Below are 144,179 nucleotides of genomic sequence, written 5' to 3'. Positions count from 1 at the left end.
GTAAACAATATGAAAGACATTTGATCATATTTGATGGATATGTAAAAAAAACTAATTTTGGATACAAATACAAGCATTAATTCAGAAGACTTTACAAATTAAAGTAAAACTGAAAGAAGATACCTTTCCTTTGGGACTAATGGAACTTTGTTTATATATGATAATTGCAGTGAAATTATTATCTCAAAAGTGGAAAGGCTATGTACTACTAATAAAAAGGATGATGATAGAATTTGCAGAAATGGCTCAGATAATCTGTTATTATTTAGTGTATGACATACAATGTCAGAGAAATCTTCACATGGTAGACACAATGCAGTCCTGATAGCCTAAATAGCCTAAATTGCTAAATTCATTCCTTGTGTACCTATCCTTAATGCACCACAGGTAGTGAAATAGCTTTAGAACAGTTAACTAGCTTGAGTGTTTGGGTTGCTGGCTCTTCCAGATTCCTCCATCAGTCTTGCCTTCCCTTGTGTCGTGATACCTCATGTCCAGCCAGTCCAGTGCCAGCTTCCAATCTTTGCACACATGAATGTAGCTAGTTCCCACCCCCCAAGTGGTACCTATTTATCTACTTGCAATATTGCATGCTTTTGAACTGCTGGATGGGCAGGAGCTAGTGATCGAGCAATGGGATTCACTCCATCTCACGGAGCCGGGCTTGAACCATTGGAGTAAGGACCATTTCTGGCCAGCAGATCCAGTGTCATTAAATCTCTGTACCACTATGTTTCCCAAAGAGAAATCCTCTTTGATTAGATAAAAACAATATCTATATTTATGATTGACTGTACTCCCCTTATACACTTTTTCATGAAACAGTTATGATTTCTGACTTTGATTATTAGAAAATATAGAATAGAAAATATATATGAATAGATATTTTGTAATGGTACATGTTTTCTGGTAAAGAAATTGAAAACTGCTTTCTATTTTCCCCCCCTCCCTCTCTCCCTTAAATTTTATGTAAAAAAAGATCTGGAACATAAATATATTCCATGGTTCCATAATTTTTAATATTCAGTCAAATGAGATACAAGGATTCCAGAAATATATTCAGCTGAGAAATCTTTGCATAGCTGTTTTAGGAATAAACATTAATATGTCATTTTCCAAATCGTGATATGCAGAATGAAAGTGATAATGTATGCTGGAGAAGAGAACTGGACCTCTTGCCTTCATCAACTTTTGGAATACATATTATTGTCCACAGTTACAATCCCTAAAACAAAATTTATGGTACAACCCTTGCTTTATATGGAATATTCTTATGTGGAATATTCTTATCAAGATCTAGACACAGAACAGCTACGGAGTGAATGAGTCTGAATCTTCTAAAAATGTAGCTTTGGCAGATATTGCCTTTCTTGAAATAGTTTTTTAGCATATGTAAAATTTTGGTTTAATGTATATAAGAGTTTTAAAACATAATGAAATAAACAGGAAATTATGTCCAGAAAGAATGAAAGAAGGGTTGAAGCAGGGTCTTGGTACAGTTGTGTCAGGATGGAAGATAAATCAGAATTTGGGTGGAGAAAGACGATTCATGGCCAGATAGACTTTCAAGTCTTTTATTGAAGACACTCTAAAGAATCACTGAGACATAAAGAGAGAAAGTAATCTCTTGGAGGTTCCTATTTGCAAGGAAACTTCCATAGATGAAGAAAAAATAAGTTGGTGTGGAAGATTTATGCAAGTAATAATTGCAATACTTATGATCTACGAGAAAAAAGTTAAGTGCATTCCAGAATGTGATTCTCTGAGTTGGACATTCTTTGAAACAATTGAGCAATGGTTATATTAAGTCTATGGAGGTACAAAAAATTCTGCATTTGAAATATATGTGACCAATTACATTCCTTTTTAATTTTGTATTTTTCTTTTCAATTAAATGTGCATGAATAAAAAATACAGTTGAAAATCTTTCAAGCATTATGTGGTGATCTTGGATCAACCACTGTGATGGAAATGTTGGAAAATAAGTGTGAAGAACCAAGAGTGCTACCTTATATTGATCAAAGGAGTACATACAGTATATTTGACAGTCATATTAGAATTAGAATAACAGAGTTGGAAGGGACCTTGGAGGTCTTCTAGTCCAACCCTCTGCTTAATCAGGAAACTCTATATACCACTTCAGACAAATGGTTATCCATTTTAAAAGCTTCCAGTATTGGAGCATTCACAATTACTGGAGGCAAGTTGTTCCACTGATTAATTGTTCTGTCAGGAAATTTCTCCTTAGTTCTAAGTTGCTTCTCTCCTTGATTAGTTTCCACCCATTGCTTCTTGTCCTACCCTCAAGTGCTTTGTAAATAGCTTGACTCCCGCTTCTTTGTGGCAGTCCCTGAGATACTGAAACATTGCCATCATGTCACCCCTAGTCCTTCTTTTCATGAAACTAGACGTACCCAGTTCCAGTAACTGGTCTTTATATGATTTAGCCTCCAATCCCCTAATCATCTTCGTTGTTCTTCTCTGCACTCTTTCTGGAGTCTCAACATCTTTCTTACATCGTGGCAACCAAAACTGGATGCAGTATTCTAAGTGTGGCCTTACCAAGGTATTATAAAGTGGTATTAACACTTTACGTGATTGTGATTCTATCCCTCTATGTAAACTATATGTAAAAGAGTTTCTCCTGTGTGTGTGTGTGTCCATGTATATATCTATATAAACTAGTCCACATCAATAAACCATAAGTCACAAGGTATACCAACATTCTGGAGGAAAAATGGTGGTGGTGGTGGGCAGGGGAGTGAGCATTCAACATAGGAAGGTAGCCCAGCAAAGAATCTCCGTGAATGTGGCCTTGGTAAACTAAGAGGTTGGTTGGAGAAATGAAAACAAAAAGAACCTTAGGTCAGCATCCTCCCCATCTTTGTTGGAAAGCAATGACAGAATTTGCAATCTAACATATCTGGAATTACTTCATTTAGCTGATATTTTTTGTGTTGCTATCATATGTCCCATTCTTGCTCTTGTAGTCCAGCACCTTGCATTTGTTTGTCTCGTTGCATTTTTTTTTTGCTTTCTCAAAAAAGTTAAGAAACTCATTTGAAGAAAAAGGAAGTAAACATATTTTCTTACTTTTTTCCAAGACATCTGCTGTTACAAAACCCTATTATTATCTTCCCTGTAATCTTTCAATAAGACCTCCATTGACTGTTAACCCTCCATGTTGCTTCCAACAACAGAAAGAGCAGAAAAGATAGCAGAGCCCTTCTGAGGCTGGTCCTAGCTTTTCTCTTCAGTTGTAAATCAGGTCCCAGGATTCAGTTAGGACACCACAACATTTAAATGCCATCATAAGAGGCTGCTAGACCTAGGACCATGCCCATGGCTCTTGTGTAGGAGATTATTTGTCTTCTGAATGGCAAGGTTTATAGGACTGATGTTCTTAGTACTGCTTCATGTGGTGCACCAAACACAGATCAATTTATGCAGCATCAACGAATTGCTCCACATCCCTCACCAGTATGATCAGCCAGGTGATTTAATCATTGGTGGGCTTACCTCTCATCTTCTATCTTCTCTTGACAATGAAGCCTTCACAGACTATCTACCCATCTCCAAAACTCTTAATCTCCTGTAAGATATTTTTAAAACATTGCTTCGTATAATTGACTAATTACCATGCCTATATATTTGATGTAAATGTCATTGTTTTGAATGCTAATTACTTCTGGATTAAAATGAAAATCCTATTAGGAAATATACTGCCTGCTACCCTAGAAATAGGAATATCTGCAATGTAACTAAAACGATTAGCTGTTGATTCCTTATGTTGTAAAGGTATAGGAAGCTGGCATGTTTTTCAGGAGCCTCTTTGGAACTAGATTCAGATGGAACAGTTTCATCTGAAATTTATTTTACTTTAAAGATATTGCTCCTCTCCACATAAATATATAAAGTTGCACACAGGATATTAAAAAAACCCACAATGACTATTATTATAGGGTGTAACATTGTGATAGAATGATTAACAGTGTAGAATTTAAATCTTGAGTTGAACACATTTCAATTAATTTTTGTTTTTTTACTAACAACCACTGAAATCAAAAGAATGCAAATGAATAGCATATCTTGATAGAAGATATGTGGGTCTGCAACAATTCCATTTAAACGTATAAAATTTATTTGAACCCATGGATTTTCTTCCTCTTCTGTATACTGTCCTTTAAAACAGTACAGTACAACAGTACAAATAAACAGTTTGCAAATTCAATCAACAAATTTTACATTAGGCAAACAAGAACATTACTAATATTTTTGTAGTAGGTGTTTGTGTCTTAAAATGATATGTCACAAGGTGAAATTTATTCAATTTACAGTATTTATAATTTCTACTATTTCTCCTGTGATGAAGGGAGGTTGATTGCTGTTTTCATTACTAGAAGTTAATGCTGATTGCTACTTCAAAAATCTTTTCTATTAGTCACAGTGTGCTAGGCAATCTGTTAATATAATTCTTTGTAGGTTATTTATTTATTAATTTCTATTTTATTTATAGAAATAAATAAAAAGTTTATTGTGTGATTATTATATTGCCTGTGATCCTATAATGAAATTAGAGCATATACTTAGTGTGTAATAGAGCTAACTACTAAATGAACATGTACAAATTATCAAAGGATACTGTATATACTGTTTATATTTATTTACTTAATATAAATACATTCCAGTTTGACTGCGATTTTTGACATTTATTCATTTATTTTAAAATGTAAATTCTCTTAAATGTACTGCCTTTATTTTGAGTGTTATCTCCTAGAATATATCATACCAGCACACAGGCATTTTAGAGTCTGTTACCCCCCAGTTTAAATAAAGAAATGATAACTGCTTGGATGCGCTATTCTCGTTCCAGGGTTGTGCCAAAGAATTATCAGCACATTCTGGCCTTGGTGTTTGCTGTCAAGGAAATCAATGGGAACCCCAATGTTTTACCAAATGCCACCTTGGGATTCCAAATCTGTGACAGTTACTTCAATGAAAGGATGACCCACCAGGCTACTCTTGGTCTTCTTTCTATTCATGATAGATTTGTACCCAACTACAGATGTAACATGCAGAAAAAAGTAATGGCAGTCATTGGAGGACTAGATTTTGATACATCCCTGCACATGTCATCAATCTTGATGATCTACAACATGCCCCAAGTATGAAATTAGCTTGGTGACTTCATACCTCATTTATTTTATTCCTTCTTTTAATCAAAAATTGTGTATCATTAGAGGAACTTGTAAACTTTTGTCAACAGTGACAGACGTTACTCCTTTGTCTTTCATTTTGGATCTACAACATTGTACTCGGAGTCAATGCAATTAGGGCGAAAATAATTAAACAGCTATGTCCAGCCCAATTTCTGCAAAAATACTGCATATCTTTAGGCATACATCATATCTCTAATAGTTTGAAATGCAGTCATTTTAGACTAATCAGATGAATAACCCAGCTTTAGTCTGTTGGGGAGATTTTACTTATAGGGGATATTTACCTATTATTGAGTGATCTTTTCCTCCACCCATCCTTGTGGTACCAGGAAATTATATCAACATGATATTTGCTATGCTCATTTCTGAATTATATTCTGACTCTTCATGTCCCTGCAATTACCTGACTTCTTTTTGTGATAAAAGATGACAAAATTGAAAACATTTACCCATCCTGGTGCTTCTTCTCTTTTGTGTCCCAACAAAAGGAAAAACGGTACTTTTATTTCTGACTTAAATAGGGACAACTTCAGCCAACCAGATTTATAGATTAGACTAAATGAAGGTGACATCAGATTGACATTAGGGCAGGGGGAAAAAGTTTGCAAGTAAAGAAGGGGGAAAAGTTTGCAAGTGAAGAAGGCCTCAAGACAAATTTCTTGTGTGTGCAAGCATACCTGGCCAATAAAGAATTCTATTCTATTCTATATCGTTCAATGGACCTGACTACTAGTATCCTTCATGTAGACATAAATAGGTCTTATTTCCCCCCACAGTTTTTTAGTAAATTGCCTGTTTCATAAACAGGCAAACAGCTACTAAGAATATAAAAGTGTGCGTGTGTGTATGTATGTAAATGTGTATGCATGCATGCATGCATATATATATATATATATATATATATATATATTTCTGAGGTTCTCGTGGGTATTTGTATGTGGATCTTAGGTTATTCAGGTTTTCTCCCGCGTAAGATTGGAAGTATCTAGGCGTTTCAATGAAGTCTCATTCATCATCTCAGGCTTGTGTCTTCGGCTCTGTGTTTCTCAGAGTAATGTGAGCTTGCAGCTGCTTCTTCCTTTTAACTGCTAGTGGGGGTGTGACTTGATTGGGTGGGGGCTTGGCTGTGTTCTGATTGGATGGGGGTGTGTTCTCGTTGGTTGGGGTTTGGCTGTATTATGATTGGTTGGGGGGTTGGGCCGTGTTCTGATTGGCTGGAGGTATGTTCTGTTCAGGTGGGGGCTTGGTTGTGCTCAGGTTAGTCTTAGTTGCTGGGGGATTTGAGCTGATGAGCTGTGATCCTGCTGTATGGCTTCGCGTTCGTGGTCGTTCTGCATCTTCATGGTGGGTATCAGTTTGCTTCATGTATGGCTCGGAGGGGTTTAGCGGGTAGTGATGCAGCTGCAGTGCAGCTTCTGGTTCGTGGTCGTGTCTCATCTTCTGTGTGGATGTGAGTCTGCTTTCTACGTGGAAGTGTGGTGGTAGTATCTTGTGTGGCCCTCATGGGTGTGGGTCTGGTGTCATTTTTCATGTTAGGTACTCGTCTGTTCATGAGGGCGGGTTTCCAAATGGCTGGTAGGCGGAAGGTGTCATCTCATTTATCCATGCTGTGTGGGCGTTTTTCTATCTCTATGGCTTCTCTGATTATTCTGTTGTTGAAGTGTTCAGTTTTGGTGATAGTTCTGGTATTTTTAAAGTCAATCTCATGTCCTGTGGCTTTGAGGTGTTGGAGCAGAAAAGAGGTCGGTTCTTCTTTTTTGATTGAGTTCTTGTGTTCTTCAATGCGTGTACTTATTCTTCTGTTAGTTTGTCCTATGTATGTGGTGGGGCAGGCGAGGGTTTTCTAACTTGATTTTGTCTTTAGGGTTTCTTAGGATGGTGGATATTTTTCTGTTTGTGCAGAATGCTGTTTTAATGTTGTGTTTTTGCAGGATCTTGCTGATTTTGTCTGTAGTGCCTTTTATATGTGGGAGGAGGGCTTTGCCATTCTCTTGTTCTCTGTCTTGGGTTTTGGTTGGGGTTTCTTTTAGGTGGGTAATCTTCTTTCTTTGGAATCCATTGGCTGTTAGTATGTTAGTGAGAGTGTGTAGTTCGGTTTTTAGATGTTGTTCGTCGGCTAAGCATTTTGTTCTGGAGATGAGTGTCTCGGCTACAGAATTGATCTGTGCTGGGTGGTGGTGTGAGAGTGCGTGTAGATAGTGGTTTGTATGTGTTTTCTTCTGGTAGATGGTGTGTCCTAGGGAGCCACTGGATTTTTTGTATACCAAGACATCTAGGAAGGGAAGTTGATTGTTAGCTTCTGTTTCCATGGTGAATTGTATTTTGGGGTGTAGGTTGTTGACGTGTGTGAGGAAGTTGTTCAGTTTTTCTTTCCCATGTGGCCAGATTATGAAGGTGTCATCTACGTATCTGAGCCAGAGTTTGGGTTTGTGATCATATTTTTCTAGAGCTTGTGTTTCAAAGTGTTCTATGTAGAGGTTTGCGATTACAGGTGAGAGGGGTGATCCCATGGGTGCTCCTTCTATTTGTTTGTATTTTTGTCTGTTGTAGGTGAAGTATGTATTGGATAGGCAGTGGTTGATCAGATCTAGGATGTGCTTGGGAGGGTTGTATTTCTTTTGGATGGCTGTCAAGGCTTCTTTTATTGGCACTTGGGTGAAGAGGGTTATGACATCGAAGCTCATTAGTAGGTCGCTGGGTTGTAAGTTTTGTTTCTTTATGATCTCGATGAACTGGAATGAGTTTCTTACGTGTGAGTTGATGGATTCTTCATAGGGATGTAGTTGTTTGGTGAGAAATTTGTAGAGGTGAGCCTATGGAGCTGACTATTGGTCTAAGTGGGGTTCCTTCTTCATGTATCTTGGGGAGACCATAAAAGTTAGGGCATCTGGATGATTTCTCTCTGGGTATGATTCTTTGCTGGATTTCTTCACTGATGGGGAGGCTTTTATTTTGGATCTGGTGGTTTTTTCTAGGTAGGTGGTGGGGTCTGTCTTTAGGGGTTTGTATGTGGGGACTTGGAGTAGGTTGGTTAACTTGGTTTGGTAATCAGATGTGTTCATAACCACTGTCACGTTGCCCTTGTCTGCTGGTAGGGTTATTATGCTGGTGTCTTCTTTCAGGTTACGTAGTGCAGTTGTTCTTCTTTGGATAAGTTGCTTTTGGGTGGTTTGCTAGTGCAGAGGATGTTGGTGATTTCAAGTCTGATTCTATTAGCATCATCAGGGTTGGTTTTGGTCAGGCTGGTTTCAACTCCACATATGATGGTTTCTGTGGAGATGTGTTTGGGAGCAACAGCAAAGTTGAATCCTTTCGAAAGAACCTTGGTTTCGGCTTCGGTGAGAATCTTGTCTGAGATGTTGTGCACTGTTTGTTTCATGTGTGGCTGTGAGGGGAGAGGAGTTTGTTTCTGGCATTGTTGTAGTTTTCTGAGTTTGTTGGTGTGTGTGTCTGTCTTGCGGGTGGTCTGTGTTTCGGCTCTCCAGACAGCGAGTTGTTTGGATTTGTCCCAAAGTAAGGTTTTTGTTTGCTACAATGTCATAAATAGGGCTATTGCAGTTATATCTTCATCTTTCAATAATAATGGACATTTTGTGGATTTTAGCCAATTTAGTACTAATGTATTACATCTTTATAATAGCTACTGTTTCTCCATTAATATAACAGTGTGCTAAATACAGATCCTATTTCATCTATCACAATTGTCAGAAATCATTACTCTTTGCCTCCTAGCTCAGTTATGGTTCTTTCGCTCCAGATGATCAAATTCAGGCACCTTTTTTCTACCGAATGGTTTCAAATGAAGCTCATCAACATACTGGCATTGTTGAATTACTTCTGTATTTTAGATGGAAATGGGTTGGATTTCTAGCTATGGATAATGAAAGCGGAGAGATATTTCTGCAGAAACTCCAGCTTCTTTTTTCCCAAAGAGGAAACTGTTATGCTTTTTCAGAAAGAATCCCTAAAGCCACTTATATAGAGGAATACATTAATATGCAGCAAAAGTGGATTCACATCTATCAAGTTATAATCAAAAGCAAAGCCAATGCTGTTGTTGTCTATGGAGAAATATTCTCCATGTTTTCTTTACAAACATTAATTGGATTGGGGGAAATGGAAAGTAAGACTCATTCATCCATGGGCAAGGTGTGGATTATGACTGCTCAGCTGGACTTTGCATCCACGTCCTATCAAATGAGGGAAGATACTCATGTTTTCCACGGTTCCATAAGTTTCACAGTTCCTTCTGGTGAGGTTCAAGGGTTCAAATCCTTTCTCCAACAAAGAGATATTTTTCAATCCAATGAAGACAGTTTTCTGGAGCACTTCTGGACACAAACATTTAGATGTTTATTTCCAGATTCCAAGATGGCGAAACATAACAGCGAAGCCTGCAGCGGACAAGAGAAACTGGAGAACCTTCCTTCCTTGGCCTTTGAAATGAGCATGACTGGCCACAGCTACAGTGTCTACAATGCTGTTTACGTTGTGGCACATGCTTTACATGCCTTGTACCAGTCCAAGTCCAAACACAGAGCAGTAATGGAAAGGGAGAAACTGAAGTTTCGGGATCTGCATGCTTGGCAGGTGAGTCCTTTTCTTAGAGAGAACCAGAGTTGCAAAATAATGCTCCACAGTGTGATGTGCACTTCTTTCCTCCCACCAAGCAGATTTGCTTACAGATTCATGTCCCTTCACCACAATACAAGTATCACAACTGTTATTGGAGTTTCTGCACTGAACATGCTATCCTCTATTAGTGACTATCTGCTGTGGTGAGAAAACTTGATGATTCACGAATTTGAAAAAAGTTCCTTCAAACTTTGGATGGAAAAACTAACTAAACTATTTCTTTGTGTCTATGTCTTTTCCAATGCAGCTGCATCCCTTTCTTCAGTGGGTGACATTTAACAACAGTGCCAGAGAAACAGTGTTTTTGGGGAAGCACAAAGAGTTAAATACTGGATTTGATATCACCAACTTAGTCATTTTTCCAAATAATTCCTTTATGAGAGTCAAGATTGGAAGAGTTGATGTGATGGCTTGCCCAGGCAAGAGAGTGACGATTGATGAGAAGAAAGTGGTGTGGCACCATAGCTTTCACCAGGTAGGACACAGATAGATGGAGACTGGACACAAACCTGAGAGATGAATCAAAGTGCCATTTATTACTCTTTTCAAAGAATTGCAGTAAAGCACAGGAGTAGTATGTGGTAAATAAATGAGTGCAAAAATGGATCTCTGAGACAATGTGTAACTTGAGAGTAATGTCTCATATGCAGCTATCCAGCCCCCAAAATGGGGCAGTTGCTAAATAGTTGAATTTTGATCAGGTGACTAGGAGGATGTTGCAATGTTTATAAGCATGTTTACATGTTGTAAGTCTCTTTATAACTTCAAATGGTCACTGAACAAATGGTGATATTGAGGACTATATGTAATGCTGCTAATTGTTTTCTGACATTCTTCTTCAAGAAAATATCTCAATCTTAAACAATTGAGAAACAACAACTATTGAAAAAAAAGCATTATTAAAAATGTTATGTTCAACTTCTTTGGTTGTGAAAGAAAACAATTCTTCCAATCTAAATTTCTTCAGTTCTCCATAGAGCTGCTACGAGCATCCAGGATGGGAGGTGCACCAGTCTCGGCTCTCACAGGCTGAGCTTGAAATTGAGGAACGCCTCTCTCCATCACGTGGTCCACTCGGCGTTCCCCAGTTTTTAGCTCAGCCTCGTGACAGTCGGGCTGCTTTTCCTTAGCTCTTGGCCAATCCAGCTTTTTTCGCAGATCTTCTATCAGATTGGACCCTTATTTTCAACTTGCGCAGTGGATTTGAGGTTTGAGCTCCCTAGGGAGTTTTTTCTCCCCTTCTAATCATATGGGGGGCAATTTAATCTGTTTCTAGGGGCAGAATCCGGCGCTTCGAGTGTCTCCCCCACCCCATCTTCTGTCGCTCCTTTGCTCAGCGCGAAGCCGCTTCGTTCCTACCTTTTTCCTTTCATTGTTTCCCCTCTGCGAACGCCGTCAATAGCCTAGGGGAGATCTTCTTCCCCTGCTCCTCCCGTCATTTGTGGCCTTCAGGCCTCCTCTCAGGGAGATTACCGCTGCTGAGAGTCGTTTCGCATAGCTCGCGGCCGCCATTTTGGGCGCCGCACGGCGTCCGCCATCTTGGGTGTGCCCAGGGGTCTCCCGCCATTTTGAACGTGGCCGCATGGCCGATCGCCATTTTTTCTGGGCCTTGTCTGGCAGGCTGCGTGTCTAAGCAATCCCTAGATAGTTCCCTAGGACTGCCTATATTCTAGCTCGCGTCTTCAAGGCCTTATGCAAAGGTTTCGAGCATTACAGGGTCTGTTGGCTCCACAGCCTCCTCAGCTGGCGAAGTAGCAGCATTGACATCCCCCCCCCGGTTTTCGTCTGGGGGACAGCTGCACGGGCGTTCCTTTTGGCTGATTGGATAGGGCTAGTCCCTGCTTACTCATTTTAATAGCTTACAAAAAATTTTGACCAAAAGGGGTGTGTGAAACAATCGTGGTGATACCCGGCCTTGGTGTAGGCTGCATCCAGACGAGCCAACCGTCTCATATTAACTCAAAAAATTTTTTTTCCTTCCAGTTTTTTCTAGATGGCAGATGACAGAGTTTCACGTGGCACTTCTTTGAAGGCCAAGTCAAAATCTCATTACCTGCACAACCAGGCACAGGAAGCTTCCAAAGCCTCCCAGAAGGATGCCCTCAGACGTCACAGGGCACTTGAGAAAGAAATAGATAGGCGGTCTAGAGAGTCAAGCTCCATGCCTCTGGCTCCTTCCACCTCCACCCCCTCAATCTCCACCCATCCTCCTCCCCCCCCTCCTGCTCATTCCTCAGCCTCACAGCCTAGGCAGGCTCCTGAAGCTACCTTCACCCCCACTGCTGCTGGCCTGCGCCCGGAAGAGCCTCCCCAACCTCCTATGGCAGAAATTCCTGAGAACATGAAACTATGGATGGAGTTTGCCATCCGGCAAGGAATCGCGCAAGGGCTCCAGCAGATGGCCGGTCCGGCCCCACGGCCTGCAGCCCCTGAAGTTCACACACCATCTGTCAGATCGCTCTCCAGATCAGATCCCTCGCATGGTCAGGTAGTATCCCAGAGGGAATTGCCTCTCTCTCTGGGGATAGAGGAGATGGAGGCACAGGAGCTTGGGGGTCCCACCCAATTTGGGGAAGAGGAAGATCTTGACTTGGGGTCCATCATTTGCAGCGAGCCCCTCTCGGGAGCAGACCCACTGGAGGAGGACATGTCAGAGGACGAAGGCCTCACCCCGGACCAGCCCACCTTTGTGGGGCTGTTCAAACCGCACCTGTTCAGGTCAATTCTTTTCAAGGCAAAAAATACCTCCAGCCTGACCCCTCACACACCATCAGCCTGTAGCCTCGGGGGTGCCTCTCGACTCCATCTTTTCTCAGCCCGTGGTGGAGACTGATGTCATTCTGGTTCCACCTATCTTCTCCAACCCGGTCTCCAGACAACTAGCCTCCTCGGGGCCCCCTCCCCCCCTTCCAGTCAGGACAAGCGCTTCTTTAACCTTGACCCGGAATTCTCCCTCATGCTCGATCCCCCCTCTGTTGATGATCCTATTGTGGGTCTAGCTTCCTCCTCGATCCCTAGCGATGCCCTAGAGGCACTCAAACCAGAGGACAAGCGAGCCGAGCTGGCCCTGCGCTGTGCTCACCAATCCGACGCTTGGGCTATTAGAGCTTCTATTGCTGTGTCCTTCTTTACCAGATCCTCGATTAAGTGGCTTCGGCAGCTTAAACAGCACGTCCCTGCAGCCAACCTCAGGGCGCAGCAGGACATCGCTAAGCGCACGGCCGCGGCCGAGTTCTCGGCCGACGCTACCTTCCAAGCCGTGAAATTTTCCACCAGAGCCATATCGTCTCAGGTCACTGCTCGCCGCTTGCTTTGGCTCCGCCACTGGCAAGCAGACGTCAAGAACAAAGCAAAGCTGGCATCAGCTCCCATTTCGGGGGGGAAACTGTTTGGATCGGTTCTCGACCCCTTCCTGGCCAAGACCCACAACAAACGCAAATACCTTCCTTCGCTTTTCGGAGGCCCGACCCCAGAGGTCCCTCCCCTCTTTTGGTCGAGGTTCCTTTCGACCCTCCTCTCAGGCCTCCTTCCCCCGAGATACCTCCAATCCCCTCCTACAGACCCCTCCTCCGCACGACCGGTCGGACCCATCCGACAGGCCCAGAAGAGGTGGTCCCTACAAAAGGTCCTTCCGGGATCCGGGAGCAGGCCCTTCCGTCGCTCAAGATAATTCAATCCCCCCATAGGCGGCCGCCTCAAGCATTTTGCTAGTCGATGGGAGGCCAGCACTACCGATGCATGGGTTCGCCTTGGCCTTGCACTTGAATTCCAGTCCCCCCTCCTGAATTTTTCATGTCCTCCCCTTTCCAAGAACCCTACCAAGAGGGCCCTTATGGACGCCACCATTAACCATCTCCTTGACATAAAGGCTATCCAGCCCGTCCCCGCAGCTGAACGGGGACGAGGCTTCTATTCCCACTTGTTTGTAGTACCCAAACATTCGGGGGGTTGGAGGGCTATCCTAGATTTAAAAAGACTGAACCGCTACCTTGCCCCTCGTAAATTTAAAATGCACACCTTGCAGTCTATACTTCTGGGAACCCAGCGAGGGGACTGGCTCACCTCAATTGACCTCTCCGAGGCATACTTACACATTGCAATTCGTCCTTCCCACTACAAGTTTCTGCGCTTTTCCTACAATAAACAGCATTTCCAGTATGTTGCACTTCCCTTTGGTCTGTCCTCCGTCCCCAGGGTTTTCACCAAGGTTTTGGCGGCCCTCGCCGCCCATCTGAGATCCTTCCCTGTCCGTCTCCACTGTTACTTGGACGACATCCTCATCCTCTCCTCCTCAAAGGTTCAGGCCCAATGAGATACTAGGTTAACCCTTACCACCCTTCAGGACCATGGGTTCCTGATAAATTGGAGGAAAAGTCACCTTTCCCCCTCTACCCGACTTACTCACTTGGGGGCAGTGATCGACACCACTCAGGAACTGGTCTTCCTGTCCCCGGACAGGTGGCTCAGTATCCAACAATCCATCAGGCACGTCAGGCGGGCAAGGAAAGTGTCGCTTTTAGAATTGTCAAAACTGTTGGGGAAGCTTGTTTCATGCATATCTATTATCCCTTGGGCCCGTTTCCATACCAGGTCCCTTCAATGGTTTCTGCTGCCGCATCAGCGATCAGGAAGGAGCAACTCACGACTCCTGGTCAGAGTTCCTCCAAGAGTTCTCATGTCCCTCCTTTGGTGGACCAGGCCGGCCATCAACAAAGGCCACTTCTTCAAGGAACCCGACCGGTTAACTGTCACCACAGACACGAGCCTCCTCGGATGGGGCGCTCACGTCCTCTCCATCTCGTCCCAGGGCAAATGGTCGGCAACAGAACAACTCTGCACTATAAATTGGCTGGAGCTCCACACCATCTACATGGCGCTTCGCAGCTTCCTACCCCAGGTACGCAGGCGTCACATCTTGGTCCTTACAGACAACATCACGGCGAAGGCCCATATCAACAGGCAGGGGGGCACCCAGTCATTAAGGCTCATGAGAGAGGCCGAACGTCTGTGCTGTTGGGCGGAATCGAACCTGTCTTCCATCAAGGCAGACCACATATCAGGGACCTTAACATCCAGGCAGATTGGCTCAGCAGAGCCACCCTAGACCAAACAGAATGGCACCTCCACCCCTCCCTATTCAGGGAGGCAGTCTCAATCTTCGGTCTCCCCATGGTGGATCTTTTTGCATCCACCCTCAACGCCCAACTACCAAGGTTCTTTTCCAGATACCGCTCTCACGGGGCGGAGAACCACAATGCCCTCCATTGCCCTTGGCCCCCAGGGCTCCTTTATGCCTTTCCCCCCCTGACCCTCATCCCCAGGGTGATACACAAGTTGATCCTGGAACAAGCAGAGATTCTTCTGGTAGCCCCTTATTGGCCCAGACGCCCCTGGTTTGCGGACCTTCGCAACCTCTCGGTGGCCCCTCCCTGGAGAATCCCTTCCGACAAGATCTCCCTGTCCCAGGGCCCTCTTTTACACCCGAACCCCCAATGGCTCCAATTAGCCGTCTGGAGGTTGAGCGGGACCGCCTAAAGAGAAAGAATTTTTCCAGCCAGGTCATAGACACTATTCTGGCAGCCAGACGGCCCTCGACCACACGAATCTACAATGCTACGTGGGTCGCCTTTCGTACCTGGGCTCTCAAACTTCAGATCAATCCCCTCTCTCCCTCCATCGCTCAGGTCCTGGAATTTCTTCAGGAGGGTCTCAACAAGGGTCTGTCCACCAACACCCTAAGGTGTCAGGTCGCGGCCCTGGCAACCGTTGTTTCCTCAGATAATGGGGGCCCCCTCTCCCATCACCCCCTCATCTGGACCTTCCTCAGGGGAGCTTCCAATCTCCACCCTCCGACTATACACAGTTTTCCCACCTGGGACCTCAACAAGGTCCTGGTCTCTCTTACCAAGCCCCCCTTTGAACCCATCAGGGAGGCTTCCCTGCAGTTCCTCACCCTCAAAACTGTTTTTCTTGTGGCTATCACATCCGCTCGTCGGATTTCGGAGATGGCAGCCCTTTCCATCAGACAGGACCTATGTATCTTCCATTCAGATAGAGTCTTTCTCCGACCTGATCCTACCTTCCTCCCAAAAATCAACTCAGCATTTCACAGAGCTCAGGAGCTCATCCTCCCGAACTTCTGCCCCAACCCCTCTCGAGAGAGGGAGAGACAGTGGCACACCCTCGACGTGAGGCGCGCCTTAAGAATATACATCAAGCGCACCCAACCATTTCGCAAGTCAGAGGCCTTATTTGTGTCCTTTCAGCCCACGTCCCTCGGCCACAAAGTGACTCCACAACCGTGGGCCGTTGGATTAGGGCTGCCATCGCTAAGGCCTACCAGACACAGGCCCTTCCTGTCCCTTCTGGCGTTACCGCCCACTCGACTAGAAGTGCGGCTACTTCTGCTGCTTGGGCCACCCAAACCTCAATAACCGATATCTGCAGGGCTGCCACCTGGGCATCCCCATCCCCTTTTATCAAACATTACAAGATCCATGTGTTCGCCTCTGCTGAGGCTTCCTTTGGTAGGCGGGTCCTTCAGCGGGTCCTTGAGGTTCCAGGGGAGATTCCACACCATACGGGAACCCGCCCGCAGGACTCGCCAAGCTTTGGTATGTCCCATCCTGGATGCTCGTAGCAGCTCTATGGAGAAGGGGCGTTGGTTCTTATCTGATACGCTGCTTCTCGTAGACCTGCATAGAGCGTCCAGCCCCACCCATTAACCCGTCTGGTGGGGAATCTCGTTTCGGCCAAACAAATACTTTTTAGTTAGGATGAGAATAGGGCCTTCCTTCTCATCTTCACAAAACTGGGGAACCCCAAAAGACCCACGGGAAAGGAAAGCCCCAACCCCCCCAACCCCACCCCCACCAGGCGAGAACCAAAAACACCCCCCCCCCCCCCGCCCCCCACCAAAGTAAAAAAAAAAAAAAAAAAAAAAAAAAAAAAAAAACCAACAAACCCCGAAAAACCCCCCCCCTTTCATTAAAGTGTTGATGATCTAATTGTAAAACCTGACAGTGGAAACAATCGACCCGTGGCCATCTATTGTATGAAATATGAGCATTTATGTTATTTATGATTTATGCCCATATTTTTCTTCAAATGGACAGGTACCACCTGTTTCTGTATGTAACCCAAACTGCCTTCCTGGTTCCAGCAAAAAGAAGAAGGAAGGGGCAAAATTTTGCTGCTATGATTGTTCTCCATGTCCTCTAGGCAAGGTTTCACCTGAGAAGGGTAAGAGACACCAGAGTGGGCTTGTCCACAATGCATTCTTAAGCTGTCAGCCTCTCATGCATAGGCCAGTTCTTTGGCCAGGGTAACAAGTTGTGTACCTCCCAGAGAATACTTATCCAAGTTGGTGCATTTCCCTTTTTTCTCTGCCATGAAATGAAGTATCAATCACTTTCCCTTTCTATAGTTGTTCTTTGAAGACTGTGGTCTCCAAGGTGAGACCCTTTGTACAAGCTAACCTCCACTATAATAAGACAATTTTTCTATAGCCCACTTGAATTCAGTGCCCAGAATAAGATAATCTCAGCTGATAAACAATCCTTTGATCCATGGGAAGACTAGTAAGCAATAACAATAGCACTTAGACTTATATACCACTTCACATTGCTTTACAGCTTCTCTAAGTGGTTTATAGAGTCAGCATATTGCCCCAAACATTATGTCCTTATTTTACCTATCTCGAAGGATGGAAGACTGAGTAAACCTTGAGCCGGGGAGAATTGAACTGCTGACCATCAGCAGAATTAGCCTGCAATACTGCATCATAACCACAGCACTACCACAAGTCAGCACGTACAACTGCTAAAATAATAGAGAATACTCAAGAAATGGTTACTTTCAATCTCAAACAATTTAAACTTACTAAGGGCTCCTGTCTGACTGGCAACTCTTGTTAAATGTATAGTACCCATTGCATCTTCTGGTGGAAAACAAGGGAGGGAGGGAGGGAAGGAGGAATGAGAAAGGAAGGAAGGAAAAAAAGAAAGAAACAGAAAGGAAGGAAGGAAGGAAGGACAGAAGGAAGGGAGGGAGGGGACTACAATTTTATCTTTCATCTAGTTAAAAATGTCCATCATTACTCCTCCTTCATAAAATTAAAAGTTTTTTGCTAATGTAGTAGTTGAGCTGAATAAATCTTTATTTGGCCTTGGTCTCCTGTTCTTACCTCAACTCAATTATGGGGAATCAAGCACAACATATGCAGACAACTAAATGGTACAGAAACAGGAGAAATGGGATCAGCTAGAAGACTCACCACTTCATTGGCTCACTAGTTGAATTAAAAACAAAAAAGGAAAATCTACCACAACAGCAGTGATCATTTCAGAAGTGACCAGATAGCTCTTCATCCAAATACAAAATAGCCATTCAGCATTGCAGGAAGCGTATCAGAGCTCAGAGTAGATGGTGTGAAACAAAATGCCCCTTGAAATGAAGCACACACTTGCTTTTGCTATAAGACATTGCTTTTGATATGCAGCAAGAAGTGTGTGTGTGTGTGTGTGTGTGTGTGTGTGTGTGTGTAGTCCTTCCAATGGGTGGAAGGAGGTGTTGGATGGTGTTGCACATTTCTGCCCAGCAAAATAGTAGCTTAATTTTCTGTTGGAAAGCCTGGTTGAGTGGATGATTCCAGAATTTTCCATAGACACATTGAAATTAACTTAGTCTACTTTGTTTGCACCTCTTCTTTCTAGACATGGATGTATGTACCATGTGTCCAGAAGATCACTATCCAAACAAGAATAAATCTCATTGTATTCCGAAGACAATCAACTACCTCTCATTGAAAGAACCTCTGGGGATAAGCTTATCTTTTTTTGTTGTTTTATTTTCTCTGCTCACAGTCCAGGTCCTGGTCATCTTCATTAAGCATCAGGACACACCAATTGTCCGGGCCAACAACCGGGATCTGACCTATGCTCTCCTCTTCTCCCTCCTGCTCTGCTTTCTCTGCTCCTTCCTTTTCCTCAGCCCACCCAGAAAAGTGACCTGTCTCCTCCAGCAAGTGGCTTTTGGATCCATTTTCACCCTAACTGTTTCCTGCATCTTGGCCAAAACCATCACTGTGGTTCTTGCCTTCATGGCCACCAAACCAGGATCCAGAATGAGGAAATGGATGGGCAAGAGACTGGCCATTTCCATTGTGTTTTATTGTTCTCTTTTCCAAATAGGCCTTTGTATTTTATGGTTGGGAATCTCCCCACCTTTCTTGAATCAAGACACGCAGTCCATTTTTGGAGAAATAATACTTGAATGCAATGAAGGATCAGCCATCATGTTTTACTGTATGTTAGGTTACATGGGCTTTCTAGCTACAATCAGCTTTGTTGTAGCCTTTTTAGCTAGGAAATTGCCTGACAGTTTTAATGAGGCCAAATTCATCACCTTCAGCATGTTGGTCTTTTGTAGTGTTTGGGTATCATTCGTTCCCGTCTATTTAAGCACAAAAGGGAAATACACAGTCGCTGTGGAGATCTTCTCCATCTTGGCCTCCAGTGCTGGTTTACTTGGTTCTATCTTTGGCTCCAAGTGTTACATTATAATATTCAGACCTAATTTAAACAATAAGGAGCAACTAATAAAGCGGAAATGCTGATGAAGTTTCCTATCTTTTTTTTCAAATGACCTCCAGCTGCAGAACTTGAATTGTGGTATATGTGTGTGAGCACTTTGGCTGAACTGTCCAGTACCCAAATCAGGCTTTTTCATAGGGACTATATCACAGGCACCACAAATTACTGAGTTTTAGTGGTCTTATTGAATTCTGGTGGAATTCAGATTTGTTCTGCCAAGATTTAGGATTGAATTCATTTCAGAAGTTCAGGTGTCATTGTATTATCCTTGAGAAAAGGGTATGTATTGCATTGCATCTTTTAATTCCCAATGCTAAGTTTTCCCCCATGAAAATCCTATCCTGTATAGTTTGACCTGGGGAGCATATAGCTGTAGAGTATGTATAGATCTGTTGGTAGTACAGTATACTAATCCTACTAATCTTAGTGCACTTTGACTCTATGCACACTATGTCATCTGACAGCATCACTTCTGCCTACATTCTGCCAGTATATTTTGCCACTGGGATAGCTAAGTATGCAGTGTCCTTCATCAGCCTCAAGAAGTTGATTTAGCTAGTGACTTAAAACATGGAAAACATCTAACATGGAAGAAACCATCTTTCTGTGCCAGTGAGAACTATAGCACCACCCTAAATGTTCTCTGCAATATATCAGTATCCTGCAAGAGGAATCTGATCCATGCTGCCCAGGTCTTTTGAATCCCACTGTACAGCAAAATCTGAGATGGATGTGGCATAGCAATAAATGAAACATTTCCAACACTACTACAGCACACATAGCATAAACACATGACATTATAGACAATGGCAATGGCATATCCCTGCTGTCCTGAGACTTCCATTGTCCCGACCACAGGATGCTTTTTAGATTAGACACTAGATGCTTTGTATTGAGCTGATGCACAAAGGAATCAAAAGCAAGGAAGTTCTTAGCAAGAGGAGGATTGTGCAAAGTGTGGTTAATGGTTTAATACTGCAGATTTTCCTTGGAAATGGCTTGAAGTTCACAGCAACATTATGCTTAAGAGCTTTCAGGATATTCTGTCCTTGATGCTTCCTGTCATGCTGATCTTTGGAAAACTTACAAACTGGCCTATCATTACTCCACTTTTTTGACAGTCATTTTGCCAGAGATTTATGGCTGTAGCAAATCTAAATTTTATTTGTATTAAGTAATGGTATTATAAAAAAGGGAGAAAGGGAAAGTTGATGTCTATGTCTTGAGAAATCACCTGCAAAATGACTTGTTAGCCTGATTGAATAAAATATAGTTTTAGGTTTTTTTTTTAATGAACATCACTTAGACTATTGCACAGAAGCTCCTCTTTTCTCCATTGTATTGTTACATTTTTGGGAAAGAATATATGAAATAGATGTATAAGTAGTGAAATACATGTAGATGAGCAACAGGGCTGAAATGTCATGAAACTAATATGTTTTCCTGCATCATAGAAGCTGATATATTTTACACTGGTTTTCAAATAAAAACCTTTGTCCTATTCAACTTTCAGGTAAAAAAAATGGAGTTAACACAAGTCAAGCCATTGCAAAATTATAGAGGATAAACAATGCCCTAAATCAATAGTCTAAATCAGGGGTGTCAAACTCAAGGCCCGCAGGCGAGATCCAGCCCACAACGTGGTTAGATTTGGTCCACGGGGCCATCCTGGAAACAGTGAAGGACCGACCAACAGTGCCTCAGCCTGGCCCAGGGAAATGGGCACTGATCGGCAACTGTCCGGGATGGACTGCAACCAGCCTTAGATCCATGGCACTGCCTCAGTCCCATTCCTGGGTGTGTGCAGAGGAGGCAGTGAGTGTGTGGGGCCTAGCATCCCTGAGGACTACATTCTAAATGCTTCCCTTTCAACCAGGACACCAACCCTCACGTGCTCACCACTTCCTATGCATACACTCAGGGAACGAGGCTGAGGTGGCGGCACAGATATAAGTCTAGCTGAGATCTGGCCTGGATGGCAGCCATCAGGTTGCTGATCAGTGCTTGCCCCTGCACGGGAAAGTCATACTGCCAATCTCTTCCCCCATGCTCATCCCTACCAGAGTGCAGTGGAAGGAAGAAGATGGCAAGGAGGTGGAATGGGAGCTTTAAGACTATGGGGCTTCTGCCTGCCAGGTGCAATGGGTGATAGGAGATTGCAAGGGCTGTGGGGTGGATGTGGCAGGCAAGCAGCAGTGGCATGTAGCTTCTGGCATTTGGGGGCAGGATAGAAGCAAAACTGCCCTCTCCTCATCAGGCATGGAGGCAATGGAGAGAAGGGTGGACAAAAGGGAAACCGCTGCTCCATAGGTTTTTTTATTTTAAACTGCCAGGGGCTCCAGACAGAAACTTCCCATTTTGATCTCTCCCCCATTGTTACCTCTGCATGGCTCTCCACTTACTTCTCCCAAACTTGCACACATATTTATGTGTCTGCACACAGGGGGAGGTGTCCAGCAGCTGGGGCTCTATGGCATGCTGCAACCATCGGACTGGCCCTCCAAGAAACAGGTACAGTGGCAAAAGGAGAAGAAAAAGGAAAATAAAAGAAAAAAAAAAAAAAAAAAAAAAAAAAAACCCCTCCCAACCACAAAAATAAGAAAAAAAGTGGAAAAGAAAAAGGGAAGAAAAAACACTAACTTCCCTTTTTTTTTTTTTTTAATATTAAAAAAAAAAAAAAAAAATAAATAAAAAAAAAAACACCATTGCCCGCCTACTCCATCCCATCTGTTTTTGCTTGTGGTTGGAGAGCAGGTCACTGCTGGTCATCTCCTCGGTCCCTTTGCTGGTCTTGCCCTTGTCCTACACATGGACCATGATCACCTCACACACCTGATGCACTTTGGCACTGCTGTGGACCTCTGCCACCATTGAGACCACCACCAGGTCATGCAGGTCTATTAGGCCGTTGCTGTCCAGAGCACCAGGCCCACCCAGCATGAAGGAAGTGAAGTGTCAGCACCATGGCTGCCCAGCCCCAGCAGAGACAGGGGAGGCATGTGATCCATGGCGTGGTCAGCCATGGCATCAATGAGTATCCAGATTTCCCCTCTTGCAGTGACTGCCTTTTACTTTCTGGGCTTTGGCGTGCTCTACCAGCTCTACTTGGCCTTTCTCGGTGGCTGCTTCACCTCCTTTGGGATGGGTGGGTCTACCAAATGGTACCAACAGTGGGTGTGCTGAGCAGTGGCAGTGGCTGCCCGTGTCAGGGCTGAGCTGCATTGAGTGTGCAAGAACACTCCATGTTCAAGCCAAGGACAAGTCTCACAAGGAGGCTATGAGAAAATGACCAGTGGCATGCTGCTCTCCAGCCGCAAGCAAAAACAGACACATAAAGGGTGGCCAGAGCACAATGGCCAAAGGTTTCCAGCACCAGTTGCCCCACCCCGTGCATTGCCTTGTGGCAACAGAACCCCCATCCCTCTCCCTGCGTTGCCTCACCTCACCTCATCCCATGGGATGAGCCTCCTGCCCCACCTGCTGGAGACCCCGGATTCTACTTCAACACTGGCCAGCCCCCTCTACCCCCAACCCCACCCTGCACCCCCGAGGACAACCACAATGCTGATGCGGCCTGCAGTGAAATCAAGTTTGACACACACCCACGGCCTAAATTATAGATTAAATTTAAGGTTTGAACTCAACAACCCTGATTTTGAAACTTGCATGATTCAATGTAAAAGAGATTACTTCAAGAATAATTTTTAATTTCAATTAAATTATACGTTGGATTTGTGAAGTTCTTCTAGGCACCAAGATATATTCTCACAATTTGTAATACGAATATGAAAAATCTTCAAAAAACAAAATCCAAATTTCCCACCAATGAAAACAGATTATTCTTGCCACTGTTAATGTCAACAGTTATCACTAAAGTATATTTTGATGGGCTATATTATTTATATTGAAGCTGTGGAAAGAGAGCATATAAAGCACATTTCATATAAAGCATATAAAGCACATTTATATTTAATAAAAAAAAAAAAAAAAAAAAAAAAAAAAAACCAATTTCTTTAATTTACCCCCCCCTTTTCCCTTTTATAAAAAATTTTTTATTTAAAAAACCCTCCCCAAACCCCCCCCAACCCACAGGATTGCTGAACTAAGGAACTTGAACTAACCACCTTACTGTAAACAAGGGTGAACATGGAAAATAGCTAATGGTGTAAGATAACTGGAAAATCAAAAATATACTTGTTTCCTCTTTATACTTCCTTTATAGAAATATATGCAATTTTGTCCTCATTTGGTAAATGCAATACAAATAACGCCCAAGTCCTTGCTGATGTCATATTGGGTATAAAAGTATTGTCTCAGGAAGAGCTGGGGGTTCAGAATTTGCCATGTTAATGCTCTGAATACTTTGTGCAAATAAAACCTCTATCCTCCAACCTTTCGTGGTCTTGTGTCCTGATTAGGAAGCAAGGTTTGCTGCAACATTCATGGCGACCCAGATGGGACACAATGATGGAGGGTCCATCCTGACTGCCAGTGTATCATTGAGTTAAAGGGAACATCCCGGGCACCATTGGTCCTTTGAATCTGAGGGACTTCCTGAGACTGCTGTTCTCTGGCAGCAGCGATTGACGCTTCCAAGAACCACTGGTGAAAGGTGAGGAGACCAGGACATCTTCTGGCCAGCTGTCAAGAATGAAGACGCCTGCACGCAAGTATAGGATTTGGGGAATAATCCCTCCCTGTAAGCAGGGATGGAAGAGAGGACAGATCACCCTTTCTTAAGGTAAGGTGGGTGGACTTGTCAAGACGACTGAGGTGAGAGGCTACTGCAGTTCCCATTGGTGACTGTGCATGTCCAGCCCCATGGTCCAGTAGAAAGCAAGTGGCACCCGTAGTTCCCATTGGAGACCGTGTGTATCCGGCTCCCTGGGTCGGGCGTGGATGTGTGTAAATCCTTGGTGTGTCCGGAAAACGAGGGACTCCATACCCACTTCTCCAATCCCTTTCCCCATCTGTCTTGGGTGGCTCATGGGTGGTGGAGGAAGTAAGCCCGTGACCCCGCTAGAAGTTATGCCGAAACATTTTAAAGAAGCATATCAGTCCCAGGATTATGGCTATAAATGGAGTAGGCTCAAATTGCGGAAATTTTGTGAGACAGAATGGCCAACATTTGGGTTTGGGTGGCCCCCTATAGGCACACTAGATATCTCTATAGCAGTGCAGGTCCATCGGTTAGTATTCCACTCCACTCTAGGACATCTTGATCAGGCTCCATACATAGACGTCTGGCTTGATCTGTTGAATCACCCTCCTCCATGGCTTAGAAAGCTTAAAATGCGATGTTGTAAGGCCTTACTATCACCAAATGTGACCCTTAAGAAATTACAGAAAGCAGTCAAGGTATTGCCTAGCTGTCCAGAGGAAGTACCAAACTCCCCCCTTACGTGCCTCCAGGGGGATTTGATAGCACATCTGAGGGTGAGGAATCATCATGGGTATCAGGGTTTATGGCCTGACTAGATCAATTATCCCCCTTTGTGAGAAGCCCCAGGAATCCACCAGAGACACATGATCGATCGGTTCAAGCTGACCAATCTCCTCCTGGGACATGCACCCCAGTAGAGTCATGGCCTGACCCCCTCCCATCTCCTCCAGGGATAGTCACCCCAGTAGAACTATGGCCTGACCCTCTCCCAGGCCCTCAACATGAGACCGAACCGGTAGCCACCAGAACTAAGGCAAAAACAGAACAGATTTCCCTTGTTGCTCCTCTTAGGTGAGTTGACCAATTAGCAATTAACCCCAAGAACCCCGCTGAATCAGTCACTCTTTCACTGTTTCAACATGTGCTCTTCACTACCTCAGACTTACTGAATTGGAAGCTACATTATGGTCCATTCAGTGAGAAACCCAGGGAAATAGCTGACTTGGTAAAGACGATAGTGGATGCACACAATCCCAACTGGCTAGACATCCAGCAGCTTCTGGGAACCCTGTTTAATCCAGAGGAAGGGGAGAAAATTAAAATCACAGTAACTGAAATACTAAAGCCTGATGTTGCATTATATAACAGCCTCACAGACCTTGTTGAAACTAAATACCCGTCTAGTGATCCAGACTGGGATCTTTACAAGGATGACGATAAAGAAAAAATGCAGAACTACCAGTCATTGGTAGTGTGGGCTATTTGCCTGGCAGGAAAACCTACAGTCAACATTTCCAAACCCTCTCTAGTATTACAGGAACCCACTGAGGGCCCAAAAGCATTTTATACTTGTCTTATTGACGCCTATCACATGTAAACCCCCATTGATCCCACAGACCCAGTAAATGCTCGAATGCTGACTATGGCATTTATCTCCCAGAGTGCACTAGACATAAAGACGTAAGTTACAATGACTAGAGGGGGCTCTAAGGAAACCCATGAGTGAACTTATGGAGGTGGCAAGGAAAGTCTTTGTGAATGGAGGAGGAAAGGAGGAAGGAGGAGGAAAGAACGAAGGATCAAAAAATGCAAAGGAAAGCTGAGCTAATGGCAGCAGCCATGATGTGGACCCTGAGGGGCAGTGGAACTAGTCTGCTGAGGGGCGGCAGGTCAAGGCTAGGACGCAATCAGTGCGCCTTCTGTAAGAAGCAAGGACTCTGGAAACGGGTGTGTCCTGAAAGGAGCAAGGAAGAAAGGCCAGAAGGCAGAGGTGCACTTTCTCCAAGAAACCTGCTTCGTAGTGGAGAATGGCCTCAGAAGACCCCTGGAAAGGGGCCGGGGAAGGCAAGACAATAGAAGGGGTCGAGAGAGAACTCCCTTAATAGGCTTGGCAGAGGTAGAAGAATGGGACTGAGGCCGACCTGGTTCAGAAAGCCTCCCAGAAGCTATGGTCAGGCTAAATGTCGGAGGCAAACCTGTAACTTTCCTGGTAGATACTGGAGCTACCCAGTCAGTTCTGACTCAGCCCTTGGCTCAGGCATCCCAGCATACTATTAATATCCAGGGTGCAACAGGAAGTATACTGCAGCGTCTCTTTCTAGAACCCCTTGTTTGCACAATGAAGGGACAGGCCCTAACACATCAGTTTGTGTATATGCCTGACTGCCCTATCCCGTTATTGGGAAGAGATCTGCTGTGCAAACTCCGAGCACAGATCTCTTTCGAGGAGGATGGGACAAAGAGACTGGGCTGGGGAAAGGTGAACTTGTCTGTACCCCTAGAAGAGGGATGGAGGCTTATGGTCATCAGGGACATAGGACAGGGGGATGAGGATAAATGGAAGCAGTTTAATGTTCCTCAGTTGTCGGCAGAAGACAACCCCACTGGTTTTGCTGCCCACCATCCTCCTATTATAGTGGAAGAAGCACCAGTGAAGGTGCCTGTGAGAATCAGACAAAGGGCATATCCCAGACATATTATGCAGGCAATCCAGGAAATTATTGACCTCTATTTGAAACATCATATTTTGGTGCTTACCGAGTCACAATGGAATACCCAAATATTACCCCCATCCCAAAGGGGGAAGGCTGCTTCAGGCCAGTCCAAGATTTAAGGGTCGTAAATTTAGCCACAGTGACCATCCACCCGGTGGTCCCAAATCCATATGTTATACTGGGCCTTATTCCCCAAGCTGCCATATGGTTCTCAGTTATAGATCTAAAAGATGCCTTTTTCACAATACCAATACATGAAAATAGTCAACACTTGTTTGCTTTTGAATGGGAGAACCCCACCACTGGTTGAAAGCAGCAGTACACCTGGACCAGGTTGCCCCAAGGATTAAAAACTTGCCAACTCTTTTTGGGGCTGCTTTGGCTAAAGATTTAGAGGCATTAAATACACCACTCCCGATGTGGTGCTGCAATATGTAGATGACTTATTAGTTACTGGACACACTGAAGGCACTTGCTGGGACAATACACACGAGTTGTTGTTCCTTTTACAGGATTTGGGATATAAGGCCTCTAGGAAAAAGGCTCAGCTAGTATCACAAAAGGTTCGATACTAGAGTTATGATATAGAACAAGGAAAACACACCCTAGGCCATGAGCGCAAGGAAGCCATATGTCAACTCCCCACACCTACAAATAGGAGGGATTTAAGAGGATTCTTGGGGGCTGCTGGGTTTTGTCGTATATGGATTCCCAATTTTAGTCTTATAGCAAAATCCTTATATGAAGCCACAAAAGGGGCGGACAGGGAGCCGTTACAATGGGGAAAGCAGGAAGAAGCTAGCTTCTGATCACTCAAGCAGGCTTTATTGCAAGCCCCTAGTTTAGGCCTCCTGGATTTGGAAAAACCATTTCAGTTGTTTGTGGATACCAAACAAAATGTGGCGGTGGGTGTCCAAACCATAGGGACATGGCATCGCCCTGTGGCATATCTTTCTAAACAATTTGATAATGTTGCAAAGGGGTGGCCTGCTTGTCTCAAGGCGGTGGCTGGAATTGTCATTTTAACACAGGAAGCCAGTAAATTAACATTTGGACAGCACTTAGATATTTACACCCCCATGCCCTTAAATCTGTACTGGAAACAAAGGGCCACTTGTGGTTAACTAACCCTCGAATGTTGAAATACCAAGGGCTAATCACTCATAACCCTCTGATTAACATTATCCAATCTACCACATTAAACCCTGCCACACTACTGCCTGAACCTAACACTGAACTCACTCATAATTGTATCCATACAATAGAGGAAATGTATGCTAGTCACCCAGACATGACAGATATACCTCTCCCTACTCCAGATTACACCCTATTCACAGATGGCACTAGCTACCTACAGGAGGGAATATGAAAGGCAGGGTATGCAGTAGTTACTCTAGATCAGGAGTGGGCAAACTACGGCCCACAGGCCACATCCGGCCCGTTGGTCTGTCCAATCCGGCCCGCCCCTGAAAAAAAATCACTGAGCGTGGCCCCCAAAGCTGAAAATCAGTGCGGAGCGCTCTCGGGGTAGGAAAGAAAAGAAGAACTTTGCAAAGGCCTTGGCTGGGAGTTCGAAATCACCTTTGAGTGCAACCTCTCCGAAGGTGAGTCCCTGCTGATCCCCCCTTTTTTTTCCGGGGCTTCCAGGCTTAAACTTTGCAAAGGCAAAGTTTGCAGGTGGGAGCGTCTTCCTGTCAAGGAACAGGAAGGGTTCTGCCCGGCGGGCAGGTGGGCTTCTTGGAGCGGGCTGCTTGGAGCCACCTAAAGCTAGGCTGCTGCTGGTGGAGCCTTGCCCTGCCTTGGTGCCCATTTCCCAGCTCGGCGGTCCTGTTTGGGCAGCACTTTAAAAGCCCTCCTCCTCGCGTACGTGCCCGATGAGCTTCTCACCACAACCGCAGCTCCCAGCACCCGAGCAACTTCCCAGCAACTTGCAGCATCCTTTTTCCTTGCGTATGCGTGCGCCTGGCCCTGAGCCGCACGGCGAAGGGGAAACCTGAAGTGCCGCCGGGTCGCCTCCTCCAAGCAGCCCACCCACCCTCCAAGCAGCCCACCTGCCCGCTCCTCGGCTGGAAGACACTCCCGCCTGCAAACTTTGCTTGTGCAAAGTTTAAGCCTGGAAGCCCCAGAAACCCGAGCAACTTCCCGGCAACCTTCGGCTTCCTTTTAAGTCGCGGGTGCTCGCGCCTGGCCCCAAGCCGTGCGGTGGAGGGGAAACCCAGAGCGCTGCCGGGTTGCCTTCCCGTTGTCCTTATTTGGTAAATGCAATACAAATAACACCGAAGTCCTTGCTGATGTCATATTGGGTATAAAAGTATTGTCTCAGGAAGAGCTGGGGATTCAGAATTTGCCATGTTAATGCTCTGAACACTTTGCACAGATAAAACCGGTATTCTCCAACATTTCGTTGTCTTGTGTCCTGATTTAGAAGCAAGATTTGCTGCAACAATATGAAATGAATAAAAATTTCTCGAATTGGAATGGAATTACTACCTTCAGAATGTAACCCATTCTACACATATCATGGTGGAATCTATAAAGGTTACAAAAATTTTAATTTACAATCATTAGGAGAGAAAACTCAGAGTTCAGACATCTTTGCATTGTCTATAAGGGCTTTTAATATATGAATAGGTTATTACATTTTTTTTAGTAGCCCAGTTTTGCTACCAACAGCCTTTTTGCCAATGGAGGTTGTTTCAAGCCTGCCTTGACCACTTATGACTGCTGAATATTTTCCATCACATTGTTATATCTCAATCGTTCCCTGGCTGCTTTTCCATGCCTTTTCTGCAATTGCAGGTTTCACTTCCTTCTAGCTAGAACAGGTGTGCAGGCGTGAAGAAACAATGAATTGGTTCAAGTTTACAAACAGAAAATATTACTAAAATCAAACAGACCTATTGGAGAATGTCCCACCCCACGTAACAAGCAACCCAAGGAAAGGAAAACAGTACAACTATCTTTAATAGTACTCTGGGAAAAAAAGAGATTAAGATGGAAAGTGTAACTTCCCAGCTAAAGTCAGAAGGAGTCTTTGGAACATCTGTCTTCCCACATTTCTAACATCTGACTCTTTGCCTTTTTTCACATAAATTTCTTGTTCTCCACTTCCTTCTTGCAGTCTCTCATCTGTGTGTGGGGCGGGGAGTAACTGCACTAACCACAGAGTTTGTATGCCCACTAAAGGAGATATTTTTTACATGGTGAAAAATGATGAGTAAGTTTGGACTCTTAATAGGGACTGTCAGGTGGTGCTCCATTCAAAATCCAAGAAAGACACTCTTAGATTCCATTAGTATAGAGAAAAGAACTTTTAATTCAGGTGGTAGCATCAAAGTAATTGTAGATCTGAGGAATTACGCGCGAAAAACACATCTACAGTGGTGGCAACGTTCCCACGCACAAACAGTTCATCCATTGTGTAATAATGCTATTTATTCAAGCAGCAGCCTAATTCTCAAGGTCGCTGACCAAGACAAGGTGATCCGTGAAAAGACAGACCTGATCCCTAAGTTTGCTAGGTGATGATCTGAAGTGACAAGAGAAGAGTAGCCTTCTGCCAAAAGACATTTTTCAGCCTAATACAGCCTCTCTTTATATATCCCCTAGTAGCCATCCAAATCTAATGTTCTCCTTCTGCCCTACAACCCAATTATTCTGTTCCTGCCCTAATATTTTTTCCCTCTGTTTAATTGATAAACTGATCTTAACTATATTAATTAATTCTACAATTATTTATGTTTAGTGATTAATAGATAATGACAGATTATTAGTGACTAATGGTTATTAATTAGGCTAATTAATTGTTTTGAATATTAGTATGTTTAGTGTAAATTAGTGATTAGTGCAATTAATTGACTAGTGTATTTGGTGATTAAAATAATTAATTATTAGAGTGATTATTGATTAGTTAAATTAATTGACTAGTGTGTTTAGTATAATTAACTGTTTGGTGTGATATTACTTTATTGATTATCTTGTTCAATTGATAACCCAATCAACAAACCGTCTCAACAAACCCACCATGCCAGGAAAGCAAGCCAACGTCAAACCACAACCTAAAAAGAAAGAAATCCCTACTAAAGAACCACAGGACTCTTGCTCTTGCCTTATATGCAAGGAATCTTTAAAGGAGAATGAGGATTACATCAAATGTCCTCTTTGCGATAACTACACTCACCATAATTGCTTAGGAGTACCCAAGCAAATAACTCTGTTCCTAAAATCATCCGCCAATGCTTTTCCATATTTCTGCCCATCATGCAGACCCAAACTAGAAAAATATATTACCCTGTTTGAAAGAGTTGATACCATAGAAACACGTATAACATCCCTTGACACCATTGTAGTATCCCTGGACACTATACAAGCTAGATAGACAAACCTTGAAATAAAGGAGACAACACACACAAACAACAACACACCAAACATCTACAAACCATACTTCTACCCAACAACTGTAACCAAAACCCAATCCACAAAAAATGACAAATCCTTCAAATATCGATTCCCCCATCCTCATTAAAGAAGCTGTTGAGCATGAATGGAAATGACCAAATGCCATCTTATTTGGTCTAGAGATGAATGAAAATTATGACATCACTAATGTTCGAAACATCATCAGGGAATATCAAGCATCAACCATCTCCCCTGATGAAATACTTGATATTTCTTGTGTCGGTCCTGAGCTCAAAAATAAAGATGGTTTGATGTCCCCACGCCTCTGCAGGGTCGTTTGCAAAAACAAATCAAGCAAATTCAAATTTATCTTCACAATAAATTCACTCGCAAAGAGCAACAACAACTACAAGAACCTTTGTTCTCATCCTGATCTAAACTTACAGCAACATGTACGATCCCGGGAACTATGTTCTGAGCTCAAAAGACTACACCAATTAGGTAATACTAATCTATGCATTGACTACTGTGCTGATTGTATCAAAAGCAAGAGCCACAACCCAAGTCACAATAATCATCACCCAGACATGCCCCTTATTTCCTCCAGACCCACTCCCTCATATCTTAAATGCAAACTATTCAATGCAAGAAGCCTCACAAATAAAATGCATGAATTCTTCATTTTACTAAGCATTGCCACATTCAACATTATATTTGGCTGTGAGACGTGGTTGAATGCATCTTTCCCAGACTCCATTACCACTGTAAGAGAATATCAAGTTTATCAGTCTGATCGCGAAATCCGTAGAGAAGGTGGAGTTGCTAGATTTTATAAAAAGTCTCTAAATCTAAAAAATATTCAAATTATACAAGAGCTTGCTCTTCCTGAAACCATCATCTGTGATCTGTCCTTAAATACCTCAATCCACTTCTTACTTTGCTATCGAGCCCCTGACTCTGATATAACTCATGCAAACAAGCTAACATTCTTCAGCTCAGTCTTTGTTAACAGCAATGGCTCATGCCCCACATTTTCTAGTCATACCACAGCTAATTGCAATGATCTACTACATATTGACTTTACAGAAGATAACGTAAAAAAGGCATTATGTAATCTAAAACCATCCCTATCTATTGGCCCCGATGGATTATGTGCATACTTTTTAAAAAAGCTTTCCTTTCTTTGCCATAGCAGAACCCCTAAGCATTATATATGAGATACCATTCTGAACCAGCTCCTTACCGAACCTATGGTCCTTAGCTACGGTCATCCCTATCTTCAAAAAAGGTGATCCCAGCTTGGTTGAAAACTACAGACCAATCTCACTGTGTTGTGTCACATGCAAAGTCATGGAATCAATCATTAACCAATTCATCCCCCTCCACTTAGAGTCAAACAACTTACTCTCCAAAAAACAATTTGGTTTCAGGGAAAAATTGTCCTGCAACCTACAACTGCTACACTGCAAAAACATATGGACTACTCTACTCGAGCAGGGTAAAGCAATAGATGCAATTTACATAGACTTCTGCAAAGCCTTTGATTCAGTGGTACATGACAAACTACTGTTAAAACTAAACTCTTACAGCATTTCTGGATCCCTTCAAAAGTAGATTACTGTATTCCTGTCAAACAGGTAACAAATAGTAAAAATAGGGAGCGCTATATCAAACCCTGCTCCAGTTAATAGCGGTGTCCCCCAAGGCAGTGTTCTAGGATCCACACTCTTTGTACTCTATATAAATGACCTTTGCGATGACCTTATAAGAAACTGCGTCCTCTTTGCGGATGATGTAAAACTATTCAACACCACCAACAATGCTACTGCTCTTCAAAGTGACCTTGATTATGTGTCTGAATGGTCAAACAATTGGCAACTCCAAATCTCAACCAACAAATGCTCTGTCCTACACATTGGTAAAAAAAATCAGTACGCCAAATACAAACTAGGCGAATATGACCTCATTAATGACCCTCACTCTGTCAAGGACCTAGGAGTACTCATATCTAATGACCTAAGCGCCAGAGCTCACTGTATCAGCATTGCCAAAAAGGCTTTAAGAGTTGTAAATCTAATCTCACGAAGCTTCTCCTCTGGAAAAATTGAATTGCTAACTAGGGCATACAAAACCTTTGCTAGACCAATACTCGAATACAGCTCATCTGTCTGGAATCCACACTGTATATCGGACATTAATACAATTGAACGAGTCCAGAAATATTTCACAAGAAGAGTACTACATTCCTCTGCTCACAACAGAATACCCTATACCACCAGGCTTGAAATTTTGGGCTTGGACAATCTTGAACTACACTGCCTACGGTTTTACTTAAGTGTAGTACACAAAATTATCTGCTACAATGTCCTACCAGTCAATGACTACTTCAGCTTCAACTGCAACAATACAAGAGCACACAACAGATACAAACTCAATGTTAACCACTCCAAACTTGATTGCAGAAAGTACGACTTCAGCAACAGAGTGGTCAATTCCTAGAACGCACTACCTGACTCTGTAGTTACATCCTCAAAACCCCTCTCCTTTGACCTCAAACTATCCACTATTGACCTCCCCCCATTCCTAAGAGATCTGTAAGGTATGTGCATAAGTGCACCATCATGCCTTCCATTTCTGTCCTATTGTCCCAATTTAATCGTACCTATTTTCTGTATTCTTACTTCTGTTTATACTTATACCTATTATTTTGTAAGCGATTGGCAAATCAAATAAATAAATAAAAACTTCACTACTGACTTGGACTGCCTCTTGCCCACACCTTCTTATTTTCCTTGGTGACCTCAACTTACCTCTTATAAATTGGACACTAAAAGAAGGTACATCTGAACCCATTCATTCAACTCTATACAATGCCGTTACCATGCTGGGACTGGATCAATTAGTATATAAAAACTCCAAACTACCTCGACCTCATCTTCTGCAACAGCTCATCAATGACTGTATTTTTTAAGACTTTTAAGATCACAACAACTGCCAGAGAGTCTGTTGGTTGCCTTTTATTGAAGCTCTATAGAGAGCATTTTATCTTATTTCCTCTGTGTGTGGTTTAGGAATTGTACAGAGGCGGAGAAAAGGGCACTCCAAAGAGTGATAAAAAGGGCGCAAAAGATCAGCGGATGTCCTCTTCCCTCATTGGAGGAGTTGTATAACATGGGATGTAGAAGGAAGATACAAAAGGTCTTGAGAGACCCTTCGCATTCAGGCCACTCGTTTTTTGAGATTCTACCATCAGAAAGACGATATAGAGTGCTGAAAGCCAGGACAAGTAGATTTAAATATAGCTTTTACCCAAGTGCTGTGATCAGGTTAAATGCAGAGTTATGAATCTGGTGGTCTTAACACATATATATATCCTGGTTGTACAGTTTTTAATTGTTATTTGTTTTAACTTGTTTTATATTGTTATTTGTATATGTCTTTTGGAGTTGTTCAGTTGTATGTTGTGAAAGAGCACCTTATTTCGTTGTTCTCAGGTTTCTGAGTTCAATGACAATAAATTTATCTTATATTATCTTAGCTCAAACTCAATTTATGGCCTACAAATATAGGCAACATTTTCAAACGGTGACCATAACATGATTGACTTTTGTTTAAATTTACATCCACTAAAAGAGGATCATAATGATGGATCTCCATAATACAATTTTTAAAAAGCTAACTATGAATTCCTAGCTGCCAACGTATCATCTCTCGATTGGCACATTCTGTTCTCTGACTCTAACACTACAGAAGAACATTATAACGTCTTCCTACTTGAACTTGAAAGAGACTATATGTTCCATTAATAACCCCCCTAAACAAATTTTTTTTAGCCAAATTAATAAGAAAACTTCAATCTAAAAAAAAAATCCTTATGGCGTAAAAACAAAACTAAACACGTAACTAACTTTAAAAACCAATACAACACCTTATGCTGACAGATAAAGGCAGAATGCATCTATTACCACTGCAAACAAGAGGAAAATCTTCTACGCACAAAATCTACCCGTGCCTTCTATAACTTTGTAAACACCAAACTTAAAGACTCAAAAACCATCCCACCTCTAAAAGGTCCTAATGGGAAAGACTATAGCGATGAAGCTATTAAGGCAAACCTCTTCAACACGTTCTTCAGTTCAGTCTTTGTTAACAGTAATGGCTCATGTCCTTCATTTCCTAATCATACAACAACTAACTGCAATGATCTACAAATTGACTTTACTGAAGATAACATAGAAAATGCACTATGCCACCTTAAACCATCCTTATCTATTGGCCCTGATGGATTATGTTCATTCTTCTCAAAAAAAGCTCTCCACTTCTATAGCAGAACCACTAAGCCTTATATATGAGTTATCATTCAGAACCAGCTCTTTACCAAACCTATGGTCTTTAGCAACGGTCATCCCCATTTTCAAAAAAGGTGAGCCTTGCTTAGTTGATAACTACAGACCAATCTCATTGTGTTGTGTTACGTGCAAAGTTATGGAATCAATTATTAATCTATGCATTACCTTCCACCTAGAGTCTAATAACTTACTCTCCAATAATCAATTTGGTTTCAGAAAAAAATTGTCCTGCAATTTGCAACTTCTACACTGCAAAAACATATGGACTACACTTCTTGACCAGGGTAAAGCAATGGATGTAATTTACATTGACTTCTGCAAAGCATTTGACTCAGTGGTACATGACAAACTACTATTAAAATTAAATTCATATGGCATTTCTGGATACCTTCAGAAGTGGATTACTGCCTTCCTGGCAAACAGGCAATAAATAGTAAAAATAGGAAACACCCTATCAAACCCTACACCAGTTATCAGCAGTGTCCCACAAGGGAGCATTCTAGGACCCACACTCTTTACACTCTATATAAATGACCTTTGTAATCACCTTATGAGCAACTGCTTTCTCTTTGCTGATGATGTTAAACTATTCAACACCACCATCAATGCTACCGTCCTTCAAAAAGACCTTGATTATGTGTCTGAATGGTCTAACAATTGGCAACTCCAAATATCTACCAACAAATGCTCTGTCCTACACATTGGTAAAAAAAAATCTATATACCAAATACAATCTAGGTGGATATGACTTTGTTGATGACCCTCACTTTGTCAAGGACCTAGGAGTTCTCATATCAAATGATCTAAGTGCCAAAGCTCACTTCAACAATATTGCCAAAAAGGCTTTAAGAGTTGTAAATTTAATTTTACAAAGCTTCTTCTCTGGTAATACTGTTTTGCTAACTAGGGCATTCAAAACCTTTGCTAGACCAATACTTGAATTCAGCTTTGCTGTCTGGAATCCACACTGTATATCTGACATAAATATAATTGAGCAAATCCAGAAGTATTTTACCAGAAGAATACTACATTCCTCTGTTCAAAACAGAATACCCTACAGCACCAGACTTGAGATTCTTGGCTTAGACAACCTTGAACTACGCCGACTAAGATTAGACTTAAACATAGTACATAAAATCATATGTTACAACATCTTACCAGTTAATGAATATTTCAGCTTTAACAACAACACTAGAGCACAGAACAGTATAAATTAAATGTAAACCACTCCAAACTCGATTGCAGGAAGTATGTTTTCAGCAACAGAATGGTCAATGTCTGGAACTCACTACCTGATTCTGTTGTCACCTGCTCAAACCCCCGCTCCTTTACCCTTACAGACCTCTGTTGACCTCACCTGATTTCTAAGAGGTCTGTAAGGGGTGTGCATAAGCACACAATCGTGCTTATCATCCCTATCCTATTCTCCCCAATTATTAGTTCCTATTTCTTGTATATAAACATATGTTTATTCGTGTTTCTGTTATATTGTAAGCTTTTGACAAATAAATAAAATAAATAAAAAATAAAATAATATCATGTGGGGCATCTTCAGGTGGTGATGCAGACATCTGGCCATTGACCTTGGCCTATTTTGATAAAAACTCACAGTTGCGCTTTAAGCAAGCAAATAAGCATAAACAATAAAGTTTTTCCCCCAAGTTATACAGTTCATTCTCCAAAACCTCCAGCATGTTTCCCACACCCACAAAGCCCAATTATTTTCCCCTCCCCCATTACTATGGCAGCTGAAAGATGCAAGCAAAAAGAAAAAAGTCTTGAGGGCTGACAGGGACCCATATATTATGATTCTTAGATTTTTGCATATTAAAGCTGTACAGATAGCCAAGTAGCATTCCAGGTTCATAGTAAGGTGTGTCAAGCATACGAAAATTCAGGACAGAATAATTGGGGGCAGGGGAGAGGAGTTTCAACATGGGAAGCTCTGTTGATGAGAGGTTGGGTGGAGAAAAAGAACTACAAAAACATTTTAGGTCTGCATCCTCCCATCTTTGTTGGAAAGGAATGACATAATTCGCACTAACATATCTGGAATCCTTCATTTGGCTGATATTTCTTGTCTTGCTATCATATACCCTTTCATTTTTGCTCTTTTAGTCCAACACCCTGCATTTGTTTGTCTCATTGCATTTTTTTTGCTTTCTCAAAAATGTTAAGAAACTCATTTGAGGAAAAGGGCAGTAAATATATTTTCTTATTTTTTTCCAAGACATCTGCTGTTGAAAAACCCTATTATTATCTTTCCAGTAATTTTTCAATAAGGCCTCCATTGGCCCTCCCTGTTGCTTCCAACAACAGAAACAGCTGTTAATAAAATCCTATTGAGGCTGATCCCAATTCTTCTCTTCAGCTATAAGTCAAATCCGAGAATTCAACACCAAACAATTAACTGCTGCTAGACCTAGGCCCATACCCATGTCTCTTGTGTAGAAGATTATTTGCCTTCTGAATGGCAAGGTTTATAGGACTGATGTTCTTAGTGCTGCCTCATATGGTGCACCAAACACAGGTCAATTTATGCAGCATCAACAAACTGCTCTCCATCCCTCACCAGTATGATCAGCCAGGTGACTTAATCATTGGTGGGCTTACCTCTCATCTTCTATCTTCTCTTGACAATGAAGCCTTCACAGACTATCTACCCATCTCCAAAACTCTTAATCTCCTGTAAGATATTTTTAAAACATTGCTTCGTATAATTGACTAATTCCCATCCTTGTATTCCAGGGGTCTTCAAACTTGACAGCTTTAAGACTTGTGGACTTCAACTCCCAGAATTCCTTCTCTAGAAATGTTAACTCAGGAATTCTGAGAGTTGAAATCCACATGACTTAAATTTGCCAATTTTGAAGACCCTTACTGTATACTTTAATGCATAGGGAGACATTATTAATCTTTAATAGTGTATGTTTGTGTGTTAAATTGAAATATAGTCAATTCACAATATAACTTCTGTTATTTCTCCTGTGATGAAAGATTGGTTATTATTCTCATTATTAGAATTTTATGCTGATTACTACTTCAGAACCTTTCATATTAGACACAATTTGCTGGGCAATATATCAATTTAATTCCTTTTATGTTATATCTTAGTTATTAATTTCTACTGCTCTGAACAACTTTGGGAAGAAGTGGTCATGGAAGTAAATAAAAAAATGTTGGCGGGTTGTTCAATTGTTTATGATCATCATATTAGAATAGGGCTCACTACTAAATAAACATGTACAAGGTGTCAAGGGATACTGCATATGCAACTTATATTATATTGTATTTTTGTGATCAGAACAAACATGTGCAACCATTTCTATGCTCTTCTTCACTCATTGTTTTCATGTTTCTTTTTAAGTACCATTTATTTGGTTTTTAATGACAGAGGATTCCTTTTCTTTTGTTAGGATGCTTTGTCTCTGTCCTTATGAGATTTAATTGTCATCAAAGTCTTCATTTTGTTGGTTTAAATAGTACTTTGAAATCACTTCATTTAGGATATTTTGTAATATAATTTGATTGGCTTTTCATGTTGGTCTTAGCCCTAGAAACAGACACAGATTTTCATGAAGGTTATAAAAATATCATAGTTTTTGCAATACTAATATTGAACATAGTTATGACAGGGAACAAGTGAAGCTCAAGAAAGTGAAAGATACCCCCACTTTAAATAAAGAAATGATAACTGCTTGGATACGCTATTCTCATTTCAGGGTTGTGCCAAAGAATTATCAGCACATTCTGGCCTTGGTGTATGCTGTCAAGGAGATCAATGGGAACCCCGATATTTTACCAAATGCCACCTTGGGATTCCAAATCTATGACAGTTACTTCAATGAAAGGATGACCCACCAGGCTACTCTTGGTCTTCTTTCTATTCAGGATAGATTTGTACCCAACTACAGATGTAACATGCAGAAAAATCTAATGGCAGTCATTGGAGGACTAGATTTTGATACATCCCTGCACATGTCATCAATCTTGATGATCTACAACATGCCCCAAGTATGACATTTGCTTGGTGACTTCACACCTCATTTATCTTATTCCTTCTTTTAATCAAAAGTTGTGTATCATTAGAGGAACTTGTAAACCTTTGACAACAGTGACAGACGTTACTCCATTTTCTTTCTTGGATCTACAACATTGTACTCATAGTCAATGCAGTTGGGGGGAAAATGAAAAAACTATGTCCAGCCCAATTTCTGCAAAAATATTGCACATGTTTAGGTATAAATCATATCTGAGGGTTTGTAATGCAATCATTGTATGTGCAGTTATGAAAGAAGTTAGTCCCTTTTCTTTCATTTTAGAAATATACATTGCATTCAATGTTGGAGCACTTAAAAAAATGAAATGAAAAATCCCAATTTCTGCAAAAATATATCTTTAGATACAAATGTCACAGAGCTAAGGGAATGTAATGCAGTCGTTGGATGCACATCATCTGTAGGTTTCTGTTCTTTTAATGTTTTTCTTTGCTTCAAGGGTTATTCTTAAAAGACAGTAAGTAGGCTACTCCATTTATAGCTTAATCTCTAAGTAAAGATAGAAACTTTGTGACTATTAACCAAATTAGTCCTGATGTATTACATTTCTGCTTATTGCTGAATTAGGTTTTTTCAATAATATAACAGTATGCTAAATAAAAATCCTATTTCATCTATCACAATTGCCAGAAATCAATCTTCTTTGCCTTTTAGATCAGTTATGGTTCTTTTGCTCCAGATGATCAAATTCAGGTGCCTTTTTTCTACCGAATGGTTTCAAATGAAGCTCATCAACATACTGGCATTGTTGAATTACTTCTGTATTTTAGCTGGAAATGGGTTGGATTTCTTGCTGTGGATAATGAAAGCGGAGAGATATTTCTGCAGAAACTCCAGCTTCTTTTTTCCCAAAGAGGAAACTGTTATGCTTTCTCAGAAAGAATCCCCAAAGCCACTTATATAGAGGAATATATCGACATGATGCAAAAGTGGATTCGCATCCATCAAGTTATAATCAAAAGCAAAGCCAATGCTGTTGTTGTCTATGGAGAAATATTCTCCATGTTTTCTTTACAAACATTAATTGGATTAGGTGAACTACAAAATAAGACTCATTATTCCACGGGCAAGGTGTGGATTATGACTGCTCAGCTGGATTTTGCATCCACGTCCTTTCAAATGAGGCAGGATATTCATGCTTTCCATGGTTCCATAAGTTTCACAGTTCCTTCGGGTGAGGTTCAAGGGTTCAAATCCTTTCTCCAACAAAGAGATATTTTTCAAACCAATGAAGACAGTTTTCTGGAGCACTTCTGGACACAAACATTTAGATGTTTATTTCCAGATTCCAAGATGGCGAAACATAACAGCGAAGCCTGCAGCGGACAAGAGAAACTGGAGAACCTTCCTTCCTTGGCCTTTGAAATGAGCATGACTGGCCACAGCTACAGTGTCTACAATGCTGTCTATGTTGTGGCACATGCTTTACATGCCTTGTACCAGTCCAAGTCCAAACACAGAGCAGTAATGGAAAGGGAGAAACTGAAGTTTCAGGATCTGCATGCTTGGCAGGTGAGTCCTTTTCTTAGAGAGAACCAGAGTTGCAAAATAATGCTCCACAGTGTGATGTGCACCGTTTTCCTTCCACCAAGCAGATTTGCTTACAGATTCATGTCCCTTCACCACAATACAAGTATCACAACTGTTATTGGAGTTTCTGCACTGAACATGCTATCCTCTATTAGTGACTATGGGCTGTGGTGAGAAAACTTGATGATCCACGAATTTGAAAAAAAGTTCCTTCAAACTTTGGATGGAAAAACTAACTAAACTATTTCTTTGTGTCTATGTCTTTTCCAATGCAGCTGCATCCCTTTCTTCAGTGGGTGACATTTAACAACAGTGCCAGAGAAACAGTGTTTTTGGGGAAGCACAAAGAGTTAAATACTGGATTTGATATCACCAACTTAGTCATTTTTCCAAATAATTCCTTTATGAGAGTCAAGATTGGAAGAGTTGATGTGATGGCTTCCCCAGGCAAGAGAGTGACGATTGATGAGAAGAAAGTGGTGTGGCACCATAGCTTTCACCAGGTAGGACACAGATAGATGGAGACTGGACACAAACCTGAGAGATGAATCAAAGTGCCATTTATTACTCTTTTCAAAGAATTGCAGTAAAGCACAGGAGTAGTATGTGGTAAATAAATGAGTGCAAAAATGGATCTCTGAGACAATGTGTAACTTGAGAGTAAGGTCTCATATGCAGCTATCCAGCCCCCCAAATGGGGCAGTTGCTAAATACTTGAATTTTGATCAGGTGACTAGGAGAATGTTGCAATGTTTATAAGCATGTTTACATGTTGTAAGTCTCTTTGTAACTTCAAATGGTCACTGAACAAATGGTGATACTGTGGACTATATGTAATGCTGCTAATTGTTTTCTGACATTCTTCTTCAAGAAAATATCTCAATCTTAAACAATTGAGAAACAATGACTATTGAAGAAAAAGCATTTTTAAAAATGTTATGTTCAACTTCTTTGGTTGTGAAAGAAAACAATTCTTCCAATCTAAATTTCTTCAGATTTCATTAAAGTGTTGATGATCTAATTGTTTGTAAAACCTGACAGTGGAAACAATCGACCCATGGCCATCTATTGTGTGAAATATGAGCATTTATGTTATTTATGATTTATGCCCATATTTTTCTTCAAATGGACAGGTACCACCTGTTTCTGTATGTAACCCAAACTGCCTTCCTGGTTCCAGCAAAAAGAAGAAGGAAGGGGCAAAATTTTGCTGCTATGATTGTTCTCCATGTCCTCTAGGCAAGGTTTCACCTGAGAAGGGTAAGAGACACCAGAGTGGGCTTGTCCACAATGCATTCTTAAGCTGTCAGCCTCTCATGAAATAAAGTATCAATCACTTTCCCTTTCTATAGTTGTTCTTTGAAGACTGTGGTCTCCAAGGTGAGACCCTTTGTACAAGCTAACCTCCACTATAATAAGACAATTTTTCTATAGCCCACTTGAATTCAGTGCCCAGAATAAGATAATCTCAGCTGATAAACAATCCTTTGATCCATGGGAAGACTAGTAAGCAATAACAATAGCACTTAGACTTATATACCACTTCACATTGCTTTACAGCTTCTCTAAGTGGTTTACAGAGTCAGCATATTGCCCCAAACAATATGTCCTTATTTTACCTATCTCGAAGGATGGAAGACTGAGTAAACCTTGAGCCGGGGAGAATTGAACTGCTGACAATCAGCAGAATTAGCCTGCAATACTGCATCATAACCACAGCACTACCACAAGTCAGCAAGTACAACTGCTAAAATAATAGAGAATACTCAAGAAATGGTTACTTTCAATCTCAAACAATTTAAACTTACTAAGGGCACCTGTCTGACTGACAACTCTTGTTAAATGCATAGTACCCATTGCATCTTCTGGTGGAAAACAAGGGAGGGAGGGAGGGAGGGAGGAATGAGAAAGGAAGGAAGGATGGAAGGAAGGAAGGAAGGAAGGAAGGAAGGAAGGAAGGAAGGAAGGAAGGAAGGAAGGAAGGAAGGAAAGAAGGAAGGATGGAAGGAAGGAAGGGAGGGAGGGAAGTACGATTTTATCTTTCATCTAGTTAAAAATGTCCATCATTACTCCTCCTTCATAAAATTAAAAGCTTTTTACTAATGTAGTAGTTGAGCTGAATAAATCTTTATTTGGCCTTGGTCTCCTGTTCTTACCTCAACTCAATTATGGGGAATCAAGCACAACATATGCAGACAACTAAATGGTACAGAAACAGGAGAAATGGGATCAGCTAGAAGACTCACCCCTTCATTGGCTCGCTAGTTGAATTAAAAACAAAAAAGGAAAATCTACCATATCAGCAGTGATCATTTCAGAAGTGACCAGATAGCTCTTCATCCAAATACAAAATAGCCATTCAGCATTGCAGGAAGCGTATCAGAGCTCAGAGTAGATGGTTTGAAACAAAATGCCCCTTGAAATGAAGCACACACTTGCTTTTGCTATAAGACATTGCTTTTGATATGCAGCAAGAAGTGTGTGTGTGTGTGTGTGTGTAGTCCTTCCAATGGGTGGAAGGAGTTGTTGGATGGTGTTGCGCATTTCTGCCCAGCAAAATAGTAGCTTAATTTTCTGTTGGAAAGCCTGGTTGAGTGGATGATTCCAGAATTTTCCATAGACACAATGGAAATCAGATTAGTCTACTTTGTTTTGTACCTCTTCTTTCTAGACATGGATGTATGTACCATGTGTCCAGAAGATGACTATCCAAACAAGAATAAATCTCATTGTATTCCGAAGACAATCAACTACCTCTCATTGAAAGAACCTCTGGGGATAAGCTTATCTTTTTTTGCTGTTTTATTTTCTCTGCTCACAGTTCAGGTCCTGGTCATCTTCATTAAGCATCAGGACACGCCAATTGTCCGGGCCAACAACCGGGATCTGACCTATGCTCTCCTCTTCTCTCTCCTGCTCTGCTTTCTCTGCTCCTTCCTTTTCCTCAGCCCACCCAGAAAAGTGACCTGTCTCCTCCGGCAAGTGGCTTTTGGATCCATTTTCACCCTAACTGTTTCCTGCATCTTGGCCAAAACCATCACTGTGGTTCTTGCCTTCATGGCCACCAAACCAGGATCCAGAATGAGGAAATGGATGGGCAAGAGACTGGCCATTTCCATTGTGTTTTATTGTTCTCTTTTCCAAATAGGCCTTTGTATTTTATGGTTGGGAATCTCCCCACCTTTCTTGAATCAAGATACGCAGTCCATTTTTGGAGAAATAATACTTGAATGCAATGAAGGATCAGCCATCATGTTTTACTGTATGTTAGGTTACATGGGCTTTCTAGCTACAATCAGCTTTGTTGTAGCCTTTTTAGCTAGGAAATTGCCTGACAGTTTTAATGAGGCCAAATTCATCACCTTCAGCATGTTGGTCTTTTGTAGTGTTTGGTTATTATTCGTTCCCGTCTATTTAAGCACAAAAGGGAAATACACAGTTGCTGTGGAGATCTTCTCCATCTTGGTCTCCAGTAAGCTGGTTTTTCCTCCAAGTGTTACATTATATTATTCAGACCCAACCTGGTTCTATCTTTGGCTCCAAGTGTTACATTATAATATTCAGAACCTAATTTAAACAATAAGGAGCAACTAATAAAGACTGATTAGGAGACTGAGATGTGTTGCTGCAGTTGAGTTCCTGTGGAGACCACTCTGTTTTCCTTATGTCTGGCCATTCTTATTCACCTACTCGGCTCTGATTTCTCCTATGGTGCTTCATTGCCTCCAAATCTCTGCCAAGAGTGGATTCCATTCTCAATGTCTACTGACTATTGCAAGAACTGAAGACCTAGAACTGGTTTTTGCAATCCAGCAGAATGGAAATGTTCATCATAAATATCTACTGTTCTTCAGCCAGTGTTGTATGGGGCTGAGAAGAGTGAGCTTCCACTGCACATCAGAGAAAATGCAGGGCAAATAAAGTGCATATGGTCTGAATTTATAAAATATTGAGGGAGCATTATGAAATATTGTTCATCAGCTATAATGGACAGTATAGGTTTTTAGGTGATGCAGGGCACCAACCTCACTGCTGTATAGAATTTTACATTCTGACTCTATGTGCCTATGGCACTTGATAATGCCTCGTGTTTGTCTACAGTCTGCTGGTATAGGTGGGACAGCTGAGAATGCAGTCTCCTCCATCCTCAGTTGGCTGAGTTAGTGATATAAAAGAAGCCTAATATTGAAGAAAGCAAAGCAGCACAAAGAATCAACACATTTCCCTTTGATGCTTCTTTCTCATTAACACCTGTCTTTCCAGTCTTTTGATTTTAAAATGTGGAAGAGGAGAGGATGCTTTTTAGATGAGACATTGAATCTTTCTCTGTTCATGATACTAAGCCAAAGGAGTCAAAAGCAAGGCAATTCTCAACAAGAAAAACAGTGCCAAAGAGTGGTTAATGCCCAATACTGCAGATTTTCCTGGGAAATGGCCTAATACTTATAGCATCAATATGCTAAAAGACCTTTCAGCATCTTATAGCCTGGGCATTTGCTCTCAAGCTGATTTTTTTAGAAGATCTGGTCAAATATCATTTTAGGATTCCATATTTAGAAAGTTATTCTAAACCATTTTACAATTTCCTACCAGAGATTTGTGGCTGACTGTGCAGTGGCAAATATATACTGTGCTTATGTCAATGAATAATGTCTTAAAAATGAAAAAAAGAAAGTTCATGTCTAAAATTCTCATGGAAAAATGAGTTTTCAGCATGTTTGAATAAAATATATTTTTTTAAAAATGAAAGGCACCAGAATTATCTCACAGGAGCTCAAGTCTCACATTTTACTGTTACACAATTTTGAAAGAATATAAGAAATAGATGACACAAATATAAGAAACAAGTATGGGTAGAGAAATACATTTGATAAGCACCAAATATGAATTGTCATATATTTTACTGCATCACTAAAAGCTTATATATTTCACATCCATTAAATTAAATTGTGTCCCTGTTTAAAACTAAAACCTGAAGCCATTCACAAATTCAAGCCATTCCAAAAAATATATTGATAGCAGTAGTTTAAATTATACATTAAAGATCTGAACTCTAAAATGTTTCAGTGTGGTACAATACCATGAATAAGAGAATAACTCCAGAATGTTTTCCAATTTGAATACTATGTTGGATTTGTGAAATTATTCTAGACACCAGCTATATTCCCATGATTTAGTATATGAATATGAAAGGTCATTCTTCAAAAAACAGAATCCAAAATTTTTCAATAAGAATATATTGAATCCTTGCTGCTGTTAATGTTAACAGAGATAGTTCAGTGTATTTTGAAGGACCACACGGTTTATGAAATTTTTCAGATTGGAATGGAATTGTAAATTTCAGCATGTATCTCATTCTGTAATGAATATACAGCATATCACAATATCTGTAAGGGTTACATTTTCATTTACAATTATTAGAAAACTCAGCTTTCATCCTCTTGTTAAGGGAATATGGTTTTGAATTGTCCATATATTCCAAAGTTTTAACAGATTAGTTGGTTTATTACTCCCTCCCTGAGCTTTTCAACAAATAAGGTTTTTGCCAAGCCCTTATGACTCAAGTCCTTCCTGACTCCATTATTATTTTTGAATAATTCCTTATTTTCCCTGGTTGCTTTTTATACTTATTCAGCAATTGTGTGTTCCATCTCCTACTAACTAGAACAAATGTGCAGGCCTGAAAAAAGGATCATTTGAATGGGTGCAAACAGAACATATGACTAAAATCAAACATAGCCATAATTGGAGAAGTGTTTTTGTTGTAGACTTTGCATCATCATAGCGTCGACACGTGATGTATCACAACTTTCTCCCCCTTCGCTAAACCAAGTGTAGGCTTGGCCAGCACATGATGCACCCAGCCCACGGGTTGCCAGTTTAACAGCCCTGTTGTGAACTAACAAAAATAATCCCCTCTTCCTTTACATCACAAGGAAATAAATTAATATTGTTCACATCTCCTGATACATTATTTTCAGAATACTTGTATGCCTCTTTTTTTCTTGTTTGTATACAAAAAAGAAAAAGAAAAAATAACCACAGAAGTTGCTATAAGAAGTCAGACAAGGGAAGATTACATTTTAAAAAAGCTAATCAAGAACATCAGCCAGCCTTGTATAGTGTTTAAAAATCCCTGGGAGGTATGAGCATGAAGTGATAGTATTTTGCCAAATTTGCAAACAAGCATTTTCCTCAGTAACTATGATCATGATTTGATTTAGATTTGGAAGTCAGAATGGGAAAGGGAGTGAGGAAGAGAAATTATAAACAATTAATGCAGAAAGAAACAAATTTCAGGTTTAAAATAATGAATCTCTAGTGTTGAAGGGGAGAATGTTACTCAGTTTCAGCCTAGGAAGTGGGCATACCTGTCAAGGAGAAAACAAACCACCCATATGGTCCCCAAAACTTCTGTGATTGAAAGGAAAATCATTATTTTATATAGTTTCAAATAACCCAGACTCAAGTCATAAACAAACTTAACTTCTGTAAACATTTAATAATGTAGGATCAGTCCTAAAACACAAATTCAGAAGCATACAATATCAAAAAGCTGAGTCCGAGTTGCCTAAGAGCATTGGGAATCCTGAATTTTTTGTTTAATGATATTAAATTTCTGTCAGGTTTCCTTTGGAATATTAATAGCTTTGAACCTTATGCTTACAATTAATTTACTTGTTCACAAATCAATTATTATGAATACTCTTCTGCCATGTCATTCCAAGGAAATCAAGCACTCTGAAATAACTGAAATTCTATTTCCTGGAGAATTAGAATAAGCATTACATTACTCTCAGATGTGGAAAAAAGCAAACATTAATGAAACGAAAATCCATTTTATTAGAAATACAAGACACACATTATTTGAAAATAGTGAACAATAATTAGCATTGTAAATAAGAAGAGGAACAGGGAGCCACGCTCTGGGACTTGCTTTATACAGATGTTTTTTCTTGTGATTTCCGATTCTTAAGATGTTTTTCTCTCAGAAATTTAAATAGTGATGTAGCAGCACCAAATCTGATGTAGAGAATTATTGAAATAAATAAATAAATATCCACTGTTCTCTCATACATACCATGGGATTCAGATTGCAAATTTGCAGTGTACCTGTGTATTCCTGTGATATGGTGATTAGATATTATTTGGCAAGTAAATAGCTGAGTTACTATGTATAGCAGCTTTTAAAAAATGTTTGCAAATGTTTTATCTACTTATAAATTTCACAGGGTGATTATGGTCTTTGTATATATGTAAACAGATCTGTGAATGGAAATGTTATTTTTGTTTGTTTCTAAAAATTGGAGAGAGAAGGCTTTGTGACAGCTAGTCAATAAATATCCTATTCTAACCAATTTTTGCTGATAAGCAATTTATCTAATAGAGAAGGCAGAACATGTGTACAGACAACAATAAGAATACCACAACAACATTCATAAATGTTATAATCTGGAGATGTACTAATTTTCAGATGTTCCTGCCTTCTTAAATTCAGGGTGGGAACAGAAGAAACAAAATGGATACCTCCATTAATACTACCCTGTATTGACAAATATTATCAATGCAGACCAAAAGCAGACCCACCTGACTGTTTTCTCTCATGTAGATCAGAGTTTTATTGTGTGAAAGGGTAATCAGAGAGTAACTTATTGCACAAAATCCCTGTTGCTTATTATTTCATGATTGCTAAAAGAAAAAAGTCAAACCATCAGATTGATCGAGACAGTGTAAACTGGAGAGTACATGGCAATACTGCAGTACAGATATCTTAATGGGAAGGAGTGAAAGAGGACATTGAGGCAGGGAGAAAAGAGAAAAGGAAAAAAATAGATGAGTATCAGAAAATAAAATGATTAACATTAACATCCAAGTACCTGAAGTAGACTGTAGTCATACAAAAGCTCAACTAGTCTTAAGATTCACAAGTAAGATTATTATGAATATATCAATTATGTCTTTAGAGCCCTTGGCCATTGAAGCAGGATCATCACCAAGATAGGACTATAGGGTAAAGTGTCCTGAAAGACTTTCAAGCACAGAGTAGCTAATCTTTTATATGTTGCAGAAATTGAAATAATACATATTATATAATGGCCTCTACATCTGTAAAGCTCACAAACCAAAATGATTTCATTGCAGGATTGCCAGAGCACTGAGATGAATAAAGCCAAAAAGGTAGATGGATGTAGAAAGATTGAGAAATGGAATGGAATCAACAGAGAGACAGAGGACAAAGAGAAGGAGGGTAGAAAGAGGAAAACACAGTCTCTATGAAGGCTCAAACAAAAACAGGTAAGCATGAAGAATCAGTGCAAAGGAAAAGAAATGTACTAAAAAGAAAGAACGAGCAAGTGTCCATGAACAGAGAAGAAAGTGAATAAGCAAAAGACAGAAATTTTAAAGCAAAGATCAGGAATTGGAAGTAAGCAAAATGGGTAAATTCGAAAGTCCACAAGAATTTGGCCATTCAACAAGGCTTATTTCATTAGTATGTAAAGATGGGGAGAAAGAGGAAATATGAAAGATAAGAAAGGAGAAAGGAAGAGAAAGGAAAAAAGAGAAGAAGGAGAAAGAGAGGAAAGGAAAAGAAAGGAAACTGAGCAAAAGCAAAGAGAATGTATTGGGTTAGAGAAGGAGAAATAGCTTTGAATATTCAAGAGAAGCAGAAAGCAAAAAATGAAAACAGAAGAGTGAATAGAGAGTAAGTTGTTTTTGTTGACTAAATTCACATTCACTATTAAGTTTATGCTAATTCTATTCTCCACACTTAATCAAAATTTAATTCAAATCAATAGCATCCTTGTCACTGGTGCTGGTTCCTCCCTCCCCCACCCCAATTGTTGCCTTACTAAGGGAGATAATTAAAAAATGGAAACAGACTAGGAGAACACGAACAAGGAAATAAAAGAGAGGAAGCAAAAGAGAGGAAAAAAAGAATACTAATTCTAAAAGTAGTTCTTACATTGTAGGAAAATGTTGAGGACAACCCCTGGGAAAAAATGGAAGATAAACGAACAGAGTGCAGATGGTTGGGCAATTAGAGCTAGAGTAAAAAAGGAAAAAGCACAGTATCACACAATATTAAAAAGCACCGTTCAATATAAATGTATGAATGCAATTACAGACAGAAAATGATCAAAACAATTTTGAAAATATAGATTTAGACAAGGCTGGTTTTATTAAGGAGATGATTTAAAGCAGATGACTGGACCATCATGAGTGAAAATCTTGGGGGGAATCAGTGCAGAATTAAATAAGTGCAGGATGTAGGGAAGATGGAGAGAAGAAAAGGCAGGCAAGAGAAGAAACTACCTGGGCTTTATATAGATTCTATATATAGGAACATTCTAAATGCAAATAATTTTCTGAGTATTAACAAAATACTTTAGTCCTGATGCAGCAATGGTAGCTTGATAATAGCACAAAAGCCACATAGTTACAGAGCAGAACAGAAATATCCGCTTGCAGCTGCTTCTCAATGAAGTGACAAAATTGATTAGAACATCCGTAGACAAATCATGACAAGCAAATGGTGGAAAGGCTTTATGGAGAGAAGAAAGAAGATATGGCAAGCAAGACAAGTGTGCAAAAGAAGAAAATACATACACAGTATTGCATAGGTAAAGACAGCAAGCAGTTAAGTTAATATAGGCACAGAGAACAGGAAGTGAAAAAAAGTGATGGCCTCAGTAAAGACAAGATAAACGTTAGTACCAACTACAAGACCAAATTAAAATATCACAGCAGTCAAGCAGCAGAGGAGGGACAAAATAATGTGAATAGAAAAAAGATAATGAAAAAGAAGAAGGCAAAAATGGGAAGAATGATACTTATTGGGCTATGAAATGTAACACCTTTAAAATGTGTTGGGACTACAATTCCAGTTCTCATTTAGCAAAGGGGGGATGGTTTCTAGAAATGTGAGTTGTATTGCAAAGCACACACCCATTGCCTTGCTGTTAGCTTCTGGATTGCATCTTTCAAGGGGAAGAGAAGCAGGAGATACATGTAAGAGTGCACATAATGCTACTGTTTTTTTTTTTTATAATATGAAAAGATTAAGGAAATTGAAAAACAAGGATGGGGAAGGAGATATTGAAAAAAACCTCACTTTGATCCAAGAGTAGGACTGGGAGAATTCCTAATGATTAATCAATATCGGCTTCCCTGGAATTTGTTATTGCTATTCCATAAAAGGTGGTCACTCTTTTGTCTTGTACTGTCCAATCAGGGAAGTCCTTCTCAGAGCTGCTGTGAAAGTGTAAAGGAGGGAGGAAAGGAAGGGGGAGGAAGAAAGAAAAAAAGAAAAAAATGAGGAAAGGAAGGAAGAGACAGAGGGAGGGAGGATGGATCCTTGATTGTATCTTTTGACTACTTATTATATATCTTGGATTACTGATAGATGGACAGATCCTCAAACCACAAAGAGAAAAAAAGAAACTGAAAACAAACACAACTCAGAGAAAGAGAAGAAAAAAAAGAATGCAAAAATATGTGGCAGGCAGGGCCAGCACAGCAATTACAATCCAGACAAGATGGAAATTTCTTTGCCTAGTCGACCCTCTCATTTGTGAGGAATAATGGTCCCTACTAAACAGAATGTAAAGGAGAAGCAAGTATGATAATTCATTTTGCTTTGCTCTCTTTTTCCACATTCTGCTCTTTCAAGACTTCTCCAGCTGGCTTACTTCAATACAGGAACAGAATCAGAGACAAGGGAAGAGTTCAGCAGGAAAACATGAAGATAAAATGGTGGATTATTATTATTATTTATTTATTTTTGCTCTGCCTGCATGATAACAAATGCTTCTTCTCTCTCTCTCTTTACATCACAAAGGTTTAGATAAAGTAAAAAGCCTAGCTTTTTGGAGAAGAAAAAAAGAAGCAACAAGAAGAAAATTGCAGAAGAATAGCAAGCATTCAATGGCCAGCTAAGAGACTAGAGGGGTGTAAGATTCAGCCTAAGCAAGAAAAAGAAGAAAGATCAGTGAGTCAGTCACCAAACATGTCTTGGTAAAGTCTTTTTTTTTTTTGCTCCTGTGTATACCAAATCCCCATTATACTGCCTCCATCTTGTCTCCAGGCTATGAGTGAGGTTGGCTTAAACTGTTTTCAGCTGAACTGGACGTAGGTCTTTCCCCATTGTTCAGTTGTAATGCTATCCCTCAATCTGTAAAGCAGCAGAAAGTTATATTGGCATAAAACGGGTTCTTCTCCTTGTCTGTCTCTATTCTGCCTGTTGCCTTTCTTCCTGCTCATGCCAGCCATCTGGCTTTCCTCCAAAATAACAACATGACAGATTTCCCAATTTGATGTTGCACTTGATGGGGCATCAAAAGTGGGGGAAGAGAACTTATTCATGGAGATGAACAAGGGGAAGAGATGAGGGCAAAGTCACAGTTTCAGCAAGCATAACTGCTGTAGAGACATTGAGACATGCATAGCAGCACCTAAGGTTCTCCTAAATGTATGTGTTTGAGATTTTTGCAGGGAAAAAAATTCCTTAAACACGTTTCCTCCCACTACCTTTTCTTACACGGAAAACAACACCAGAGCATAAGCATTCAGGCAGGAAATGTCCTATATTGCAATCTTTGCATGTCTTCAATTTTAAACCTTGTTAGAACTTACATAGACATATTGGATTCTTAACATTAGATTATAAATGCTCAAGTCAACAGGCACTTGATGCCTTGTTTGATCAAAAGCTTTAGAAATGGGACAAGAAGAAGATATGACCAGAGCATGTTGTGTTATGTTTAGGTGCAAGTAGGAACAGTAGGATCTGGCCAATGCATGCAAAATGCCAACCAACCACTGGCATGCATGCATGTCACTGTCAAAAGACTGCAAACAGATGCAAACAAAACAATAATGAGGCTTAAATAATCAAACATATATCTGGATTTCCATCACCATCTTCCTCCACTGGTGAAATTAAAAACCAGTCTGGCATACAGAAAACTAACTGAAATCTAGATAGATCTCATTTGATCGAGCCATAGGTACTTCCCAGTTTAGAAAGTGCCCAGTGTCACTTTATAGTATATAAATTTATATTTAGATATTTAGATAGATAGATATTTAGATAGATGATAGATAGATAGATAGATAGATAGATAGATAGATAGATAGATAGATAGATAGATAGAGATAGATAGATAAAGATTATGTATGTATGTACGTACACACACACACACACACACAAGCATTCTACACTGTGCATTTGCTAAATAAGGGGAACAAGGGAAGCAAACATGGGATCAAGAAAAGGGGAAGATTTCTGGAAAGAAAGAGAAAAGGCAAGAATGCAGAAGTAAAAAAGAAACAAGAAGAAGCTGAGCAAGAAAGAAGAAGCAGTGAGAGTTCAGGGAGAAGCTAGCTGGATAGCATATAGCAAAGCTAGAAAGAGAGAGAAAAACGTGCCACAAGTACATTTCCAGGGTTATTTAAATTTGGTGCAATACAAAATGACTTCTAGACTTCATTTTTAGATACTGATTGTTCCTATGGACTATAAGAAGAACCTGCTCCAAGACGAGAAGCATTTTGGCAAGAAAGGAAATGTTCAAAGTTCCTTAGCTCTAAAATGGATTGGAGCCCTTTGTTCTTGGATTACAACTCCCATTCAACCAGCATCACAAATTATGAATGCTGAGAGTTGCAGGCTTAGCAACAAGGTCCCAAGAGGAACAAGAGATAGTCTCATTCTTTCATACAGCAGTTAATATAGTTATAATTAGGTATATTGTAAGATACCAAACCTAAGAATTCACCCAAAAATGCATTCAGAAATGAAGCTGTAGAGAGAAAAGTTAGCTAGCAAGCAAGAAGGCACATGTGAAAAAATAAGCAAAGAAAGCAAAGAGCCAAACCAGAAAGAATCTGCAAGCAATCAAAGAACACACAGAGAGAAGAAACAGTGCAGCGAAGCTCCAAGAAGCTGAGGAACAAACCAGAAAGCAACACAGAGCCACAGCAGTTTGTTTGGTCTGATCTTCGTTATTACGCAAAGCACATTGTAAACGAAGCTTTGTTGTCCATGTGTTGTGTGAACTGAGCCAATTGTAGTTAGTTAAATAAACGGTGGCTAAGCAAACCATGGTTTAATTTGGTGGGTTAACCTGGGAACTGTGTGAGCCCTCAACTGGGGATTATAAGCAATAGATAAAATCCGAGAAAGGGGGAGGGGGGGCTGCTGCTGCCAATATGATTTTCTTCTTTATCTCTATTGGTGACAAAACACTACACTATACTAAAAGGAGATGGAAGGAGCCAGTCACAGTCACATATATCTTTTCATCCCTTTTAAAAAATTTCCTGGGGAGGCTGTGAGCCAAATAGACTTGTAAAAGAGAGGGTTTGAGGAAGAAAACTGCCAAACTGCTGTTCCCATTCAGAAGCTGACTTAATGAAAAATCTGTCCTTTTAAGAGGGGCTTTCATTCTGCAGGAGAAGAAAAATCTCCCTGGTTGCAGCAAAAAAAGGAGGGAAAATTCAGGCCATTTGCTCTCCTCCTTATAGCCAACCACCCATGTCTATTCTGTGCCTTGTCTAATTTAAACCTCAGCTGGAAAAGGAAAAGAAGCAAAAAAAAAAAAGTGACATGAATCTATGCACACAAACAGAAAGCATGAAGGCAAGGAAAGAGACAAAGCTATAGGAAAACAGTAAGAGGCAAAAGAGAGGAAAAAAGTATGATAGTAAATCATTAGAGGAGCAAAGCTATGGGGGTGGGAGGAAGCAAAGAATGAGGTGATGTGGCCTCAGAGTGAACAAAACTTAATGGAAAGCAAAGACATGCAAAGGAATTCACAACTATAACATTAGAGCAGATTGCAAAAGGAAACAGGTATCTATCAGTTATTCTCTTGGACAGCTATATCACAACAAAAAAGCATTTCTAAATGCAAGGACCCCCTTTTTCAAATTATCCACCCGATGCTCATTTATGCAGAAATAAATGTCACAGAGGCCTGTGGCATTTATGTTCCATTAATGCCTCTGAAACTTTATGAGTCTCATTTGCAAATCTGATCTGCCCATGTAGTAGTGGGAGGGCAGAATCCAGTGGACGGAAGGGGCTACGTGCTCCTGTGCTCATTTCAGCCTGCATATGGGAGGACACCAGGTATCAAGAGCACAGGAGGAAGAAACCTAACACAAAATATTTCTCATTCCTATGGATGTTCAGTTTTCTTTGCAGGGATTAAATTTTTACTTGAAATGCAGCAAATGTCCTGCAGCTATAGCCTAGTCTGTACTAGGATAGCCAGATATGAAAGAAGGAAGGGCTCCTAAGTTTATAATAAAGGTACCAGTAAGTTAAAACTGCAGTAGATTCTTGTCCCAGTCCGTTAACTCAAGATACAAAAGTCCCACTGTTTGGAGCCCAGTTTCTTTAATAGGAGTGACTGTCCTGGAGAATTAATTTTTCAGAAACACAGGCAGGGCTTCCAAGAGAAAGATCAGCCTTTCAACAGCATTGAGATGGAATAGATTCTAGGAAGACAGGAGATTTTAGTTCAGACTGCAATTGTACCAAGGAAAAGTTTTCTTAAACAAGGCGAGACAAAATATTAGTTTAAGGAAAGCATGTTAGAAGGGAAAATAGGTTGTGGAATCAAAAACAATAGCACTTCAGATCACATTTATAGCACTTCAGATCAAAGATACCCTCCAATCGCTTTTGGAGATAGTGAATTGGGTCAAGTAGAAAAAAGCCAACTTTGATTCTTTTAATCTCTCTTTCTCTCTCTGTACATATGTGTATGTTTGTGTGGGCGTAGTACACATAATTCTCAATCTGGTTATTGTTGTATTTTTCTTATTTGAGTTGCTGTGAGATACCCAGAGTAGTTGGGAGTTTACCAGAATACGAATTTGATTAATAATTAGGTCATTTCCTCTTATATTTATACTTACTAAGATTTCAGCCAAAATTGCCCAAGGCAACACACAGATATAGTAAAAAAACAGCATTTTAACAATGGCTTAATGAGAGACCATTCTAAAAAATGGCAATAGATTCACCCTATTTTATTACATTGGATTTCCTGTCTTCAAAAAAGCAGTGGAAAAGTGTGTATTAGCAGCCAATTCTTTTTAAACAGGGGCATGCATAAAGCTTTTAGGAAACACTTTGAGAAATGCTTTGCTTCTCACAGGTTACATGCTTATTTTGTTCTGCTATCACCATTGCCTAAACTGTTTTGCAGCTTTAAAAATAAAATTAACCTTTTCTCTGTTTTCATCCGTATTTCCCCAAATTAATGCCTATTTCTGATCTTAGCCTGCCCATTTTAGAAAGCCCCCTGCCACGCTGCCATCCCCTCTTCACCTCCCTGGTGGAAATGAAGAGAGCATCATTTTTAATAAGGGAAAGCACAAGAATGCAGCAATAGAAAAAGAGATGGAGGAAAAGAAAGAAGAAGAGGCGAGAGTAACAGAAATTAGCCAGATCAGGATTTTATTACAGTAATGTGGAAACAGCAGAAAGGAAAACAAGCATCTATATAGAGAAGTTTTTTTTCCCTGAGATATTGCACTGTGAACTTGAGAAGCACCGCAACATAAATTCAAAAATACAGTGAAGCAAAATTGCCAGAAACAGAAATAGATTCTGCTTTGGGATCAACAGCCCTTAAGAGAAAATGATGATTAAACATATTCCTTAAAAAAAAGAAAAGAAATGCATTTTAAAAAGTCCTTCCGTCCTAAAATAACATCCCTGCGTGTGTATATCTATATCAGCATATATGTCAGTAGATGCAAACTTCCCAAATAGTGATTTTCAAGTTTCCAATATTTCTAATTTGTTGATTTTTCCTATATATCCACAAATAAAGTATTTATTTGTATACCAGCTAAATTATTCATATTTTAATATAAAAATAACAACTCTTCCCCATTTGTTGTTCCACATTTCAGAATTGTTAAGAGTATGAGGCACAGTTCATACCAAAATATTTTAGAAATGTCTTTTTAAGTGCACAGATTGCAATGTACAAGTTTATATCATTGTCATTTCCAAAAAATGTTGAAATGATGGATATACAATGTATAATGCATACACTGTACATAGGCATGCTTTTCCATATACCATATAAATGGACTTAACTTCTGCAACAGGACCTGTCTAACTTTACGCAGAAGTATAAACCAGCTGATGGCATGCTGAATACAATGAAGCAATGACAAAATGTTTGAAGCTGACCCTGTTCGCAGTAAGGAAGCCTTGCCCTTAATATGAATGGAGGATGCATCTTATTGCCAGTATTAAAAGATGTTACTCCCAGCCCAGTCAGTTGTAAATAGAGAAATGGGAGCTGTTTGCTTTTCAACTCAGACATAAAAAAGGGGTTTTTGCACAGGAGAGATATTGAAGAACTATGAAAAAAGCACTGCCTGCTTGTTTAGTAATTGCCTCTTAGAAAAGGATATTTTCTCTTGAGGCAAGTAAAGTTGCATCATTCCTGCAAACAGAACTGTTTCTTCTACTTCCTGGCCATCCCAGACTGGTGGGTGGGTGGGCTGGAGAGAAAGGATATCTGAAACGTGTTGACAAATTTTCATAACTGAATAAAAATAGGGAACATTTGTAAGCCAAAAACTTGATTCTCATTTTTACCGAAAGAATCTTGTTTCAGCTACCCAAAGCAGATTGGAAATACAAGGGACACAGAAAAAAAAAGAGAGAGACGTGTGAGAGCTAGCATGGAGGAGAAAAATATAAAAGAGCATTCAAAGCACAGGAAAAGGATAGGCAATGAGGAGAGAAAGCAGAGAACTGCAGAAGAATCTAAGTGACATGGCAGCATATGGCCCTCCAGGTGGTCTTTTCCAGCCGATGGCCAGAGATGTCTGGAGCTAGAATCCAATAACCTCAAGAGAGTGGCATATTTTCCACTCTTTCTCCATGTCATCTCTAGAGATCAGCTGGGAAACTACTATCTTGTCTTCTCCCCCAGGAACTGTGGGAAATTTAACCCAAGAGAGTTTGGACTGACTATTTTCAGTCATTTCCAATAATAGTTCCCAAGTTTCATGGGAAAACTGGGTTAGTGTAAACTGTGTAAATCTATTGTTTTGACCCCACAGGCTTGGAAATCAATTATTTTACAGTGTTTGACTATTTGATCAGGTGAAACTGTAGTGCTCCCATCCTTATCTGAGGCCCTAACAATTATAAGAACCTCAATCCAGATTTTAAAAATGCACCAGATCCAGTACAAAGACTGGAAGCCTCTCTACTTATGGTTGAGAGAATTTTTGGATAGAGTTCAAGACATAAAATGGAGTTCCCAAGCCCCAAAGTTTCCTCAGCACAGTCTAACAACTGAAATAGGATACCTGTGGAGCTCAAGACCCATAACTTAGCTATGATTGTGTGTCTGCCGTTTGATCTGCATTTTGATTTGGTGTGCTGCCCAGCTGCTAGTCTCTACCCAATCAGAAGACATAGAAGATGCCCAAATTGTGAATAATGCTAAGAATTCTTATGGGATCAGGGAAAATTCCTGAGCAGTCCCTAGTACCAAGTGTATTGCTAGGTGGGAGATATCCACACCAATGGTCTAATTCTCTCCTTCATACACAGACCAATACACACTCACACACAGAGAGACAAGGATCTCAGCAAGGGGATCCCAACATCCGTGCCATCAACTGACGGACATTTCCTGGTTGCTCAGTCCCAGTGCTTGGTCCTTCAGTACGGAGTGAAGCGATTGCATCCTCCTCGGTATAAACTGGCCTGCAGGAAAGAGAGAAAGTGAGCAGGAAAAGTGAGAGCTGGCTTTGAAACACAACAGAGAGACCCCAACGCAATGGAAGCCACGGAATGCTTCAATGTAATTTCCAGGGAAGGACTTTTTTCCACCTGTAACTCAATCACAACCTATAGCACTTGAATTCTAAGGAGGAGGAAGTGGCAAAACTGAATTGATGAAAGAGGATATGGGCCCACAACTACCGCTCTCCCTGAGTTGAATAGGTTTAAATAAAAGGAAATATTCCTTTTGGGGGGGAAATTAATACCCTCTCTAATCTCTATTTTACTTTCCTTCTGCCTGTAAATGCCCACTTTTACTGTCATTCATCAGTGTAACACATGATTTCAGACCCAATTCAACATTGCTGTCACAGGAGTCAAGGCTGAAAGTTGTACTGACGGTTTTACTTTGTGCATTTCCCTATAAGGGAGATTTGGTTCTAAAATATTGAAAAGTATATTTTTCCCTAAAGATAATTCAGCAGGCAAATCAAGAACCAAATTTTGAATCCTACTACCTGTGCAATATGGAATAGTTGATGAAACAGAAACATTCTCAATGAGTAAGTGAACACTGCCATCTGCTAGCCATTTTGCAGTAATACAAACATGTCTCATTTGATAAAGGGAGGTTCTTACTGCCAGAATTTTCGTTGCTAAGCAAGGGGGTTTGTTTAGGAGTTGCATCTGATTTTACCCTTTCTGGAATGATTATTAAACAAGTCACTGCCATTCATAAGTGAACCGCATAATTGAGCCCAAAATTTATGTGGCTAAGTGAAACATTTGTTAAATGAGTCTGCACCACTTTATAACTTTTCTTGCCACTGTTAAGTGAATCATTGCATTTGTTAAGTGAATAGCATGGCTGTTAAGTGAATTTGGCTTCCCCGTCGACTTTGCTTGTCAGAAGGTTGCAAAATCTGACCCCATGACACTACAATCATAGGGATGCCGCAATGGTCGTTAAGTGTGAAAAACTGCCATAAGTCAGTTTTCTCAATGCTGTGGTAACTTTGAAGGGTCACTAAATGAACTGTTGTAAGTTGAGGACTACCTATATATGCCAGTTGCCAACCTCCTGAACTTTGATAAGGGGTGCTGCAACTGATCATAAATAACTTTTTCCAGCACCATTTTAATTTCAAATAGTCTCTAAATTTCTTATTTATTTATTTAATTTATAATGCCACCTATTCACCCATAGCAACTCGAGGTAGCTTACACAATGTAAAACAATATTTAAAACTAAAAATAAAAAACATTAAAAACTAACAAAAAGAATCAGATAAATTAGTAAGATACAACTGAACAAAATTTTGGGGGAAAAAAAGGTCTCTAAATAATTGGTTGTAAACCGAGAACCATCTGTATTAAAATTTTAAAATTTCAAAAATTGCCCCATTTCCCACTCATAAAAACACACACTAAAAGCCTGAGGGAGATGGATAAAGAATCTTGCATCTGTGTGTTTTATATTTCACAGGAAAAAACTATCCATAAGTATAGTTTTATTCAATGAATCTGCACTCTTCAGATCTATGAATTCTAATTGACAATGGTTGACTATGCCTTTGATTAAACAACCTTTTACTGTTAGTTGTCCTTCGCTTTTGCCATTTAAGATTTGGCTACACCAAATGTAATTGATTCAGGAAGCACAGTTTCGTCTCTCGATGTGCAAATGTTTGCTTCTCCAACCAAGGAGGCATGCTGTTCATTTGCTTGGCATTTCTATGCCTAGGGTCTAAAGCAGTAGAGATGTTCTTGGCTTACAGTAGATTAAGGGTATCAAACTCAAGGCCCATGGGCCGAATCCAGCCCATGGGGTACTCTGATGTGGCCTGCGGGGCCACCCTGGAAACAGCAAAGGACCAGCCAGTGGTGCATCTGCCAGCGAAAAAAAGGAGCTTGGGAGGGCCATGTGTTTTCACTGGCAGAGTGCTCAGGCCACCACAGGTGTCCCCGACATGAATGACATCGAGCTGGCAATGCCTACCCTGGTCACACACACACACACAGGTCAAACTGATGCTCCCTGCAATAGATGATTGGACAGCATAATAATGAATCCTGCCCAGCTATCTTTTCAAGATGTAGCATGCTTGGCCCATTCACAAAGTGACTCACCATGGCACCAACTCCATAGGCAGGGGTTACTGCATGGTGGTAAGGCTCAGCAGTAGTGTAGACCCGTCCATACCTGCATCAGAGAAAACATCGGTAGTCAAAATGGAGGCCTGGGAATCTTAGGCTCAGGGACCAGATATTGCCCAACAGGCTTCCTCACTGGGGTAATCAACTTCTTCTCCTAGGAAAAGAAGGACGTTAAAACGAGGGAAAAGATTTTATTCATCAATCAGCAGCCTGGCAACTTTGTGAGGTTGTCTGTGGAAAGGACAGTGCTAATAATTCCCATACCCTTTAAAAATCCTTTCCCTTGCAGTAGCTTTTAAAACAAAAATCAAAGAACGACTCAGTTAATATTGTTAATTCAAGCCTCTACATACCCATCGCTGTATGCTGCTGCTGTGGCTGTGGCTGCTGCAGCTGCTGGTGTCTGGGCCATTCTGTATGCTGCAGGATAACCCTAAAATTAAAACAGCAGCTAAAATAAAAATTATCCCAGCAATCTAAACACATTCCGTCATCCCCCAACTCCTACCACCACCACAGTGCATCAATTTCATGAGGAAAAGCAGGGCTTTATCCACATATCTTGTTGTACAGTTCCAATTTATCACCCCCTAGTGGTAAATAATAGTATTTTGAGTACTTGGCAACCGGCCTGCATTTATGGCCATTTGTAGTGTTCCAGTCATGTGACTGCGATTTACAACTGATTTGGTGGAAACTGGTGTTTATTTCTGGTTTCTGGCAAAAAAATAAACCCCAACTATTGCAGAGAATTAATTCGCTCAACAATTGCGGCATTCACTTAACAACAGCAATATTCACTTATGACCAGCGATTTGCTTAAAGACATGGTTTGCTTAAGGACATGGCTTAACAACTAGCATGAGTAACAACTATAATTCCAGGCTCAATTACGATCGTAAATCAGGGACTACCTGTAGTTTGGTCTAACTCCCTTTCTAGACTTCGGTTATTCAACAGATTAATTAAAATGGGACTGGGTTGCTTGTGATGCGGCAGAAAACTCTATTTTCAAAACAAGGATTCCAAGCATAAAACAAAACCCAGTGTTTCAAGAGTTCTGTTCAATTTTAGATCAAGATTGAAATAAAAACTAGCTGTGTTGGAGAGCTTTGCTTGAGCATTCCAACAATTCTGAATACCTCATCCAGAAAATTGTTCTGTGGTTTGGGACTGGGATGGGTTTTTTTTGGTTTTTTTTTTTTTGGGGGGAGAATCCAGTAGAGAGATAGGGATCATTCATGTTGTTGTTGCTATTGGTTTAGATTAGATTTGAGTAATGCGATAGTGAAACAGACCTAGCAAATTGTTGCTTTAAAAAAGAATAAAGCAATAAGGTGTCTAGAGGGATACACTGCCTGTGCTGTTGCTTTATTTTGCAATAGACAATACAAAGCTACGTGCATCACATATATTATTGTTACTCCTGCTAAAATTCTATAAATGTAAAGACTGTGACTGCAATGTTGGTTTGGTTGATTTTTTAAGATCTGGCATGAACGTTTCTGCCATTGTACTCTCTTAATATTTAGCTTCAGAGTGCATTTAAAATGTGAAAGCTGTGGTTGGTTTGAAGTTTGTTGAGCTTTGGTATGCATATCCATTTCATGATGATTCCTGTCTTTTATTTTGTAACATTGAGTAGACAGAAAAAAGAACCATTAGCAGGAAAAAGAGCATTGAAGAGCACTAAAGTGATTAGCTGTTTTCTTAGTCTTGCAATCTGTTGGATGAATAACCTAGAAAGTTTACAGAGCCCACAGTCTCTTCTCCCTGCTGAGAAGGAAGATAACTTGGCCAGTTTTTCTTAATGCGCTTAGCAGGTTGCATGACTCCTTTCAATGTCTACTCAATATCATGAGCGCAAGACACATCAGAATAGGTCATGGCTTCTTTTATACAGAAGGGATACCAACATTTTAACTCTGCACTGAAGCATAAACTAGAAAGTGAAGAATACGCATGATGGCGGCATACAAAAAATCCTTTTGGTCTCAGTGCCCTGAAGATCAGGAATCTTATCCCTGCAAAAGGATCGTGAATCCTACTTGCTCCTTTTCTGCTTTGGGACTGTTGGTGCTGGGCAACCATCCTTTGGATTCTAATTTCCAGAAATACCCAGAGGAGGACTTACGTAGAGATCAGAACTGTATAGACCATCTGGATACAGCACGCTGGGTGAAAAAAGAAATATCAGTATGCAGCAGTAAATATCTTTCCCTTCAATCCCATCCCTTTCAAATTCAAGTTATTCGTCCTAAAAAGCTGCTTTTTATTATGTTATATAAAATATGAGGACCAAACCATGACCTTGGGCACATGCACAGTACCCTTCCCTGACTATTTAACAACCAGAAAGAAGAATTGTGTATCTGACATGGAAGATCACACCAAGTCTTCATAGCAGTTGAATCCAGTTTTGATATCCGAATAATAGCTGAATCAGGTTTCAAGTGTTGCAGCCAGATAGTCATTGAAAAAAAAATGAAGAAAAAAGCAAGAATATATGATGTCTTCACTACACTCCAGTAAATGAGACATAACGTAGAACTGTAGGGCTGGAAAGGATCTTGGAAGTTTTCTAGTCCAGCCCAGAGAAGTCATTTCTGAAAACTTCATTTACTTACATACTGACTTGAGTTTACTAGAGAACAAAATTCCCCAATCCCAACCTCCTCCAGAGATGATTGGACTATAACTTCCTGGCATTCCTTAGTCATCAGACCTAACAATGGTAGAAGGGGGTGGGTGGGTGGTGAAAATAATTTTTTTAAAACCATTACTTCATTTTGGAACTTCTGGGAATATATTATTACAACCTTGCAGCTAGGTTACTACAGTAGTATTTCTTTTCCTTCCCTTTTTATCATTTCTTTTACTCCAAATATCATCTTTCCATTCTCACAGGCCAAAATTTGCCATTCTGCTGTATATTAAAATATTTCTCCCCAAATATTACTCTCCTTCCCTATCTAACTTGTTCGTTTGCTTGTTTCCTTTCTACTCCCCCACCCACCCAATCGTTGTGCCCGATTTAAAAAATGATTTATAAGAGCTTCAAGCAACACAAACACCGCATTTCTTTGCCATTCGGTAAAAACCACATCTTTCAAGCTTTTGTATGAGACTGGAAAAAGATGCAGCTGCTTTGAAGGGTGCTTTAATGGCTCTGAGAAGAAGAGCTGAAATAGGATGGAAGGGAACTCAAATCCAAAATAAAAATGTTCCTTCACTTCAATTTATTTTGCTTGAACTACACTTTTAAGGTGTCTTGTTGTAACCTCTTCAACTTTGCTTCTTCCAAATGATATGTTTGGCCCTATCATCCAATATATTGGCTCTACAGGGCTTCTGGTTTATTTATTTGATTTTTATTTATTTGTCAAATTTAGATACCATCCATTTTACTCATAGAGTGATTGGGCAATGGGAAGATGCTTTAAGTAGGCATTATTATAGTGCCCTATAAGCCAAGGGTCTCCAATCTTGGCAACTTTAAGCCTGGTGGACTTCAACTCCCAGAATTCTGCTGGCTGGGGAATTCTGGGAGTTGAAGTCCTCCACGCTTGAAGTTGCCAAGGTTGGAGACCCCTGCTATAAGCCATCATGAGTTCCTCTCTGCCAATGCTCACCTGCCATAGGCTGGAACTGGAGTAGGGGCAGGTGCTGCTCGAATGGGATTATAGATAGTGGCTCGGCCACGCCCTCGCAGAGTTCCACGGTAGGCCAGAGCAGCAGGTGCCATCATGGGATAAGGGATGCTTGCCACTGAATTGGATAAGCAATAAAGCAGAAACAGTGAGAGAAGATACACATTCCATTACATGAGAGAGGCAGACTTGGAACAGAAGTAGAGCTGAGCAGGACAAAGAAAGGGATTGTTTTCTGCTCCAAAACTTTTACCACTGGAAGGGGCAGAACAGTTTACAAAGGATGATTCTAAGAAAGCAACCAAAATTAAGTGTGCTTAATATTTCAACTTGGGGTGAAATGCTAGCTTAATAATCCTAAAAATTTGAGTGGGATGGTCTCCACTTATAACACACTGGGAAGATAGATCTACATCTGATTTCCAGTAACAGATTGCCGATAGTATGTTTTCTGTCAAAATTTCAATTTTTGTTTTTGTTTTTTAAACGGGATAATGAGGAAAACTTCTAGCATTTGATAAGATTATGGCAACGTTTTTCCCTTAAAAAAAAAAAATCTCTCTGTATCTCTGTGTGTGTGTATATATGTATATACATAGGTATATATGTATGTGTGTGTGTGCGTGCGCGTGTGTGTGTGTGTGTGTGTGTGTGTGTATATATGTATATATGTATATGAATATATATTCATATTCTGAGGTTCTCGCGGGTATTTGTATGTAAAATTGGAAGTATCTAGGCAACGTTTCGATGAAGTCTCATTCATCATCTTTAGGCTTGTGTCTTCGGCTCTGTGCCTCTCAGAGCTTCTTCGGCTCTGTGCTTCTCAGCTCTGTATATGTATATGTGTGTGTGTGTATATATATATATATATATTTGTATATGTATGTATGTATGTGTATATGTATGTATGTATGTATGTATGTATGTATGTATGTATGTATGTATGTGTATATATATATATTCTTAAGTTTTCTCTGGTACTTACATGTACGGCATTCAGCTTTGTTCGGGTATTTTCCCACGTCATTGTAGTGGTGCTTTTAAAGTTGTAGCAACGTTTTGGCAGAATCTCATCTGCCATCATCAGTCTTCTGTATGAAGATGAACATTATACAGAAGCCTGATGATGGCAGATGAGATTCTGCCAAAACGTTGCTACAACTTTAAAAGCGCAACTACAATGACGTGAAAATACTCCTAACAAAGCTGAATGCCATACATATATATATATATGGATGGCTAACATTGTTACATTTTTCTCTTAGATTTAAAAAGTTTCCATGTGGATGTACACACATATATTAATATAACAATAGCACTTAGACTTTTAAACTGCTTCACAGTGCTTTTTAGCCCTCTCTAAGCAGTTTACAGAGTCAGCATATTGCCCCCAACAATCTGGGTCCTCATTTTACCCATCTCGGAAGGATGGAAGGCTGAGTCAACCTTGAGCCTGGTAGGATTTGAATTGCCAAATTGCAGGTAGCCAGCAGGCAGCAGAAGTAGCCTGCGGTACTGCACTCTAACCACTGCGCTACCGTGGCTCGATGTTGTTTCCTACAATTTAACACATAACACACTAACCTGTGTACAGATCAGGAGCATAGACAGCGCCAACTACAGGATTGATCTTCCATCCTGTAAACATCCAAGCACAGAGAAGATCAGAGGAACAATATGCCTCCTATCTTATTTCTTCTTGCCTTGCCAATCATCCTACACATCTGGCCAATTTCCCAACTCACGAGAACCTGCACAATCTTGACTGGACATACCAAGTTGCATATGTATGTTTTAAAAAGATGGGGACAGCCAGTTGAAGCAATTCTGTCTCGTTAGTTGGAGTACTCCAACCCTGGAAACTATTGCAAATACACCCCAGCAACTGAATGCAAGGGCAGAAATTGTGTCTTTGTGGAATCTGCATGCTTGCGGGTCTTAAAATATTTCCATTACAAATTTCCCTGTTTATTTATTCATTTATTCTGCTAACTTTATATACAAATTCCTGCTTGTATATAGCTTCTACAGTTGAAAAGTGTAGTAGAGGCATAGAGACGCTTAGGATCCAAATCAACCTTTTTTTAGCCTGGGCACCTTCCAGAGACATAGATTTCACCTCCTAGACAGCATTGCCATTGCTAGGAATTCTGGATCTAGAGGCCCAATATTTGGCTGGTGTCAAGGGTAGAGAATATCCTGGCATAAATTTTAGCTTCCCCAATATCAGAGTTTCTAATTATCAGGGAAAGTTGGGGTAGGGCAAAACAAATCAGTGCTAGATTTTCCTCTCAACAGATGATGGTCTGCCTCAGACCTTGAGTGTGATATCAAATGTATTTTATCCCCTCAGACTCTGTAGCAGGTTCCAGACAATTGAAGCCTAAGTCTTCCATATAGAACCATTCCTACTGTCTGCATAGAGGGCTTTTTATACCTTGCCAAGGCTTTTCTGAAGATCTGGCCAATGGCCAGCTCAGCCTGGCCGCAGTACTGTAACAAAATTAACTGGAAGCTATAAGCTAGGTTTGTCCAACACTCTTAACCTACTTACTGAACTAGATCATTTTTTGAGTTTACACATTAATCTTGAACAATGAGACCTTTTGAAGCATCTGGATCCAGCAAAGAGCGATAAAAAACCAAACTGGCTACATTTGCATAACACATTAAGCCACAAGAAACTAATCAAGCTGAACAGGTCTGTACCAGCCCAGTGAAGTACTTTGTGTATGTTTAGCCATAATGCATTGGAACAAATAAAAAAGACACAGAGCACTGTGTCAGTCAGAACTGGCAGCTTTCTTGAGATTAGAGATATATCAGCAACATCATCATCCTTCTTATGCTCAGAGTCATGGCCAGTGACATCATAACATCATTGGTTTGGACGGGGCCAAAATTTTCAGTACATTTTTGCAAGGTTTTGGGGCAGTAATAGTGAATGGGTATGTTAAGCCTGGCCAATGATTAAGGCATGCTTTTGGCTCCTTAACTTCCTTCCTCAATTAATGCTTGGGGAAAGGGAAGGCTGAATGTTTTTTGAGATTAAGCGTCTAAAAAGTTTATGACATCAATTCCTTAAAACCTTAAATATCCCAAATGAAAAAAAAAGGCAGAAAAGCCATACCCATTCCAAAATTGAGGGCTCTGGAGGTTAAAACAGAAACCTGGAGTCTGGGGGAAGACATTGGTGAATCAGAGTGTCTTGCCTTTGCCCCAAGCACTTACTTGTATGCTAGGGGTATCACTCAAAGATGCCATGAAGTCAGAAAAAATGAAAGAGCTGCCTTGAACAAGAGCAGGCTTTGGTTGTCATACTCTAGTGTGAGAACTCTGGACTATTTGTTTTAAAGATGGCATTTAGAAGCAAGCATATTGCATACCATTCACCAGAGGCGCCACTGGGGGTTTCTTGGTGACTAAACGAGCAGTGGCATTGTTGACCTGCATGGGAGGAAAAAAAGGCAGGAAGTCAGATCACTTGTGCAACAAGATATAGTTAATTCTGGAAAGAAAGGCAGACTACTATTATAATTTGTCCTTGAAGAAGTCTTTGCAAGACTTTGGGTAAATAAATCATGAATAAATCTCTTCAAGTATTCCTTGCATATAGTATATCCTGCTTCCCTGATTGTTAAGTGTAACATTAAATCTTGAGTGGAATCTTCAGCAAAGTAGGTAAATACCATGTTAAGCAAAAACTGGTAGGCTGATACATGCTTGTATGATACATAGGTTAAACTCTCACCTCAATTTTCCTCCCTTCAACAATACTGCTGTTTAGCTTTTCTCGTGCCCGGTCAGCATCTTGGCTGTTTTCAAAGGTGACAAACCCAAAACCCTAAGAGAACAGGAGATCTGTGTCATTGATTATATTCTACAAATTTAGAGATTTATGAGCTTTCATCCTTATGCTAATGGAAGTACCAAGCTATTCCCCCACATAAATTAAGTTCTGTATTTTGACTTTAAACTTCAAGCCAAAATATGTGGACACACATATGGAGTACAGCAAAAGAACTGGAAATACTAAGCCAAAGAAATCAAAGGCATGATATTAATTACTCTTCCTCTTTTTTGTGTTCCTGGAATCATCACTTGTTTCCTCCAAGTCTATAAGTTATTTCATATATTACCTTTTATTTATAAAGCTTCTCACCTATTTCTTGGTGAAGATCTCATCAATTTACACAACATTACTTTTTGGTTTTTCTTTTCCTTCACTTTTCCACCATATTTTTGTTTTGTCATCTCTATCTGATCAAACCATCGCAACTAAAAGATTTGTATAGGGAGATACTATACCTGATATTCAGGTATTTTAAAAGAAATTTTGCTGTTTACAAAGTCTGCATTTCAGATTGTCTCCAATCTAAGGTGGATAAAATGTGTCAAGGCAATTTTATCCGACCATCCATTCAATTTATTTGCTTCTCCATTTGTTCAGGGCAACTCTGAATAACTAGCAAAAGTTTGGCTGTATTAGTCGCATTCCTAAAATTAATGCAACCTTGCGATGAGGTTGCATTGCTTGCCAAGCTTGACTGACTCTGCCATCAGCAAATCCTGAACTTCTTTTCTGCTAATAGGACATAGACCATCCGCAGCCTTCCTTTGGAAGCCCTTCTCCATGCAGTACCTTGGAGCCCCGCTCATTAAAGATTATTTCCACGTCGAGGATTTTTCCAAATTGCTGGAAAATAGGAAGAAAATCAATCATTGTCAGAAGCAACATGTAGCCCTGTTCTTATCAAGAAACTAAGTCACAGCCATATTTAGGGTCCAAATTATATATCAGTATTTGTTGAAAGAATATGCTTGTTTATTTGGTTTATTATTCCACCATCAAACCAATGTTCTTTAGCTGAGACTAATTCACAGCCATATATAAAGCCCAAATTATGTCAGAATTTGTTGAAAATATATGCTTGTTTTTTTTTTACTCTATCCCAAAACCAATGTTCTTTAGATGAGCTGATTTCAAGATCTGATCTTTTTTTTTTCTTAATGGAAGAAAACAACATAAATTAAGGAACCCAACACTGAAGGCAGGTGAATCTCTTCAGGGATGGGGGGAGAACTGACTTACTCCAAACATCTGCCGCAGGTCAGGGTCACGGAAGCGGAAGGGAATGTTGGACACATGTAAGCGCTTTGGCTGAGCTTTATTCTCCTCACTTTCTGCATCCTCTGTCTCTGGAGACAGCTCAGGTGCAGGGATTTCTTCGGGTTGCTATGGAAAAGGGTGGAGGGGAAGAAAGCAGGATCACACACATCATTGGGTCAACTTTCACCATATTCACCAAGAAAGGGATCTTCCAAATATTGTAATTTCAGCCATGGATGAGAAAAGTTGGCTGAACTTGTCTGAGAGGAGGCTGAATTCAATTCAAGTTTGATGCAGTCACAAGGGAAGATGCTGAACTTTGTAATGTGGTAACTGCAGTCTATGGAAAGAAACGTAATGGCTATGAGGCAAAAGGAAGACTTATAGAGCAGTAGCTCCATGATAAATGTATTGGCATTTATTTATTTATTTGTGCCACCCATCTCACTTTGATTATATAGAGGATACCATAAAGGTGAGGTTATCTATGGTGGCAGTAGCTCCTTGCCTCCTCTGTAAAACTTGGTAATCATCACCTTACACCATTCTCATGCTGAATCTTAAAAACTGTTTTTAAGCTAAGGACTTATTGAACTAGAACTGTCTTCATCATATGGAATGACCCTCCCAGGGTTTTAGGAAAGAATCCTTGACATTTTCCCTAATCACACAGCTAAAGCTTGGAAGGTATCAATTGGGCAGAAGACTGCTTTGAGCAAAGTCAAATTTGTAAGTCCTTCTCTCAGTGTAATGAGGCATTCTTCAATGGACTTACCTCAGACAAAAAATGCTCAATCTTTTTAAAGTTTCCTAGGCTATTGATTGCATTTGGCTTATGATGTAACGGAAGAAAAATCAGAACTAACTCCTAGTTCCTTTTGTTTCCTATTATCTCCATTAATTTTCAAATGGCACAGCATTCACTAAGAAGCTGCAGATAAATGTAAATAATTATATATATATATATACACATACATATATATTTGTTTTCTATATATAGAGATGTTTTCTATATATATATTGACCATTCTCTCAAGTAATTAAACAATGAAGAAAAGTAGCCCATCTGAGACAAGATTTCTAGCCTAATTATCTATCAGATGGACCAATATTTTATGTGCATGGATATCTTCATATATAAGGGAGCATTTTATCAAACCTCCAGTTCCTGGAGTGATCCTAGCCAAGTAGAGGGACACCCTTCCCATAATTAATAATGTCAATGTTTTTTCCTTAGTTGGGAGGAACTGTATTAAAAGAACAAAGAGTTACAAAGTCCACGAGTCTTAAAGATGCTAAATTTGCGGACCCCTGTTTTAGGTTCTCAGGCCTATTTTTTGCCCTTTAAAAACCATCCATAGAATTGATAACTTCATGAACGGGGTCATCCTAAGAATTTCGTCATCTAGTTATATGACTGCAAGTTAACTTTACCTAACAATGGCTTTGAGACCTGAGTTGTTCCTCATGTGTTGCAAATCCCAATTTCAACATAAAATCCATTATTTCCCTTTAAAGGGAATGGTGTTTTCTTCTTTCCAACCTTCTTTCCAACCATCCACACATCAAAAAAAAAATTCACAGAACATATTTCAATGCACCAGCAAACATTCTGTCTTGGGTTAGAGAACAGGACAGACACATGGCAGCATACAGAAAACCATTAGTGGAGAGAAGCAAGACTGGTTGAAAGGATGTAATTTATGAGAATGTTGTGGAGAAGACCAGAGGGCCAAGTGACAGAGAACCACCCCAAACCCACATCTCTTTCTTCTCCATGCAGATGGCCCTTCTTATGGCACAATGCAACTTCCACGATGCAGCATTCTGAGAACAGACCAAATGTGCACAGCCTATGTCTTGCAATGTCCAAAGTGCTGAAGGATCGGGGGAAGAAGAGAAGAGCCAGAAGAGCAATTAATCTGGCCAGGGTTGGGGAGGAAGTTGAACTTGTCTTCAAAATTCCTGCCACAGATTAGCCAGGAGAGGGCATGGCCTATAAAGGGCATGCACGATCATCTTTGGATGCACCTACCAGAAAAATAACAGGCATGTACAAAAGGGATTTTGTGGGGTAGATACAACTTCAAACACAGATCTAGATAAACACAATTGGCTGGAATCACATCATGCTAAAGGGATAAACTGTTTTTCACATATCATGATAACTACCATTATAGGAGCAAGCAAGTTTCCCTTTGAGCAAAACATAATGCACAAACCAGACCAGTTTATTTAAAGCAGTAGTCATATGATCAGCTAGCAATGGCTACAGCATGAGAGATTAATTGCAAAACAAGGCTAACTGTTTATGAATGGAAAGAGATACTGTGCATGTTATGTATATGGTAGAAAGTGCATTGAGAGTTCAAAGCAGAAGGATATCTGAATGCTTACCTACATGCTTGCAATGCCATCTACCCATTTGGAATGAATTAATTTAGCCCCTAGTGTGAAATACTTTCTTTTGAACAGCCAAGTGTAGAGTACATTTCCATAGAAAAACACTAGCATGTAACAAAAGATAAAATTAACATTTTCTGTAATATCTAATGTAGGAACTACTTTAGAAGGAGCTGAGCATTCAGTTATATGAGCTCTTCCTGCCATCTAAACTGATACAATCCAGAAATAGGATTGCTGCTCTATCATCTGCTGTCTATAAAAACCAGGTCTATTTTAAGTCAAACTATCTGGAACGTATATTATTCAGCTGAACTAATTTAATATGTGTTATGCATTTTTAATTTGCATTTGATTATGCCCTTAGACTGGAAAAATATAGCATCTTACTTCTTGGCATTTTCTAAATTTTCAGACTCTGAAGGCAGACATTTATTTTTCCAAAAACAGAAGGGCTTGATCTGAATCGGAACCTGAAGCATCTTTTTTGTTTTGTCTGAAACAGTATATTTAGTGTATAGCAATGTGTTTTATTCAGTACCAAACCATAAATTGCACAGCAGACAAAAGTAATGTTTCCCACCTTTTAAAGATGAAAAGCAGCTGTGAGAGGTAGTAGCTCTGAAGCATGGCAATGAGGTCAGTGTTCTCCAACCTTTTTTTCCTGAATTTCCATTCAGAAACAACATGGGTCTTGAACTACTTTCCTTGCCCAGAGACTGGGTGAACTCAGTTTCCTTACGGACTGGGAGGGAATCAGGCTCAGATCAATATTCCTCTTCTATGATTCTCCCCTTTATTTCTGAGCCCTAAATCAGAATGATATCCAAAGTACACACCCTCTGTGAACATGCTTAGAGACTCGGGAACTGGACAGTGATTTTGCTTGTCTTAGCACACACCACCTGTAGTGTTACTATTAAAGTACACGGGCACAAAATTCTAGCCACTCCCAAATGCAGACAACCCCTCCAAGCAGGAGCCATCCCCCTCAGCCCACCAAACCTTCCCCTGTGTCCCCATACCGCTATTCACCCCAAGGGCAATATACCAGCCTAGTTCCCATCATCATAGCCACCTCCCAGTAGCCAGAAGGATCCCCCAAAGCTACAAAGTCCTGCTTATAAAGACAAGTTCAACAAGGATTAAACTCTTTCCAATGGGGCCCAACATTTTTTGTTGGGAGGATAAAATGCAAAGGGAGTGGTGGGATGGGGGAGGGAGTTCAAGTGTCAGGCTGAGAAGACAGGCAGGTGCAGTTGCGCAGTGAGTAGGTTAACTATTCATGTATTAATGAGACTAGAGCCAGAGAAATGTGATGGAGTCCAAGATGCCTGGAAGAAAACCTGAGCTCGGCAGGAGGTCCGCACACGTTGCCATTAGCACCTCGGAAAAGGCCCTAGTCCAGGAAAGATACAAGGAGTCATTGCAAGAACAGCTTTGCTACAAGCTAGGAGTAGCTCTCATGTTCCATGAGGTTGAAAAAGAAAAAAGAAAACACAAAGATGAGTTACAACAACACGCTCTATTTGGTCCACCAAGAAAAGTGCATAAAAGGATGTATCAGTAACAAAGCATGTGATATGCTAAAAAAAGCTATAAAACTCATATACAGGAGAAAAACAGACAGGACTGCTGCTAGTGCAGCCAACACATTCAACATAAATTAAGCATTTACAATAAGCATTCTAGACACAATTGATACTCAAAATGATTGGGGAAGGAATGGACAAAGAGTCATATTTATTATAAGTACACCTTTAACAGAAGGGAAGGCAACTGTGGGTCTTTAAACACTGTGTGTTAAATTTCCAGCACATCACCCAAAACACAGCATGATTCAGCAGTATTTAGGGTGAGGCTGGGGGGTCACACAGAGTCTAATCCCAGCAACATCAGCTTTCAGAAGCTAGGAGGTGAAAGTAAAAAGGGGAGTTGCAAGCATATGGCCAAGCAGGATCAAAGCTCATTCTCCCTTGAGATATTTTGGCATTTATTCAGTGAAAGGAAAACAAAATTCAGAAATTGCCTGGATGTACAAGGGCCAGGTGCTGAATTGGCAAGCAGGGTTGCCAACTTTTGAAAAAGTCCCTGCAGTTGTCTTTAAAAACAATGTGAATTACAGGAATCAGCTTGTGATTATATAGCTATGAAAAAAATGCCCTTCTGATTTATGTAACTTATGTACTACTGTTAGAAGCATAAGAAAAAGAGAAGTGATTTGAATCCCCCCACACGCAATTTCTTCTTGCTTTTCCTCTGGGCAGTTGGCAACCCAATTAGTTTGGATATTAAGTTAGAAGGGCAAAGAGTAAATTGGAGTCTGTGAAAGAGGTTTGCCCAGCAAAGAAGGGTTCTCTTAGAAGCTCTGGGCATGTCCCCCGAGGAAACTTGCTTCAGAATCCGTCAAGACTTTTAACTGCCTGAGCAAAATGGTGCTCTCTACCCAGTTGTCAGGATGCAAAACACCTAAAATTTGAAAAGCGATTTGGGATTGAAAAACCCACAACTATCTCTCTCTGGTCATGAAATGATGACAAAAACCAATATAAATACCAGTATAATTTCCATCTTACTTTAAATACTCCAAATCTCCTCATTTAGCATCAGGGTAATTAATTTATTAAATTTATTTATTAAATTTTTATGCTACCCATCTCTCTAAAAGATGACTCTAGTAGGTCTTCTTATTCTTGCTTCAGGAGATAGATCCTGGGATATTTTTGAAAAGGCTCCATTATGTTCATTTATTTATTTATTTTGTCCCCTGGGAGAGGGAAACAAGTGTTGATTGGACTTTTTGTCTTGGACATGAAACAAGTGGCCATCTCTGCTTACAATTCATCAAAGGACATGGTGTCCTTGAAGTGAGGCTGTCGGCTACGTGCCACTTGTCCACGCGGAGATAAACAGCTGCTGGTGAAGATGGTGAAAGATTTGGGGCAGGGGGGAGGTGAAAGAGATAGAGCAGAGAATCTGATATGGGTGCAGCTGTTAGCTGCAGAAAGGCGTTATTACCCAATATGGTCACCACCAAAGCCACTGACTCAATTGCTGGATTACAGATGAAGGAGAAGGATTCTGTGGCTGTATGAGGTGGAAAACTAAGGAGAGATTTCAGAATGTACCCAAATGAGAAATTATTGGATCCTTTGGACCAATAACTTCAAGTTTCTTACTCTGAAGCTTAATACTCAAGGCTTTCGATTTGAAATGTTTCCATTCTACCCGTTTGAAAGAAAATTGCCTGATCTTTATAACTCAGGCTGTTCAATTTTTTTCCAGGCCAAAAATCATATTTGGCCTTAATGGTCAAATATCCTCCCCCATTCCTAGTAACAAGACTAAGAATTTACTACATTTCTTTTCTAATATTTAATTATGTAATAGCAATAATAATTAGACTTATATACCGCTTTATAGTGCTTTTCAGCCCTCTCAAAGCTATTTAGAGTCAGCATATTGCCCCCAACAATCTGGATCCTCATTTTATCCACCTCGGAAGGATGGAAGGCTGAGTCAACCTTGAGCCTGGTGGGATTCGATCTGTCAAATTGCAGTAGGAGTAGCTTGCTGTACTGCACTCTAACCACTGCGCCACTGAGGCTCCCTAGCAATCAATACACTTACTATTCAGTTGTGTCTTTAGTTTTTACCTGTTTCTGCTAGTTTCATTTTGATGGTATTTGGTGAGTCCACACACAAGAATTTCTAGCACTGTACATAGCCCTCAATTTTATTTCTCTAATACATGTGTTTAAAAGTACCTTTTTCTCTCAGGATAGTATTGGCAATAAAGTAAAAAACTGAACTTGACCAAACATCAATTTGTCCAGCAGGAAACATTCCTCTGGTCACAAACAATAAATTAGGCCTACCTCCGGCAATCAGGAAGGGATACTTGTTTTCAAAGCTCTGTTTAAATTAATAAACCCTTAGTACTATATAAAGAACGATACATTTATATAGGTATGTTCTGTGTATTATAGCTATCACAAATACTTCACAAGTGCATTAAGTACCATAAAGTTTTGGCAAACAGACTTTGACCCTGCTTGAAAAGCCACTCTTCACTGTTCACTCTTGGCCCAAATAGTTTTCAACAACTATGTGACTTACTGTAATGACAGGGATCTGTGCCTCCATGTCTCCTCTAATGTTTTGGTTTGTGAAAGGCCATATGATCATAGCAATCTTACTGGGAGGAAACCATCCAGGAGATGTAGTGCTCACAAAACTCAAGATGTACCCCCCAGTCAAAACACTGGAGGATTTCTAAGTAATTGGGTTGCCAACTGGCTAGCAGATTGAGGCAGAGGGAGGGAATCTGTTACTCTTCAGGTAGACTATAATATTCACACTCTTCTAAAATATCTGGAAAGTACTAGGTTGCCTCACTGAGCTTCTCTCTCTAGCAGAGGTTTGGAATATATCTGGATTGGTTTGTCCTGCCTATTAATTACAACAAATTATCTAATTGCCCTTAAGGGATCAGCTGCAGTTGCAAAATTTTCAGTACTGTATTCAATATATTTTAAAAAGACATGTGGGATTCAGCTCTGAAAATTGCCAGGAACCAAGTGGTAGGTATGTCATAGAAATGTGAGAGTCCTGCAAAAGCTGCAGGCAAGATTTTATCATGCATCAACATCAATGTATAATGCTTCTCTAGAGAACAAAAGAGTCTTGCAGCTTATTTGCAGAGAACAAATATATTCTGAAAACTGTTAGAAGTAATACCTCTACTAACATAGTCAAAAAGCAAACTGACTCAACACATGGTGATGGTGGAACTTCCTGCTGGGATTTAACTGCTCGAGCCATTCCAGGGGGAAAAAAACAGTATTGATAGCAAAATATCTCAGGCAAATTCAGTACCTGTCAGCAAAGTTGATGGAAAAAGATTCTGCCAAGACAGAAAGATCTTACTTCAGGATTAAGCAGATATACATTAGCGGCATTCACACTGCAGCTCCCCAGGTACCAAATTTGATACTGTTCCTCTTCTTTCTAGAACTCCGGTATGAATGAAGTTGGAGCGCAATGAATGTTCCTGTTGGAGTACAGAGAAGCACCCAAACATTCTGCGCTGCAAGGTTAGAGGAAACTGGTGCACTATGGAATTGCAGATTCTCTTCAACCATGGCTTAGGAGTAATGGAAATGACAAGAGATCTAAAGTATTTAGATTCCTATGACCATAATTCCATAAACAACAGAAGCATTAGAAAGGAAGTGGTGTAGGGTGGGATGGTGAGCTCTAGATAGCAAGTAGTTGACAAAATCAAAGATGTATTAGCCTTCCTCTGCCTGTATTATTTTAAATAATACCTCCTTCTCAGTCCCAAAGAAACCAACCTTACTTCTGGCCTTAGGCTAGCAATCCCATCAAGTTTCTCTTTGGGAATATTAAAGGAGGGAACTAAACTGCACTAGAACAAAAAACCCAGCCTGTCACTGCAAAAAAAAAAGTTTTTGTCAACTCCTAAGTAATTTGCCATTTTGTTAATTACAAGGCAGTCCTGAATGAGAGCAAACAATAACAAGTGAAGCCCTTGCATGTTGCATTGGAAGGGCATAGAGAAACAGTGAATACTGTTGGGTTCACAGTTAAAAAAGATGAAACAGAAAGGGCCAGAGTGGATTTTGGAGGGGTAGCTTTTATCAGAGTAGAAAAAAGAACTAAGGATTAACTAAAAGCTTCTTATAGACTTTTGGTGTAAAAGTGGGGGAAAAAAATTTGTGGCTCATGGTTTTGATGATTAGACAGAATAGATTATAAAAATAATATTGTCATATAACTTGAGAGGTTAAAATATAATTGTACTTCTAACAATGGTGAAGGATATCAGAAGCCACTTTTTTATTCTTTTCATTCTATTTTTCAATTTTTTTCTTTTCTTGCACTTTTTGCTTTTTCTTGGCTTTTTCCTTTACTTCATATTAGCTTTCATCTGTTTTAAAAATGTCAATAAAATACATACAAAAAGAAAAAAGTGAAGATTTGAGCTATATTAGGAACTGATGGTCAAAGAACTCTGTAAAGTTGTTCCATACATTTTTATACCTTGCGACTTTGCATCTTAAACTTCACAAGCTTGCACAGAGAGTGAATAAGTACTAAATATTCTACATAAAGGAAATCACCATTTACAGATGCTCAGTAGAGACATCTTTTTCAAAATTTCTTGAAAGTCCTGATGTGATAAATTTAAGGCCTGAATAATTTATTCTGTTTTAGGTTAGGTTTAGATGGATTGATATACATTTTGTTTTCTAAGGAACTGGGATTAGGATAAGAGAAGAGAAAGTTTGCTTGAATAGAGGGGGAACAGAGGAAGATGGCGGAGAAGCAGGAAGAATCTGGGTCCAAGGAAAATGCTCAAGCTTAGCAAATGGATGTGGCAATGAAGGTGTTAAGGAACAGAGACCCAGGGTTTTTTGCCTACCCTCAGCTAAGAGAGTATAGTGTGTTACTTTGGGGATGTGTGTATATGTGTTCCCTCTCACACACACCCCAGGATTGCTGTGGTGTGAAAAGTAGGAGGAAGGAATGTTATGCATGCCACCTTGAGCTCCTGAATGAAAAGATGGGTACAAAACTCAATCCTTGGGAAAAGAGCAATTCCCTAGAATTGGCAGATATGAAAGGAAAAGGAAATGTACATAAAATCATGGGAGTTGGTGATAGAACTTCCTTATTGACTGAAATGTATCTAAATCTAAAGGACAATCTGACCACCTACTATAGGGGTGTCAAACTCATGGCCCGCGGGCCGGATGCATCATGTTGGCCCCGCCCCCACCCAGTTTAACAAAGGAGGGAAAAGTCCCAATACGTCACGTGATGCAGTGGTGACAACGTGAGTTTGACACCCCTCACCTACTATAACTATACTACTGCAATAAGACTTAGCAACATTTACATGCAACAAAAGCTCACAGATATGTAATGGTTATTCCAGATTTCTTTTACAAAATGAAAATTGTCTTTTTTGCTCTAAAGATATATCTTTTGAGAATTTTATTCATCTTCAGTGTTCTATCTTTTCCCCTGTCCCCACCCCACCCTGACTCTAGAAACGAGGGTAGCTGCTCGGAGTTGAGTTTTTGCCAAGGCTTTAATTCAGACTTGGAAATCCAAATGTCTGGGGCATCCAGGAAACTACGAGTTCAGCAAAGTCTTGTATGCCAAACCTTGTATATAGGGAAGCTTTGCTTTAATCCACTCTCTAAATGACCCTTACCTTTAAAAATACCCAGCCATCAAACGTGCCACTATGAATGATGCTATCCCTTTCACGAAGCAGCAGAGAATTTTGATAGCTGGATACTTAATAAATAGATGACAGGAAAATACAAACATCAAGGTTCAAATACAGAGGTGCAGGAAGAGGATGTGATGGAAATGAAATGCAGGCCAACTAATACCCTTTATAGCTTGTCTTGTATTCTCTGCCAGAGAGAATGTCAGAACCTGTTCTAGTAGCAGAATGTACTTGAGGAATACCTAAGAAATGATCACAGTTATTACGCAGGCTTATTGCTTACTTCCCCAACTATCCCAGGTAGCCCTTGCCTTGACATTTCCTTCATGAGGGCTAGATAACCAACCCTCCACTTACAGCAGGAGGTGGAGGCAATGGTAGCGGATCCGATGCCGTTGTGCCCTGCTCAGGAAAGATGCGCAGGCTATGATCCAGGGCAGTTGGAGATGGGTACTCAGATGGAGTGCTGTGGAGATGGTATTGTGGGGGGAGTCGGGCCTGGGGTGGTGGCGGTGGATACTGGGCTGGAAACGTCTGTGTCATGGCATCAGTAGGTGGTACTGTAGCATCTGGACTACCCTGCAGGAAGTAAAAATCAGAAGAAAATGAAGTTCATCACTGCTACAACCTGTGAGTCAAGAGAAGCAAAGGAATCATTTTCTGAAGCAGACTCTTAAGAATAAAATATAAAATCCCCATATCCACTAAACATCAATTACATTAACAGAGAACCCTAAAAACCACCTCTTCTTTCAAATATATTTTTGTCTCTCCAGAGATTTCAAGTCCTCTCTAAGGAATATTATGACTATGCTCAAAGACCCTAGAAACTTTAAATTCTTGACTGTGTGTGGGAAACATACCAATACTATTATTATAGGATATAAAATCTTGAAAGCTTGGCTGAGTTTCCCATCATTCCCCTTATATAAAAGAGAATCAAGGCAGAGTTGAGTTTCTCTCTTACTCCTCTTCCTTTCCACTGCTCAGTAGTTGTTTACCTAAAAATCTGGAATTCCTTCAAAACCAACTCTGACCTGTCTTACATCTTTTTTTTGTAAACAAAGCAATAATTGAAAAACTGAAGAGATAACAGTTTAACAGCCATACATCAAATATAGTAGAGAAGTACAGTCTAGAATTCCAATGTCTGAATGTATGTATACTTAGAGAATATATCCAGACAATACACACATCACATTCAAATCCCAACTTACCTAGAAAAACAGCAAGTGAAATAACTCTGAATAATGAAAAAAAAAACCCCAAATTCATTCTAATTCTCATGATATAACAAGTATCTGGTTGTACAACTAGGACGCCTGAGAAATAGATCAGAAGGATCCCTACCGACTCTCCCCTCCCCTTTGTTTTGAAACCCACGCGATCAATTGCTTCCTTTCTAGTCCCACCCCCACGAGAAGAACCAAGAGTCCCAGCTTCCAAAACCGAGGTGGAGGGCAGAAAATTCGGAGAAGTTTTTAGTATTTCACCCACCTACACCAACAGGCCCCATCCCTTGCCACCTCTGCTGCGAATCGCTGCCACGCGAGGAAGGATGCTTGGGGAAAAACACCCACCCATCAAGGCGTTCCTTCCTCGGCCCATGCCCTACGACTATAAAGGCATCTCTTGTGTCTTTCTCGCAGCCAATGAGCATGAACCTCAGCACGCAGGGATTCTCGGATTGGCTGCTCTCTTATCAGCTCTCCCGCCCACTGCTCTTCTTTGGAGCTGCTATACCGGCTCTTTTGTCTTTCAGCTGTTTGAAAAAAAGCAGTGTTTGTGTGTGGGGGGGGGGGATGGAAAGATTTTTTTAAAAAAACAACAACAACAACCCAGATCTGATTAAGGCGGCCGCCGACAGCTGCACATTTTTCTTGGAATTTACAATTTGTCCTGCGGTGGCTTAGCACCTGTTCCACCTGTGCAAAGGCAGGCTGGGGATTAATCGGAGCTAGAGTTGGAAAAATGCAAAACTGAGAGATTTTTAGGAGGTGAATTGATGTCTCAAACGACATTTTTTTCCTAAAGGCATCTTATAAAGGTCAGAGTAGTAAATCCAGTAGTTGCTAGGTTTTTTGTTCAGCTGTTCCTACCATAACTGGACCAATTACTCCAATTGAGCAATTAGTCATAAATCATGAGGAGGGTCACCCTAGGATCAGATCCAATTTTAGGATCGTTTTTGTGGTGTTGTGAAGTGAACACTGTAGTCTTTAAGCAAATCCATTGTTCGCTATGGGGTGGCTGCAAACAACCATAAATAAGCACCAAAAAAATGAAGTCATCTGATTACAGGGTGATAATAATGTCAGAACTTTGAAACCGGATCGTAAATAATTTTTCAGGGATCCACCATAACTTTGATCGTTAACCATCTGGTCATAAGTTGAGGGCCACCTATATAGAGAACTAGCATGTATATTCATGGCAGTTACATGAATGATTTTAAGTAGGGCTGCACACTGTAGCATCTTGGCCAGTGGTGGCTAACCTTTTTTGGCTCCCGTGCTGAAAATTGTGTGCATGCTTATGCACGTGGTCTCGCATGCCAGCACCCAGAAGACAATGCTGTCCTCTCATGCCCCCTGCACGTGTGACTCCCCCTTGTGTGCCACGTGTCTCTGTACATGTGCACACGTATTCCGTGCACCCCTATCCCCCCCACATGCACGCCAGATACCTGACAATCAGTTGTCAGGAAGCGGCGGCCGTGCACATGTGCGGTTGGGCTCTTCTGGGTGACCTCTTGCGTGCCATTTCCGGCACATGTGCCATAGGTTCACCAACACGGATCTTTACTATTCCATTTCTTTTCAGTATTATATGATCATTTCATATAGCATCCAGGATTTTAACCAAATGTTGAAGCTGAAGTTCACCTTGTTCAATTTCAAGAGCTCATGTTGGCATGAATACATACAACCACATATAGCCTGAATTTCAAGCTGTGGCTACCAAGTGGATCTTACAAAGACTTATGTTTGAAGAGGACTGATTAAAAAAAGTAATTAATTAAAAATCGCTGTACCATATTGAGGCTGATTTTCCGGAGTCTACTTCATATAGATTTTGTGTCAAAAATAGAAACAGATTGGGTAGATAGATACAAGAAGATACCAAATGAATATGAAGAAATTAAAAGTCTAGTTGTTTTCTGTGGTAGTAAATGTGTCCTAGGTTGACATAAGTGGATGCTAAGAGGAAATGTGTTTCTGTAAGAAAAGTAGATGGCAGAATAAAGATTTTAATTTTGCACCAATCTTTACAATGTTGATTTGGAGTTAAATTTAACCTTACTATGGTTAATTGACTGGGTTGATTTATCTTATTTTTCTTTTATTTACAAGTTATTAACCTCCACTTCCTCCCCCTAATTTACTTAAGTACATTGTGAGAATAGGACTTATGGGTAATAGTCTTTGTCTTCTTACCTCTTGAAAGAATTATTCCATTTGTGAAATCTCACCTGTTCCCTGAAGATCTAGACTGGGCATCTCTGTGTACAAACACATATGGCTGCACATACGAGTTTACAAAAGTAAGACCAATTAGATTTTATTAAACATATGCAGAATGAGTTATTATGTGAGCTCAGTCACTGTCTTCAGCAAAGCACAACTGATGTCTTAGCAAGTTGTATGAATATTTATTTATTCATTTAACGAATATACCGCTATAAACTGCACAGATTCCACACAGTATGCAACAATAAAACAGTAGATACAACTTAGACTAATGGAACAGTAGCTCAGATGATACTCATTCATCATCCCCTCCCCACAAAAAACCTCTCTATAAATAAGTTCCATTTTCACTAGTTTCATAGGTGATTAGGTATTAACTTGGCCTCCAGAATCAAAGATTGGGACCTCCAGGTGTAAACTTGTAATGGGGTCATATAATTTACTGTGATGCATGAATCCAGACATTAAGATTTATAAGTCAAGATTTATGACTTAGCACCATTATGGCACTGCAAACCTAGCCAACTGTCACTAAGTGAACAAATCATAGGTAAACTTTGATTTAAATATTGTATGAGTTCAATCATTGATTAATATTGCCTGAAAGAAAATGCATTGTTGCTTTGGTACTAACATATAAATAAGTATTGGTGTTAATTTTTTGAATATAGTAATTTGGTAGGATCAAACAATTCTTTTACAGAAATACTTCAATGTTATGCCAGCATGCCTACCATCCCTGTCTTACTGTCCCCATTTATCTGTATTTACTTCCTTTGTTCTTGTTTATGTTCATACTTATCTTGTACATGTTTGACAAAGAAATAAATAAAATAAATACAAATAAAATATCCAGGTTTTATTCCGCAGTGTTCAAAGTGGGCCAAAACAAAGGGAAATGGGCATATAAATATGCACATACAAAATGGGGAGGCTTTCGACGCAGAGTTGATTCAACCATCTTGTTTTGATCTTGCCCCTGCCCTGATTTTATTTTATTTTTTAGAAAAATAGTTGCAAATGAAACAGGATCAGATGAAAGTTGTTTTAGAGTAGTAAAGGGTATGTTTCTAGTAAATGACTCACATGCCTGCTTAGCAGTCCCTCTTTATAATATCTCTCTTAAAAGTATCCACTTTCCACCTCCACATCAGTCTTCATCTATTTCTGTCACTGTAGAAGCACAAGAGTTGACTTTGTTTCCAGATTTGTCCTTTGACCTATGTTAGCCAGAATTTACTTTCACTCCCAGTTTTCTATCCCACAAGGAAAAAAAAAACTTAAATTAAAAATTCTTCTCCCCTAAAAAAAAAAAAGGCATGATATGAAAACATCAATTTGCAAGCACAAGCTTGTAGGTTTTCTACCCTGGTCAAATATTTTACAATTTCACTCACCTAACATCATACTAAGCAGAATAGGAAGGTAATCAGTGCAAAAGAGTGTCTCAGAAATTAATTTGTGAAAAGGGATGTCACAGTAGTAGGTGGGTAAGCAAAATCAAGATGGGTGCATCACAAAAAGGGGTTGGTCTACCATTGTATGGTTGCAACTGCCATCTTGTCTTTTCTTAACCCTCACGGCAGATGTCCCTACTTGAGAAAGAAATGGCTTCATTTTTACTCTCTGTTAATCTGTAATAATATTTTTAAGTCTACAGAAAGTCATAAGTGCTATAACGCAAAAATTCTGATGTAAAATTCCAACTGGCCAAGAGATGCACAAAGCCTTGTCAAAGCAACTGATTAATATTCAATATAATCAATATTCTTAATTTACAAGTGATGAACAGTTGATGCTGAAAGCAAGTTTCATTCCAGCTATATCTTAGTATTGCTTTTCTTTTCTTTCCTTCTTTTTTAAGCTGAAGCTTCATTTGCTCTAGAGAGATTTTTAAATATTAGCAACACATTGCAAATGTCCAGAGAATGCTCACTAAATCCTAGTCTTGCTGTAGTAAAAAATGGAAGAGCAAGATAAGTAATTTTAATTTGCACTTCTCTCGTGTCTTAATGAGCATATGGAAACTCGGTCCATAAACTCTAGAAACAGCTGTGTTGAGTGATCTACTTGAGTGTTTTACTCTGTCAGTGTGACAACTGTTTCAAGCACTGAACACATGGTACACACCCCAACCTGTCTGTATGCTACTATCCCTCAAAACTCTATTCCCTAGTTGCTTTCACGATGAGAATTTTGTGTAATTAAGCCTTCTACATATTGTGCAGCACTAGAAGCAGATCACTGCTAAGGGAAGATTCTTCTATTTAAATTGGCAGAGAAAATTATGGCTTCAAGATTTGAGAGAATACTCTATTTTATAACCTGATTTTATAACCTGATTTTATAAGGTCTAGTTGTGAAATTGACCACAGTGTGGACAAAATGTCATGTGGGGACAGCAGGGTCATAGATGTCTCTGCTTTCTTCAAAGAAATGGTGATTAAGAAGGACATGATTTCTTAAAAGAGAAAATTACTGTAACTGCTTAGGAATAAACAAAATATGGTTTGAAATCATAATGACTGACAAAGGATTCCCAAAGGGGCTTTTTCAGGAGGCAACTTTTTTCCTTGATGACATTTCGCTTCTCATGCAAGAAGCTTCTCGTGCAAGAAGGATTCCTTCCATTCCCCACTCTCCTGTCAGAGCTGAAGAAGCTTCTTGGATGAGAAGTGAAACATCTTCAAGGAAAAAACAAGAAAGTACAGTTGCCTCCTGAAAAAGCACCTTTGGGACAACCATGACCTGGCTGACTGAGAATCTTTACAGACTTTAAGTCTATTGGATTAAAAAGCAAATGCTTAGCAGCTGAAGTCGCCAACTGCAGAGCTATTGGTTGTCAAAAACCAGAGTTTATAACTCTCTTCGCCAGAGTTATAAACTGCACCATATTATAAACAAATCGGATACTATGTCATACTAGTTGCTGTGTACTTATTTGAGCAGGAATTCTGTTTGGGAAGATTACTGCTCACCTACTAGGTATCTGACCCACAAAAATAGTTTCACTAAAGTCTTCTGTATAAATCCACCTTCATTTTGGAGTTAGCAATTTGATCTGTTTAAATGTGTGCATGTTCATGTGTAATCAAGAAACTCTCACACAGACAGCAGCTGAAGAGAAGCTTAGTCTGATAGGAGGGTACTTTATGCCACCTGTTTTCTAAAAGGGTCTTTGTCCATCCCATGAGGAAACAAAGGGAGAATATAGATATGGATGACATTTGCCAGCCGTCACTTGCTCAGAGATTGATGTACTTTCTTTCACCCATCAAGACAAAATCTCTCTCTTGTAAACAGTGTCACCAGTTAGTTTGAAAACCAGTCTCCAACACTCTTTCTTATCATAGTTGGCTCCACTTTCAGCACTTATAAATAGCTCTATTTGACTACAGCACTTCCTTGTCACTCACTGCTTGAAAGGGCAGAGGGTTTGGGAAGGCAAACACATTTGTAAATAGAACCTATATCAAGGAATCTTCCGGAGGTTTGGAGGAAAGATTGATGAGGAGCCTTTGGCAGGAAACTGGAATAAGAGTTATTAAGTGAACTTCTCTTTTAGAATCTTTGACATAATACCAGTCATAAGTAGTATGCAATCCCACTTCACAAAGTTCTAATGATTGGAATAATACTGTATCATAAAAGCTATTGTTGCACCATTATGGACTGGGAAAATACTGTTTTGATTTTTTTTTCCCTGCATAGCTTTAGTTCCTTTTTTTCTGGGAAGAGATTTTTCCAAATCTTGCAAAACATAAAAAATAAGTTTATTGTTAATGTTCATGGTGCTCAAAGAGGCTAACAACATTGTGGGGATTTTTGTTGTTATAAAAATAACTCCAGGAACAAATATTCAACAACAAAATATAAAAAGAAGACAATTAATGCATATTAAAATATGTGAATATTATATAAATATAGGACAATATAGATTTTTATCCTAAAAGTCATTCCATTCAAGCCTAGCTGAGAAGTTCACTCTTAAACTGCTGTCCTCAATATGTTTTTTTCTCATCCTTGACTCAGGAGAAAAGTATATCAACATAAATTGAAATTGAGCTCCGTGTCCCAACTTTACTACATCTCAACAAAAAGAAGGGACAGTTTTGTTGCCCTTTCATAATTTAATACTGAGTCGTCTTGCACCCAGTGTCACCCACAGGTTGAAAAATCAACCAACAAACACACTTGGGGTTCAACCATTCCTTTTTATTATTTGGCTTTATTTTTAATTATTTATAGTGTTCTGCTTCTCCTAGGAGATTGATAGTCTTCTCAGAAAAACAGAAAATCAATATACCCACGTCAAACAGCCCATAGCTTCCAAGGTTTGTCTGAGTAATTGGAAAAATTGATTTAAAATACAAAAATGTGAAGCTTGACTTAGAAAATTCTTGATGCAATTGTGCCTCTGGATTTTTCTTTCTCCTTCAGGAAACCAATTTCTCTCAAAAATGTTTTGGTCAAGAGCCTTTTCCATTCCACATTAGTGTGTGTATGGGTAGACCCATCTACTTTCTTATATGGACTCTCCAGCACATACATATACCCATTTCAAATAGCAGGAGTGCTTTCAGGCCTGTTCATCTCTTGGCAGTTTAATATTCCTTTGTTAAAAACAAAAAAGACAGATATTTAATCTTCTTGTAGAGAAAATAAAAATCACCAAGGCTGGCAGTATCCAGTAATCAAATGGAGAGAAAGTGTTTCTAGAACAGTTTCCATTCTGGGACCATCATATCCCAGCTTATCCCCAAAATATAATAAATTGTCTGTACAGGAAGCTTTGGGAGAAGGAAAACAACTTGAAACTAAGGAAAAGATAGGTCTGAAGATAATATCATGAGGGTAAGCTTACCAAGGATAAGCTGTAGATATCATGAGGGCACATCCCTCAAAAATGGGTTAGTAAGGTATTTTTAAGATGCTAGGAAGCCTAGAGGAGAAGGCATTCCATAGTTTAGAAGCCACGTGAAAGAAGGCGGTTCTTCATGATTGCTAAGGTTCAGAAGCACAGAAATCCCTGTAATGGATTCTCCTGCAGATCTTAATGTTTAAGTAAATTTATAAAAGGATAGATCATAGATAGTTCTTCAGACAACCAGACCCTAATCTTTAAGGGCTAAAAGATTATCTTGAATTGTGCCTGGAATTAAATATGGACATTATATGACTCAGGTTTAATTGCACTGATTAGTAACCAATGTCCTCATTTAATATTGCATCATTTGAGGTTTCTGGACAATTTTTAACTATGATTCTATATATAGCCCATTGCATTAATTAAATTATGATACTTCTAAGGTGTGGAGAACTGCCAAATTCAATTAGCTCAGGAATGGTCATAGCTGGCTCATTAGATATAATTATAAGAACATAGTCTTGCCCAGGAGTGAGCCTACGTTTTCAAATGAATAAGCTGGGCTACTTATTGCTAATACTACACATAATAATTAGCAATGTCTCAGCAAAGGGAGTGTCTTTTAGAATATCATTACTAGGTAGACCTCTACCATTTTTAAAAATTGCAGAACAATGTCACATACAAGTGTCATCCAACAGAGATGAAAATTCAGGAGTTTAAGAGAATAATCAGGTGAGCATGGGTAATACCTGCCTTATTCTGTCTAAAGTAGGACAGGCTCATTTTTAGAAAGCTTTCAAACATTTTCTGCTTTGTCAGATGTGTTCATTAATGTTAATACTATTAGTAATACTATGATGAAAGAAGCAGAAATAAAATCTCAGGGCTTCTCTTTTGAATTAAAATAACAAAGTAAATTGATAATTCAAAATCATTTAAAGTAGGAATAAGCAAATCAATGCTTACAAGATGTCTGGACTACAATATCCACAATGCCTTGCCATTCGACATGCTGGTTGACAGCAATTGGATGCTGAAGAGCATAAGGTTATCTATTTCTGCATTGTACTCTTTTAAGCAGTAAAAGTGTTCAGGCACAATTGAACTATACAATATAATCCTCTCAACATAAGCAACAAATCATTTATAGATTTTAATTATATTATTAGATTCAAATTTCTGCCTGAGGTCACAGAACATTTTACACTATCTCTGGGATTTACCTTGGTTTGTTATGGACATTGTTTGTGGCAGGCATTATTATTCTGCTTTTGTTATTATGCTGCTTATGTTTTCTTGTTGCATTTTAATCAGTGGCTTTGCAATGTTTTAGATTCCTGTTATTATTTTGTGAGAGACAATTGTCCCCGCTGTGATAAAGGTAGAACAAAATGTGTAGATCTCCACTCCCCAATAAAATAATTAAGGCTGCCTTAATGCATATTTAAATCTGGAAGGTCAGATACACATTTTTTTTTGACAAAGGATTGTCAGAATTATAAATTATTTCAAAAGCATCTCACTCAATATGCTCTTGGTTATTATATACTGGTATATACTTGGCTCACAAAAATGAATCCACAAGGTCTGAGTTCAGACAACATAGTCCAGATTAACAAAATGCAATTTCTGTGTTTACATGGCATACTGTATCAAAAAAACATAAATTATATCATGAGTTTATATGATATATCATGGCAATGGCTGGGTACCTTAAACATTTTTAATGCTTTCAAGTCAGTGTTGACTCATGGCAACTTCCTGGACTAGTCTCTGCAGCTTTCTTGGCAAGATTTCAGAAATGAACTCCTTTCTAAAGACAGAATGACTGGCCCAAGCTCACCAGCTAGCTTTGTGCCTAAGGCAGGATTAAAACTCATGGTCTCCCAGTTTCTAGCTTGGTGGTTTAACCATTATACCAAACTGGCTCTCCTAAAACATGTTGGACCCAATCCAATTTTAGCCTAGCCTAGTTCAGGTTATTGCACAACCCAAGCTAGAAAATGAATAGATGGGGGAAGATATTTAGGCAATATGAAAGCCAATTATGTCGATTCAATCATTGCGTAAGTATTTAGTGTTGGTCCAAAAGTAAACAAGACTGCTTGGATACCTATGTTCCACACAATGCTATCAAAGCAACACATCTCTGAGCCTCATCATTTCACACTTGCAAGGGATTTAGAATATTTTACCTATACTGTAAAACCAATAGGGCACCAACATTCATTTTGCTAACCTATGTTATTTATACATTCTACCATTTTTTCTTCTACAATATTGAGCATAATTTAAACTTGTAAGTAAGGGAAGACAGCTTGTGCTTTATTAATTATAAAATGCTTACAATATCTTGAATGGCCCTCCATGCATTGAAGCATAAGGTGGTATTTGTTTATATTTCATTTCAAAACCACTAACAGTTTCAGGTGATTAAAAGATTACAAACCCTTTTCAGTGTGGCATCACTGAAAAACTAGATGAAAACCAACTCCTAAATAGAGTAGAGAGGTGTAACCTTTTCCTCTCATCAAATCTATTACGCTGTTCACCAAAGTCAATTTTGTTTTTTAAGTTTACCATTTAAACTTTAAGACTGGTAGAGAGCAAAAAAATGTACAACAGAGGTTCCATCCATTATATTCCTAAGGTCTTTCAGTGGACAGGTTCTATCTGGTGTACAAACTAAAGGAAATCCATAGGACAAAGGACAAAATGGATCGATCTCCTAGTTCCTAAAGAAGCTGTAAATATCCCTTTCCATACAAGGAGATTTTCCCTATCTAAGCAATTTTGTAAAAATAACTCAGGAATGGAGAGATTTATCAATGGGGGAAGCTTTATCAGCTGTCCAAGACCACCAAGATAGGCACAGCTGGGCTTTGTCAATGACACTGAAATGTTTCTTCTATCTCACACAAACAGATTCAAACACATGTATAAATGTATACATAATTACAAATGATCATACCTGAACCAGCCCAGAGTAGCACTGGGGTGCTGGAGGATAGACAGGCAGGCTGTAGGGGTGCAGAACCACAGCTGGAGGGGACAACATGGCACATAATAAAGGAAGGGCCCCACTAGTAAGTCCCAAAAGGAGTCAAAAGTGCCTCTGTTCAAGCAGCTTTGGCACCAGCTGAGGGAGTGTTGAGTGGCAGATGGGACAGTGCCATTGAAGGACGCCAACAGCTGTCAAAAACAGAAGTGCCTGTTGCAAACTGGCTGGGTAAAAGCGTCTGCACCATGATAGAATCTCAGCAAGGATGAATAATGTTATGATTCAGCCAAAGTCAGATCACTGAAATTCTACCATTTTTAACAGAAAAACTGGATGCCGGAAACTGGGGGTCCTGCATCATTAACCTGGGAAGATTTATTCAGGTGTAAAAGCCATTGAATTCAAAAGATCATAGTCCAAAGTAAATTCTCTAAGACTACAGCTTAAGATGTTCCTAATTTTACTTAGACCATCCTAGTAGTATCATATACTATTATGTTGAATTGAATGCAGTCCTAAATATTTTTATTTTATATATTTATTTTATTTTATTTTTATTTATTTATTTATAATATGCTGCCCATCTCACTAAGAAAGCAACTCTAGGTGGAGCACTGAATATACATGTCCTTTTTCCATGTAAACACATATTTACCAATCATTTCTTGGATAAATCATTATACTATATTGTCTAATACATGCATTTGAAAAGCAATTTTAGTTTTGTATATTATTTTTACAAAAATACTTATATATGAGTTCTTGCCCATTTAGTTTAATTGGAAAACTGTAGTTTAAAAGGTTTGATTAACCCAAGAGGATAACTGAATTTCAGTTCACACATCAGAGGTGGTATTCAGCAGGTTCTGACCAGTTCTGGAGAACTGGTAGCAGAAATTTTGAATAGTTTGGAGAATCGGCAAGTATTACCTCTGACTGGAGATTTTACAGTATTCTTCCCCTGCCATCAAGCTATGCCCACAGAAACACCACACCAAGCCACCACCAAGCCACCCTCATAGAACCGGTAGTAAAAAATTTTTGAATCCCACCACTGTAACACATGGATTGTACTTGCCAGCTTAAAAACAGGTCAAATGTATTTCCCAGGCCTAAGGTATATGGTTTCTGAATGTATCCTTTTTCCTAACCACTTTTTAAATTATTTAAATCCGATTCCTTAATAAATATATATATTTACATTCTTTAAGATTCAGTGGTGAAAATCCTTCTTTCTTACCTCTGGCATTCAGGTTTTCAGTTCAATGCTGCAATTATTGTTTGGGTATTATTTGCTCATTGGATGTTTTTTTCTGGCTCTTATATTGCAAACCTGCTGGTTGAAAAGAAGCTGGGCCATTTTGTTTTTGTTTTTTTACAAAATGGCTAACACTACCACATAAATAATTTTTTCCCTCCACTTTTTTTTTTAATAATGAGGCTATCTAACCTTTTCTATTTTCTATGCTTGGCATATTTGATATAGTTGAAAGGTACAAATAAAGGCTTCCTTCTCTCTCCTCAAGTCTAATATGAACACTGGAAAACTCAAAAAAAAATCAAACAAGAATATATATGTGCTGTCCCAGCCAGTCTATGGGAATTGGATAGTTATTTAGGAATTATGAGCTGTCCCCTTAAGGGAATGCATCATGGTAAATGTAGTTAAAGGTATCTTGGGAAATGTAGTTCATGCCATGTGGCCACATCTATAATCCTGATTGGTCACTAAATTGACCCTTGAGTGGTTGGGGGAGGTTTCCCTCCATTCTTGCCTGGCCTCATGAACTGATAGTAACTTTTTCTACCGCTACAAGATGGGTTAGGAGATAACCAAACCTTCCCCAACTGATGTTGTACGTAATAAGGTCCGAGATTCTCTTTCCAACACTAGCATCCCTACTCCAATGTCTCATGGCCTGCCAGGTGAGCAAATTAGTCCAACAGTGCTCACAATGACTTCTTGACAAGTCAACATGCCATCAATGACAACTGCCACACTCAATCCACAGGCAGCAGTATTCTTGCCACAACCTCAATACCAATCCGGCTCCCAGGCACCACAAGGTAACTGTGCCCAGCCGACACAGCAGCGTGATGCTTGACCATCGTCCCCAGTATGGGAGGACGACATCCTCCATAAGTACTGGGAAGAAGACTTACAACCTGAACCCACCATACGAGAATCCAGGGGGAGAACCCTCTACGTCAATACCTCCCCACAACTCAGCAAATGCTGAAGACTACTGGAAAAACTTGGCTGTACAGAGTGGAAAGCTAAATTTGCACGCCAACGGAGTTCGCAGATTCTCTGACAAGCCAGATGGCGAATATCTAGTATGGAAGAAACTTTTCCTGTGCCCCATTCAGGTGGCACGCCTGAACCCTGATGAAATAATCGGACACTTGATAGCATGGCTAGGGCCACAGTCTGCAAACATACCGAGGGCACTTTTGACATTCCCACTTAGACGACCCAGCCGCTGCTCTATGGTAATCATGGAAAAGGCTTGATGAACTGTTTGGTGCTTCCGAGGACGTAGAAGCAACACTCCTGAATAGCCTCAACAGTTTTCCTAAAATTCTATCAACAAGCCTCGCCGAATCATAGACCTCGCTAACATACTTGTCCAGCTGAGAACAGCACAACAGGATCCCAACTTACCGGGACTTGCCTGTCTCGATCACCTCGACACACAGAACAAAATTGTTCGAAAACTTCTGCAGGTGATAATTGAAAAGTGTCTCCAGTTGACTGACACCGTCATGGCCAAGGGTCGCCACCACTTTGTACCCTTCACACTTCTTGAAGAATTTGTCTCCCACCAGGCAACAGTGTGCAACACACACCAAGCCCATGGACTCAGAGCTGTTAGTCCTCCTAATAACAGAAGACACAACGGCAACCATATATAAGCCCTCAGGCCCTATACATACTACCAGAGAAAGACCCTTCATGGTTGTCCATGACACCGAGATTGACTCCTCATCCACACACAGTTGGGGAGAGAACTCCTCAGATACAACCCAAGTTAGATATCCGAACACAAGGAGAATACATTTTTGTCCTATGCACAACATTCGTCACTTGCTAAACAGCTGCACTGGGTTTGCAGAGAAATCACTGACCCAATGAAAAGAATTGCTAAGAGACTACCAATACTGCTACAAGTGTTGCAAATCCAAACATTCGCCCAAATGCTGCACAACCAAAGTTCAATGTCACATCTGCAAAAGTGACCAGCACCCAATCGCGCTGCATCCAGACACTGAGCCACCACAGCAGATATCTCGTAACCGTCCTTCAGACAAGGAGCCGCAACGTGACACAGAAGCATGCAGAGCTCCTCAGCAGACTGACAAACTGCTACCAAAACCGAGGATGAGTGTCAACTGCACAGCACTGTGCGCCGACTCACCATTCCCTCATTCGTGTCTTCCCATCTGTTTAGCCAAAGTGTACCCTGAAGGATGCCCTGAAGACACCGTGAAAATGAATGTGTAGATAGACACTCAAAACACCTGCACCCTGGCCAGACCCGCATTCTTCAACCTCTTTGAGTTGCAACAGCCCAAACTTCCGTTCATTGTATCAACGTGCCACGGACTAAGAAGCATGGCAGGGAGGAGAGCTATTGGACTTTGCATAGAGTCATTAGATGGAAGTACCCAATTCCCAGTACCACCCGTATTTGAATGCGATGGGATACCAAATGACTGCAGTCAGATCGCAACACCTGAGGTCATAAGTAGCATGCCTTACCTACAGCACCTTGCTCATCACTTCTCCGCTCTAGATCTGGAGGCTGAGAAATAATCTCTTACTGAGAAATAATGCCCCACACGCCTTTCTCTTCTCCGAGTCAGTCAGCGGCCCTGTAGATGGCCCAGTGGCCATCAAATCTCCACTTGGATGGGGGATAGTAGGAATTGTCCAGATTCAGGCTTCAGCCCAGGCACATGCCTTAGCACCATCCAGTCCAACAGCCTTCCAATGCTCTTTAGCACCATTGAAAACAAGAATACCATTCCAGCCTAAGATGCTGCTACTGATCAATACACTTTTGCTAGGACACCCTACAACGACCGCCACCAACCACCAGATGTCCACTAAGATGCTCTACACAGGCATATGCCTCCGCACCACCCTTTCCAACAGCTTCCCGATGCCCTTTGACACCGTGGAAGCAAGATTACCGTTCCAACCCTAAAAGGCCATCAGAAGCGACCACCAGACTTTCACCTTTGCCACCAAGAGTACCTGTACATCCTAAAAGGCCACCAGAGGTGACCAGCAGACTTGCACCAAAAGACCGAACTTGAAGATTGAACCTCAAGCTTTAAATGTTTTGTTTTGTTTGATGCTTTATTAATGTTTACTGTTTCTTCTAAGTCAGGGGTCCCCAACCACCGGGCCGCGGACCGGGACCGGTCCGTGGATCATTTGGTACCGGGCCGCAAAGAAAATAAAAATAAAATAAAATGGCGGCTTTCTTCGATGCTGCTGGGATCAGGGATCAAGGACACAAATGAAAGAAGGGGAGGGAGGAAGCAACCAAAGCCTGTTCTGCTCTCCGGCTCAGCGGCTTCGGTTTCCTCCCGCCTCGTTCCTCTCTCAGTCGCTCTCTCGCTCCTCCACCAACCCAGGAAGAAACTGCTTCAAAGAAGCAGGCAGGGTGGCTTTTCCTGTCGGCGCAGCTCCTCCGAAACGCCCGTTCACCCCCACCTCGCCGCCCGCGGTTCAATCCAGTGCTCCATTCTGCCTGCCTGCCTGCCTGCCTGCCTTCGTTTCTGGTTGTTTCGGAGCAGCTTCGGCTGAGTAAAAGAGGCGAATAGTTATTATTCTCAGCCAAAGTTACTCCGAAACAACCAGAAACGAAGGCAGGCAGGCAGGCAGAACGGAGCACTGGATTGAACTGCGGGCGGCGGGGTGGGGGTGAACGGGCGCTTCGGAGGAGCTGCGCCGACAGGAAAAGCCACCCTGCTGGCTTCTTTGAAGCAGTTTCTTCCTGGGCTGGTGGAGGAGCGAGAGAGTGACTGAGAGGAACGAGGAAGACACCTGAGGGATGAGGCTGAGGGAGGCAGGGCTGAGAGGCGGGGCTTCTCAGCCATCCTGCAGGGACCTGTCCTGAGCCACGGAGATAGCCGCGGGCCGCCGCCACCCAGCGCTCAGTTTTGAAGGTGCTCCTCAGCCCGGCGCAGTTCCTGAATCTGCAGCTGAAACCCTCCGTTTTAAATGTCCCAATAGAAGAGAATATCTGTCACTCAGGGTTGCAATGAGGAGGCATTGGCGCTCCCTGAACTTGGTGGTTTGCTGGCAGACGTTTTATTACCCGACTAGGTAACAACATCAGATGTTATCTAGTCAGGTAATGAAACGTCTGCAAGCAAACCACCAAACCTGGACTCCTCCCCCTCCCCCCCTCCTTGAAAAAGTGTCCGGTCCCGTCCCCCCCACCGGTCCTTGAAAAAGTGTTTCTGCGTGAAACTGGTCCCTGGTACAAAAAAGGTTGGGGACCACTGTTCTAAGTTATATAGCTAACTGTTTATCTTAGTTATATAGTTATATGCTATTCAGTTAGTATTAATGTTTATTGTTTATCTTAGTTTATAGTTAATTTTTTTTCCTCTTCCTTTAATAGTGGAATTTACAATTCCAGGTGGGGAGTGTGCTATCCCAGCCAGTCTATGGGAATTGGATAGTTACTTAGGAATTATGAGCTGTCCCCTTAACGGAATGCTTCATGGTAAATGTAGTTAAAGGTATCCTGGGAAATGTAGTTCATGTCATGTGGCCACATCTGTAATCCTGATTGGTCACTAAATTGACCCTCGAGGGGTTGGGGGAGGTTTCCCTCCATTCTTGCCTGGACTCATGAACTGATAGTAGCTTTTTCTATCGCTACGAGATGGGATAGGAGATAACCATCTTTTACCTGCAAGGCTGATACACAAAGGATTGGTCATTATAGAAGAACTTCGTCACAAATGTGAGTTATGAAGATACCTGATGTACCAATAAATGTACTTTGTTATGGATGTTTTGTGAAATTTATCTATCTGCATCTGCACAGCTACAAATCCACCTCTGTACATGACAGAAAAATGTGTGTGTGTGTATGCACACACACACACACAAATGTAAAAAAATAAATAAATGGGAAGTGAAGCTTTATATTTTGCATTAGCCTTTTCTTTTTAATTAGGGGATAATGCAGAAACAAGGGAAAAATGGTTTCATACTAAGGGCACAGACTCCATATATGGTCAAAACTGTTTTGAAGCAAAGATGTGAACCTTTAAACCCTACCATCTGAGGGAGAATTCTGGAGAAGTAAAAAGAACAAAAATATTATGTGACCTTTGGATCAAATTTAATATAAGTGCCTATGTATGATAAACTTTACATGGTTCAGTAATTGTTAAGAGCAGCAGCAAGAGAAATCATTGTTCTGAAGGTCAAATTCCTTAAGCATAAGTAAGGCCCATATTATAGGCAGAACTAGGAGAATGGCTGAGACCTAGCTGTTAGGTTGAGAGCCTGGTTTTCTGTCTCTGTCTCTGTCTCTGTCTCCGTCTCTCTCTCTCTCTCTTTCTGTTTTTGCTTTAGGGGTTTTCTTCTTTCCCTTATGACCGGTTGTTTAATGACCATTCAAAGATTCAATGGACTTCCCTGGAGCCATTTATGACCCCGATTCAAACTTCTGATGGCTGTACCCCACAGTCCTGTGACTGCACTTTGGGTGCTCAGTAATTAGCCTGTATTTATAATCATTTGCAGCATGCCATGGTTACATGACTGTTTTACGACAGTTTTCCCCAAAATTGGCATTTAAATCCAGTTTTCAACAAAACTGGCCCACTGCAAACCATTGGTTTGCTTAATGGTCCTTGCAAAAAAGGTCATAAAATGAGGTTGGTATGTGGGTGACCCAATTTATAACTGTCATGACTTAAGGCTCTAATGGATAGGCTCCATTATGATCATTACCTATAAAATAGTTGGGAATTTCTTATCAGAAATATACCTGCTGAGGAAGATTTTTAAAATTAAGCCAAAGGCTTTGTGAATTTAAGTTGCAAATCATGTAAAATTGCAGAAAATATCCCAGAAAAATTGCAGTTGCCAATACCTAATTATAAACTAGCAAGCTAACAGGGTTATCATTTGCCAGTCAAAAAGATCAGAATGCAAATTTTAATATAGCACAAGTGCATTTGAATTAGGATTCACAAATACAACACTCACCATTATGCTTTTGTCAGGTATTAGATTGTATTTTTAAGATTTTTTATTTTACAAGGGGCCTTGTGCAGCGAGTCACAGCAGGCTCTGACGATTTCATGTTAGAAGGTTGGCAATCACCTTGTAGCACTAGGAAAATATAAAGCTTTAGAAATCAAATCATTGGACAAATAATTGTCAGCACTGACTTAGGAAGGTAAGTAGAGCTCAAGAGATTCAGGACCTAAGACTTTCTGGAAGACCATGTAATCTGGAGGTGATGGGGGATAATCCCAGATCTTCTTACCTAGCATGGGTCACAATGCTGAACTAATTATAGTCTCACAGCTAAGCAATTAGGAACACATTATTTAAGGCAAGAAGAATGGGATTTTTTTAAAAAGGGAAATCATTGAGAATTGATAAGGAAACTGGCACAATTATAACTGCACTGTGAGAATTTGTTTTGTTACCCTGGCATTGTTAGGGCGTTTCAGCTTTTGAGCACAGCATTTGAGTACAAAATTATGAAAATAATTTTCATAATCTCTCCCACTCCATTTCTGTGTGACCGTCTCATTCTTTTTTCTAATTTCATGGGAGGGGACACACTTTGTGGGTTCCATAGTTTGAAAAAACAGGCTGAGAAATGTTTATTGTAAGTAACCATATTGCCAATACTGACAAAAATAACCAAAAATAGTTGCAAAGTTTACACCTTAAAGCAAAAGGTGTAACTTCAAGAAAAAAAGCAAAAAAATCAGCTGCTTTATCACGAAGTATATATCCACATGCTACCTGCTTATCCTCCCCAACTAAGGTTCCCTAGTGAATTTATTTCCCTTTTTTTAAAAGCTGAGCAAATATTTTTGTTCTGAGAAGTCACTACCAACTTGTAAACCAGGCTTTACCCGTAAAGTGGCCCTTCTCGGTTAGTAGCTCAAACCCTCAGGATGGAAAATAGGACAGACTGGCTCTGTACACTCCTGGAGAAAAGCAGAAAATAATCTCCCCTTAAAGAAAATAATCCGTTTTTCTGATTTATTTTTATTTTGCTTCCAACCTCCCAAGAGATTTGTATGAATATTTATTCAACATTCTCGCTGAAATTTGAAAGCCATATCTTGTCCATAAACCTATTTCTTTAGTTGCGACGAGTAAAAGACGATAAAAAATAGAACATTACAGAAGAACAGCAACAAATGAATTCTTGGCAGCTTTATCCTTTATCCATCTTTTTTGAGGGGGAAGTGGGATATGTGACAGTTAGTTTTCGACCTATAAGGATACTTGAGGAACTGTCATGCCCCAATTACATCAACCCATCCCACACAGTCAAGCAGGGAGGGTATGCTACGTCCCATCAGAGTTTTGACTGGTGTGTTCTTAGACGCCCTTCTCAGCTGCTGTCCCCAACCTATGGAACATCTTATCCCCAGATGAAGTGCCTCCCCACTCTTCTGGTTTCCCAAGATTGTTAAGATCTGACTTTGTCAATTAGAATGGTGTGTGTGTGTGTGTGTGTGTGTGTGTGTGTGTGTGTGTCTCAAAGTACGGTGCAGCCCTGGCAATGGTAGCTTGAGGACACTCCTGCTGTCTTGTTAACCTTGTAGCCTTTTGAATGTTATACACTGATTTTTATTTTTACTAGGAATTTTAACTTGTTTTTAATTCTCTTTTTAATTTATGCTTTTATTCACATATTTATATGGTTTCTTATGATGGGTAATCACTTAGAATGATTGAGATGAGATCAGCGGTGTAGAAATTTAATCAATAAATAAAATTTAAGAATATTCAGGTTGTCCAGAAATTATTAATAAATCCTTTCTAAATATGAAGCATTGCAATGTAATTTTTTTTCAAAGAGAAAATTGTGATTGACAGTTTATTCATACATAGTTCAGCAGCAGTTCTTGATGCTCATAAGGGGCATTTATGCAAATACTTTATTCATTTGTAAAATGGTGAATGAGAAACACTTTCCCCATCCTTTTGCCCCGACTTTCAAATCAACTCAGTTGCCCATAACTGTTTTCATATGTATGAAACAAAGCATTTTACTGGGCTTGTGCTCACTTAATTGTCAACTTTCTGTAGAAACAGTGGTGACAGTGGCCTTCTTGGTGTTCAGTGCAACTTTCTACATAAATGGGATATAATCTTCTTCTCCCACCCCCAAATCACAATCTACCAGAAAAAAATAAAATAAACTCAAGCACACATTTATTTGTATTGCACCATTTTGTTTCTACCTTTTCAGAGTTGTTGGTTTTTTGGGTAAAAACATAAAACTTGGAATGCATATATTCATTCTACTTCATAAAATAGGCAATGCCACCTAGAAAAGGATAAAAATACATAAACCTGGATAACAAACTGGGTAGCGCATTAGTCTCCCATGACCTGACCACTGTTTTGTCCCATATTAATATTTGAACTTTTCACTATATACTTTGTTCTCTGGCACAACTAGGATTTTTTTCCCTTTAGAAAAAGAAGAAATGAAGAAAAAGAAGCAAATATTTTCACTTGCTGTGAGAGGACCATCACTTCTTTATCCACTGTGCCAGATTCTTGTCCTTTAATCATTATGTGGCAGCCAAAAATTCAACAGGCACAAGCACTCTTGGTACTTTCCCAATAGCATTGAGCTACAGTTCCAGTGGGGAAGGGTGCTGGAAACAGAGGATCAGGAAGGCCACTATTTTAAGATATCAGTTTTGGGAAAAATCTTCCTATTGAATTTCTGTCAGCCAGAAATTAAAAGGCACAGAAGCACCTTAGAGGCTACAATGCAATATCTGAATTACCCTCTTCTCCTAAACCATTATTCTCAATCAAAATATTATTTTCCCCCTCTCAACTTCTGCCTTCTCAACATCAACCACAGCTACCCCAGAATTCTTAAACCTCTCATATTGCTTTAAACAGTTTCACAAGGAAACCCAAGACAGAAGTCAAGCCTTTTCGCATAGCTCTCCCGAACTAAAGTTAGCCCGCGTTTCTTACATTTTAACAGTTCTTAGGTATCTCCTCATTCTCCCAACCGGTTCTTCAGATGACCCTCCCTGACTTCTTCAATTTTCCAGAACAGCCTTTTCCAAAATCAAATGTGAATTCTTTAAGGCATGGTCAACAAATTGTTTCATCCAAGGAACTCTTAGATGTATTAGCAGAATGGCTTTTATATTAGAATTCTGAAAAGACCCACATTCTACTGTTGCATTTATATCATAGGCTGGGGATGAAGAGATGGGCATCTCATCAAGCCTTGCGCATAAACCAACTCCCAATTTTGATCTACTTGTCTACAAGGAAGATCCTATATAGGCGTAAGTATCATGATATACTTTGGGGGGCGCGGGAGGAACCCTTCACCATTGGGTGCCATGTGCTTTATTCCATATCATCCCAGAAGAAGCCAAGCCTTTAAAAAGCAAGCAGAAATAGAGCGGAGTCAGGATCATTTCTTAGAGAAGGTAAGATGGATTCTATCATTGGCACCCACAGTGACAGTATAAACAGGAATGGAGTGCTCCTTTCTTCCCCACGTCACATGCAGCAGGCGGTGCAAGGGAGTGCAGCAGGGAGAAAAAAAGATCTTTAGACCAGGCAGTTTCTTATGGGAGGCCTGGGATCATGTCACAGTGTTCAGCCAAGGCCTGGCTTCGCCTGCCTCATGGGGCACAATCAACAGCAACTCACATGCGCCTTGGGAAAGCACCTCCTGGAGAAATATCCTGTGGGGAAAAAAGGACATAATATTAGGAATCCAGCTGGGTCTCCTGTGAGTGAGCCTCCAACCACCATTCTCACCATCCCAGCACCATTCTCCAAGGACTTCAGCTTTCTCCAAGCTTCATCCTAAAAATGCATTGCGGAATGTTGTTCAAATGTCAGCAGAGTTGTGGCTACTTAGAGCAGTCAATCAATTTCTTTCCTTTTAGCAACTTTAACATCCATATTTTGGGTTTTCATTACGTTATGTGATATTTGGTATTGCTTATGTATGATATGTTATACTTTAGAGAAATCACTTTGAATTCATAATATGGAAGTAAAACACACACAGAAAAAGGAAGCAATTACATCTTGACTAACACCCTATTGGTACCTGAGGTCAGCTTCACCACCAATTGGTGCTGGTGCCTTCAGTTTGGAGTCAAGATTATAATAGATGCCATCAAGCTGACGCACAGCAATCCAGTGGCGACGCCTCACAGGAAGAGACAGGAAACCCAGGCACACATTGGAAGGGACATTCACGATGAAGCCAACCAGCCCTGCCAGGGACAATTGCTCGAGGGGTCTATGAGACGAAGGGAGAAAGGAGCTTGGCAAAGCAACTAGATTAATCTGGCAGGAAGATGAAAAAACAATTCTGAAATGGCCAAGAGAATAGGATGATTTCACATCATGGTAAGCAGCTCCCAACTTAGTCAATCTATCAGCGAGGAAGCGCCAAAGACAGCTACAGAGAAAAGATTAGCAATCACACCTCAAAATGCTACAAGACCATGTCATTTTCAAATTATAAGCTGTCTCAAGCAATGAGGCATGAAGGTGGAGGAGAAATCAGTAAAGATAGTTACGAAAAGAAGATGAAGGAGAACACTGAAGTAGAGAATGACAGAAACTTGTTCTTTAAAAAAATAGAATGACAAGTTTGGAGTTGGCTGATTTTTGCCTGTTCAGAAAAAGTAGCTAGAAAAAATAAATAGGAGCTCCTTACCTTCGTTTATCCCACCAAATGGCTTCAAGCCCCACACTCTGAAGAGCTGCCATGATGACATTGACATCATAGTTCCCTGTCCCCAGAAAGCTACGGTGTGGATTCCACCTAGCATCAGGAGCCAGCCTGTGGGGAAAGAGATGACAGACATCACCGAAGGTTTGAAAAAAGAGGAAAGCCTCCCCTAAGTATTAGGGACACATTTGGAATACTTAAGAGTATGATAGGGATACTCTCACAAATGGTTTCCACAGTAAGCATGGCTGATCCAATTGCAAGAAAATTATCTAGGAAGTATCTTTCTTTATATCCCATGGAGGCTACCAATATGCACCTATTACATTCCTTAAATTACTTCAGTTTTTCTGAGGAGGCAGGTTCTTTCTCAAAAAACAACAACAGCAACAACAACCCTGAATTGTAATGACCTGTCATCTTTATTTTCTCAGAGTGCATCCATGAAACTCCAAGAGCCATTTTGCAAATACAGGTGATGCTGGAGCTGATACATATTACTTGGAATAGTAAGGAATGTTCCCGAGTTACCATGAACAACACACTGGAGACCCCAAAAATAAGAAAGCCACTATGCCTCACTTCCCTCTTCTTTTCTTGCCTGTCTGAGCCACACTGTCAGACTGTAGCCTCCTTGAGGGAAAGACCTTTCTTCCCTAAAGTTATAATGTGCCATGCCCATTGGCAGTATTGTGCTATTATTTTTCTTATCTCCAGCTTGTCCAAAATAAGATGTGTGGGTTTTTAAAGCATGCATTTCATGTATTAACTTTTTGTTTATTTCAAGCTGGCAAAATCTTATACTCCAGGGAGCTACTCCTGGAAATATATTGAGAATAAAGGATGTACACTTCTTTATATACAGCTGGTGCCTTGGCTTTTCCAGAGACTTATGATACTCTAGGGAAGCCCCTGAGACTCCTACTTGCCCTAGAATAAGATTGTATAAATGAACAATAAATCAACCGACCCAGACTGCAGCAGATTCAGTATTTAAGAGGCCTACTTGAAGCTTACACCTGCTTCCACTGAAATATTGCTGAATCTAAGATATTATCTTAATTGTACTAAACAATGTGCCACAATTACCAATTGTTTTAAATGAATACATGAAAGAATTCCTGGCCACTCATGCTGGAATAGTCTACTTTATTTATCAAGGGTGAAATCTTCCTTCTCAATCAGACTTGCTTTGCCCTGAGCACAATTAGTCAGTTTCCAAAGAAACAAAAGAAGGCGGCGTCCCTTTCAGGCACTTGCAAATGCAAACAAAAGCAAAAAGAGATGGAGCCTTTTCTATTATTTCTAAATAGCTTTTAAAAGAGAGAGAGAGAGAGAGAAAAACCACTTCATATTACAGAAGGAGATTTGACAAGCTCAATATCTATCCCCTACTTCCAGGACACCTCCAGAGTTTGCATTGAATAAGCTAGGAGGAACGGGAGGGCATAAGGTGATTTGGCTCCATCCCTAGGAATACTTTATGGGAGTTCTCTAAGATAAAGCTTATGTATAATTCACTTCAAGCACAATTCCACATGGAATTTTATAGCCCTCATGATTCTCAAATGGAAAAAGGGCATGAAAGAGTTTCACTCCACCTCTCTTGTCAGTCAGAGTGTTCCACAGAAATCAACAAATCACCATCCTTCTCCCTAAGGAAAAGATGGTATTTTAAGACTGAATATAGACAAAATATTTAAATTAAATAAAATCAATATTTTAAACTCCACCCTTCTCTACTTTTCTAAAAGGACTCTGGGGCATACAGAAGCTGAAGCAACTTTAAACACTTATCTGCATTGAACAGAGCTCCAATCATACTTCTGAACAAATTTTCAACTAGTGGACAGATGGTGTATATACCAACTCACTGTTATAAATGTTACATATTTAATTTGACACCGAAGCTTTAAACCTTGGGATTTCCCCCTTCATTTTGACTCACTTATTTTAGTTCTTACCTGGAACCATAAACAGATGCTTGTCAGATGTTTAATGTTTTTAAGGTTGGTATAATAAAGTTAGAGCAATTGACTCCTGTGGAGACGCTCCCCTAAATATCCTAAATATGGGAATAATCAGTCCCAAAGAGAGGAAAGCCACCCAAACAACCTACCTTTTACAGATTTCATCAGCTATGTCTTGGGTAAAGAGTCGTTCCTGCAGGACATTATTGAGGGCATGGACGGCACATAATTCCAGGCGCTGTCTCTCATGATAAACTGTAGGTGTTTCAGATTGTCCCAGATTCCCAGACATCACATCCAAACTGACCTGAAAGGCCGTTCCCAGGAGATCAACCCTGGAGGAAAAAAACCAGTAAGAAAAGCAAGAATAGAGAATGCAGCCAATCAGTACAATCCCCTCAGCAGATAACAAGGAAATATTTGGCAGCAGCATTAACAACATTAACTTCACCTCTGGCCCTTCTAGGCACCCGTAGTTCCTCCCTTTGTGTAGTTTGTCTCACAGCAATTCTTGTTCTCAAAGCCTCTTTCTTTTAGACATCCTTGGTTCTCAATGTCTACTTTTGTTAGATAGACTTAATGTCTTCTCAATCTCCCTGCTTTGTTTGTTTTCTCTGTCCCTTCTTTCTTCAGCTCTTATGCCTGCTAAGCTTTCTCTAGGATCACAGCTCATCCAATAGATTCTCCTGGCTGCCCCACCCTTGTCAGATGCTAGGGAAACATAGCCAATTGTTGACCAAAGCTTTACATTCATTATTGGCAGCATAAATGCCCTGAGTGAACCATAATATTAAATGTTTCCCAGAACCCAAGCAAATTATGGGTATTCTTAAGTACAATAGGATTGAAAATAAAACAAAAAATAAAAAGTTGAAGTTTTAAAAGACCCAAATGTCCCTTTATTTTAATCACTGTAGTGGTAAACAAGTGGCTTAATGCACCTTGTGGGAGAGGGGCAGGGAGAAGACCATGATGCCCATCTCATATTTGGATGTTATTATCTGGGATTTAAGTCCAGAATGAATGGATAGTATCAAATTATTTTCCCATAATCTATACTGATCAGAATAAACACAGCCACTTTGTTGAGATGTACACAGAGACCTTTCTGTTAGGAAATTGTGTGTTAAAGTTATCCATAGCACAACTGTATTTCAGATGTGATAAATTTAACTTTCTGGAAATTATGGAAAGTTGAATCCAATAAATCTGTTGGACAGCAGGTTGGGGAAGGCTATGGCATGTCAAAACTATCCTTCCTTGGAAGATCATTCACTCAAAATTTTCTGGAGCATCATATTCAAAGGAAATAATATTCCACCGCAGTCAAGAAACCATGCATAATATTAAAGATCAACAATGTTGTGGCATTGATCATGACATAAAAACTCCTGTTAGTACCATACTGCTAAGTTTCCAAGACAAGCAATATTACAGCAGTAAAACAATAATACTTCATTAAAGGGTATAGTAAGTATCAAACATGCCAAAAAGACATGTACTGGTACTGGACTTATTACAAGGTAACGTACAATAGTCATCAAAACTTTCAAAACTGTAAGTCAAAATGGGCTAGCTAAAGACAGACTAAAAAAGATACTCTTATAAACTGTAAAATTGCTTCCATAAACTGGTGCGACGGATGCAAAGGTCCTTATTATAACACAGCTGCATTCTGTGCATGCTCGAAGGCATCACTCTTCACAGGAATGGTTAACAATGAAAATAATCCGGATGCAAATACCCTGCTGAATGTTTCATTTTTCGCCCACCAACAAGAGAAATAAAGACTTGTCAACCAGAGCAATTCCCAATGACCAACTCGTACCAGCATGCGGGAGATGGGGAGGAGTTTGGGAAAACAACCGCCAGAGAAAGTAAACTTACCCGGGAAAAAGCGAAAGTCCAATAAACGAGCCCCCCCCACCATGGCCTCCCCAGAAATGGCTGTTAAAGTCCAGGCTGACTGTGCAGAGATGGAAAAACTACTCTTCCCAGCAAGCCTTGGGCATGACGATAGAACTACAATTCCCGGTAGGTCCCATGCGTTTGACCGGAAAAACGTAGGAAACCACATTTCCCAGAATGCATCAAAAGGAGAGGCAACTACTGCGTCTTGTTTCCCTTGAAAGAGACCTTGGGAGGGAATGTATTGATTACGGATTCTGGAAGAAGTTCGGCGTTCTTTATAATTTATATAAATATTACAGTATAGTTCCCAACCGGCAGATAAGAAATATTGTAACAGGAAAGCAAGTGGATTTGCAATCTTGATAGAATATTACGTTCAAAACACTTTATTTATTTTATTTGGTTTGTCAATTGCTTACAAGATAATAGGTAGAAGTAAAAAACATAGTTATGAAAACATGGATACATATAAGAAAAATAAAAAACAATAGGACAGGGACGGTAGGCACGTTGTTTTGTAAAGGTGTAGGATTTCAATTGTTATAAGCTAACCAAATTCTAAAATGTTTTAAGAAGGGCAGGTCATTCTAAGATTTAAATTGACTTTGGTATTTTATGCCCGATTATTATATATTATATATTATATTAATTGCTTATACTGTGCCAAATGCAGAATACATATCCTTAGTGAAATATCTCTTATTGATAGCAAAATTGCTTCCAGGACTCTTCTAAAAGCCAAGTTTTATTATTATTTAGTTATATGTTTAGTATTATGCGTGGGTAATCTGTTAGATTCACAGCCTTAAGTTTCTGGTTGAAACTTAATTCAAATTGTAAGCATAGACCTAAGAATCTTAAGGAAGCATCTAAGAATATGGACCATTCGAAGCAAGATGGGTTGTTTTTTATATATAAAATTAGGATTTTAGTTAAATTCAGTATGTCCTGATATTGGGGAAGTCCTTTAGGTAACTCCAATGTCAGTTGGCATAGCAACAGTTTTTCCATAAGCAGTCAACTTCAATCCAATATTTTATATTTTTTCCAATTGTTTTTGTTCAATCCTGGATCACCTGGAATAGCAATATCAGTGAACCAGACTTTTTTTTTCTTTTTTTCCCAATATAAGGCATATTAAAAACAAGATGTCTTGTCTGTTTCAATATTAAAGTTCCATAAGACCTGCTCATTTTCCAAAACTTTCTCACTTTGATACTCTCAATAGTTTTTACAATATTCAAAACCAGACCTCTGAAAAAATTTAGAGTGAATAATTCTGGCAACTTGTTCATGATGCTATTTGTAGTCAGTTTGTGATATTCTACTTCAGCTTTTGATCAATGGTTAATTGTTTCATCCATTTTACTACAATCAAGTCATTTTCTTCAAGTTTGTTACATATAGAATTTTCACCTTCATGCAATTAAAGCCTTCCATTTTTTTTCTTTAACACTCCTGATAACCAATTCCATGTGGGGGGTTTTATCAGCTTTTCCTTTAATATTCTTCAAATTTTGACTGTGTATTGACTTATGCTTCTAATTAACAAATTGTTTTTAATTGTTTCTTTCTACATTCAGCCTTCATGTTTGTTATTTTCAAGAGCTTTCCTTGATTGATTTCCTTCAGGAAAGGATTCTTGACTTTTCTTAATGTTGTCATTCAGGCCATACTTTTTCTTCCATTACAGTTTGTTTCACCTGCAGAAGTCCTCTACTCTCTTCCTCTCTTGGCAAATAATCTGTCCATCAAGTGTCATTTTTTGGGGTGGAAAGCATGCTATATTATCATAGGGTGTTTTTTTTAATCTTCTGAATCTAGTTGTCAAGTTCCACCTCGATCCAGTTAATTATATTGCTGCATATTGAATATCGGGCTGGCCCAAATATTTAATGTTTCCACTATTTAGCTTTGATTTCAACATTTTACAAACTCATCTGATATATTTGGTTGAAGTACTTTCTTTGATTTGATTCTGTAATAAAAGAATAAATTCTTCCAAAATTATGAAAAATTTATATCCTTTTAGTGCTCTTGTTTTTATCAAATCTTCATTGTTAAGCTATATTCCCTCACCTTCAACAATTTTGCCTGCCTTAATAGCTATAGTTGCACACTTGTCAATACTAAATCACATTCCAGTATCTTTTTTGAATCTCTTTATGCTTTTTTTTAAACAAATTTTATTTAGTTTTTCACATTAAAAACAAAAATCTCTTTTTAGTGGACAACATATTTCCGGGTCATCACCTTTACATACAAATATGACAGCAATTATACATTGATATATGCATACTTAATTCTATTATTACCTTTTCCATTCCAAATTTTCAGTAAGGAGAGAAACAAACACATTAATTCTAGCCTCTTTCATTAATCTCAATGGAAACATCTTTTTGTTTCATTTAGATTATTTCAAATATAATCCTTTAATATTTATTTTAAAAATAAAGATAAACAATATGTGTTTGCCTAATAATAATAATAATGATTAATAATAATAATAATAATAATGTCTCTCTTTGCTTTTAATAGTCTATATTAACTTATTAATTTAGCTAGTTCTTTAGTCATATTCCCTTTCCATTACGCGTTCTTTTTATGAATTCTAGATTAATACAAATTTTAACACTAAAAAAAAAAAGTATAGGTTTCCCCCCTTTTACTGTTTTGAGTGTGACACTTCAATGATTAAAATATACCTTTATTCACTCATCTTGATTCCCAATAAACCATTATTTTTAAGAAGTTACAATAATAATCATTACATCTTTTCAATTGGATTCCGCAGCATATTTTCCCCCCTTGATTTTTAATAAGAGTTTTCAGTATCTATATTACCCTATTTTCTAAATATTTTTAATTGCAGAAATATTCTTATTCCCGCTTGTCACCCTGCAGAATCCCCCTTTTAATTCATAAACCATTATCTCTGAAAAAAACAATTTCTTTTCAACATTTTACTATTTCTGTATTTCTTTATTTCATGCACCTGTTTCTTACTGCTTCTCCTCCCCCTCTTTTCCCCATATCTTTTCTCATTCCAGTTTATATCCCTCTCTTTCTTAATATCTTCCTTTCCCGTTTTCTGCTGGGTCTTTCTGCCTTTCCTGACTTCACAGGTATACCCTCTTTTGATTGCCTTCTTAAGTCTCAACTTTTTAACCTTCCTTCTTTCCCCACTTCTTTGTAGCATTCTTTGTGTTAATTGTCTATTTAAAATATCTTCTCCTTAAGTCGACTCCTCCTCCTCTGAAGCTCTTTCTTCTTGTTCTTCAATTGCCATTTCCATTTTTTCTAACACAGAGCAAAGTGATTCGCCTCTTTCCTGTAGTAATTCTCTCATATTTTTTAGTTCCATTTTTAATTCCCAAAGAGATATCATCATTACACACTCTTATATTTTATGATCGTTAAAGTCCACAAAAAAACCACTTTTACTTTCCTTCTTTCTTCTTTCAATTTTCTAAACTTCTCAGTTATTCCAGCCCAGGGTCTATACCAAAAACATCAATCAATCCCACAGTCAGTCTTTCCTTGCTTTTTTCTTTATTCTGGTCCTGCTTTCACTTTCTAAGATTCTTACTTTGTTTCAATATTTGTGTAATGTTATATCCACACAAGTTCATTCAGAAATAGGATGCTTTCCCTTTTGTTTGAGCTCAAGTTTTTGTCAAAAGGTGACACTCTCCATTATACAAAGTCTTCACCTTTTCCCCCTATTTTTTTATTTAGGGTTTTTCGAACCTCCATATTCCAGCACAGTCCAGTCTCCAATTTGTAAACTTTATTATTATTATTTTTTGACAATCGTAAATCCAGCTTTATATTATGCCTGTTTATTCCCAAAATATTTTAGTCCAATTTTGTTAAATCTTTAGTTCCCGCTTCTTCCTTTCCTGGTTCGAAGCCCCGCTTAGCTCTCAAAAATATTTCCTTTTTTTTCCTCTGTCCCTTTGTAATTTCGCCACTCACTTTTCTTTTCTTAAAAATTCCATGTTACCTTAATCCCGGGGTACTTTTGTTTAGTTCTATTGCCCAGTTGTCCCGGTTCAGATGTTATCCACCTTTTTCTTCCTTCCTGCACAAATCTTAATCCAGCTGAGTCATCCTCTTCGGGGTGGCCTTTTTAAACCACCGCTACAGTCGTCTTCAGGGGGAAAAAGACCAAACCCAGGGGGGGAGATGTGGCTCCCCTCAACTTGAACTCCCCTCAACCGTTACTCCACCGCCCCTCCAAGGCAGCTTCAGCCCCTAATCATAATAATTGGGGCTCTCCAATGAAAGAGCACAGACCATAGCCGCAGAGAGTCGCAATCTACCGTCCGTCAGCGAGGAGGCTCTGCCTTCTTTCCCCTGAATCCCTTTATGCTTTTTAATAAGGAATCTAGTTCAGCCTTTGCTTTTCTAAATAATTTTAATTCATCCAAATAGAGTAAGTGCAAACTGCTTACTCATTCTTTGGCCAAGTCATAGTCACAATTTGTTTTGTTTCAAATTGTCAGTGGGGCATGTTGAATTGCACTCTGAAGGTAACTTAACCAACGTAGGTCTTGGAGGTATTTATATGGGAACATCTATTGAGCTTCATCATTCAGCTACAGCATTTCAGACCATTTGAAACATCTGATTAATCTTCAAAGCCAACCGATGTAGAGTTCATTACAGTAGTCCAAAAGTGATAGAGATTTTTTTATATGTATAGCAAACTACCATTGTTTATGGTGTGTTACATTGTTGAATTTCTGTCTATAAATGACAGGCTCCAGTTAGAAAAAAAAGGCAATAATTCTTAATCTAGGAATAAGCATGCTATGAGGACAGATATGTTCAAGGACACATTTCTTGAAGTCTGCATAGCTTCTAGCCCAACCTGATCTTATCATTTAATCTTTTAATTTAAAAAAAGACAAACAAATAAAAAGAAAAGGGAAATGCTGCTAAATGCGAGGTTTTACAATCACCTTTATTTACAAGAATGCCCCTGGCTTCGACAAACATTCTCATAAAATAAAAAATGTGGGTATAATTTCAGTCCAGTGCTTTGCTTGGAAATGTGTCTGTTTCTTACTGTGGAAGCAGAGAACATCCAGAGAAACAAGACAAAGTTTCTGCGAGTACTACTAATAAGTTTTATGCCATTGTAGCAGCCATTTTATGAATAAATGGGCTTCCATCAGCCATTTTGTCTGTATTTATGATATGCTGACAAAATTCTAACTACACCTATCTATCCAAAAGAGTACCTTTGTCTTAATTTCATACAGTGCTGTAAAATGCTGAAAAGGCATCCATTCTTTAAAATTTTCCCTAAATAGATAAAAATCTCTGAAGCTAAAATGCTGAAAACACATCTATTCCTTACAATAGTTTCTGTAAATACTGTCCATAAATATCCCCTTTGAGACCTAGAGAGATCTGGATATAGTTAGTGCAGTTTTCTTAGCAACACCATAGTAGTATTTTATTTCCTCTGTATTTTGGGATGTTTTTTGTTTCCCACTCTAGCCTGAAATTTCTGAGTTTAGTCAAAGTCAGTTGAACAGTGGAACCTGCTAAGATGTTCATATTTTGAATTTTGGAATTTGCAACATCAGCATAGTTGAAGGATGCTAAATTGGGGGAGCCTTCCTTGTAACATGAAATAACATTGTTGCAATTAAATGGATGGATGGATAGACGGACGGACAGATAGTTAGGCAGACATACACACATACACTCAAGGATATTGAGTAGCACTAAACAATCTTTTCAGACATCTAGCTATTCTCCTTTGATGTTTAAAATAAGTGGGATGTCTCATAACTTAATAGATAGCAAAGTGTTTTAATTTCTTCATCAAGCAGTGTTATCCTGAGTACTATAATAACATTAAATGACCATTATCACTATGTAATAGCTAATTTAGGAGATCTAAAGCTCTCCAAATTTTACCTATTAGGACCTTCAGTTTGACTTAATAAAGTTACTGCCCTAAAGACTGTGAAATTACTTAAATTGGGTACTAATTAAGTCCTGTATATTTCAGGTCACACCTAGGATTGATGGAACAAAGAAGCTCATAATGGCAGATTTCCTTATAAAAAATTATTCAGCTGAATGACAGCTTCAAGGTAAATACTAATTATGTCAAGTTAAAAAATTGGAATCAAATGGAATTTACTAATTAATGATTCTATTCGATTTAAATGAAGAAGTTGAGAAAAGAATATAAGAGTCTTGCTATGTAAGGATATAAATATTTGGGAAAATAGGTTTTGTAAAAAATATTTTTTCACTGTTATTGTTTTTATAAATGACTTAAGATGTTGAACATATCTAGTAATCTTTCCTTCTATTGTCCCCAAAGTAACCCTGTGAGATGAGTTCAGCTGAGAGAGGGGGGCTGGCATAAAATCAATCTATCCATCTTTCAGGCCTAAACCTGGTTTCTGGAGCCTTAACCACTAAATAAATTTTCTTGTTTGTGCTTTTCTTAATTGGCCTCATGCATTCAGTAGGAGACTGGGCATCTTTCCAGCATTGCAGTTAAGTATCACCAAGTGCAACTTACAAAAGCCATTCCCCATCTCTCTAACCAGGATGTCCTTTCTTAAACCTGACAGCTGCATTGGGCCTATCAGTGGTACACATCCTGAAGTAGTGGACAGGGTCAGGATAAGAATTGCATTTAAATTAACTTTCTATACTAATGAATAAGGAGAGTGGTGTCTCATGTGGTTACGATGCTGGGTTGACAATTTGCAACACACATTCGAAGCCCAAGTGCTGTTGTGTGATTGGATAAACTCCCGCCATTTGCTCCAGCTCCTACCCACCTAGCAGTTCAAAAGAGTAAAAATATGAGTAAATTTGGTGGGCCTATTAACAGGGACATGAAAAGAACTCCCTATAGGCAACAGTGATATTACTGGGTGATCTTTTCACCACTGAAGTATATTAATGAATAAAATTATATTGTAAACCAAACTCAAATATAATTAATTAGATTATCTGTTTTCATGAGTTTTATTATTTCTTCCATGTATTATATTAAATATGACAATTTGTTAACAACTTTGGGAGGCATTCATGGCTTTGGAAGGCCACATGGGGGCCCTTGGATTTCAGGACTTGTAGCTCTGCTCTGTTCTAACATGCTCAGAATTTCAGGAACAGCTCCCTTGAGATATCCCTCTGATAAGCATAATGCAACCTGCTCTCAAATAACATACTGTCAGATCTTTAAGCATCCAGCTAAAAGCAAAAATGATATTCCTAAGCACAATTGTCACCATGCCACTTTAACAAGATTTATTGAGAAGAATGAGATGGGATTGCAAGAATTCCAGCAACTGAACTTTATCTCATTTGAATCAGTTTATCCCCGTGTCATATTTATTATTTTTTATAAATCGCTCAAGGCAGCAGACACACACAATACTACTTTCTCCTCCTGTTTTCCCTGCAACAACAAACCTGTGTGGTGGTTGGGCTGAGAGAAAGTGACTGACCCAGAGTCACTGTCATGGTTAAGACCTGTCTAGAACTCAAGATCTTCCAGTTCCTTGCTTGGTGGCTTACCCATTAGACCAAACTGGCTTTATTTTTGTGGGCAATGGAAGGAAGCCAGAAGGATGATAGAATCAAAACCATTGTCAGCTTGGAAAGCAAAAGCCATCTTCTCCAATTTAGTGTTCGCTAGGGAAGACATTACAATGTTGACAGGCCCCAACAATGCACCCAACCAACAGCTATGCTGAGCAGGAGTGATGAGAGATGTACTCCTGACACATCTAAAAGATGCCATATTGGGAAATACTGATTTTGAGGAAATGGACAAAAGCTTATGAGTTACTTTACCAGCTTCCTCCAATTCCAGTGTTGCTTCAGATCTGTGAACCTCTAGTCTCAAAATTCTCAGCAACAGAATGGTCAATGTCTGGAATACTCTACCTGACTCTGGTTTCTTCCCCAAACCCCAACAACTTTAACCTTAGACTGTTTACTATTGACCTCACCCCTTTCCTAAGAGGTCTGTAGGGGGTGTGCATAAGCGCTCCAAAGTGCCTAACGTCCCTGTCCTATTGTTTCTTTTATTTTTGTTATATGTACTCATTTCTTGTATTCATAACTATATTTATCCTTATACCTATTATCTTGTAAGCGATTGACAAATAAATAAAAAATAAATAAAATAGTTAGGATCTACACATTTGCAAGGTGTTCAGACTAGAGAAAGTTGATTTATTTGACTGACAAACTGAAACCATCCAAGATGTGTGAGTGGGTTTCTTGTCTTCCAATTCCGTTGTAACTACCTTCCAGTATCTTCCATGGATCTTCTTAGGAAGAGATCTCATAATTCAGCATAGGTAGACTTGGCCTCCATGCCCTTGGCACACTATAGGAAGGAAAAGAGAACAGATCATTCAAGGCCTGGCTTACTGCTTCTATGGTATTTCCCAAACCTGATTCTTAGTCAATTCCCTTATAATTGTCTGAAGCAGAAATTTGCTTCAGTATCTAAACAAAAATAATCAACTTCCTCAGCCATTTCCTCTTTCCTAAAAATATTGAAATTTGGGTCCTTTTGAAAAACAAAGCTGAACTCTTGAGAAATGGAGTAAAATGTTATGTGAAGAGATGGAAATATTTTTTTAGTTTCTGATTTTTAAAAAGAATTTTACAGAAGCTAACACTTATAGTGTAACTTCAGTGATCAACTTAGCCTAAGAATATGGAAAACTAAAACATTTAGCTAGAAATACTCTCTAATTTTAATTTTAACAATGTGGGAAGTTAAGTCTATTATCTCTGGTGATTATTGCCTCTCTACAATTGTCTCAGTTCTTGTATGTTTTATGCAAATGACTCCTCTTTGCAGCAGAGTTGCTTCTATATTAAGGATAAGTAATTTGTGAACTACTTACAACCTTACCTTTTCTTGCTTATTTTTCTATTGGAGATCCTTCTAAGATGCTGCATGTGATTTAAACAGCTTTGTGTCTTTAATCTCCTTTGTCATTGTCTCTTTTTCTTTTTTAAAGTAAAGTTTGATTCTATTTGTCTCTTTTAAAACTGATTCTTCTCTCTACATAACAGGTTGCAGAGGAAGACTGATTTCTTAGCCACAAATCTCAGTTTCATAGAGAGTGTCATTTTTACTAAATGCGCCTACCTATTTCACCTGCTGAGATCTGGGGAAGGACATTATGGCTTTAGAGGAAAAAGTTTAAAACTTCCATCCTTTTGTCACAGAGGCTAAATCCTGCTGTTAGAGTCCCTCCCAAATATTTGGGAAAAGATGACTGAATTCGGGGGGAACTTTGAGCAAGTAAGGTTGCAGCCTTTACTTTTCAGATAATTAAATTATTTTATTATTTATTTTTACATTAATATCCTGTCTCAAAATAGCTTGCATTAGAATCTCCCTTTATTTATCCCCACCACGTGACTTTGATGAATTGAATCCAATGAGGTTCTGTTCATAATATCTGAGTCTCCCCAGTTTTAAGCTATTACTTTAACCAAGACATATAAATGACCCCACAAAAAAGGTGCCAGGCTTTGAATTATCATATCAGCAATGGACAATCCTCAATAGGATTTGCACCTCACATAGAATCTGCCAGGGCTCTGTGTATAAATGGGGCATAGTATCCTCCCAGGGATGGGATCCGACTGGTATAACTACCGGTTCTATCACTCTGCGTTGTGCACGCATGCGCAAGTCGCACAAGTACAATTTACAGCCCGCTGAGCTGCCCGGACAGCTGAGCAGTGCTCCGTGCAAGTGCACAGCGGTTGGAAAAGCCCTTTTCCCCTGCTTTTTCAACTGCAGCTGTGTCGCACAAAGCAGCTGCGGTTGAAAATGCAGGAAATAAAAAAGACAGGTAAGAGCCCAGGTGGGTGGGTGGGCTGAAACAGCAGCAGACATAGAACTGGTTCTATGCTGCTCTTCAGAACTACCGGTTGTAAAGAGGTGGACAGAACTGGTAGAATCCCACCCCTGTATCCTCCCCTTAGCATAACTGTATATTTCTACTTCAAACTGTAGCTCATATTGTGACTGGCTAAGGGCATGTACCAGTACAATGTTTGATTTTAAAAAAATATAAACTCTGTGCTCTTTTGGAAGAAATGGCCATCTGGGTTCAGTTCCAAGTGGAGAGAAAGATACTGGAAACATGGAGGCTATTTGGGAAGATAGTTTAATGGTGAAGAGGACCACATGGCTTGAGGTCCTAGGTAATCAAGCACTGATGAGACAGCAAGAGAGAGAGATTTATACCCTCTCTTGGGCTTTGAACTTGCTTCCTGTTCCTGTGAAAGAAATATATTCTGATTGGTTGATAGACTCCCATGGGGCCATGCAAAGGTAACTTTGTAAGTTGTCTTGAATCCCAGGCTTGGTTGAATCTTGCTGGATGATGACGTAATGAAGAGGATTGTGTTTTGAAAGGGTGTTGGGCAATTCCTATTATGGCTTTGTCCTGGTTTGGATCTTGAGTGAGGGCTAATCCTATCATTAAGGCCTTTTGTCTTGTAGATAGGATAGTCCAGTCTTTCTGGGGCTATTAACAAAGGTGGGGGTTGCTTTCCAAGGGAATGCATTTCCTTTTCTCATACAGGGAGATGGATTATTCTTCCTTTTTAATGTTTCCTAGAATATTTCATTCTTCTAGGAGAAGGGCGGGTGCTAACTTTCTACAGCTTCAATAATTAAATGGCCTAAACATTAATATTTGAACATATATCTTTTTAACATTTTATGGCATTGTATTAATCTAGGTGAAACGTTAATAAATATTGCTAGTCCATGTATGATATCAACTAAATAAATTTAACCACCATACCACACTTTCTCTCGGTCTATGTTTTTTTAAACTGACTCCTGATCACCATTAAGGATAGTTCAGAGATCACCCAAAGTAGAAAACAAATAATATACAAGATAAATGAAGGTATAACCAAAAGATGTGATTGTCTACTCACTAGAGTAGAAAGATTCATGATAGGAACGATTCTCTTATCATTTTCTTACAGCAATTGTTTTATGTTATGTTATGTTATGTTATGTTATGTTATGTTATGTTATGTTATGTTATGTTATGTTATGTTATGTTATGTTATGTTATGTTATGTTACTATAGGATTACTGTACGCCTTGGAGCCCAAATCAAAGGCCCAGGAACCACATCACTTTTTCCAGAAAAAAAGAAAAAGAAAGAAAGAAAGAAAGAAAGAAAGAAAGAAAGAAAGAAAGAAAGAAAGAAAGAAAGAAAGAAAGAAAGAATGAATTACAAATCAGATATGGGATTAAGAACTTGAGCTGGTATGGGAATGCCAAGACTTACTCTCTACATTATTCTTTCACCTTAATTTTTAAAAGCATTTAACACTATCCTTAGACTCTAGAAAAAGTACAGAGAAGAGCAACCAGGATGATTAGGGGACTGGAGGCTAAAACATACAATGAACGGTTGTAGGAACTGGGCTTGGCTATCTAGTAAAGAAAAGGACCAGGGGAGACATGATAGCAGTCTTCCAATATTTGAGGGGCTGCCACAGGGAGGAAGGGGTCAAGCTATTTTCTAAAGCACCTGTAGGCCAGACAAGGAATAATGGATAGAAACTGAACAAAGAGAGATTTAACCTGGAAATAAGGAGAAACTTTCTGACAGTGAGAACAATCAACCAATGGAACAGCTTGCCCTCGGAAGTTGTGGGAGCGCCATCACTTGAGACTTTCAAGAAGAGATTGGACTGCCATTAGTCAGAAATGGTGTAGGGTCTCCCGCTTGGATGGGGGGTTGGACTAGATGATTTACAAGGTCCCTTCCAACTCTGATTAGCTGTTCTGTTTTTGTTTTTTTTATAGTGGTGATCAGTGGTCAGCTAAAATCAAGGACCAGCTGATGGTATTCCAATAACCCCTTTATATTTTTTCTAAATAACAAAGGTGCTTATTTCTTGGTAAAATAAATACTATTGCAAAAGGAGACCCCTATTAATCTGTTTTATTCAAGATTTCAAGTGATTTAACTCCATCAGTTGCACATTGCTGTAACAAAACTAGTTTAGAATACCTAGCAAGATAGTTTGATATAAAAAAGATAGGGATGTTGTACCCTTAAGGATTTGTGTAGAAAAGCATATTTATCTGATGATATATAAATTTGTAATTGCAAATGTAATGTTGAAATTGCCACATCTGCACATGTATCAAAGTTCACTTACAAGTTCAAGATAATATTCAGCTGGCCTTCTCCAACTGTTGCCCTCTAGAAGCACTGGACTTTGATTTGCCCATACCCCATAAAAAATGAGATGAGTAATGCTAGGTGGGATTTAGAAAATGACTATCCAGCACAGCTGGCATGAAAGATTGGGGAAAGCTAAGTTCCAACCAAGAATTAGGTATTGTTTTAATCAAAGTCAGGATTGGAACAAACTGACGTACAGTCTAGACAGTCTGGTGGATTCATAAATTTTGGGTAAGGAAAGGTTTTCATCCTCACCCAATAGGCTGCTCCAGAAGGCAGCAAAGGTGGCTGACCCTGTGACAGCCCCACAAGCAGCTGGGTTCTTGCGACTGGTGTTGACTGAGAAGCCCCCTTGGCCTGTTGCTTCAATCATCACCACATGATAGTCAGGAAGGCTGCAAGATAAACTTGTGCTCAATTAAACCAGAAGTTTAGAAGAAAAATAACACAAAGTCATGAGTCTGCTGGCACATGCTTCATACCAGTGTTTCTTCAACTTGGCAACGCTAAGATGTGTGGATGTCAACTCCCAGAATTCACTAGCCAACATACTACCTGGGGAATTTTGGAAGTTAAAAGACATACATTTTAAAATTGTCCAGATTGAGAGACATTACTTTTACATCAGAGGGTGGGAGATCCTATCTTAAGCACTTTCAGGAAATGGCTACCATCAGTGGTGGTTTAAGGCTCACTGGTGCCCTAAGCACTGACAAATCTTGGTGCCCCCCTCCACTTTGTACATACTGTACAAATGAAGCCCTATTCTCAACATTGTGGTGCCCCCTTTGGGCCTGGTGCCCTAAGCACGTGCTTAGTCTGCTTAATGGTTAATACACCTCTGGCTACCATGATACTTGTGTCCAGTCAGAAAATATTCATTTATCAAGAATATAACTACAACACCAATTGTAATCCTCAGATTATTCCCTAGATACAAGAGTTTTCTTTTTTTTTAAATTAGAACTAGGGGTGTCTACAGTGTATCATTAAAAAAACAGAGAGAAGATGGTTACTGCTATATGGTGATCAAAGCTATTCCTTTTTATGACTATCATGGAAATCATCTTGACTTTTCTGCCAATTCTGCTTGACATTTTCCCAAACAAATCTCTGGCCTCCCCACCCACCCCAGTCATTTTTTTTTCCTTGAGAATGCCTGCAGGCCCTATTTGGGGAACAGGAGAAGTCTTGTAAATAAAGATAAGGCGTGCAGGTTGCTCATTTAAATTTTAAACGACTGAAATAAACTTTAAAAAAAACCAAATAAAAATTAGGCATGCAAGATGTGAATTAGAAACTAAGAGAGGGATTCACAAGTACCAAGTTGCTTACCCTTTAGCTCAAGACTTACTTAGGATCTGCCACCAGGCAACCTTTCACACCATCGAAGCCCAGACTTGGAGCAGCAATGCAAGCTGCTGCCATTGTGTTGACATTGTTGGGGGCCAGGGGACACAGACTCCGCACAGGGCCATTGTACAGAACCACGCTTTCCTCCTGGGCTCGCTTTGCAAGCTCCCCAAGCTCCCCACCCAACCGGAAACTGTCTGGGTGTTTAGTCATGGTGACTTTTAATGCCTAGAAAAAACAAAATGGAGTATGGGAGAAGTTACAAATCCTTAAATACCTTTTTCTTTTAGCCTTTTAAAATTTAGAATCCCAACCCAAAGATTTCCACTTCTGAATAAGGAAAGTGCCTTACATTAAATCAGAGTATTAATTTGTTTTGTTTTTTCTCTGTGATATATACATTGCTTGGCTGAAAGTATTTCAAGTTGGAGGCTTCCACAGCATTTGATGATGTCAGTAATTCTCCAAATATTTATGTTCAAATTTCTTTTTATCAACATATACATTTTCTTTTATGCTAAGGTTTCCTATCTGGACTTAGGGTACAACTCTAAGATTTCAATTGCAATGGCTGTAATTCCTTTCCAGACTGGGAATTCTGGAAGATGCAGCCCCACTTTTTATAGATATCATTAGATTAAGGAAGGCCACCCTACCCCATTTCTCTATAAGCACTTACCTGGAGCATCCCTGCACCATCCAACCTTTGAATGTCTTGACCACCCCATAGAGCTCCACTGGGGATGTAGAGAGTGTGTCCAGTCTTTTTTGCCACTTCACGTAATCTAAGCTCAGTGTTCACATCTGCTAGGGCTGTGGGTGACCCCACCTAGAGGACATGGAGATATTTGCATTGTTGATGGTGGGGAGTCTGGGAGAGGAGTGCTTCAGGATGACATTTTTACTAGTTGTCTCCAATTATTGAGCGCAAAATAATTAAATAATTTAATTTGATAGGACAAAGGAGAAGGATACAGAGACCAAGTACATGCAGCATACTAAGTGATTATGTGATTTATTTCATTTAGACTAGCCTTTCATAAGCTGGCATTCCAAATATGCAGATTTCAACTCCAAGATTTCTCAGTAATGGCCATGCTTACAGGGAATTCTGGGAGTCAGACTACATATCTGGAAAATGTCATGTTTGGAAATGTTAATTTAGAATTACCATATTCTGTGATCCGAATTCATGTCCATTCTTACTGGGACTCAGATATTTGTCAACATTTAATGGCATAGTTTTTCTACCATAGAAAACATGAAAACCACAAGTCTTTAAAAGTAATCTTAACATAATCTACAGAACAAAGAAATATCAAATTTTCTCCCAAAACATCAGAACAAATAGCAAAACCTGTTCCTGCCTATATACATGACATAATCATGCACAATTTTCATTATTTTTTTTCCTTTTAAAAAACAATTTTTATTGGTTTTTAAAACAAACATAAACAAACAAAACAAAACATAAAAACATCAAATCATCTTCCATATATGTACATACAGTGTGCTGGTTGGTTTACAAATTGTTTTATGCTTCCATTTCATATTCTTCAATTATAATTACATTGTATATAATCTCATATTTTCAATCAATATATTAAATACATTAATATCATTATTAATCATTTGTCTATACTTTTATTCATTCATGTTTTCCAAAATGATCATATTTTACTTAATTTGTTTTATGACAATTCATATTATTATCCCAGATCTATCCTAGAATCATTTTGTAGATATAATAAGAAAAGAATACATCTTTATATATTTATTATTTTCTAAAAGTCTACATATTTCATTACTATATTTTATTGTCTAACCATTGATAGAATAGATCCCCAATTTTATAAAATTGTTTATCATCTTGTTCTTTAATTTCAAATGTCAATCTACTCATTTCAGCACATTCCAATATGTTCTTAATGATTTCCTCCTGTGATGGTATTTTCTCATTTTTCCAGTTTTTAGCAAATACAATCCTAGCCACTGTTAATACATGTACAATCAGGTATTTCAAGTCTTTACTATATATTTCAGGTAAAATTCCCAATAAAAATATTTCTGGTTTCAAATCTATATGCTTTTTTGTCATTTTTTTCCAACCACATGTGGATTTTAGTCCAGTATTTTTTAGCATCCACACAAGTCCACCACATATGGTAATATGAGCCAGGTATCTGATGACATTTCCAACATTTTTCTGATTTATTCTTGAACATTCTTGCTATTCTTGTTGGGGGAAAGTGCCACCTGTAAAACATCTTATACAAATGTTCTTTATATGCTGTTGACATTGTCATTTTATAATTTTGAGACCACAATTTTTGCCATTTATCTAGATCAATCCCATATCCAAAATTCTTCCCACAAGCAATCATAGTTTCTTTAACTTGTTCTTCTAGTTTAATTTCTAATAAATATCTATACAATTTTTTAATCACCTTTTCATCAGTACCTGTCAAAATCTTATCTAAGCCAGTCAATTTATCATAGAAACCTTCTGTTTTAGAATCTTTATCATACCTTGAATGTATTTGTGCATATGAAAACCAATTCATCTTTATACCTTGTTCCTCTAATTTTTGTATAGATTTAAGTTCACCCTTTTCATTCAATATTTCACCATATCTAACTGTTTGTTCCTTTTTGTATATTATAGGAAAAGAAAATGCTTCAATAGTCAATATCCAGACTGGAATTTTCAAATAACGTTGTCTTTTAATTTTCTCCCAGTTTAACCACAGAGACTCCTGTACATAATGTCTTCTAAAGTACCCCTGTGTTTTAGTTCCTTTATACCATAAAAAAGCATGCCACCCAAACAACAGGTCATGTCCTTCTGATGTCAACAATCTAGTATTTCTTAATGTTATCCATTCCTGAATCCACATCAAATTTGTAGCTTGGTAATACAACTCCCAATTAGGCAAACCAAATCCTCCTCTTATTCTAGCATCTTGCAAAAGTTTTAACTTTATTCTCGCTTTCTTACCTTGCCATATATATTTCAACACAATTTTATTTAAATCTTCAAAGTAATCTTTTCCAAGCCTAATTGGAATTGTTTGAAACAAATATAAAATTCTGGGTAATATATTCATCTTGATTGTTGATATTCTCCCTATTAATGACAGTTGTAAATTTTCCCATTTTGCCAAATCTAGCGCTATCTGCTGTTTAATTGGCAGACCTATTGAAAATTAATTGGCAGACCTATTGAAAATAAGATCAAGTACTTGGGGATATACTTGACAGCAAGATGCAGTACACTAAAAGAGAATAATTATATCAAACTTAAACACAATTTTCATTATTGTTTCACACTCTATGATCCTTGAACACTTCCAAAACACTGAATGTCTCTGATCGCACAAAAGTTCCCTATTCCTGCTAGAAACCATAGTTAGAGTCTTTTGCATGTCACATTTGGAGCAAGATGCTCCATTGGTTGAATCAGGGTGAAAATAATCTAAAGTGTTCCAGCATGATCATAGTTTTTTCACTGCTAGCTGAGTATTCACTTAATAAATTGATTCCTTCAAAATGCCTTGCAAGAATATACACTGAAGAGAAAAATGCCTCCAACAAGATTTATCAGAAAGAAATTTGATACCATTGTTTTTAAGTAAATCAAGTTTTTAAACTAGCTTTTTCAGATGTGATGCAATTGCAAATATCTAGATAAGCACCATCTATGCTAATTGGGAATTATAGGGATTATAAATCCGACACTTAGGGAAGATGTTGGCAAATTCAGTGGTAGGATGCAGCCAGTTTTCACCAGTTTGGGTGAAGTGGTTGTTAAATTATCCACTCCCCACTATCAAAGTGGATCCTGGGTGCAAGGGAAGGGGAACACCACTTTCCCTCTTTCTTATCCCTGCTCTTCCTCCCCTCATGCCAGCCACTCTGTTGTCGGTTTCTCCATTGCAGTGCAGTGGCCAGGATCTATTTTGATAGTGAAGGGTGGGGGTGGGGGTAATTTAACAACTGGTTCACCCAAGGTCAGGTTGGCCATTGCAGGAGGCTCATCCCTCGTGTGGTGGAGCTGGAGAATGGGGATGGGCCATGCCTCCCACAACAGCCAACCTGACCCTGGGTGAACCTGTTGTTAAATTGTTTGAATCTCACCACTGGCTAGGTTGACTGGAATATCAAGACCAATATATCTGAATTACATTTGCTTGGGGGAAGACATTCTAAAGGGTTAAAAAGGCAGGGGAAAAAAAAGAATGCTGATAGTAGGATGGAGATAATATTTCATCAGATATGTTTGCAGCAAAAGTACAGATGGATACATTTTTTCATTCAATCAAACAAAAAAAGATGCATTTTGCCCAACCACTTTGAAATATATTTGGAAGAAATAAAAAATATATGCTGATGCTGCATGCCACTATCTGAAGGCAGAAGTAGTCCTCACCATAAAATCTGCAGCTTTAAGGAAGAATTCCCCATAATCTTGGACAATGCAGGGATGTGCCACTTCAACAATGACATCAGGGTAGCTTTGGAAAGAAGCAACAAACATAATAACTAGAGGCTAGCTTGACTAAACTAGTGCAGTACTTAGATAACCATCCTTTTCTCCTTCATTTTGTAACCACTGAAAAGTATTTTTAATGGACCAACCCTTGCACTAAATCTCAAAAAATAATGTATTCTTCCATAAGATCCCATGAGATTCATACAACGTGCCTTGAAGTTCAGCCTTCCCCAGATTGACTGTTATTGAGTTATAACTCCCCATTATCCAGTAGGGTAGTGGTGATGATAATGGAAGTTTAGACATCTTGAGGGCATCACACTTAGTCAGAGAAGACTGGTTTAATCACAGAATCAGGTTGGGGAATGCTAAACTATTTTGATCAATGGCAGCACTCCAGGGTTGTTGTCAAGTGTTCTCTGTGGCCCTGCCTAGAAATGCTAATGTTTGAAGATTTTCTACTGAAAAAAAGATTTTCTACTGGAGATTTTCTACTTATTTTCTACTGAGATTTTCTACTGAATACCTCTTTATTCTGTTTGTATTTCATCTTTCAAGGCAACTAAGAAAAGTGAAATTCAGAACAAAAGACAACAATCAAAACCTAAAGGTAGGTGGGTTAAACATCAACACAGTCAGTAAGAACAAATAAATGTGAGGCAATTCTGCTTGGTTTGCAGTAGTTCTAACAGTCAATTTTACAGAACTAAGTATCTGTTTGAATACCTTTGAATGCCAGTAGAAGGTCATTAGTTTCCCCTGGCAAGAACGCCAATAGGAAACACGTCTTCCCAATGAGAAAAATGATTTTGAAAATAAATATTGGCCACATTGTAAATTGTCCATTGAAGGCATGTCTACGTAAACATATTCATTCAATAAAATTCAATTCAGTTTCTACAGAGATCATCCATAGAGTGTATAGTATATGATTATTATAATTCATTAGATAATATCACACCTTTTCTCCATTCATAGAATTGCCTTCTCATTTTTTTTCCATAACAAAAATCCTGTGAGATAGGCTGGGCTAAAAGATGAAGATTGTCCCAAAATCACTCAATGAGCTGAGAGACAACTTGAATTTGGGCCTAACATCTTAATAACTGCATTATGCTAACTGCTAAAAACAGGCAGGAAGCACTCACACTAAATACATTTATTTGGTTTTAATTTTATTAAAATCAAATCCAATTTGATGTTTTTACTAGAGCGTAGCCCAAGCAGACTGCTCAAAGGTTGAATGTGGCTCTCAACTCAATATACATAGTCCTTAACTTACAAACTTTGCTTATTGGAAGTCAGCTAGGAAGGTTGAAAATAGTGATCACATGACCCTACATTTTTGCAACCATTATAAATGTAAGCCAATGGCCAAGCACCCAGATTGTAATCATTTCACCATAGGGATGCTGCAGTGATCCAAAGTATATTGACAGGTCATAAATAATTTTTTTTCCTGTCTTAATTGTGAAAGGGCTTGTCTGCTTACCATTGTGAAAAATCTGTCAACTTCCCCAACCTCAGGTCTACTGGTACAGTGCCCTCCATCTTACTGGCATCCCGGTTCCAAACAAAAGCCAGCTCCAACCCATGTTGGACGCCTTCATCCTGGATTCGTTCTGTCAGATACTGGCCTGAAGTTTGAAAAAGTAATTATGACCATTGTGGACTTAAGGATCTCATGTACCTGTTACACTATAGATGTGGGAGAAAAAGTCACCCATAAAAATTCTGGCATAATTGCCATAATTTTGCCATAATTTTGTTCTGGGAGTGACTCCGTGAAACTCCAATGATTTGGAGGGTTCTAATGTGCTGATTGAGTTCACGCATGTCAGGTTAAGATATAACTTGCCTAATCATGATTTATGCAGTAAATTATAGTATGCCCAAGCATAAATCATGGTTTATATAGCTCTAAGCCAAAACCAAGCAAATCACATTATAGCTTAGTACAATGGATGTATTTTATGAGCTTCAGGAAAGATTTGTTTGACCACCATTGGAAACAGAATGCTGAGCAATACATTAATCTTTTTCTGATCCAGCAAAATAAACCTTATATACTTAGGGGAAAAAAGCACATGTACAAGAAGATAAAGGCTTGTTTTATTAGCCCAAAGCAAAAATCAATGAAAAAAAAAATCAGACGCAGGGGTGTGTGTGTGTTAGTAGATCCTGACAGTTACAGTAAACTAATCAAAACTGAAAGAACAGTTTGGCATTTGCTCCAGGTCAAAATCAAGACCTAAGAAAAAGCCTGGGTTTGAAAAATATGAGAATATGACTCTTTGGAGAAAACCATTTGACTGCCTCTAGCGCAGGAGTGGGAAATTTTGTAGTAGCTAAAACCCGAGCTGTTTTTATATGGTCTCCAGGTGATAGGGCAGTTGATGTGATAACTCAAAGTGGGTGGGGTCAATGTTTTCAGAAATTTAAGGCACACATTATACCCCTTAATCCCCCTCACATCACTGCAAAAAGTTGAAAGTTTTTAAGGGTTAGCATAGATACCTTAAGCTTCTGCAAAGTCCTTGGTAAGTTATTCCCACCCCTAGACCTCCTCTTTTCTTCCCTGAAGAACCAAAGCATTTGGCCAATTCTAGAAATGCTCTTGAGGAATGGCAGATAGTGACACTTGCTGCCAATAGGTTATCAGGCTGTGAGAAATGTGACACATCTCAAGGGAATCTTGTCTTCTCTTATCACCCACCCACTTCCTCCTTTGCCCCTATTAAGGGCAGTCACTTGCTACCTTTCCTGGAAAAGTGGTACGTATGAGGTTGGCAGAAATTGGCCAATCAGGCTCCATTCAGAATGCTTGTAAAAGTATGTTCACCAAATCCCAATTCAAATGTTTTAGAAAACACACTGATTTGTTAAAATCGCTCTTGAAATAAAAAGACACCCATATTTTTACAAATACTAGGCAATCTTGCTGGAAGTAGGAGCTCATATAATAAAAGTAATAACTACAAGTTGCTTGTCTACTAGCAGACTCGGTGAATGGAGAGATTGATAAGACAAATATGGTCAAGAAATTCTACTTACCTAGATGTCCATAGCCCACAATTCCAACCCGCCTCTTCCTTTGGCCTCCAAACATTCAGCCTGCTATGAGATAAATAGTCACAGAAAATGTTATAGTTTGCTTGACAAAGATTGAGCAGAGCCTGAGGTATTGCACTGGATCCCATATTTAGGCCCCAGGGTATTTCATGTTTATCTAGCCTTTCCTTGTGAAGCTTAGGCTACCTGTCTTCTTGCATACAGTTTTTTTTCTTGTAAAATAGGTTATAAGTCAAGGGAATACCACAAAGCCACCCAGGGATTTTCATGGCTGAATGGGGATTTGAACCTAGATATCCAAGGCTCTGATTCTAATATCCTATCTTGGCTATTGAGCAAAACCATCTTCTCTTGGGAAAGATATCACAGTTAACACGTACAAAGTGCAAATATAAACAAGGACTTGCAATTATGTAACTGTGAAATGAGGCAAACATCTTAACATGTATATAACATGGTATATGTTGGCTCAGGGCCTTAATGGCTGAGGATGATGGGAACAGTAGTATCGTGACTGGCACTGGGGTAGGGGAGGATGCACTCAGAAATAAAGAGTGGCTGTGCACTTTTGCCATTTCAAGAAGATTTCTTATTAGTTCAGCTTCTCAGTCATTCATGGCTGCATGTGCAAATGGATTCACTGTGAAGCAACAGAGATGAGTCAGAATTTCTAATCTTATTGCTCATTCAGACATGCAAGTCATCGTTTGATGTTGCCATTAATAAAAGATGGATAAGAAAGCTCTGGGAAAGTATCTCAGTTTCCCATTCTCTATTCGTCCTCTGAGTTTCCAGTTTAAATCTTCATTCATACACGCATGCTGGCACCAGGTGCTTCTTCTATATGATCTAATCAAATCTATTATTCCTTCCAAATCCATGCTCAGACTGCATGAAAGGGAAGCTTGGGAAAACCTCAAGGTCTGCAGAAACAGAAAAAATATCTTTGGGACTAGAAGTTAGAAGAATATCCCAAACAATTTAATGTAGTCTGAACATCTTGGTCTGCAAGAAATGACATCTGTTCAAATGGAACAGAATGGAATGAAGTGGCCTGAAAACTGAAAGGGAACATTTCATCCTGCAATTTATTATTTCAACTCTTACTCATGGATTTACTTTGTTAAATACCCTATCTTAATATAGCTTTTATTGCTCTTCCTGCTTAAGATCCCCCGCTCCCATTCTATGTTGAGATGACTCACCTGGTTTAAGCTGTGTCCAGATAGCTGTGGGATAATGGGGAAAAAAGAGGAATGTTTCTGAGTTCCTTTGGCTGATTATTTCTGGAGAGGCATTAATTATTAACCCAGGTTGGTCTGTAACCCTTGTGGAAATGGTTGCTTGCAGAAATTCTCAGAAATAAAACTACCTCTTTGGCTGACTTGGAAATAGGGCCACAATATCACACATTCATTCCAACAACTGTAACTCCTCCTGATCATCAAAGTCTTAAGTCCTATTAACTAAGCTTTTATAATGGACATAATGCACACACTTGATTGAAAATCAAGTTTTAATTTGTAATGTGCCACTGCATTGAAATATCAATGTGCTTCTAGGTATTTCCCTCGGTATCTGTCAGATCTCCTGACCCATCTAATTTTGTACATCTTGAAAACATTATTTTAATTAAAATGGGGGGGGGAACTCTTCAACATCATCTTTAATTCTAAGAATGCCTCTGAGTCTCAGGTTGGTCCCATAAGCTTTCTTAGAAAATAAAAATGATAGGCAACTTACAGCTCTGCGCTTTGGATATGATCTATCTATACAGAAAAAGAATGCGGATAGAGGGTTAGCAGATAACATTCTGGTAAATTGGTGTTTTATAACTGGTTATCCCAATGTTATAGACCACCGCAGAGTGTGGTTAGGGGCAACCACTGATAAAACATGTCATGATATCACAACACAAACTGTCTGCCTTACGCAATGTCAGGATATAAGTGTGGTTAATGGTTAACAAGCTAGAAAAGTGAGAGACCAAGTCCCACCTTAATCATCAAGGTTACCTGGGTGACTTTGGGCCAGCCATTCCTCTTTATCCCAACAAGGTTGTTGTTGTGGGGAAAATAGGTGTGTAATATATATTTGTAGCCTTATTTGTAAAAATAATAAAGGCAAAATACAATTTAATAAATCAAAAATGAAAGAGTGTGCATTATAATTTTCACAATCATATCATCATCACCATCTGCAGATGCCTGTGTTCATGAATGCCCTTTTTTAATGACTGCAAAAACTCTAATCTATAACAAATTCTTAAAATTTGAAATGTACTCACTGGTCCCCAAATAATCAACTATGCATGTGAAAAAAATATGAACCCACCTAACATGTGTTTACTCAGGAATAAATTCTGTTAAGTTTAGAAGAACCCATTTCTTAGTAAGCATGCTTACAGTTGCAGCCTCAATTTCTCATGTCAATGAAACTGTGGTATGACAGAATCAGTTTCAAAAAAGGCAATAATTTATTTGTGACTGTTCATACCTGTTCACCTTGTTCACCTTTTTTCTATTAATGCTATAAAATTCTATTATTTTCTTAGAGCTTTTCAACCTTTGAGGGCCAGTAGGCACATTTGACATTTTGAAAACATGTTATAGGCACTCAATAAAAATGGCTGTCCTACAGAGGGCTTGCTCCTTCCATAAATGGTGGCTAGATAGTATGGGGTGGGGTGGGGCAATTACAAAGCACTCAGAGGTTACATTTGTAGGATTGCTACTAGCCAACCTCTTTAGCAAGTTTTTTCCTTCCCTTCTCACCATTATCAAAGTCCAGTTATGTGGCATGTGGCTGATTTTTTTTGAGCATTTGAGGGGAACCCCCTCATCATTTTTATAACATCTTTGGGATCTGTGATGAAGACCCAAATCTCAGGGAAGCAAATATTGTACTGGATGCTAGTATTTTTTAAAATTTTCCACAGTGCAGCTTCCTCCTTATGATCCAGTTTTCAGAATTGTAGAAGTTAGAATGGGGTAAGGGGATTGGAGTGAAATCAGGGAAAAGTCCTTGAGGACATTGGCACCATGAACATCGGGTTGAGGATCTTAGGATTAGACAAGGGATATTAAAGTATAATTAACTAACTGGATCTAGCATCTTTTATTCTGGATTCATCATCATCATCATCATCACCATTATCACTACCAATTTATATTATCCTACCAATGGTATGCAATATATCTGCAAATTCTGTAGCAAATGTTTTGTTTCTGATTTATGTAATTATTCTTGGAGTTAGTATCTTCTTTTTAATATAAAATTCTGCAGTCACCGGGTAAGCAACTATCCTAATAAGTCCTGTTGTCACTTTTAATTTCAGTTTATTATAGCTCCTCTCTATTTTTAAATAGATTTTGGCATGTTTTCATTTTATCTAACCTTTTTCTCTCTGCAGTGGCAAGCTTCAGTTTTTCTTCTTCCCAACCTCCCTCTTCTTTAATAAAAGCTGAATTTGCACAATTGCACTGGTGATCTCATAAACAAGCAATAAATTGAATGCACCTTTCCAAAAAGTTATGTTTCCCAATAGGAGCAGAACTTGAGAAGTGATTGGGAAGCAGGTGGATTAAGCTGCTGTCTGAAGGAATATCAGGAAAATAAAAGTATGCTAAATCTAGGGAATGATACTACTTGGATACAGGATGAACCAAAGGCTAATCCAAAATAAAAACTCAAAAAAGCAGCAAACATTTTCCTTTTATCTCAATGGATATTCCACATACTTTGATAACTACAGTATATCTGCATTTACTGGCTTTTGAAACATAAACAGCATCACTTTTTTTCTTTTCCTTTTCTAATAAAAATCAGCTTCAAAGGAATCTCCCTAGAGATCACATTGGGGAAAAGAAGGATGAAATTTCTCTTTCATTTGTTCACTCAACCTGCCTACTGACAGCACTATTTGTAAAACTAAAATCCGCATTTTATATGCCAAGATATCAACCTGCAACTTTATTTTCCTATCATGTGAAGGCATACTGCTGGGTCCAGCTGGCTGTACTTTTCTATCCCCTATTTGTTTTTCTAATTTTGATTAAGGTTGTCTTATTAAATGTGTGTTGTATGATTTGGGTGCATGTGTCAGAGCTTTTCCCCCTTCACCCATCCTCTACATTTACTCATGTAAACGTATTTTGAGAATGTATTTTGTTTTGATCTGCTAATAGTGGTGTTTTCAAACTTGTTTGTTTTTTGGGAGGTTATGGTGGATGGTAGCACTGATGCTTTCTCAAATTCATCTATCATTCTGAAGAATCCTGGGTGATCAACATTTCTTTGATTGAAGATGCCACAAGGGAGTTCCCTCATTATGTCTTCCTTTGGGATTTAATTGAAATGTTGGAAACTGACTGCTGGAGAAAGACTGCACAAAGACAGGGCATTCATTTACCCACAGACTTTCTGCCATCTTATTAAACAAGAGCAAGAACTGCCTGTGAGAATTTTACAGTCATTCTCTTTTTCTTTGCAAGAAACTTTAGAAACAAATTATCTTTTATTATCTTAATGAAAAGGGGGAGATTTATTTAACATATAGGATATCACACATGGAGTAATAATATACTGTATATTAACATCTGACCTAGATTAGTAAAACACAATAAAATATAAATGTTAAAAAGATCTTTGTCCAAATACCAATGTCTAGGCCATCTAATTATTGAAGTGCAGCATTGTTTACCTTAAAAATATCAATTACTGGACTGATATATACCTTCAGCCTACAGCCAGTCATAATCTTATCTACAAAGGAGAAAAATGTCAGAATAATCTTTATGTTCTGCAAAAGGATTTAGCACCATTCAAAAATGTAATGTCAGTGGGAGAGGCGAAAGTAGATATCCATTTTCTGCACTGTTTTGTTTGACTTCTGGTGATTGCCTCAACTAGTCCATGAAATTTTCTTGAGAAGGGATTTTTAAAAATGGTTTGTCATTATCTCCTTCCCAGGGCTGACAGAATGACTGGCCCATGGTCACCTAAATGCAGAGCATAGTGGCTACTTCATGCTTCAGAACAGCTGAAATTCATTTTTGAGATGCTGATGGCAAATTGTAGGGCAATTAGACTTGATTTTATTTTTTATTTTTGTGTTTCAGCACTGTAAGGGGATCCAGCATATGGTAGGTAGAGAAGAGCATCTGTCAATAAGGGAAGAAGGGGCAGCAATTCTCAGCATGATAACTGGGGTGCTACCAGCATGTCCCCACTTTCATAATACCCCATCTGCATGGTAGAAGCAAAATCCACGATATAACCAATATTCTGAATTTGAAAAATGCTTTGTCAGCTTGCTTTGGAACAGCAATTTAATAGAAATTTCTGTTCGCCAGTGGCTTTTCCTTCTTTTGAAATAGTTAGCTGAGTTTGGCTGGTTAACTCTCAGAGATGGAGCGAAACAATCCTCAAGGACCTATCCATAGCTCCTTTCAACTGTGGCTGGAAGAAGTCCCATATCAAAGCTGTAAGGACAGTTTATTTTATTTATTTATTTGATTTGTCAGTTGCTTACAAGATAATAGGTATAAGTATAAACATGAATACGAATACATGAAATGGATACATATAAGAAAAATAAAAAGAAACAATAGGACAGGGACAGTAGGCACGTTGGTGTGCTTAGGAGTACACAGTCACGGCCTCTTAGGAGTAGAGTAGACAGTCATGGCCTCTTAGGCACAGCCTCTTAGGAGTAGACAGTCTAAGGTTAAAGGTTTTGGGGACAGTGTCATTTAGCTGCTTTGTTATTGAGGAAGATTAGACTTTGACTGTCAAAGCAGAGCAAATTATATTACTGAATTTTTGTGTCATACATCAGTTGAAGGAAAATGCATTAAAGGAGCTGTTTGAACCCTGGGGGATCTTAAAGCATCTTTCATTTTAAACATCTTTGGTTGTTTGTAAAATAAATGTAGTTTCTTTGCTTTAAAAAAAAAACTTATCTCTTTTATGGATTCTAAGTGATGAACTTTTTGAATTGTTTGTTTCCTTATCTGTCTCCTTCATTATTTGCCTGCCGGCATTGGGTAGTAGGAGTTTACCCTCCAGTCCATGGCCACAACTACATCCACATATTTCTCTATTCTCCTATAGCCTCTTTTGTCATCTAGTAGCACTTCCAAAGACATTAATTTTCCCTTTCTGGCTCCATGAAACTATCAACTTAAAGAGGCAGAAAGCAAACAGATGGAAATTCAGAAAATTATGCTGTGCTTAGCAGAGCTATTGTTTTGATCTAAATATTAGAATTGGAGCTTGAGGAAACAGTAAAGATGGCAAACCTGACTTCTTGTTCAGAAACAAAACTTTACTCCCCTCCTTCCTTATTACATATATCTACTATAGAGAATCAGGACAGATGTAAATGCAAAGCTGTAATATGTAAGTGTTTTACTAAACTTCATAAATCAGAACAACCAGAAATTATATCCTGCGGATATAATCCATCTTTGAATTATACCTATTGCATACAATATGCAGCACAATCTCACATGGGTGTCTTTAATCTCTTTCCCCACTGTACTTAATAACAGCAACTGCTTTTCCCCCACTCTCCTCATGATATCCCCAGCCCACATCTGAAGCAGTTTAAAAGTCTTCCTTAGCTGTTCTACATGTTCCAGGGTAGTTAGTTGTGTTTTCAACTTTAAACAGCCCACAAGCCCATAGTAGTTTTGCCAGAAATGCAATGAGATTTACTTCACTAACTATTCAATTGATGTCATGGAAAGGCTAAGTTCTGGCTGAGACCTACTGGGCACCTGGGGCCAGTGTGCGAATGCCTCTTCCTCTGAGAGAACTGATCACTGCCTACCAAGGCAATTGTACTTTGGGACAGTCAGGATATTTCAAACCAAGCCACCCCCTCTACTTTCCAGGTCAATCTGAACAGCAGATGATCAGTGGTGGCAGCAGTAAAATAAAAAGGGGTGGTATTTTAAATGTTTCACCTTATTACTGCCACAGGTAAGGCTATCCATCTTGTTTTGGGAAAGTATGATGAATATTTTGAAGCTAAGAAGAAATCTGCCCCATGGGAGGATTTGTTTTCATAAAAGATTTAGAAATCTGGTGAAATCTCCTGTCAGGCCAACATAATCAACATTAGATTGGAAGTAGGCACTGGGGACATAAAGATTCTGATGTGGAAAAGCTAATGAAGCCTTTATAAAATAATTCAATCAACTGCTGTGCATCTTATGCAAGCCATATTTATAGTGAAAGCAAGCTTTCATTTCTAATTCCTTTTTCTTCTACCCATGTACTGTAACAGGCTGGAAATCATACTATCTAGCAGAGAAGGGATGGCTTCCATCTGTCCCTTATTTTGGTAATGGACTACTCTGGTTTGCAGCTGTTTCCCTTTGCCCTTGAGAAAAATCTGTCTTCCACCTGAGTCACATAAGGTGCCTGTTGCATGTGAAAGAAGATTTAATTTTCTAAGGGATGATGCAGATACTGTAATCAAAGTCTATGTCCAGAATCAAGAGACATTAAGAGAATTGTTAAAAGCTTCAGCCACCAAAACAAGCCAGGGACAGCAAGTTTTGCCCTAAGATTAAACAAATTCTGTGCCAATATATATATAGCTGAAGGGCTGCAGATGTACTTGATATGAAAAATTATCTGCTCAGAGCTCATTTAGGATTGCTGCATGCCAGTAATGTAAAACCAGATGCTGTTGTACAGCTGCCAATCAAACACGGTACTATATTGAGAGAAGTTGCAAGTGTGCTGATACCAATGAGTTCCTATTCTAGGAAGAGTTGTACTTTGTGATAATACTGCCAAATTGAAGGAAGTCTTTTTTCTCAACTCAGTGGCCATACAGCGTGCTTTAGAACTGAAATGATAACTATGATAATTTCAAAATCTGCCTCTACAAAATCTTCCAGTCCTTGCTTTATCACCAACATCTGTCACAGGTGAGCAGCAAGATTTTCATGATATTTTGTAGACAATACTCTTTACTAAGGCAGAACATTTTTTGCTTAGGCTAAACATTCTTCTTTAAACCCTAAAAAATATGGAGTGGCCAATCACTTTCAAAAACCTTGCCACGTAAACTGCAGTAGTTATACTGTCTAGGGCAGTGGTTCCCAAACTTTTTCAGTCCACTGCCCCCTTGGTGCTACAAACTCATCCCCAATGCCCTCCATCCAGGGGTGGGATTCAAATTTCTGTGGGCGTGGCCTAATTTGAGGGTGTGGTTTGCTGGTAACATGATTGGGTGGGTGTGGCTTGCTGGTCGCGTGACTGGTGGCATGGCTTGCTGGTCACGTGACTGGGTGAGCGTAGTTTGGTGACTGGCAAACCAAATACAAGTGGTCCTCACTTAATGGCCAGTTGCTTAGCAAGTGTTCTAATTTATGAATGGCCTCCCCAGAACTACTTGACCTGTTTTTGGAGTTTTGACAGCCATGCACACACATATACACATACTCCCTTCCAACCCTGCTGGAGCAGGTCATTGGACTAAAATCGGCAAAGCATCTCTGATTAGATTCTAGTAGTGAATAAAATCTAATCAGAGATGCTTTGCCGATTCTTGTTGATTTGCTTTATTTGTATTTCTTTATTTTATGTTGCTGAATTGCATTGACATGTGTGTCCCTTCTTGTGCACAACCCAGAAGCTTTTGTGATTCTTTGCAGCAAAAATTACAACCTCTGGCTTTGCTCTACTTTTCAAACGTGCCAGCACTACCCCGTTCTAGGTGCCGGCCCCACAGGTCCACCCCATTGAGCTCGCTGCACCAAAGGGACCTTCCCAAGCAACTCTGAACAAAGCAGTGCACTAAATCAATGGGGTGAGCCTGGGAGAGGAAAAGAGAGAGAGAGAAAAGAGAAAGAAGGAAGAAAAGAAAGAGAAAAGGGAAAGAAAGAAAAAGGGACAAAGAAAGGGGGACATGGAGGGATGAAGGAGGGAGAGGGAGAGGGAGAGAGAGAGACCTGATGCATCAGATTGAAATGAGTTTAGTTTAGAGGCTGTTTTCCACATTGAAACATCTTTGCCAGCATCTTTGCCAGCACATTGAAACATCTTTGCCAGCATCTTTGCCAGCACATTGAAACAACTTTGGCTTCTATTAATTAAAGGTTTTGTGGACGAAACATGGCCAAGACAATCAGGAAGCTCCCACATTTTGTTGAGGCTTTAAACAGGATCCATTGAACCAGATCTCCACCCTAAAAAATTACTTTTCCCTAATGTATTACAGTGCCAATTCTGAAGAAGGCAAAACCAAAATGTACTGGTAAATTACAAGAACACACACACACACACTCCCTTCTAACTCTGCTGGAGCAAGTGATTGGACTAGAATAGATATCTCATTATCTTTCTTCTCCCTTTCTCCCTCCCTCCTTCTTTATTTCTTTTTATTTCTGTCCCTTCCTTCTATCCCCCCTCTTTCTTTGTCCCTTTTTCTTTCTTTCTCTTCTTCCTTCTCTCTTTCTCTCTCTCTTTCCTCTCTCTTTCCTCTCTCAGGCTCACCCCATTGACTTTGTGCACTGCTCCATTCAGACTTGCTTGGGCAGGTGCCTCCAGTGCAAGAGGCTCAATGGAGTGGACCTGCAGGGCCTCGCCCCAAACGTGGCAGCGGAGGGATGTTTGAAAAGGAGAGCAAAGCCACTCTGGTTTTGCTCTCCTTTCCCAACACTGCTTTCGGGGCGGAGCTCCTTGCACCAGAGCATCCAAGTCAATGGGATGATCCTGCAGGGCCTTTTCTCACCCCTGAATTGTGCCCTGCCCCTCACTGGATATTAGTGCCCCCCTGCCGGCCCCCTTGCCTCTCAGCACCCTCCTAAGGCATCCCACTGCCCCCTAGGGGGTGGTATCACCCATTTTGGGAACCACTGGTCTAGGGCTAGGCAATGGCCAAGAATCAACACTGTCTTGAATGTATGTGCACGCACACACAGAGAGAAAAGATGCACTCAATGCTCAAATAAAACAATCTTCTAGGCCAGGGATGTTAATCAAGTAGCCATGGGCTGAATGTATTACACACTGGCCACACCCATGCCCAATTTAGTGAAGAGGGGGAAAGTTGCAATACGTCACCTGGCAATGCCATCATGTGAGTTTAACACTCCTGTTCTAGGCCTATTATGTATCTAAGCCCAATGTGCCATGTAGAACAATTAACAATATCTTGCATGGAAATAGAGATCTTAAAGACTTTTTTTCAATAAAGATAAGCCTTAAAACAGGGCTGGGTCCTGTGCACTCCATAAGCCAGAAGATCAGTCCAACCACTTCCAAAATAAAAGGGATGTTAAAAGAGATGGTATAATGTGGATTGTTTATAGCAATCACTGAACCAATTGGCTGGTGCACCAATGATAAAACTATGCAAGAAAAATGTGTCACAATACAAAGTTCAGGTTGTGCAGACCTGGAACACAGTTGCTGAACAAAAAGCCTTTCATTCTTCTTTCTATAAATGATGTTCTTCTACAACTTGCAGTTACTCAAATAATTTCACTGCTTGACATTGTCAGTGGATTTGGGCAATTAATCATGTTTCCCTCCCTCATCATTTAGTAGATTTTTCTTCAAAAGAGCATGTTCGGCCATTTCTCCTGAATGTGCTCCTACAACATAAAAATGGCATTGTGATCATACAGAGATCTTGGTTTATAAACTTACTGACAACTTACATGGCCAGAAACTGTCTAAAATACTTGTAAAAGTAACAAATCTAAAACTGAACAAGAACACAAGCCTCCTCTACTTGACAGGGCTCACCTATTTGGGCCATTACATAAATTCATATGGAATAACCCTAGATATAGAGAATAGAAGCTATTTCTCAAATTCCCTTAGAATAAATAATTGAGCTAAGAAATTTTTGGAGTATGGTCCAGTACCTTAGAAGTTTTGTCTCAACATTCCCAGAAATCCTGTACTCTTTAACTGTAATTTTATAGTAATTTTTCAGAAAAGTTACTATTGGGCAATTTGTACATAATTGAAAAAAGCTTGCAAAAGTACTAGTATTGAAGTCCCAAAATGGACTTGGTCTATTATTTTCCAGAATATGGTGAGTGTTGACATTAGCAGCTACAATAAATAGAACATAGTTTTAAGATCATGTTGAAGGCACCTCATGGATTCAAAAATGCAATTATGTCCAGTTTGAGAAAGAATGTCTTTATTACAATGTGGAGCTGGAAAAAAGTGAATAATTGAATTTTAGTTTTAAAGTAGAACATTTTAGAGAGAATTAAAACCAAAATAAATTCTATCTGATTCCCAAAACTGTTCACACTATACATTCATGTTTTGGAGATGATGAACAAATGAAGTGTTTTTAGGTAAAATTTCCAAAAATTGAAATACCCAGCAAAACTATATTGTAAAATATGCTATTTTCAGACTTTGCAAGCAGTAGTGTTGCAAAAAGTAGACAGCAAAAAATAAGTCCAACCCCCATAACTCTTAAATGAGGCGGAGTTCCAGAAAGGCGATTACAGTTGTAGTCCAGGGGCCATGAGAAGTTATGGCAGAAAGTAAAAGAAAAACTGGGCAGGGAGGTAGGAGGGAGGACGGATAAGCTAGATCAAAAGATTGTGTGCTCCTGGAATGCATTTTATTATTATTTTTAAAGTAATTTTATTAAAGATTATAATTGCAATAGTTAAAAATTAAAACGAACTAAAAGAACAAAAGAAGAGTAGAAGGAAAGAATAAAAATGCAAAGGAAAAAGGAAGGAAGGGAGGGAGGGAGGAAATATATAAAAAAATAACTTCCAACCTTTATTACAACAAAGAGTAACCAATTTTAGGAACCTCTTAATTTATAATCAATGATTATCAACAAACAAATCCATAAAATATTGTCATTTTAATAATAAAATAGTGTCACCAAAAAACTGTTAAGGGTTGCCAAAAATAACATAATATCTTTTTTTAGCCTTGATAAAATAAACCAACTTTATATTCCTCCATTTTATGTCTTTCTTAATTTTTAGTCTATTGAAGTAATTTTGTACAGTAGAACTTGATTTCTTTTCATTTCTTTTTTCCCCGTTTCTCATAAAATTCAGTCAAGCCTTAGCAAATGTCTTTGAAAATCAAATATAAAAGAATTATCCAAGTCACTCTCTTGGTTTATTATTTGTAACTCTTGTTGATGTTCAAAGCATCAGCTGAGTATGTCCAATGTAACATCTTTTTCCCACATCATTCTTGTAGTACTTCATTCGTAGATCCACTTTTGATGCCATTTCTGTCCTGTCAGGTAAAACTTGTTTATTTTCTGCCATTTCTTCAAAAACACTTTTGGACACTCTATATAGAAGCAAACATCGCTATTGACACTGATGATATTAATTTCTCATTCCAAATCCAGACACAAAAACATGTCACATTAATATTCCATATGCTGTTTTCTGCATAAGGATTTTTCAGTCTTCTCTTTTGGTTATGTTCTTCCTAGAGCTGAAGTAATGTTTCTTAAACTTTTTTTACTTCAGGACCCCTTCCCTTTAAATGATGGAGGACCCCAAAAGAGTGTTTGTTTCCATAGGTTATATTTATCAATATTTACTATATTAAAAGTTAAAATGGATGCATTCACTGCTATTATGACTTTTCATGATTGTTTGATGGATTTCTAATACTGTATTCTTTTTTAGGCTGGAAAATAATTTTGATTTTTTGGGACTCCTGAGAGGATCTTGGTGGGAGGGGACTTGCTGGGGTCTTAGGAGCACTTTTATGAAACACTGTCCTAGAGTCACTTTTTCAAACATGGGAACTCTTAGGAAAATACTCTCTGAAGCTCTCTCTAGCATTGGAGAAAGCCTAATTATAATCATGCAAACCAAGGGTGGGATTCAAAAATTTTAACAACCGGTTCTGCGGGCGTGGCTTGGTGGTCGTGTGACTGAGTGGACATGGCTTGATGGTCATGTTATTGGCTGGGTGTGGCCAACTCAATATCACTCACATCAAGGCACGCATCTCTTCGCCCGGCCTCTCATGACTGTGGGGATTCTGCAACAGTTGTAAGTGTGAAAAATGGTCATAAGTCACTTTTTTCAGTGCTATTGTAATTTTGAATGATCATTCCACACAAGCAAAGTACCAGCAAAGAAGGGAAAAATACCCCCAGAGACGTTCCTGGGACAGGAAGTCTAGTCCTGCCAAGAATGTAATAAAGGTTAACAGAGAGGCAGTTTCTGTAAGCAACACCAGAATGTTTCCTTCCTGCCTCCCTTACAGGATTAGGCCAGTCATTTCTTCTGACAACCGCTTCTCCAACTGCTTAGAATGTTAACAACCAGTTCTAACGAATAGGTACAAACCTGTAGAATCTCACCCCTGATGCAAATGCTTTATTTTATGAAATGCTAAAAACACAAGTGAGAGGCCTTTCTAGATCCTCAGCATATGATGGCACACTGTAACCTCACAGAACAGATATAAGGCTTTAGCATGTAGACTTTAGACACATGTTCTCAAATTCACAATAAAAACAACATGTATTGATATGGATAAAAATGATTCTGCACACAACATAATCTGGTATCTCATTTATTTCAGACAAATGGCAGTCCAACCTCTTCTTAAAAATCTCCAGTATTGGAGCACCCACAACCTCTTAAGACAGGTATTCACATCTAGGGACACTTTGATTGTGTTTGCACAGGTTGCTTAACTAGAACAAAATATAGCAGTTGTAGTCATACAAGGCTTGAAGCTTCATCAGCTTTAACGGGCATTAAAGAGTTTTTATGGGTTTTAAACCAGTGTGCAAATCCAACTCTTGTGATTAGTTTTTGATTCCTTGTAAGTGAATTGAGAAGCAAATTAAAACTAATTGAATTAAGCCTGTTATGCAGAGCAACCATTTAAAGGCAACCAAATATAGTCAAGTAACTTCCAGGCAGTATCTTATCTATCTGGGTACACACACACACACACACACACACACACACACACACACACTAGTACAGTCTAGTTTACAGAAGTCCTGTCCTGTCTCTCCATCATGTTCCCTTGGTGAATCTGTCTGTCTAGGCGGCAGAATGTGACAAGCAGTTCTTGGTTCTCTGTTCTGTTCCTTCCTCCCTTAGTAACCTCTCTCTTCCTCTTGCTTGCCTGCTTTTACATTGAGGTTGCCATACCAGCCTGTTGCCATGGTCACACTGGCAGACCATGAAAAGCCTTACTTTGCAGCAAAGAAGCGGAGAGGTGGAGGGAGTTGCGTGTGATAGAGAGATGCTACAATCTTCAAGAATTGCAGGCTTGAACTAGCGATCCATTCATATACTTCCCTTCCATCAAGATATGTTACATCTATTAGTGGTTGGCGTCAAACTCCTCAGGTTTATATAGAAATAAATTCTCTATAGGCTCTTCTGGAAGAAAGGGATATTCAACTGCTGGGACATGGAACAGGATCAGGCATTTGTTTTCACCTGTTTTCCTTCAATTTAACAGAAATAGAATTTGATAACTTATTTCTTTCTTTCAGAGAAATTCTCATGGGTGAAATGAGATATCCACAAAGAGACATTTAAAAAAAAACACTAAGAAGACTTGTGAAGCCCTAACCAGTTTTAGATACATCTGATTCACTTTAAGGAGGCTGAATTTTGATCACATAGTTGCAGTCACTACTTTCAGTTTTTGGACACACACTCCCCAGGTGACTTGCTGTTGTTTCTTTTTAATTTCCATTTCAATGCAATGGTGGAAAGAAACTATATAAAGGGTCTCTTCTGCTCAACTTTCTATCTCTTGATGCAACAAAAGGGTTACTTTGAAAATTGCACAGAATAGGATTAAATCTGTAAAGCGGAAGATATTGAAAGTTCATTTTCAAAAATGGGCCAGAACCAGTGTATTAAAAAATCATTTGAAAGAATAATTTCCTAGTGCATCCCTATGGGATAAATAGTTGAATGGTGATTTAGGCAGTTGATGAGTCTGTTCTAAGATCTCCTTCTTTCTTCCTAATCCTATCATTTAGAGTGGACTTCTCAAAATACATTTACTTACAAACACACACACTCTTTCTTCTCCTCAATTATACAGTCCCTTTCTTCCCAGAATTAAAACCTGATAGAAAGCATCATGAGGGAACTCTTCCTATTAAGCTTTTTCATCAGCAATTATTTTAACGTCCTGATTTTGATAAATTCTTAGAGAAGTCTCTTTCTCTTGAGGAATTTTGGAGAAGTGATCTATCTCAATTTTCATAAATTTTGTGAAATTTACACAAGTACACATATATAAACAATTGTGCTAGTAGGTTGTTTTATATCTTTGGTTCATATTTTCATGAAGTTCTCTCCTCCCTTTAGATGAGAAATATCAACCATGCTCTATTTAGAGCCCCCAAATCATCCAGCTGAACTTGGTCTTGGATATCTGCCCCAAATTCTTGTCCTGATAGCACCACTTTCTGTATAACAAAAAAGTGCCTGAGGCAGGCTCCATCCCATTATCCCTCCCTCCCATTGTCTCCTCATGGTGAAGCATGGCTGGATTAAACACTAAGAAGTGATAGAGCATAGATCTAAAAGTCTCCAGGCAACAAGATACTGCTGAGTTAAGTGTGCTTTCTTCTGAGATCAGTCTCTTTCTGCCTGATTATTTAATCTAGGACAAAGTTCACAAAGTCATATCAATATCTGATTTATTTCAATATGTAAGGGGCGAATTTCCAATTATAGACATTGGTAGGAAAAGTATCTACTTGATCTTACATAGCCTTTGAAGTTATGCACAGTTGGGCCTGGATAATGTTTGTATAAAAACTGTCACAGAGTAATAAAGCTTTAGATTAGTCAGGGAAGCCAAAAAAGCATTCAGGAACACTGCAGCAACAAGACACTTGAGTATTGTGAAGACAGCTGCATGGCTGTGACTCTGTAGTAAAGCTTGAGTTAAAGGATTTTTAAAGCACATTGGGAATTGAGTTTATTTCTTCATTTGATTGATATATTCTTTGCCTTTCTATCTTAAATTATGTTACAAAATATAAATGTCATAATACTGAAACATGAAATCACACATTCAAAATTACATTAATTTTATAATTTATAATATATATAATTTTATATTTATGATCATATTAAGAGCAACTGCGTTCTTTTAGCTGATGACGTAAAGCTGTTCAATACCACAGACAATACTGCTACCCTTCAAAAAGATCTTGACTATGTATCAGAATGGTCAAACAAATGGCAACTTCAAATCTCAACAAATAAATGCTCTGTCTTACATATTGGTAAAAAAAATCAGAAAAT

The 144,179-nt window shown here is 39.3% G+C and overlaps 4 protein-coding genes and 2 long non-coding RNA genes across 11 annotated transcripts in view; 3 read left to right on the top strand and 3 right to left on the bottom strand.

Annotated features, from left to right (window-relative positions):
* The window catches only part of LOC113454414 (vomeronasal type-2 receptor 26-like), a 40,013-nt gene extending 19,917 nt beyond the window's left edge, over nucleotides 1–20,096 (top strand). For both annotated transcript variants that reach the window (XM_087916419.1, XM_087916418.1), the window contains exons 2-5: nucleotides 9,583–9,809; nucleotides 10,102–10,329; nucleotides 16,970–17,096; nucleotides 18,569–20,096. In XM_087916419.1, coding sequence (XP_087772545.1) covers nucleotides 9,591–9,809; nucleotides 10,102–10,329; nucleotides 16,970–17,096; nucleotides 18,569–19,470 — 1,476 coding nt within the window. In that variant the 5' untranslated portion in view covers nucleotides 9,583–9,590 and the 3' untranslated portion in view covers nucleotides 19,471–20,096. The remainder of the gene's footprint in view (nucleotides 1–9,582; nucleotides 9,810–10,101; nucleotides 10,330–16,969; nucleotides 17,097–18,568) is intronic.
* Nucleotides 20,097–56,614: 36,518 nt separating this feature from the next.
* On the bottom strand, nucleotides 56,615–99,156 carry LOC113442890 (RNA binding protein fox-1 homolog 1-like). 2 transcript variants are annotated; one of them, XM_087915869.1, is made up of 13 exons: nucleotides 98,116–99,156; nucleotides 90,837–91,057; nucleotides 79,883–80,104; nucleotides 69,838–69,981; nucleotides 69,388–69,441; nucleotides 68,497–68,589; nucleotides 68,132–68,192; nucleotides 66,330–66,383; nucleotides 64,725–64,860; nucleotides 63,227–63,266; nucleotides 61,446–61,525; nucleotides 61,066–61,138; nucleotides 56,615–58,917 (listed from the first exon to the last, which is right to left on the bottom strand). In XM_087915869.1, exons 2-13 carry the CDS (start codon nucleotides 90,921–90,923, stop codon nucleotides 58,873–58,875), a joined length of 1,089 nt encoding a protein of 362 aa, XP_087771995.1. In that variant the 5' UTR covers nucleotides 90,924–91,057; nucleotides 98,116–99,156; the 3' UTR covers nucleotides 56,615–58,872. The 2 variants fall into 2 exon arrangements, with proteins under 2 accessions (XP_087771995.1, XP_087771996.1); XM_087915870.1 differs by lacking the exons at nucleotides 90,837–91,057; nucleotides 98,116–99,156 and adding an exon at nucleotides 81,023–81,145.
* LOC148124187 (uncharacterized) lies at nucleotides 96,741–103,627 on the top strand. Its single transcript, XR_015740006.1, has 3 exons — nucleotides 96,741–96,856; nucleotides 101,332–101,426; nucleotides 103,276–103,627. It is a non-coding gene; the product is annotated as an uncharacterized LOC148124187 (long non-coding RNA).
* Nucleotides 100,296–106,858, bottom strand: JOSD2 (Josephin domain containing 2). Of its 3 annotated transcripts, none has more exons than XM_026710759.2 (5): nucleotides 106,699–106,858; nucleotides 104,961–105,146; nucleotides 102,827–102,952; nucleotides 102,209–102,403; nucleotides 100,296–101,834 (listed from the first exon to the last, which is right to left on the bottom strand). In XM_026710759.2, the coding sequence occupies exons 2-5, from the start codon at nucleotides 105,101–105,103 to the stop codon at nucleotides 101,732–101,734; spliced, it is 567 nt and encodes a 188-aa protein (XP_026566544.1). In that variant the 5' UTR covers nucleotides 105,104–105,146; nucleotides 106,699–106,858; the 3' UTR covers nucleotides 100,296–101,731. The 3 variants fall into 3 exon arrangements, with proteins under 3 accessions (XP_026566544.1, XP_087771998.1, XP_087771999.1); XM_087915872.1 differs by having other exon boundaries at nucleotides 106,556–106,710; XM_087915873.1 differs by lacking the exon at nucleotides 106,699–106,858 and adding an exon at nucleotides 105,263–105,464.
* A 40-nt stretch (nucleotides 106,859–106,898) lies between these two features.
* On the top strand, nucleotides 106,899–118,688 carry LOC148124186 (uncharacterized). Its single transcript, XR_015740007.1, has 3 exons — nucleotides 106,899–107,151; nucleotides 112,754–112,838; nucleotides 117,861–118,688. It is a non-coding gene; the product is annotated as an uncharacterized LOC148124186 (long non-coding RNA).
* Nucleotides 114,931–129,185, bottom strand: ASPDH (aspartate dehydrogenase domain containing). 2 transcript variants are annotated; one of them, XM_026710777.2, is made up of 8 exons: nucleotides 129,096–129,185; nucleotides 127,873–127,935; nucleotides 126,311–126,455; nucleotides 124,756–124,840; nucleotides 121,006–121,155; nucleotides 120,328–120,554; nucleotides 119,229–119,368; nucleotides 114,931–115,108 (listed from the first exon to the last, which is right to left on the bottom strand). In XM_026710777.2, exons 2-8 carry the CDS (start codon nucleotides 127,925–127,927, stop codon nucleotides 115,071–115,073), a joined length of 840 nt encoding a protein of 279 aa, XP_026566562.1. In that variant the 5' UTR covers nucleotides 127,928–127,935; nucleotides 129,096–129,185; the 3' UTR covers nucleotides 114,931–115,070. The 2 variants fall into 2 exon arrangements, with proteins under 2 accessions (XP_026566562.1, XP_087771997.1); XM_087915871.1 differs by lacking the exon at nucleotides 129,096–129,185 and having other exon boundaries at nucleotides 127,873–127,942.
* Between the last annotated feature and the right edge of the window lie 14,994 nt (nucleotides 129,186–144,179).

The sequence above is a fragment of the Pseudonaja textilis genome, chromosome Z, assembly GCF_049901715.1.
Source record: "Pseudonaja textilis isolate UNSWEBS1 chromosome Z, rPseTex1.2, whole genome shotgun sequence".
NCBI classification, from domain to species: Eukaryota; Metazoa; Chordata; class Lepidosauria; order Squamata; family Elapidae; genus Pseudonaja; species Pseudonaja textilis.
The sequence above is the reverse complement of the archived record's forward strand: the minus strand, read 5'-3'. Positions and strand labels throughout refer to the sequence as shown.

Bases quoted from the DNA above. Each gene is read 5' to 3' on its own strand.
- LOC113442890 (XM_087915869.1), bottom strand. From the start codon at position 90,923: ATGTTGTCCCCTCCAGCTGTGGTTCTGCACCCCTACAGCCTGCCTGTC. The intron at 68,590-69,387 runs GTACTGCATGGA...CTGTTCTCTTAG, and splicing joins TTAATGAGCGGGGCTCCAAG to GGTTTTGGGTTTGTCACCTT. The intron at 63,267-64,724 runs GTGAGCATTGGC...TTTTTCACCCAG, and splicing joins CCAGTTCCAGCCTATGGCAG to CGTGCTGTATCCAGATGGTC.
- JOSD2 (XM_087915872.1), bottom strand. The intron at 102,953-104,960 runs GTAGGTTGTTTG...CTTTCCCCACAG, and splicing joins GCTGATGAAATCTGTAAAAG to GCTGGCTCCTGATGCTAGGT. The intron at 101,835-102,208 runs GTACCAATAGGG...TTTTCCCCACAG, and splicing joins GGTGGTGAAGCTGACCTCAG to GATATTTCTCCAGGAGGTGC.
- ASPDH (XM_026710777.2), bottom strand. From the start codon at position 127,927: ATGTTTGGAGGCCAAAGGAAGAGGCGGGTTGGAATTGTGGGCTATGGA. The intron at 126,456-127,872 runs GTAAGTAGAATT...TTCAAACTTCAG, and splicing joins TGTGGGCTATGGACATCTAG to GCCAGTATCTGACAGAACGA. The intron at 115,109-119,228 runs GTGAGGATGAAA...TCCTTCCTATAG, and splicing joins CTTCTGGAGCAGCCTATTGG to TGTGCCAAGGGCATGGAGGC.